This window comes from Onychomys torridus, chromosome 5, assembly GCF_903995425.1.
Source record: "Onychomys torridus chromosome 5, mOncTor1.1, whole genome shotgun sequence".
Lineage (NCBI taxonomy): Eukaryota > Metazoa > Chordata > Mammalia > Rodentia > Cricetidae > Onychomys > Onychomys torridus.
Window position 1 is genome coordinate 93,017,126 of NC_050447.1, and position 144,179 is coordinate 93,161,304.

Here is a 144,179-nt window from a genome sequence, read left to right on the forward strand (position 1 = left end):
GTGGGTCTAGGTTAGTGAGATTTCCTACACAGACTCTGCATTCCTGCAAAGCCATCTTCTTTTTCCTGTTTATAATTGCAATTATTCTAACGGCATTTCCATATATTATTCTTCCTTATTTATTTTGAGACAGGGTTTTGCTATATAACCTGGGCTGTCCTGGCCCGTATGATGGACCAGGTTTTGCCTTCAGAATGCTGGGATTCCAGACGATCACATGTGGCTCAGCATTATCATCCTGGAGTACAGTCACTTTTGTGATAAGAAAACCTGAATTTGTATTAGGGAAGTGCCTGAGCATAGTGGGAATTTCACATTTGCCTATGTGTGATTTTTCTCTGCAAGAAACAGTAACTGGGGAAAAGAGCAGCTCCTAAACTGAGCTGCAAGAGGAGTCCATGAGCTTCACCCAGCCCCACTCTCCAGTCCTCTTCCAACTGCCCGGACTTCCTGCTGTGCCATGCCCAAGGCAAGACGGACACTGACTGAAATGATCCCGTTCCTTAGGAAAGAGAGAACCTTTGCCAGCTCTGTGCTGCCATCTCTCTTCTGGAGCAGTACAATCATGAACAGTGGAGACTAAAGGAGACAGCAAGAATCCCACATACATGAGAATTACAATCCCTTCTACCATTAGATTCTGTGAGCGAGAAGAAGAAGAAAACTATGCTGCCAGGTGGTTGCACCTAGCACACAGTAGGGAGCCAGGAGCCTGAGCTCTGCCTGGAGAGATGAGGTCAATGACACAGGCCCCCTCCCAGGGAGAGAAGTTCTCAAACAGCCTGGCAGCGGGGAAACTCTTAGAGGCCCCGCAACAAGCCGGGAAACTGAGGAATGACCAAGTGTCCACAAACTCACTACTGTAAGCTACTGCTTTTTTTTTCTTTTCTCCTACTTTAAACTTTATCATTTATGTGTGTGTGTGTGTGTGTGTGTGTGTGTGTGTGTGTGTGTGTGTAGGTGAGCATGTGAGGTCAGAGGACAGCTTTCGGGAACTGATTCTCTCCTTCCTCCCTCCATGTCAGGCAGGGTCTCTTATTTCTGCCATAGCCCTTGTATCCAGGACTTTTGCCCATGAACTTGGGATATCTCCTGACTCTGTCACCCATCTCACTTTAGGAATACTGGGATTACAGATGCATGCCACCACACTGGGGACTTTTTGATATCAGATTTGAGCAGCAAAACTTTTACTCACGACACCATCTCCCTGGCCCAAGCTACTGGCTTTCAAAGCCCTTCCTGTGCATAAGAATCACTCAAGCCGTGCTGATAATGTAAATATTGCGAGGGCCCAGACAAATCATCAGCAGATTCTGCACCCTAAGAATCCTTGGGGCCTCTGACCTGGTTGTACCCCTTAAGTTATAGCTGTAACTGACTCCTTTGTCCACGATTTTGCTTTCTGATGTTTCGATTATTTGCAGTTAACTGTAGTTTGAAAATATTAAATGGAAGGTTCCAGAAGTAATCAACTCCTAACTTTTAAATTATGCACTATCTGAGTAGTGCAATGAAATCACACACTGCCCTGCTCTGTCCAGACCTTCCCAGAACATCCACTCAGCATGGGCTGCCCACCCACCGGTCAGCTACTACAGTCATTAGCTGTCTGGATTATTAGATTGACACCACGGTGCTTATGTTCAAGTGATCATGATTTTACCGATTAGCGACTCTGAAGGGCAAGCATCCCAAGGGTGGCAAGTCAGTTGTGCCAAACTCAAGCTGCAGAGTGTTTAAGTAAAAACATGCAAGTTGCCGAGTCTTAATAAGGAACGGGAAAGAAATCATATCCTGAGGCTGCTAAAGTCGCAATTAGAGCAGATCATCTGCTGTGAAACTGTGAAGGGAAAGAGAAAGAGCGTCAGGATCACAACTCCAACTGTGAAAGCTGTGGAGTGTGTGACAGACAATCACGTGAAGACGGGGAACTTCTGAATGCTTTTATACAGAGAAAAAGCATGGGTCTGTTGGACTCGGTGGGGTTTCTGCTTTTCCGGCAGATGAGAGTGTAGGCTGAGAGGCATGTCTCAAACTCAGAGGCTGTCCTTGAACTCTTGACCCTTCTGCCTTCACCTCCCAACACTGGGATTACAAGCTGGTACCTCCATGCTGGGCTTTGCTGTTTGGTACTACCCACAGTTTCAGGCATCCACTAGGGGTTGGAAATACATTTCTCCTGTGGATAAGAGGGTACCATTTTGGAACCCGGTAAATTCTCTAGGTTTCTGTGCAATAACTCACAGTTAATTGGCCTGTCTTTTTAGAAAGGGAGCCCATGTTCGCACCTAAATCTCATTCAGGATTATCCCTTTATACAGAGGGAAACTGGTGTCTGAGCCCCAACCACAGCTTGGATCTTCGGCTTCTAGATCCTGTTCCTCAACTGTTCCCAGGTAAAAGGGACAATAGGCAAAAATTGTCCCAGCATGGTTCCTGACCCAGAATTACCTGGGAGCTTGTTAAGAGTGATCTGAAGGTTACCATACAGGATACTTGGTCCCAGGGACTGTTTTCCGTGTGTGCCCATGATGCTGAGAATGCAGGGGTAGTTTTCTCTGCCAGGCCCTGGAACCTCAGGATCCTCCATATCTAGAGGATCCCCGACTCCCACAGCCGAACCAAGGCAGCCCACTGGAAAAAACACAGAGCGGGGAGCAGATGGAGGGTTGGGTGGCACACATGTTACTAGACCAGTGTCCTGGGGGATGGCCATTTGCTTCTCTGAATGATCACACTGTCCATATTCCATCATTCGTCTGGGAATTCTATCTGCCACCAGATAACCTGAAGCTGACTCAGCTCCCCTTTTCCCTCCCACAGGCCATCTGGATGACTCTGACCTTTACCCCAGCCCAGATCCTGACACAAGCTGGCTTCTGAGAGGGAGGGCTAGAAGGAATGCCAGCCACATCCTCCGTGTGCCCACTCTCTGCTGACGTGTACTTCGAATGGGGCCTTCTGACTCCTGAAAACTGAGAAGTCCCTGATTCCCACAGCAGATATCTGGTAACTTCTTTTCTACAGAACTGGCTTCAACATCTCCTTTGAGACATCTTCTAATCCTCCTTATACCACCTTCCCAGGAAAAGATTTCCAGCCCTTTCTCTGATCTCCTGTGGTCCTGAGAGCTGACCTCATAACATCTACTTCATTGTTCCTTAATTCTCTGTTTACTCTTTTGAAACCTTGGGCTTTTCAGTGTCTATCTGTTCCTGGCTCCAAGAAGGAAATGATCCTTGGAGGGAATGAATTTTTTATTTCCTCCTAATCACAGGCTTGAGATCAGTCTACTACCCTTTCTGTATCAGGAGGCACTTAACAAGCAAGGGTGACGCTGAATGTGGAAGTGAGCCAGCACATCTGTCATTGCATTCTGGGTCTTTCCCATGTGGGCTTGAATAATGCAGACCTCTCCCTGCACTCTCCATTTGTTTACTTCACAGGAACCAGGGCAGCATCCCAGACTCCGGATCTCCAAACCCAGACTGTCCACCCAGTCTTGCTAATAAGGTAATAAGGAGACCGTACAATGTATCACACAGAATGGTGGTGCACTCAGGAGAACGAAAGATCAGCAGTAACGATGACAGCAGCCGACAGGCTTTAGTTGTGGAGTGCCACAGGCAAGTAGGGAGGCATGGGCAGCTCTCTGAACTGACTCTGACTAGGCTGGGCGCAGGCAGAGGCTGGACATGGGGTAGTGAAAAGGCTCTCAGAGCTGTGGCTGACTCACTGTCATGTGGAAATGAAGCGTTTTTCTTCCTCCACACCATCTCCCAGCATCAGGGAGCTCTTTTTTCTTTGGAGAAAAGGATCTTCCCAGTGTCTGGTCCTCCTTGTACAGTTCCTCTGCTCTGCCCGGAAAGTTCTTGTCCACACTGGGTTGTCCCCTGAGCCTCTCTGCTAACAGGACTCCGAGCCCTGGGTGTGTTTTTGAGATCCACTGACTGGTCTACCATTATCTTTAGCTCGGAGCATAGTTACCTGGTAACTATCTGAGGCGGAACCCGCATTGGCTGCAAGGTGACGTCAGCTCTGGGCAGGTAGATTTCCAACAGCACCATGGAACTTGGGATTCCTCGAAACTTCTGTGTTGTCTTTGTACCTATGAAATTAGAAGCTAATGGGACGTGTTACCAAGCAACTACAATTTTAAGAGTTGCTTACAAATAAGAGTTAGTAAGCAAAATTTCCTTAAGACATTGAATTTCTAAGTAGCGCTAGCTCATTTCTTTGGCAAAATGTCATGTGAATACTCCATGGGAGAAGATCCTGTTCCCAAAAGTGATGAAAGATATAGGCTGCTTGGGAGTAAACAAAAATCAATGCTTAGGAATGATATGAAGAAAACTAAAATATTTGGCCAAGAGATATAAACATTTTATTAAACATAAGCAAAAGTTCTCAAAATGAACATGCCAAATTAATCTATATTTGCCTTAAATAAATCAAAATGTTAGCATGAAAGTACATTTAAATAAAATAATGGCATACAAAGATGGCCCAAAAAGTCTGAAGAAAAAGTAATAATGAAGAGGCTCAATTCCCCTAAACATAGAAAAACAGGGTCACAGTGACAGCAGCATTGCTGATAGTAGCCAGGAGTTAAGAAATGCCATCCTAGAGGTGGCTATGATTAGTAATGCTAGGATTGGAAGCATTCATTGATCTTGATATGTATAACATAATACACACGTATAGTAAAGTGACATGCATGCAAACATGCTAACACACCACAACTGTAGCTTCTCCCCTCCACTTTCCATGTATGTGGACTATGTGTGTGTAGCACCTAAGATTTGCTACCTTGCCCAGTTGCTGGTATACAGTGTTAACTCCAGTTTCTGTGTTGTAAATCAGGACTCAGGTTTTATTTTACTATGAAACTGAAATGCTGTGACCTTTGACATATATGTTCTATTTACCCCTAACGAGCTCTTAGGGACCCCACCATCTAAACACCATCTAAAACTATTGGTTTACCCTTTTTATGTATTCAGTTTGCTTGGTTTTTTTTTTTTTTTTCAGATTTTTAAAACGTGCATTCCTTTTGACCTTGCAACCCTCCTTGTAGATAGAAATGGTTCCTAAGGAAACAATAACAAAGGCCCCAAAAGACATGTGTTGAAGTAATGTTTATAATAAATATATAAAAAAAACCCTACATGCCTGATGCTAGGGAAACCAGATGAATAATTTATGAGACATGCCTTGGTGAAACACTACCCAGCCAACTATAGACCGCCCAGACCTGCTTTCATGGCATGGAAAAAGGCTGCTATGAGGGCAAAGCAGGTGTTTGTCTGATGCTTTCAAATACAATAAGTGATTCCCTTGGTAGCTTTGGGTGGGGGCTATGTAAATCTTTCCTTTAGCTTTATTGTTTTATCTTTTTTTTTTTTTTTATTAAACTCTTATCTTTCCAAGGTTAGCCATTTATTTATATTAAGACACACTGACTGCTGATAAACAGGTTGTTGCCTCCCCTAGAAACCTGAATTCTGTAGGCCGATCCAGAGCTATTTTCCAGCCAGTTATTAGTCATGTTCCTCTGTGGGTACCTCTTCAAGGTAAGAGCTTCCTTGGCTGAGTGTGTAGCAAAGAGAAAGAGAGCACATGCCCGATATGCATGGTGCTCTGGGTGGTTCAGTCCAGGGCATCTAATTGACTGGCGGTCTGGCTGCAGTCTGCGTGGTCCAACAATGGCTGTCTTGCCACAAAAGGCCAATAATCCAGCAAGAATTCAGTTCAGGAGATTGGATGTCTCAGCAGCTGCAGTCAGATGCTGGAGTCCTGGAGGATTACTAGAGAGCTGCTAGTCTTCAGCCTGTGTTGGGATCCTGAAGAAATAGATGCTAATCCCAGTGAAGGAATGCCTCAGCAGCAGGATAAATGAATTTGCCAGAGAGAGTAAGGGCAAGCAGGCAAAAAGCAAAAGCTTCTTTAGTCCATGTCCTTGTATGTGAGCTGTCTACAGAAAATGGAGCCCAGCTTTAGAGTGGGTCTTCCCACCTCAAATGATCTAATTAAGACACTCCGTTAACAGTATGCCCAACTGCTTGAGTTTTAGTTGGTTCCAGATGTGGTCAAGTTGACAACCATAAAGATTAGCCATCACAGACAGAAGTACAAACGTTTAAGTGGGTTAGATGACAATTTCTTATTATAGAGTAAAAAAAATAAGCTTTCTGAACGAAACATAAAGCACGCCAGTGTTATTTCAGTTTGGAAGACCTGGCAGCAGGAAGCTCTCTACCACTGAATCACTACCAGAAAGAACACCAGACTGACCTTTCGTTTTTTCTTATCTCTCTCTTCCTCTCCCTTCCCCTTCCTCTTTCTCTCTTTTTCACTTCATAGTTGACTACTGAAAGGCTTCAAGCAGGCGAGAGATCAGAATCACAGGCCTCTGGGGTTCTAAGACCGTCCACTGCAGATCAGTGTTTTAACAGACAAACAACTGAGAGCAAAGTGAAGCCCAGAATGTGGGCTCTGGTTCTGAGGCTGCAGCTGCTTGTCATCTTAGCCAGTCCCCTTTCCTCCAGCTCTATGCTGGAAAAACTGCACTTGCAAGGATATTTGATCACACTATGTGAAGATGTCTCTGTTTTACCTCACCTGTCTAAGGCACCTTCAGATTGTTTCAATAAAGAACTGAGTGGCCAATAAGTAGGCAGGAGAGGATAGGTGGGACTTCCAGGCAGAGGTAGGAACTCTGGGGGGAATCTGAGGCATGGAGGAAGTCAAGTGTACGGTACTGAGGAGAGGTAATGAGCCCTGTGGCAGAATGTAGAGTAGTATAAATGGGTTAATTTAGGTTTTAAGAGCTAACTGGGTATAAGCCTAAGCTCAGGTCAAGCTTTCATAATTAATAAGAAGTCTCTGTGTTATTATTTGGGAGCTGGTGGTCCAAAGAAAGACCCATTACATTGTGCCTAAGGCAGCAAAGACTCCTGTTCTGAGACCTTGTTACTTGTGAGGAGTGAGATGGCCCCACCTCCCTCCTGCTGTGAATGGAGTCAGTTCCTCTGGGCTGGCTCAGGAGCAGCCTGCTTGCCTTCATCAGGGAACCCTCTTCCCAGGTTCCCAAGAACCACGGCTCTTCCTCTGTTTTTCTTCCCCCCATAGGTGATCAGGACTTAGCCACTGGAGAGGGAAGAGAGAGACAGGAGGAGAGACAGAGAGGAGGGGGGGATTCCTGTGATGTCAAGGGTAGGTAAGGCAGGCATCTTTCTAGCAGTGCACAGACAGGTTAATTGGACACTCTGGTCAAGGGTTGGAAAGGGAGTCAGAAAGACAACCTTTTCTGCTCCCAGAAGTCCTAATGATAGGCACTTTGCAGTCTGGAAGAGCACGTTTGTACTCATTCTGTAAGAAGGAATCTGTATACACACTGCTAATATTTGTTCTGAATTAACCTTCAATCTAGATGTTATTCAAATGAGGGGCTCAGGAGCAATGTAAGACTCAGTGGCCTCGGTATATACACACGGTCTGCTCCTTTACAGAGAGATAATAACGAGGAAAAAGTAGAGTCCAACACCAGTTAAACAGGCGAGGAATGGGTAAGGAAAGAATGACCAACACCACAAACCTCAGGAGAGAGACCAACAGGACCAGAGGCTAAGACTGGACTATGAAACTTTGCCTTGGTTTCCCCTGATGTAGCGGCAGGCTAGAGACCGAAGATCTTTAGGATGCGAATCCCTGTCTTCTCAGACGGCTGGCTGTAGAACAAAATGGTCTCAAGACTTACTGGTTTCTATGTATTGGATTGCACAGATCCCACCACACCGTGGCACCTCCTATCATGCTCACGTTTGCCCCTCCCCCAGCAGCCCCTCCCTTGAAGTCAGTTTCCACGACAACACCATCTTCTGCTTCTTTAGAACAGCCTGTTGGCTGAGGCAGCTGGGAAGGGGAACGGGCTTCACGCAGCAATCTGGTCCTGACTGGATTCTGCCAGGAAAGACTGGGTGGGGCCCAGTCAAGGGTGATGGTGGGAGTTCTTCTATCCTGGGAAGAGAGGTCCAGTCAGCTGCCTGCAGGGGCGCTGGGAGTGGGGGCGTGACTAGTGGCAGCTGTAGAAAGCCTAATTCCAACCTGTGAGCTCCACCGGTTTGCTTAGAGATGGCCAGCAGTGAGAAACGTGGGCCTAGAGCCCCGGAGCCCCAGGGCCGCAGCCGAACCTTATTCCTAAAACAGTCAGTCACTAGTGTCTTAGTTTGCTTTCTCTGTCTGTGATAAGGACCAGAAGCAACTCTCAGAGGAAGGGCTTTATTTGACACAGCAATTCTGAGTTAGCCCCCCCCCCCCCCCCCCCCCCGAGAAGCCAAGCTCGAACTGGAAGCAGGAACCTCGATGCAGGAGCTGAAGCAGTGGTCAAAGAGAAAAGCTGCTGACTGGCTTGCTCATCCCGCTTTCTACCTTTCTACGTATACCCAGACCCGGTGTCCAGGGGTGGCACCGCCCACAGTGAGCCGGGCCTACCCACATCAATCATAATCAAGAAAGTGCCCTATAGACTTGCCTCAAGCAACCCGATGGAGGTGTTTTCTCAATTGTATTTCCTCTTCCCAGAGAACTCTAACTTGTATTTGTTTTGACAAAGAGCAAAGCCCCAAGCAACTAATGAAGAAACCTAGACACTACTATTTAGGGAAGACGAAAAGGAAGTCTTTGCTGAAGGTTCTTTGAAGCTAGGATGTTGAGCTGATATTCCTCAGACGGAACCTGTTTAGTTCTGTTTAGGAAGGGTGTCTCAGTCTGTATTAGGGGCCATCTATGAACCCGGCCCTGTTCTGCAATAGGGGGCTATGGTAATAGTAAGACAATGAAACTCTTGACCTTGAACTCAATATTAGGAGGCATCATTTGTGTACATTTCTTCAATTTCTTTCTTGTGTCTTGAAGTTTTGTATCATACAAGTCTTTCACTTGCTTGGTTAGAGATACTCCAAGGTATTTTATATTATCTGAAGCTAGTGAAGGGTGTTGTTTCCCCGATTTCTTTCTCAGTTTGTTTGTCCTTTGTATGTAGAAGGAATACTGGTTTTTGTGAGTTTATTTTGTGTACAGCTACTTTTTGCTGAAAGTGTTTATCAGCTGTAGGAGTTTCTCGGTGGAATTTTTAGGGTCACTTATGTATATTATCATATACACTATCATATCATCTGCAGATAGTGATACTGGGACTTCTTCCTTTCCTGTTTGTATACCTTTGATCTCCTTCAGTTGTCTTATTGCTCTAAGACTCCAAATACTATATTGAATAGATACGGAGAGAGTGGAAAACCTTGTCTTGTTTCTGATTTTAGTGGAGTTGCTTTAGGTTTCTCTCCATTTAAGTTGATGTTGGCCATGGGCTTGCTGTAAACTGCCTTCATTATGAGGAAGTATGTTCCTCGGATCCGGAATCTCTCCAGGACTTTTACCATGAAGGGAAGTTGGATGTTCTCAGTTTTTTTCAGCATCTAATGAGACAATCGTTTGCTTTCTGTCTTTCAGTTTGTTTATATGAGCTTACATTTATTCATTTACGTATGTCGACCCATCTTTGCCTTTCTGAGATGAAGCCTACTTGATCATGGTGGATGATCTTTTTGATGTGTTCTTGTATTTTATTGAGTATGTTCACAAGAGAAATTGGTCTATAATTCTCTTTCTTTGTTGAGTCTTTTTTTTTTTTTTTTTTTTTTCTAAGACAGGGTTTCTCTATGTAGTTTTGGTGCCTGTCCTGGATCTTGCTCTGTAGACCAGGCTGGCCTCAAACTCACAGAGTTCTGTCTGACTCTACCTCCAAGTGCTGGGATTAAAGGTGTGCACCACCACTGCCCTGCTTTTTTGTTGAATTTTAATGTGGTTTGGGTATCAGGGTAACTGTGGCCTCATAGAATGAATTGGGCAATATCCTTTCTGTTTCTATTTTGTGGAATATTGGCATTTACTCTTTTTTTGAAAGTCTGGTAGAATTCTGAGCTAAAACCATCTGACTTTGTGGTTAGGAGACTTTTAATGACTGCTTCTATTTCACTAGAGATTATAGATCTGTTTAAATTGCTTATCTGAGCTGGGCGGTGGTGGTGCACGCCTTTAATCCCAGCACTCAGGAGGCAGAGCCAGGCAGATTTTTGTGAGTTCGAGGCCAGCCTGGTCTAGAGAGCGAGATCCAGGAAAGGCTACACAGAGAAACCCTGTCTAGAAAAAAAAAATTGCTTATCTGGTCTTTATTAGCCTTGGTAAGTGGTATATATCAAGAAAATTATCCATTTCTCTTAGATTTTCCAACTTTGTGGAAAACAGGTTTTTAAAGTATGTCATTATTATACTCTGGGTTTCGTTGGTGTCTGTTGTTACGTTACCCTTTTCATTTCTGATTTTGTTAATTTGGATCTTCTCTCTCTGCTTTTTAGTTAATTTGTTTATGGACTTGTCAATCTCTTTGTTTCATTGACTCTTCGGGTTTTTTCTGTGGGGGAGGTGGCGGGGGGGGGGTCTGTTTTATTGAATTTTAGCCCTGAGTTTGATTATTTCTTGTTGTCTACTCTTTTGTTCTAGAGCTTTCAAGTGTGTTATTAAGTTGCTAGTGTGAGATCTTTCCATTTTTTTTTTATGTAGGCATTTAGTGTTAAGAACTTGCTTCTTATAACAGCTTTCATGTGTCCCATATGTTTGAATATGTTGTGTATTCATTTTCATTCAATTATAGAAAGCCTTTATTTATTTCTTAATCCCTGTCTTGACTCATTTTTCATTCAGTAGAGAATGTTCAGTTTCTGTGAGTTTATAAGCTTTCTGTTGTTGATAACTATCTTTAATCCATGGTGGTCAGTTAGGATTCAGAGTATTATTTCCATTTTCTTGTATCTATTGAGATTTTCTTTGTGTCTGAGCATGTGCTCAGTTCTGGAGAAAGGTCCCTGAGGTGCTGAGAAAAAGGTATGTTCTTTTGTGTTTGGGTGAAATGTTCTGTAAATATCTGCTAATAATTTTGGTTAACTGCAGCATTTCTCCAGTTTTTGTCTGGATGACCTGTCTATTAGCAAGACTGGGGTATAGAAGTCTGCCATTATCGGTATGTGAGGACCAATATGTGATTTAGCTGTTGAAGTGTTGTTTCTTTTCCAAACTTGGGTGCCCTTTTGTTTGAAGGATAGATGTTAAGAATTCAATGTCTTCTTGGTGGATTTCTTTTCACGAGTATGTCTTTCTCTATATCTTTTGATTAGTTTTGGTTCAAAGTCTTACTTTGTCAGATATAAAAATGGCTACACCAGCTTGCTTCTTAGGTCCATTTGCCTGGAATATCTTTACCAACCCTTTATCCTGAGGTGATGTCTATCTTTGATGTTGAGGCTTGTTTCTTGTACGCAGCAGAATGGATCTTGTTTTTGCACTCATTCTTTTTCTTGGGACTGTTGATGTTAAGAGACACTAATGACCAATGGGTTGTTGATTTCTGTTACTTTGTTCTTGTTCTTGGTGGTGGTGGTGGTGGTGGTGGTGGTAGTGTGTGTATTTCTTTCTTTTGACTTTGGTGGTCTAGAATTATTTATTCCCTGTGTTTTCTTGGATGTAGTTAACCTCTTTAGGTTGGAATTTTCCTTCTAGTGCTTCTGTGGGGCTGAATTTATAGACAGATATTGCTTAAATTTGGTTTTATCATGTAATGTTTTATTTTCTTCATGTATTGATATTGGATGTTTTGCTGGGTATAGTAGTTTAGTCTGGCATCTCTGGTCTCTTAGAGTCTGTAGAACATCTGTCTGGACACTCTGGCTTTTAGAGTCTCCACTGAGATGTCAGGTGTTATTCTAATAGGTCTGCCTTTATATGTTACTTGTTCTTTTTCCCTTGCAGCTTTAATAATCTTTCTTTGTTCTGTATTTTAGTGTTTTGATTATTATGAGCCAAGAGGACTTTCCAGCATATTTGGTTTTATGCATGTTTATTGCTTCTTGGTAGGCATTTACTTCTTTAGGTTATAAAAATTTTCTTCTATGATTTTGTTGAAAATATTTTCTGTGCCTTTGACCTTGTTTTTTTTTCTCCTTCCTCCATTCCTATTATTCTTAGATTCATTTTTTCTACAATGTACTATATTTCCTGAATGTTTTGTGCCAGAGGTTTTTTTTAGATTTAACATTTTTGTTGACTGAGGTATCCATTTCTTCTATTGCGTCTTTAATGCCTGAGATTCTCTCCCATCTCTTGTATTCTGTTGGTGAAGTTTGCTTCTGTGGTTCCTGTTTGAGTTCCTAAATTTTTCATTTTCAGATTTATTTCAGTTTGAGTTTTCTTTATAGATTCTATTTCCACTCTCAAGTCTTGAATGCTTTTCTTTCACTGTTTGCATTTTCATTATGGGTTTTATTCATTTCCTCTCTATGGATCTCTATCATATGCATTAAAGGCAGTTTGAAGCTTGTTTTATCTGTGCTTCGATTATGTTGGAATATTCAGGGTCTGCTGTGGTAGGGCTGCTAAGCTCTAGTGTATACATATTGTCCTGGATGTTTCTGATTGTATTTTTGCAGTGATGTCTAGGCATCTCAGATTGGGACGATTGTAATTCTAGGTGCTGATATCTAGTCTTGATTTGTTGGGTGGATCTTTTGTTACTTGGTTTCTGTTTCCTCTCTGGTTCTTAGGAAAGTGTGGTGGCTGTGTATTGCCTGTAGGTCCTGATGGGTGTGGGCACTGGGGTTTCTGGGTAAAATGTGTTTCTGCGTATTGGGACCTGAGACATAGGAATGCTGATGGGCTGGGGGGAGTGGAGGAGCTTCACAAGAGAGGAAAGCAGCATGTTCAGCTAGGATCTGCTTAGTTAGTCCCATGGAAATGTGGTCAGAGAATGTGAAGAGGTTACAGCAGAAGGTCTGCTACAGAGCTGGGGATTGGTCCTGGGATATGGAGGGAGATGTGAAGATCTTCAGTTAACCTCCCTGCTTCCCTGGCAGGAATGGCCTGTGTGTTCCCAGAGAGTGCTTGCTGGAGTTGGGGGCTGGGATAATCAATGAGTTTGGGGAGGGAAGCTTGGAGGGAAGATCTGTGTGATCCACTGGAGATGGGTGCAGGAGGGGAAGGGGGCCTGTAGCAGGTGCTTTTCTGCAGAGCTGGAATGAGGCTGGGGCATTAATTTGGAGGAAAAGAGGGAGAGGTGAAGCTCTGCAGTTAGTCTAGCTGCTCTCCAGGTCTCTGTTATCAGAGACTCTCAACCTGCTTTCTTATAGAACCCAGGACCACCAGCCCAGGGGTGGCACCCCCATCAGTCACTAAGTAAGACAATGCCTTAAAGCCAGATCTCATGGAGGCATTTCCTCAGTTGCTTCACTCCTTTTGGACAACTTCAGCTTGTGTCAAGGCAACATTAAACCAGTCAGCACACCCTAGAACCTCTGAGACTGTGCACAGCTTAGTTTTAACCTTTCTTATCTCCTGAGAATTGTGACAGACTCATGAAAGATACAAGGAGGCAAGCTGTATGTTATCATTGTCAACCTGTGAATTGGGACTTGTGTCTTCTGTTGCCAGCTGGGGAGTCTGGAAGAAGAAATGTTCTTTATAATCTGCAACTTTCCTGTCTAAATAATCTAAAATTATTCCAAAACAAAGACTTATGAGAGACTTCAATATGCAATTAAATGTTCTCTGTGAGCAGCATTTAGATCCTGATTCACACAAACCAGCTATAAAGAGGTACGGGGCAGGGAGCAGAAAACAGCACATGTTTTAAGATAGACTGGCTGATGTTAAGGAATAATAGTAAGGAATGGCTTTCTTTCTTTCCTTCAATCCCTTCCTTCTTTCCTTCTATTCTTCCACCCATCCTTCCTTCCTTCTTTCTTTCTTTCTTTCTTTCTTTCTTCTCTTCTCTTCTCTTCTCTTCTCTTCTCTTCTCTTCTCTTCTCTTCTCTCTCTCTCTCTCTCTCTCTCTCTCTCTCTCTCTCTCTCTCTGTCTCTCTGTGGTGTTGGCTAATTTTTAATGTTAACTTGACACAAGCTAGGGTCATGTGGGAAGAAGGAATCTTAATTGGGAAAAATATCTCCATACAATTGACCGGTAGGCAAGTCTGTAGGGCATTTTCTTGATTTGTGATTGATGTGAGAGGCCTCAATCCATTGTGGGCAGTGCCAGTCCTGTACACTCATCCTGGTGTATATAAGAAAGCAGGCTGCTAAGTCATGGGGAACAAGCCAGTAAGTGTAGGAGACCAGCTCTGACTTTTCAAAGGTTCTTGGGGGAAGGAGTGAGGAATGAGGAAGGATTCCATAGAAATATAGACATAGATGATGAGATAGACAGAGACATAGGATAGCTTTGGGAGGGCCCTGGGTCAACACCCTGCTGCCTGAATTTATTCATTATTGGCCTTTTATATATCAGCAAGGGGAGGGGCAAAAGACCTCCCCCTTCCAAGGTCTAAGTATAAAGTACCAACAAGTGTAGACCCTTCAAAACATCTGGTACTCACACCCTTGGCCAAATCATCATTATGCAGCTCTGCTGGACAAAGCAAGCTCAGACTTTCTGCCCCTAAGTAAGGCCTTACTAGGGAGCCTCTATGGGCCCCCATGAGTAAGCAGAGTTCTTCCATGGCCTCTGCTTCCATTCCTGTCCTGACTTCCCTCAGTGATGGAATGTGGTCTGAGACATGTAAGGTGGAACAAACCCTTTCCTCTCCAAGTTGCTTTTGGTCATGGTGTTTAACACAGTAATAGAAACCTAGTTAAGACATGGAGATCCAATTAGGGCCTTACACATGAGACCATTGAGCTATGTGCTACTATCCTATCCTATCATTCTTCTGTTGTTCTAAGACACCCAGAAAGTTACAGAACAAACAATGGAAGCATTTATAGGTAAACTTACAATTTCTTCAGGCTATCTTAAAATGCTCCCCAAAATTGTAGTTGGAGAAAAGGATAGGAAAGATGGACAGCATATTGGTACTTACCGACACTGGATCAAAGGTGTACAGAGACCTTGCTGTCATACTCTCTACTTCTAACATGGTTAAATGTTCCACAATATGACTGGTGATGCAGCTCAGTGGTAGAGTTCCTATGGCATATTCAAAGCCCTGCTCCATCCTTGGTACCACAAACACACAAGGGAAAGATAGTTTCTAAATAATGAAAACTGATCTGTTAAAGGCAGTGATTCGGTGACTCTGGACTCCCTGCTTCTTTCTTCCTTGGGGTGTTTTCTCTTCTCAGTGGCACTTTCTACGGTTTACATTGCTTATGAAGTGTTTCTCTCCCCATATTGTCAGGAAGCACTTCCTGTTTACTGTTGTGTCTCTGTACCAACCCTGTTCACCTGACACATACATGTAGACCATCATTTTGCATCCATCTCTAGATGGCACCACAACACAACAAGGGGTAAAGACGCAGGGATAGGTGCAGCAGAATAGGCCTACAATCCCAGCATGCAGGAGCTGAGGAAGAGGATTGGGAGTTCAAAGCTGGCCTGTAAAACACAGAAAATGCATGTTTTGGAAAAACAACACAAAACAAAGCTCTGGAGGTTTCTGAGGAAGCAATGATCAGTTACTGGAAGCTTTGATCTGAAAGATGAGAGGAAATGACCCTCATTCATCAGTTAAGATGCTCTTGGTTCAAGTAACAAAAACTCTAACTCAGTTAACTCAAATATGAGGAAAATGCTTCATCCCCCAGAGGATGCCCAGAAAAAAGGAATCTTCCACATTGATCAATACAATGAATGGTTCAACAACGTCAGTCCAGTTCAGGGCTGAGGACACAGGATAGGGGAAGTGTGTTTGTCTAGCCTAGACAAGGTTTCAATTTCAAGCATGACAGAACAAAACAGCAAACAAAAAAATCAACAACAAAAAAGTCAACTTCCTTTCCCCTGGCTGTGGTCTATATTAGCTCACATTCCAGGTGACAGATCCAGATGTCTCCCCAGGGTAATCATTGCTAACAAGTTTGGGGCAACTATCTTGCATGTCTATTTTTAGCATATACATTTTCTTGAAGTCAGGAAACAGGTGTTGCCTCAAATCCACTGGCTGGAAACAGGGGGCATCTGATCCAGCTGACAGCCAAGGGAATGCGCTTTCCTGTTTGCTCACACAGTCAAGAATGATGCCCTGCATCCCCTGCTGGAGGTAGGCTAGGCCTTGGGGCTCTTCCTCAGACTCTATTCTTTAGTAAAACTGGGTCTGTCTGGAAGGAAGAGTGGGTGGTAGAGGAATAAATGGTGCTTGTCAAAGAGAAAGGAAAAAGAGTTTTCCTGGCAGTGAGGCCAGATCAGGAGACAGTCCCGAATTGGGAAAGGCTCCAAAGAACCAATGTGGTGGAAACACAGTTCAGGGAAGGAAGCAAGGTGTCTGACAGGGAGAGTGGGCAGTCTCAGCTCTGTGAGACCCAGGTAGCCTCCATCCTTGGCTTCCTGTTGCTGTTATAGAGTTACCATAGACTTGGTAGCTTCAAACAACAAGGACTCTTGTGAGGCCCTTGGACCCAGCAAGATAATCAAACTAGCTCAAGATACTTCACACAATCATGTCTTCAATGTTCCTTTTCTGAAGACATGTGTTTATCCTAAGAAGAATGGGAAATGGTCGAAGAGCTTAAGCAGAAGGAGCCATGATCAGACATACAGTTCCGTGTCACTGCTGTATCCAGCATAGATGGGGCTGGGAGAGGGACAGAAGAGCAAGGGCAGTTATGGAGTCAATGGGGGCTGCAGCTGTCACTGGGGTGAAGTTCTTCAGCTTGGATTTGAATGGAGGCAATAAGGCTGGAGCAAAGAACTCCAGCACCCACTGAGTGCCCATGTAATAAAATAAAAGGGTGGATATGTAGTAGGACAGGCCCCTAGGGTCAAGGAAATTGGCTCAGACCACTTGCCAAGGCATGCACATAATGTACTCCTTAAGAGCCAATCTGGAGTCTGCCTGAGGGCCTAGCAACAGTCGCTGTCAGAGTTCCTGATTGTGCCCAGCCAATGAGGGACGACCACACAGACTGGGCGCTGGGAGGAAGTTATATAAGGCCTTCCCTGTTATTGAATAAATGAGCTTGTTATTTGCCTTCAACGGACTCCCGGTGTCTGTGCCGTTGATGCTGCACCTTCTCACCCTCTCCCCCAAGGGAGAGGTTAGAATCCAGCAACAGTAAAGGAGGTCCTAACCACTACGACTTGGGAAGAAGGAAGGTCACCTTACTCCATGAATAATGCCTTTCACCTCCCAAATATTCACTAAAAACTTCTTTAAAGTACACAACTCCAAAGCCAGTAGCCTTGGTGTAGCCTTACTCCGATCTCTGTTTGGAGTATTTTATGGGCTTAGCATTGCTCTACTAAACAAACAAAACTGTCTAGATCTTCTGACTGAATTCTTTCCTTCAAGAAGTCAAGAACCAAGAGATTCCTATATTATTTTATTGCTTGTTTCACGGGATTGTTTCACAATTATGTGTTGCTGAAGAATTTCACCCTGGAATTGTTCCTGGGTGGCCAAGGTAGCAACTCCTCAAATTGGTCTAGTGCTATAGTTAGACTCTTAGCTGTTTATGTGGTGAAACAACAGCTGGGATATGGTTTAGCTGGTATAATACTTACTATATAAGCATGACAACACGAGTTCAATCCTCAGACCCCTTGACAAAAGAAGCTGAACACAATGGCTCATGTTTGTAGTGCCAGGGCCAGGAAGGTGGAGACAGGTGACTCCTGGGGCTCACTGGCCAGCCTCTCCTACCAGGTAAGATACCGTGTCTCAACACGCAAGGTAGATGCCACCCAGAAACACCTGGGGCTGTCCTCTGGCCTTCATATGCATGTGCGTAAACGTGTGCCTATGCAGATATGCACATACCCACACAAGAACACACACAGAGAAAATGAAGGCAGCAAAGAGAGGGTCTGTCCTTCACCGATCTTCAAAAGCTTCCGTTGTGGACTAGCTTTCATAGTACTAAGAGGTGTGATGTAAACTGCCAAGTTGGGGAAGCAATCCAGAGTCTAACCCGGATGTGATACCTATAAGTCAGTGAGCAGTGTCTTACTATTATGCTGTTGCTGTGTGGAGACACCATGACCAGCTCTTATTGTTGGGATTCTGCCGCGCCCCAGCTCGTGATGGCGTATGCACAGTTCACGAGCTAAGCAAAGGGTCTTGCGTCTTATGCCATCAGTGTGTGCTGGTGACTTTGAGTATTCAGCGTGGTCACGAAATCAGTGCATGCCTGGCATAGCTCTGTAAGCCCACCTGCACCTTAAAGAGACAGACACAGACCCCAATCCCTCTCTCTGTTCTGTTCTCTCTGCCCCCTATCTCTGTCTCTCTCCCTCTCTCTGCTCTCTGCATATGCTTCCCCCCAGGCCTGGTTCTTTTGCCTTCCCCCACCTTTTACTCCTAATCAAGCTCTGATACTGATACTGGGTTTTGTCTTGGCTTGTGACCTTTCCACACGGTAACCAGCACCACTAACCAGTGCTACTTACCATTTTTTTTAAAAGCATCCCTTATAAAGGAAAATATTTAATTGGGGCTTGCTTGCAGATTCAGAGGTTTAGTCCATTATTCTCATGGCAGGGAGCATGGCAGCACACAGGCAGACATGGTGCCTTCCATCTGGTAGGTGTGCTATGGGGGGCACTTCCATTGGGCAGGCGTGCTATGGGGGGTGAGATAACCTGTGTACAGCAGTTGCTGACTTTTCCACAAGTGATTCTGTTGCTATATGTAGTTTTCTTGTTTTTCTTTTTCTATGTTAAAAAACAAAAATCCTGTGTGATATGAACCCCTGATGCTACTCTGTTTTGGGATAAATACAAGTATGGCTTCGGTCTTGCATGTTATTTAGCTGATTCCACATGTACCATAACTTTCATTTACCATCACTCTCCAGAGGCTTATGATGTTTTCCTGTCGGGATCTGAAGTGTGACGTCAGCATGTGTGGGCATCCCACCTGTGCTCTTTGTGGCCCACTCAAGAAGGTTGTCTTTTGTGATGCAAATGGATCCTGAAACTGGAGAACATAGAGAAGGCAGACTGCTCAACTTTCAAGGTATGAGAGAGTGAACCACTCAGTAATCCCCCAAATGCAGCTTTGCTCACATCCTATACAATGGGGCCTGCTACGTTTTGTTAGTCAGCCTTCCATCCCTAGAACAAGAAACTGAGAGAATCAATTTATAAAGAGAAAAGTTGGCACACCATCTTTAGAGGTTCAGTCTGTGATCGTTTGGGTCCATTGCTTAGGGCTTATGGCAGCAAGTTATGGCAAGGGTGAATTGCTGTGGATATCACTCTGTGTAAATAAAGTTCTGATTGGCCAGTGGCCAGGCAGGAAGTATAGGCGGGACAAGAGAGAAGAGGATTCTGGGAAGTAGAAGGCTGGAGAGACACCGCCAGCTGCTGCCATGAGAAGCAACATGTAAAGACACTGATAAGCCACGAGCCATGTGGCAAAGTATAGACTAACAGAAATGGGTTAATTTAAGATAGAAGAAGCAGATAACAAGAAGCCTGCCACGGCCATACAGTTTCTAAACAATGTAAGTCTCTGTGTGCTTTCTTGGTTGGGTCTGAGCGACTGTGGGACTGGCGGGTAAGAGAGATTTGTCCTGACTGAAGCAATGAAAAAGAAAGGGTTGGAGTCTTACAGGCCCTAGAGGGGCACCCCCCATGACCTAACTTCTCACCAGGGAAAAGCTCTTTTCAGCTCCCGGTAGCACCATGCTGGACACTGAGATTTCTCAGGACCTAAACTGACAGATTTTTGGGAGCCCAAATTGTCTGTCTCCTCCTCATCGGATAGTGTAGAGATGCCTGACAGGGAAGTGGTAAGTGTGATGAAAAGATGACCCATCTTTTCAACGGGATGAAAATTTGTATCAGATCCTTATGTCCTGTGCTTAGTGGGGAACTTTCACGGTTTTTTTTTAGGCCACGACCATATGCCCACAGTGTCTTAGGACGAGGACTGGTGATGGGGAGTCGAGCCTTGGTTCCACCTCCTGGAGGGTCAGTCCTTATGTGGAGGTGCTGGGTGAACCAAAACGGAAAAAAAAAAAAAAAAATCTGTGCCTTCCTAACAGGATGGGCAGACATACATGACAGATAACACAAAAGAAGGAAAGAAGTGGGGATCCCAACACTCACCTGCCAAAGGGACCAACACTGAGGGGCCTTCTCACCGAAACACACCATCTTGGGGGCACTGTAAAGCACCTCAAGTGAAGAGAGGGAGACATCAGAACCTGCACTGGGAGAAACAAAGTAACAGAAGCCCCATGTTCTAGCATCAGATGTTGCTTGGATTCTAACCTCTCCCTTGGGGGAGGGAGTGAGAAGGTGTGACATCAACGGCACAGACACCAGGAGTCCGTTGAAGGCAAATAACGAGCTCGTTTATTCAATAACAGGGAAGGCCTTATACACCCTCCCCCCAGCACCCAGTCTGTGTGGTCGCCCTTCATTGGCTGGGCACGATCAGGAACTCTGACAGCAACTGTTGCTAGGCCCTCAGGTAGACTCCAGGTTGGCTCTTAAGGTGCACATTATGTGCATGCCTTGGCAAGTGGTCTGAGCCAATTTCCTTGACCCTAGGGGCCTGTCCTATTACACGTTATAGGGTATTTCTTCTCATGGTCCTCTAGAACAGACACAATGCAAGTGGTAGCATAATGACATCTGGACTTTTGAGGATATGGGCCCTTTGCTAGTGTACATGTGTGAGAGAATGTCCTGGTGCCTTACTTCCTGACACACTTGGGACAACCTAACTACAGCTTTAAGGATGCTTAACCACAAAGGGGCATCTGACCTTCAAGAGACACAACTGGCAAGATACAGCTGCACTTTCCTTGGCTACATCATTCCCTTGCCTACTTGTTATCAGAAACACTGAAAGGAGGGTGGGATGATGGCCCAGTGGGCAAAGGGGTTGCTACATAAGCATGAGTTCAGATCACTAGTACCAATGTAAGGTACAAAGCTGGGCAAGATGACACACATCTGTAACACCAATACTGGGACGTGCAGAGTTAGGATGACTCTTAGACAGTCTAGCCCAATAAGGGAGCTCCAGGTTCAGTGAGAAACACTGCCTGAAAAAATAAGGTAGTGACTGAGGAAGACATCCACTGCTAACCTTTGATTTCCACATATGTATGCACACATACATGCAAAAACACCCAGAAACACATGTGTACAAGCATAGGGGTATGTGCACACACAACCTCACCCTAAAACAAACATCACTGGGAGGCTGGATTGCCCAACATTTCAGTCAGCGAGTAGGAGCACACTAATAGCTTTCACTAGGTCAGAACATTCACACATTTACATCAAAGACCAAAGAGAATCTCCATCCTCACTCTAGTGATTTCTTACTCTTTCCTCCAGGCCTTTGGTGAGGCTAAGTTATAAGCTAGTCACTCTCAGTCTCTCTCTCTCTCTCTCTCTCTCTCTCTCTCTCTCTCTCTCTCTCTCTCTCTCTCTCTCACACACACACACACACACACACACACACACACACACTCCCTTCCTCCCTCCCCTCTACCCCTCTCTCTCACCTACTCTTAAGTGGCAGAGTACACTTATTTTGAAATCTATTTTCTCAGTATTTAAGTATGTAATATGTTTTCCTAACTTTTTAAAAAATATACTGGGTTCTCACCTGCTCAGTAAGGAACCCCTAGGCCTGAGTGAGCATCGTAAGTAGCTGTGTACCACTGTAAACCTAGCTAAACCTTAAAATTGATGCGTAGTACTTGTAAAGATTTAAAGGATACAGCATGGCATTTCATTACCTGTAATCAGGTATAATTTCCAAGTAAGGGGAACATTTATCATTCATTTCTGTTGGAAAAATTAAAAATCCTGTGTACTGCCCACAGAGGCTCCCTAGTAAGGCCTTACTCAAGGTCAGAAAGTCTGAGCTTGCTTTACCCAGTAGGGCTGCATAATGGGACGATTTGGTCAAGGGCATGATTATCAGGCATTTTGAAGGGTCTACACTTGTTGGTACTTTATACCTCGACCTTGAGAGGGGGAGGTCTTTTGCTCCTCCCCTTGCTGATACATAAACAGCCCACCATGAATAAACTTTGGGCAGCTAGGTGTTGACCCAGGGCCCTCTTGAAGCTATCCTGTGTCTGTCTTTCTCTCAGTCTACATCTATGTATCTTCCTATTATTTCACACTTCCTTCCTCTTCCCTCCAAGAGTCCTTCAACAGGTCAGGGCTGGACTGACCCTGACAACTACCTTTAGTTCAATTAATTGTTGTTAATTATAGTTATCCTATTGTGTTATAGATCACTAAGTTACTCGTCCTAACTACATTCCTGTACCCACTAACCATTTTCTCTCCATCCCTTCCCTGATACTTCCCTGGCTCTGGTAATCATTTTGTCTCTTAGAGATCAACTTTGGCTACCAGTGGCTGCATCTCTGACCCCTCCTTCCTTCCAGAGTCTTCATACTCCAACTTCTGTTGGGATAATCTTTTTGTACACTGTGTGAAGGTATCTGTTTTACCTCACCCGCTTAAGGTACCTACTGATTGGTTTAATAAAGAGCCGAACAGCCAACAGCTAGCTAGGCAGGAGAGGATAGGCAGGACTTCTGGGCAGAGAGAGGAACTCTGGGAAGAATCTGAGAGGTGGGGATTCACCAGCCAGACCTGGAGGAAATTGGACATAGGACACTGAAAAGTGTCAAGCCAAGTGGCAGAACATAGATGAATCTAAATGGGTTAATTTACATTTTAAGAGCTAGTTGGCAACAAGCCCAAGCTAAGGACAAGATCTGATAATCAATAAAATTTCTCTATGTCACTATTCAGGAGCTGGTAGTCCAAAGAAAGTCCAACTACAACCCTCCCTACATCAGTCATCAGAGTCATTTTTCTTTCTGGCTATGCTGGGGATTGAACCTAGAGCTTTGAGAATGCTAGGCAATTACAGGGTGTTCAGCTGGAATCTCTAGCTCACCCCTACTTGATTGGGCCATTCCTCCCTCTCCAAACCCCGCCCTCTCAGAGAAACCACCAAGGGTCCCCTGGAAGCTGCTCAGAACCCTGTCTAGATTGGCATACCATACTTGGGTACGTCCCTCAACTGCAGGGTTTTTAAGCCCCTTCCTTTAGACTACTAGCTGTGTGATTTTTCTCCTGTTTCCCCTCCCCTATCTTGGTCTCTTGGGGTTGGAGGGTCACCCGGGAATGCTTTGTTCAAACAAACCTGGTTTTTTTTGTTGTTGTTGTTATTGTTTGTTTGTTTGTTTTAAATTTGGTTTGATTTGGCTTACTGTGAGACCTATTATCAGGTTACAGAAAACCTATCACAGGGATTCCTGGTTGTTGTGAGATATTGGAAAGGGGTGGGAGAAGCAAGAAGGACCCAGTAGCACCGAATTAAGTCTTGATCTGGCCTCTCTAGCTGACAAGACCACCTGGTCTCTGTAGTTCACTTCTCTCTGAGAGTCTCCTTAGTGCTCAGATCCAGGGATCCTGAAGGGAGACAACTTGAGTGGTTGTTTGTTTTTTTTGTTTTTTTTTTTGTTTTTTTGTTTTTTTTGCCAACATACCAAATAAAATACTCAACTTATTTCATGGTTTAATCAGTGTTAAACAGTGTCACACAGATGCTCTTATTAAAGGAGGCATGAATTGTAACAGTTACAGGGGCACTGGAGCAAACAGCCCACATGCCAGCTCTGTTTTTTCAGTTCAAGCTTGCACTCTTCTTGGCTGGTTCAAACATCCTGCCCTAGGTGCATAGATGTTTGCAAGTACTTAAATGCTTTAGGTGTTTTCCCCTTGCAGCTTCTGATAAAAGCAATTTTGTCCTTCAACCAGGTATATCATGTATGTTAGCATGGCTTGAAGTTCCTCTAAACTAGATTTGGGGATACAGATCACTAGGTAGAGTGCTTCCCTAGCATAATAAGGTCCTAGGTTGGATTCCCAGCACCACAAACACATGAAAAGTTAAACCCTTTGCACCCTTTCTCATGCCTAGAAACGCACTTCCTCCACCCTCACCCTCCACCCCTGCTCACACTTCTACAACAGCTTGTGTGCAGAGCTACTGGAGCTTAGGACTAAGAAATGATTTTGCAGTAAATTATTGTGGGATGAAGGCTCCGTGCTGCTTCTTGACTGAAATGGGAAATAAAAGCACACAGTCTGTCTGACTCCAGGCTGAGCTCTGCAGTTTCTCTCTCAAGGGATAGCAACCTTTGTTTGCACAGCAAGCTTTCTAAAGAAATCCCTTGAATGCTGGGAAATCTTGGGTGATTCTCACCTTAGTGAACTTGAAATAAATTATTTTGTATATATTCTCAGCTCCACTCTGCTTCTAGAGTATGAACTGGGGGTCTGGGGCTTTATGAATCAGTTGGCAGTGTTTGGGTGGTATGTATGAGTTCTTGGATCTGATCCCCAGCATCCTATAATTTTGTACATTCAACAACCCCAGCACTAGTGAGGCAGGAGAATCAAATGTTCAAAGTCATCCTTTCCTATGCCCCACACTCCTCATGTGCAAAATAAAGGCTAACAAGAGCACCTATTTCTTCTAGTTAAATCTACAAGGTTAGTATTTTACCTGCAGGTAAATGTTTGCTACTATTAAAAGGATTAGCAGTAAGATTAAGGAGAACTATGTTTAATCTCAGATCTTCTAGCTTCACATCCTCTCCTTGCATATAGGGTTTGGAGGCACTTCCTTTAGTAGACACTGTTGTGATTGCCCTTAACCTGTCTTCCCTTCACTGCCATATTCCCAGCAATAGCCAGAATAGGTGAGCCAAAAAATACTACTGAAAACAGAAGGCATGCACTACTGATACGTTCTTGACTCCCAAAGGAATTTGCAAAAAGAGCTTTGTAGTTTTTGACACTTCTCTGGGAATTTTAGAGAATGCTTTGATAGTTCACCTTTCAGGTTCACTAAGGCAGCTGAAGTTAAACACGAGCTATGGCATTCTGATTTAGTCTAGAACTTACCCTAATTGGACAGGTTCATAGTTTCACGGTGTTCGAATTATTCCCGTTGTAATATAAATGCACTCCTCCATCACTGCTTATGAGTTATGGTGTTTAGACAAACTGCATTTGGTAGGATGTGATCTTCTAACTCAAAGTCCATTCAACAGTCAATAGCCACAACTTACCAGAAGATATCCAATGTGAAAGGTAACAGGGCGGTCACTCCTACCAACCAACCTTTAGAAGCAGAAGTGTCTCTGGAATGTTCTGATTAGAAAACAGATATGAACTTAGAAGTATCTGAAGGAGAAGGCTGCTGAGATTTTTATGACAGTGCAGAGCCCATCTGTCTGCAATTGTGCACAGGAGTCTCCCATCCTGAGCACCAACTTAAACCTGAGCACCTACACCGCCATAATTTAAGAAATCTGCCATTACAAGAAGGTCTCCAAACTGATGGATCAAAAGATTCAGCTATTTTCATCTCTGATCATGATGCCCAAGGGGTAAAGTAAAAATATCACACTGTAAACATCAATTAATACCACAAACATTTTTAAAAAAGGAAGTTTATTGGTCTTTAAATGGCTCAAATTGCAAATAAATGAACCGGGTAGTGGCATCAGCCTAAGACATGTGATGCATCTCTGTCAGCTGGCTTCATAGCACCGAGTACCCAGGAGAGGGAAAGGTCTCAAAGCAAACTGCAATGTTAGTGGTTAGGACCCTGGCTCAACAAGACTGCACTGAACATACGCAGCCATGCTGGGCCTGCTGGCTGGGGTTACACAGGGAACTCTAATTTTGCACATGGCCTAGCCTGTGAAAATATTAAATCAAACCCTTTAAGGACAAATATTTATGATATGCTGAATGTAGTATCTAGGCAGCAGAGTTCCTGAATGCCTGTCTCTGGTAACTTCATGTATACACTTGTTTCCTGGAATGCCTGAGCAATTCTTTGACCTGATGAAATTAGGACTATGCAGCAAGAAAAACTGTTCAATCAAGTGTCTTAGCCTCACAGAGAAAAGAAAAATCTAATAGTGGTTTACTTCCCATTGAAATTATTTTCCTAACAGCATGCTTGAATTCTTGCAGCAGAAACATCACAGCCTGACATTTGGTCAGAGTGTGCCAAACATGTTCAACTGCTTCATGTTAACCTTAGGAAATATAGGTACAGTATTCATTATGAACATAAAGAGACTACAAAGACTCCTCCTAACGCCCAGACTGTAACCTCATGAGTACACATTTAGAACTGACAGGTGGTAAGCTTCTTTCCTCAAGTGTCCTAGTACAAACCACGTTAGCTCTCCTGATGGTCTTCCCTATGCCCTGCTTCCAGGAGATGAAACACTTCAGTGCATATCACTTGTAGAAAGTGATTACTGCGGACCAGTATCCTACATAAAAGGAGCACTCACTCAAACTTAATTGGTACTCATGTCCATAATCTAAAATCATAGTATAAATATATGCTGGCCCTTCATCTTTAACTACCTTATAGTTTATTAAAATCAATGAAGGAGCTCTGGAACTCTAAGAACCAGAGTATGGCACATATCATCAATTTGGTCAGACTCCTAGCAGACACACATTTCTCAGGAATCTTCCTTGTAGCTCTACACTGCCTGGCAAGATAAAACCTGTTACTAGTCATGTGGGCAGTGAGTGGCCCCAAGTGCTAGTGAAAGCACACCCAGAATGATGTAACTGGATTATTTTCAGTTTCTAAATTAAGGCATATTCAAAAATGTCCATGTATAAGTTCACACCATTTTTCTAGGTTAATTACCAGGTAATATGCAGATTCGCGGATGAATTACTCCCAGTTTTACTATATGCAACAACCATGCCAGTAACTTCTTCTTCTAGATTTGCATAACAACAGTTGAAAAAGTGGTACAGTTAACATGTTCACAATTGTCATTTTTCAAGGCAGTAGAAGACCAAGACATTTTAAAATAATATAAAATTTAAGCTTTATAATAAACACCAGAGGAAGTGGCCATTCCTCCCACCCCACCACATCTCACGTCTTGATTAACAGTTCAAGAAAGACTGTCCCCCCCCCCCCCCCAAAAAAAACAAGCTTACACGCTACATTCAGGACTGTGATAAATGTAGGCAATTATGAAATAAGTTGAGCTCACTTCTTGGTGAAGCCACACAATTTCTTTTTAAGTGAATTTGACTTCCAGTGCAGTTCCAATTCATGCTTTTAGTGATACATAACAATTTCCAAAATGTTAGAGTAATTTCAGTCAATTGAGCCTTCAATGGCAATGCTTATAAATTACATTTATTAGTATGGTCAGGATAAGAAAGGAGTTTGGGCTTTGATTATAAAATGCAGCATCTTTCTCTGATTCTCTTGGCTAAACTTTTCCTCTTCTTCTTTCCATTCTTTTCTTTGCTGTCTTCCATCTTCCTGGCTCGAATTTCCCTCATTAAATCAAAAAATACCTAGAAATAATAAGAAAGTAGAGTAAATAAAATAGACAACAGCATGAACTTGGTGCTTTCGTGTCACAGCCGCAAACCTTGGGGATGAGAGAACCTTATCTAGAGCTCCTTCCTGAGATGGACCCAGGGCAACGCACAGGACGGCGCCTGCTGCCCTGCCCCTAAGAAGGCTTGGTGAGTGCAGGCAGAGGAAAGCACACAAGCAAGTCGGAGCCTCCAAGGAGCTTGAGAAAAAACAGCAATTTTTCTGAATGGCATATACCTCTTGGTAAAATGTTTGTATAAGAAACAAACATTTTGTATAAGAAAAAAAGTCTATTTATAGTCATTCTCAAGACTCCAACGAAAACTGCTATAGAGTAAATGATACGGCCCAAGAAAAACCTCAAATGACAACATGAAGTACTTCTGAAAGGCCATTATATTTTATGTGTATGAGTGTTTTGCTTAAATGTATGTATGCATACCAATGGTGTGCTGAGAGCCTGATGCGGCCAGAAGGGCAATGGATCCCCTGGAACTGGTGTTCCAGATTGTTCTGAGCTATCATAGGAGTGCTGGGCACTGAACCTGGGTCCTCTGCAAGAGCAGCTAGTGCTTTTAACAGCTGAGCCATCTCTCCAGACCATATAAATATATATTTTGAGCACTTTGTGATCAACAAATGTACTTTGCTAGTTAATGGTGATTAAGTTTATAATGAAAAAATTAGCATAGTAACTAAAAATTGCTAATGAAATAATTGAGACATTAAATTTCAATTATAAATCTCTAACAAAGAAAGGCCTAGAAAAACATAATAACCTAAGTGTGAGAGGGGAAGCTAACTCTCATACTCCATATTCTAACATTCTGTCGGTTTTTAAAGTCTTGCTGCCTCAAACTCATCAATTTCCTGCCTAAGCTTTACAAATGTTTGAATTTTCTCCAAAAATTCAGTTACTACTTATGGAATTAAAAAAAAAAATACAAAAAACCCCAACCTCAATAAGACTAAAAACGAACAAGAGATATGAAAGATAACATGTCACACGCACACATACACTTCCAATGACCATGACTGCAATGCCTGACATGCCTTAGCTCTTAAGGGGAACCAACTGAAAACTGAAAGGTACAGACTTATGGAGAAGGGCACCGGGTGGGAGGAGCAGGTCATGCACATCTGCTTGCATTTGTAACAGTGAAACAATCAAATGATGCAGCAAACACCCACTAGCTTCTTAGGAGCACTGTTTTCAAGAGCAATGGAAGACATTAGAACCTCTGAATATACTTTGTTAAGTAATTTCTACCTGGGAAAATTAAAATTGTGTACATTAAAATCAGAAATAAAACATAAAAATCATTAAAAATTGAAAACTGGAAACCAGAATAACTACATTCAAGTTGATGACACAATCATGTAGAGGAAGGCAGTACTTCAAGAGTCTTTGGAAAACCTTTGGAACACAGTATATGGCAAATTCACCTTAGGTGTTAAAGATAAAAATAAAAACAAAAGTCCATCAACAAGAAGGACCACAATGATGCTCAGCATGCATGAGGTTCTAGGTGTGATCCTGAATAACACATACACATATGTATACACAAGTACATACCCATACATACACCCCAAATCCCATTAACAACAAAAACAAAGCCAAACAAGTCTTAAGAGTCACTCTGTGGCTTCCTGTGAAAGTCCCTCCCACTCCAGGCCAACACAGTGATGTTCCATTGCTGTGAGGCCAGGATTTCCAGGGTAATGGTACCTCAAAGTGGTAAGGATCTTCGATAGCAAATCTGAACTGGTCACATGTGAATTCACGAGCTTTTCTCCCATTTTTAAAAAAGTTCTTCTTGTCACTGTTTAGGGAAAATCCACAATGTGATACTAACTGACAGATATTCTCAGGTTGAGGCTGCTGAATAACAATCTATCAAAGGAACCATGGAGTCTTAGGTAAATAGCTGATTTCTGAGCTGGAGCAAAAATGTAAAATTTAGACAAGAAAGTGAGGGTGCTATAAAATACTAATGGCACAATAGATAGAGGAATGAATGATTAAAGGGTAAATTCCAGAGGTGGGGGGACACATGATGCTGAAATACCATAATGGCACAAACACCACTTCTGGATCTCAACTTCTCCCAGAGATTTCGGAAGCCTCTGCTTCCAATCCAGATGGGACTAGCTCTAGCAGGAAGCCTTCTTACTAACCAAAAATCTTCATGAAAGTCCTCCAGTACTCATCTCTCCCGCTGACAGATACAGCTCACTATGGAAAGAATGTGTAAGAAGGCTTAAATTTCTAACAAGCGAATCCCTTTTAGAAAGCACCCAAACTAGAAAACATGGTAGGAAACATTCAAAGTTAGCATCAGCTAATTTGATGAATAAAAGCAAGTCCTGTTTCAAGGGCCAACTAAAGGAAACAGCAACTAGAGAAGAGGAACAACCAGAACTCCCTAATCATAGGACCATCAACTTCTTTACTACACTTCTCTCCCCTTCTTCCCATCCTATTCTGGTTCCATCCTCTTTTCTCATTTTAGGGCACCTTGTATGTATGAAAATTGGCTTTCTAATTCTACACTAATGACCACAGGAAATCCTCTTCACATAAATCAAAATAAAGGCAGACAAAACAAATCCAAAGGCTTATGATTGACTTAAAATATCTATGGTTGAAAAATAAAAACTATCCTCATCAGTATTTCCACTTTAAATATTTTTTGGCCCCGAGTTCACACCACAGACTACATTAAATTTTCAAGAAGACTAAGGAGCTATTATAAAAACCAATACAAAAAAAAAAGTAACTGTATATGTAAAGCTTAGAATGGTTGAAGGCTCTAAGCCACACAACCCAGAAATCACAAAATGAAACAACCAAATTCTGACAGCATAGCCTTCCATGCTTTTCATGGTTAAAGTTAAAATATGCCAAGTGAAGACATGCACTGATTAGGAGACAATAACGACAACAGAGGAAAGTGGACAAAGGATCAATGTTATTACTATAAAGTAGACACAATCAAAAGGCGTGAAATCTATTGATAGACAGGCAGAAAAGAGAGATTTCAGACTTGGCAGAAGATTGACAGTAGGCCAATGAATCAATCAAGGCTTGAGCAGTCTCACTGGTAATCAGGGCTCACCATTTTCATGCAAGTTGTGATGGCCGTTTAAGCTGAACTGGCATGGCTCTATGAAAATGGCTTCTTAGAAAGATGATGGGACACAAGGACACTGTTATGGTGGGCACTTTGTCATCATAGTTTAAAAAGAATCCTTGCCTTTTTCTGAGCACCCACAGAAAGTTCAGTGCAGTACTGTCTGAGTACAAAGATTTGTGAGTGCTGGGGGAGAGATGGCTCAGTGTTTAAAAGCACTTTCTCCTTTTAATGGTTCATTATAAAGATTCATCATGACTTAAAACTAGTCTATTATTGGACACATGTAGCTCTAGTCTTTTGCATCTATAAATATTGTTTCAATGACTACCACTGTAAACACACACACACACATATACATGATTTTTTCACTAAATACATTTTAATTGGTTACTTCAATAATTTTGCATTGGCTTTAAATTTTTTTCATACAATATATTTTGATCATATTCTTTCTCACCCCCAACTCCTTCCAGTTTTCTCCACCTCCCTACCCACCCAACTTTCTTTTTTCTTTTTTCTCTCTCAAACAACAACGAAAACAAACATACCCCACCTCCCCAAGACAAAAAAAAAAAACCAAAACAAAAAAGAAAAACAACAAAAACAAAAAAACAAACAAAGAAAGTAAAAAACATACAAAAAACAGAGTCTCTTTTGTGTTGGCCAACTAACTACTCCTGAGCTGCCCTGCAGTGTAGGGTGATAAACCCAGTGGCAGTCCATTGGAGAAAACTGATTTTCTTTCTCCCAGTCACCATAAATTACTAAGAGCTTCTTGGGTAGGAGTGACACTTTGAGCCACTTCCTCTTGTTCCTGCTAAGATCAACACACTTTTAGAATTGGAAGTGATAGATAACCACCACACTGCCCGTCCATAAGCCTGAGGCCTTTTCTACATTCTTGTCAAGAATATATCTTAATTTTCCTAATGAGATGGACTAAAAAATATGACATGATGTTTTAAAATAGTACTTCTGTTTTTACAGGTAAGACTCAGCTCCTTCTCAAGTTGAAAGCCATCTACCTTGTCCTCCTGTAATGCATTTGGACTGCAGTCTTGCTAGATGGATGGCTGTCTTCTCACTATCCTGTGGGAACTCTGATCTCACCTCCACAGCCTCTGAGGTCAGCAGACGATTACCACATGGCTGTGACAGCATAGCTCATCTCTGTGGACTGCTAGTATTTGCCTTTCTTCTCCTTAGTCCCAGTCACTTTTATTGTGTTCTCAAGCTACTTAAGACAATTAGGAAGAAAGATACTCATATGTTATAACAGTGTTCAATTTTTCCTTCCACCCCCATTCCCCAGGACACTGAATCTTAAAATACGTAAGTACTTTAAAAATATTTAACATAATCTTACAGAAAACCAGTATATCATATGGAACAGAAATATTTTAGGGTTCACTGTATTCAAGTACTAAAAGTCTGACCACATTTCTACAAAAATTTAATTATAATGATGCCATTATATCTATTACAGATTATGGTAGTTTGAATGTAATTGGCCCCTATAAGCTCATAGGGAGTGGCACTATTAGAAGTTGTAGCTTTGTTGCAATGGGTATGTGAGGATTTGGAGGAAGTTATGTCACTGTGGGGGTGGGATTTGAGGTCTCCTATGCTCAAGCTATACCCCATGAGACAATTCACTTCCTGTTGCCTGTTGATCAACTCTTAGCTCCTTCTCCAGTATCATGTCTGCCTGCATGCTGCCATGACCTGCCATGATAATAATGGAATAAACCTCTGAAACAGTAAGCCACTCCAAGTAAATATTTTACTTTTTAAGAGTTGCCAAGGTCATGGTTTCTTTTCACAGCAATAGAAACCCTAACACAGATGAACAAAAAGAACTTATGATTTTTTTTAAAACTCATGCTTTCTGCCTCAATTTTCTTATTCTTTTCTTAGTGTGTATGTGTGTTTCTTCTTGAGACACGTTCTCACGTGACTATGTAGACTAGGCTGGCCTTGACCTCACAGAGCTCTGTCTGCCTTTTCCTCCCCAGTGCTGGGATTAAAAGTCATGCTACCACGCCTGGCCAAACTTATGCTTTCTAAATCAGGATTATGGACTTCTAAGTATAAACAAACCAATCTACAAAAACTTGAGGCCATCTACAGAAACATGACTCAAGTGTGGCCCATCTGGAAGCTTTCTAGAAATGCAAATGCTCAAGCCTTGTTCCAGAACCAATGTTCCAGAAAAATCTCTAGTGGTGAGCCTTAAGTGCTGGAAGTTGTAGGAGTATACAGCAGGTGACAACTAGTATTTAACAGGTTGACCTAACAGATGAATAACTCTCTGATGGGGAACAGCACTTGGCAAAGACCATGGGGTCACTGACTATAAATGACTGGATGCTTCTGTCTGTAATTTTTCTCATGTACTACTATATTTCTTCCCTAAAAAACAGCTATAGGTGTTTTCCTACTGCTTGTATGTTTATCTTGTGAAAATATTCCATCTATTGGGCACACATATAGCTGTGGATGGTCAGGAAGATGGTTTCTGCTTAAGCTGTATAATTCTGATGAATAGAAATAATACTAGGATATTTTTCATTACTACAACTGACAGGAAAATTCTGAGCTACAAAGACTGCCTTTTACACACTTTTAGACTTTAGAACAAATTCAAAACAGACTCCTGCAGAGAATACACAAGGACAACTTCTCAAGTGTTTGTTGAATCAAAGTCAGGCACAAAACAACTTTAGTACACAAAATTTTCTCAGCAGTTGACTCTGCACATACTCCTGACCACTGAAGGTTCATCAAACTAATTGTTTATTGCTTAAGTCTTGAATTTCAATGTCTGCTCTACTCACCATGCCTGGTCAGCATGACCTCCCTAGCCTGAGAGAAACTGTGTGATTTCTCATGGCTCTGTCTCTTATTGTTTACTCAAGAAATGCTTTGTGACCCTGAAAATGTGATTCACATTTGTCGAGAACTTTTGCTGTAGAAGAAGTGTGAGAGATGTAAAAGTGTGAGAGAAGTGTGGAGGGATGCAGCTGAGTGGGTAGAAAGATATAGAAGACGTAGCTGTATAGGACAGAGGTGTGCATCTAGGGTGGAGGGAAGAGGTGATTAAGTGAGTGATTGAGTGAGTGAGTAAAGAGTGAGTAAATGATACAGTAATATGTGAAGCAATCAATGTACCAGAGCAGAGAGAAGACATGAGTATATAGGAGAGACGTGAAACTGTATAGAAAAGAGCTGTAACTGTGTACAGAAATGTGTGGCTGTGCAGAGAGATGTATATATGTAAAGAGAAACAGGTAGCTGAATGTAAAGAATGTAGCTCTGGAAACAGAGAGATGATTTTTGAAGATGAAGTAAAAGAGAAAGTTACTATCACAAAGCATGTGTGCTTCTTTATTTTCCCTCAGAAAAGTCTAGGCCTTGCCGCCTTCGTGGATTTTTTTTTTTTTTTTTCCATATCCTAGGCTGCTGGAGGTTAGCCCCCAAGTATTAAGCAATACTTAAGGATGTGTGTTTGTTAGGAATAATGAACAACCAGCCTGCATAGTAGGTTTAAGAGGCTCCTCCATCCAGAAGGCATCTTCTGCATGGAGCACCAGGAAGGCATCAGTCAGGGGAAGCACATACAGTGCTGGCATGTTAGAGTCTAGAGAATTTCTTTTACACTATGCAACCCCATTAAAAATAAAGCAGTAAGTGGGATGGGGGGGATGCTGTTGATTTTTAAAAAGCACATTTAGCCATAATGTCTTGTATCTGAGAAAGTCAAAGACAAGGTGAAGTATAAAATTTCTAACATGTCTTACTTAAACATTTAGGGATGATAAAAATCAGTCTCTTTCTGGGCTGGTGAAATGGCTTAGTGGATGTAGGCATTTGCCACCAAGCCTGAGGACCTGAGTTTAATCTCTGGTGGAAGGAGAGAACAGATTCCTGTGAGCTAGCCTCTGACATCCACAGGTGTGCTATGGCATCTCTCTCCTCAATAAATAAAAGCAAACTAAAAAAAAAAAAAAAAAAAAAAAATCACTCTATTAAATCTTAGTTAGATCTCCGAATCTAGATAAAGTAGTATAATGGGCCAATCAACAACTTACACACCTCAAAGTAACAGTGAGAGCCATGTTTACCTTGTCAACATTGGCGCGTGTTTTAGCAGATGTCTCCACGTAGTTAACATTCCACTGGTCAGCTCTGTTTTTTGCCTCTTCTACAGAAACCTGCCTTTTATCTTCCAAATCTGATTTGTTACCAACCAGGAGAAACGGAACATTCTCATCTTCTTTTACCCTTAAAATCTGCTCCCTAGATAAGTAAAAGCAAGAAAGAAATATTAACACAATGCTTATACATTAAAAATCACAAAATTGGGGCTGGAGCAATGGCTCAGCAGTCAAGAGCATTTGTTGCTCTTGCAGAAGATCCAGGTTCAGTTCCCAGCACCCACATGGTGGGTCCCAACCATTCCTAACTCCAGCTCCAAGGGATCTGTTGCCCTGTTCTGATCTCTGTGGGTACCAGGCACACATATGGTCCACATACCTACATGAAGGCAAAACACACTCATACACATAAAATAAACCTACAAATAAACAAACCCTACAATACAACAACTAGCCACCTGCAATCAGAATTTATTTACGACCATGCTTCTATACAGTAACAAGTTGATTTGTTATTTCCCATTGATCAATGCAGTTACATATTTCCTTACATAACAACAGAGAAATGTAGCAAAGTCAGGAGCACAAGCATAACAGTAGCAGAAAAGCTGTGAGGACATGCTCCAGTGCGGGTGACTCTACTTTCCTTGGTTGCCGTGTAAGTGTGAGCACATTTCATGCATCAGCAACATCACGTATCACTTACTATCCAGATCCAAACTTTATTTGGCTATCCTTAGCTGTATTTTTGTTTAAGTGTTTTTCCCCCAGCGTTGGATGGAACTCAGGGCCCCATAGATGCTAGACAAGTGTTCTACCACAGAGTCCCATTCTCAGCCAGATGCTCCCAATTTGTGCACAGCATCTTTTTTCTGCTCCAGGCACTCATTCGGGGCACTATGCAACACTTAGTTTCCTGACACTACAATAGCCTGTGTGACTTCTAAGACTATCCTTGTTTTGACGATTTCCTTGGAAGATTTGAGGGAGGAACATTACAGCATGTCTGTCAGTTGGTTTTTTTGTGATGTTTTTCTCATAATTCAATTATAGAAGAAGTTCTCAAAGATAGATAGCGCTATTCTTATTATATTCCAAAGGTTCCCCCAAGTGCTTTGAAAGCCCCACACTGGACGGAAATTTCTGAAGGTAGTGCTTATATATAAAGGTGTTACGTATTACAAAGGTATCACTAATTGTAAAGTACCATGACTCTGTTCTTATTCATATGATTCTGAGCAGTAATTTGCCTCACCTCCCTCATCTGTAACATGGACTGACAACGTATTACCACACCACTGCTGTGAGGATTAGAAGTGAAGTGTCTATATATGGTATATAGCAATTATGTAGTAAGTTGCAGGTGCTCTTACTGTCTACTGGAGGAAGACCCTTAGCTAGTTTGTGTATTTATTTTACAGATCATGGGACTGAATCCTAGGCTTTGTGTATGCTAGGCAAAAGCTGTACTACTGAGCTATGCCCTCAATCCCCTTCATTCTGAAAAGGGTCTCACTAACTTGCCAGTATGGTCTGGCCTTGAACTTGTGATTCTTCTGCCTCAGCATCACAGGGAACTCAAGTTACAGGTATTCACAACCCTGTCTGGCCTTTTCAGTTAAAAAAATAAGAAAGATGGGCCACCTGGATGACTCAGCTTGGAAAGGCTGTCGCCAAGCCTGACAACTGAGTTCATTCTCTGGGATACACATGCTAGAAAGAAGAGAGTAGATTCCCACTGTTCTCTGACTTCCACATTTGTCCTATGGCACATGTAAACAGGTGTACATGCATGCACAAAATAAATAAGTGTAACTACAAATTTAAATTAAGAAACAGAAATATCTTAGACTTAGATTATCTTGCTATCTTAGACATGCCATGCCTTTGAAATTATTAAAAGATGCTGTGGGATGTTCTGTATGTCAAATGTGTTGATCTGATTGGTTAAAATAAATAAAGTGCTGATTGGCCAGTAGCCAGGCAGGAAGGATAGGGTAGGTGGGACAAGGAAGAGGAGAAGGTGGGAAGTGAAGGCTGGGGCAGAGAGATGCTGCCAGCCACCGCCATGACAAGAAAGATGTAAGGTAATGGTAAGCCACGAGCCACGTGGCAACTTATAGATTAATAGAAATGGGTTAATTTAAGATAGAAGAAGTAGATAACAAGAAGCCTGCCACGGCCATACAGTTTGTAAACAATATAAGTTTCTGTGTGTTTACTTGGTTGGGTCTGAGCGTCTATGGGCCTGGCAGGTGAGAGAGATTTGTCCTGACTGTGGGCCAGGCAGGAAAACTCTAACTACAAAAAGATGCAGAAATTATAGGAATGCAAACATTCTCAGTTGAGAGAAAATGAGAATGTTACTATTTGAGTAGTAGGTCAGCAAAATAGACCTGATTAGTTTGTACAATCCCATGTGTTATATTTGCTACCACTCACAATATCTTGAGAAAGTATATCAATAACTCGCCATTTTTGCTATTTAAATGATAGGTTTGTAGAGAGAATTTTGGCCCATTGTAGTTTGTTTCTGGGGCTGGCAACAACAACATTTCTATCATGTTTTTGTCTATTGAGGAACAGATTCTCATGGTTTCAGGCTGGCCTCAAACTTCCTTTGTAGCCCTGCCATGTCCAGTGCCAGGCTCAGTTCCTGGTTAGTTACCTTCTTGGTCAGTTTCTTCCCAGCTGGAAGACCGAGCTAAGACGCTAAGGACAATGACTACCACTCAGTCTCCTAACTACCCAGCAAGTGACTGACTTCTGCTCCTAGTTCTCTTGTGCTGATAAATGCTACTTAGCCAGGTGCAACAGGAAGACCCATTCTGTATCAGAAACATGGAAAACCTGAACCCACTGGGCCAGAGGCAAGATGATGACTCTTCTTTTTATAATTTATTTTTAGATTTATTTATTTTATGTATGGATGTTTTGTTTGCATGTATGGTTGTGTACTATATGCATGACTGGTACCTGTGGAGATCAGAAGAGGGCATTGGATTCCTTAGAACTGGAGTTAGGGATGGTTGGCCCAGGAAGATGATTTTTCTTAAGCATTAACAGTTTTTATTATTATTATTATTATTATTATTATTATTATTATTATTATTATTAACTACTTTCCTGTCACAGAAAGATACCTTCACACATATTTTGCTTAATGCTATAGTTACTATTAATACAGACATTGCTATACAAATTTTAAAATATGAAAGTCCCTTTAAAATATGGCCCAACTTCATTTCTGGCATAAGGAAAGGGAGCTCCCAAAAGTTCAGAGTTCACAGTTCTCAAGTCCAGCATGTATTACCATGTGGCATACTGTAATATGATCGTAACTGCTGCAGGTGGGAAAGAAATGAGTTCTGCTCTCAAGACTTTTTACCTGGTTAGGAGAAATATAGAAATCAAGTTCAGTATAAGAGTGTGGTAATGTGAAGCTGGAGATATGGCTCAGAGGGTTGGAATATTCTTCCAGAGGACCAGGGTTCTATTCCTACCCACTTGGCAGCTAACAACTGGACCTTCAGTTCTAGGGGAGCCAATGACCTCTTCTAGCCTCCATGGTGCATAGACATGCATTCAGGCAAACCACCCATGCATACTAAAAGCAATGTGGCATGGTAAGTGTGACACTAGTACTGTACAAGCACATCATTTGAGGAGACAGGAAGCAATGGCCTGCCTTGGTGACAGATGAGCAGGAAGGGTGGAGGCTGCAGATATTTAGGAAATAGCACCTGGGCTACACTTGCAGGTTAGATCATGTGGAGTACTTTCCGTGACTAGTCAGACTTTCCTGCTGTTGCTGAGTCCCTAGGCCCACTTTTCTTTATGGGAAGGGAACACATTAGAGGTACACAGAAGAGCAATGAATCATCCTGATTTCCTAGAGTGGCCAATAATAACTATGGTGAAAAAAAGTATTCCAGTACCTACACAGGGCCTGCTACATAATAAACCCTTTTGTATTTTCTGGGGGAATGGATGGGCATACATTAACACTTATATAACTTTCCATGTCTCTCAGTTTATAATATTCCAGAATTTGTAGTCCTTTATGCAATATCACATATGAAATTCTTTATAGAAACAACAAATCTAATCTTATAAATCAAGTCATCTTGTGCATTTTCTCAATTGCATACCTTTGTGAGGGAAGACTGCTCTCTTAGATTCCTTTAAGGCTCATCATTTCTCACAGGCTCATCTTTTTTGTGAACTTTTCCCAATCCCTCCCCTTTCTGGATCTTCTAAAATGATCACTGCCCGTTTCCCACTTTACCCTCCATTGGGTTTTACTTCACACCTTATATATACAACTAGGCTGTGCAAATCTTGATTAGAGGACATGTTACATGCTTCTTTTGTGCCTTGAACAATGAAATCCCTATCACAGAAACAAAAATATAGAAGGAAAGAGCATCTTTGATGATGCACTCAGTATTTCCAAGATTACTCCAGAGACTGTTCATGCCGATGTCCCTCAGACAGAGTAATGCCATTTCCTCTGAGCCAAATGTATGCCACACTCTGATTAGGTACAAAGTAAAGAAAATACACTGTAGAACATAGTCAAGTATGCTAATCGACAGTGATTATTATTCTTATTTTATAAATGAGAACATGTAAATCTATAAGATTATTTGTATTTTAAAAATTCTAGGCAGCGATATTGTAAGGGGAATGGCAATGTGTCTTTGACTATAACACAATGCTTAGAAATTAATAACTACTACAAAAATATGGAGAACACCATTGTGATTCCTGCACTATCACAACAGCAGTAATGCTGTACTCTTAAAGAGAGATAGTTTAGGAAAGTGTAAGGGGTCTCTGGGTACTTGAAAGCACAATGTGCTAATGCTAGGGAAGCTGTAAGATCTGAATATGTATGTGTATATTGACAGTGGCAAGAGTCACACACTAATATCAAAGTGGAAAGACACACTATCCAAGACACTAAAAGATTAATAAGCAAAAAACTCTAGTTATCCACCTGTTTTTGGAAAGAACAGTCGTGTGTACAACATGAGATTAGGCTCAGCCATACCTGAAGTCAGCTGTGGCTGCAAAGGATTCCATCTCTGTGATAGAGAAGACACAGAGGAAGCCCTCCCCACTCCGGAAGTAGTTGTCTCTAATTGCAGCATAGTCCTCCTGCCCAGCTGTATCTAAGATGTCGATCTGCACCTCCTCCCCGTCCAGCACTACCTTCTTCCGGTAGCTGTCTGCTTTAGTAGGTTCATAGTCCTCTACAAACTAGAAAACATGAAACACACATCTGTCTTTTAATTATTATTTTTACTTAAAAAAAAAAATCTTATTTAGAAATCACTACTCTTTACCTTTTTTCCCCAAATGGTAAAAACTGTATCAATTTTCATTTTAGATAACTGGTCAGCTTCTTTATCTGCAGAAAGACTGTGTTCAAGTTTTACTTCTAGGCTATTTACAGCTTGATATCAGTCCATTTTCTTTCTAAAAGCACTATATATACAAAAAACATTACATACATATTTTTATCAGATTTGGAATTCCACTCTTGATGACTCCAGATATACAAGATTTTGTTGTGGAGATAATTAACAAGCTAATGTTTAGATAAGCACCACTATGTCTTTCTGCAAAATGAGACGAGTCAATACAGTATGGATACCACTCTCTAGATACCCTTAACCTTTTGAGACCCCAAACCATCTGATCTGACAAGTAAACAGTGCCATCCCCACTCCCATTATTATGCCCACAGATCTCTGCTATGCGCGCGCGTGTACACACACACACACACACAGTGTGGGCTTTTAAAATTGTTTTTTTATAAATATTTTCATTATTTGCTTAATGTTTCTATCAGTTACTAGAACTTACCTTTGGCAGCAGGGGCCATGAACTATTACTTCCTCAGCTCTATACATCCTAAGTCCAGAAAAGTAAACAGTACATGGTAGACCAGAGGTTCTCAGTCTTCCTAATGCTGCGACCCTTTAATACATACAGTTCCTCATGTTGTGGTGACCCCAAACAAAGAATTATTTTTGTTGCTACTTCGTAACTGTAATTTTGCTAGTTATAAACTGTAAATATTTGTGTTTTCTGACAGTCTTAGGTAACCCCTGTGAAAGGTTTGTTCAACCCCCAAAGCAGTTGTGACCCACAGGTTGAGAACTACTGTGGTAGACAATCACAATAATTATTTACGACATAATTGTTTTTTAAGTTCTTAAATTTATTTTACTTCCCAACTGCAGTTTCCCTTCCCTTCTCTCTTCCAAGGCCCTCTCCTACCCCCTCCTGCCCCTCCCATCCCTTCATCCTCCACTTCTGTTCAGAAAAGGGCAGGCCTCCTATGGATATCAACAAAACACGGCATATCAAGTTGCAATAAGACTAAGCACCTCCCCCATGTATTAAGGCTGGGCAAGGTGACCCAATATGAGGAATAGGGTCCCAAAAGCCAGTAAAAGAGTCAAAAACAGTCCCTGCTGCCACTGAACATGGGAGATCTTTCCATCTTCTGATAGCTTCTCCAATATCTTTCTTCAAAGACTTCTTGTCATACAGGACTTTCCCTTGTTTGGTTAGTTACCCCAAGATATTTTATATTATTTGTGGCTATTGTGAAGGGTGTTGTTTCCCTGACTTCTTTCTCAGCCCATTTATCATTTGTATATAGGAGAGCTACTTATTCTTTTGAGTTAATCTTGTATCCAGCCACTTTGTTAAAGATGTTTAACAGCTGTAGGAGTTCCCTGGTAGAATTTTTTGGGTTGCTTATAAAACACATTTTAGTAACTGTAAAATTATCCAATATTGTACCAACATTCTATTCTAGTTGTTTTTTTTTTTTTTTTTTCCCTAACACTGTGCTTAATTAACTATTCAGTCCAAGTTAAAACACTGAGAACCCCAGTAAGTATCTTCTGGGAGTAAAACCAGTGCCTGGTTCTGAGCAGCCTTTGCGAGGTCTCTGGCTGTTATCACTTCTATCTTTATATTAGCATGGTAAATATCTTTGCAAACCTCTTTAAGGTTTGTTTTGAAAAACAAAGAAAAGCAATGTACATTCTCAGGACAGGCCTGGATGCTAAGACAAGGTTCTCTACAACTGAAGCCCAGTGACACAACAGTCATCACCTCCACCACTGGTCTCAGGGTGACTGTTGAGCACAAGGACATCAGCTTCACCACGTGGGGTGTGGGCAGCCAGGACAAGACTGGCCACATGGCCACCACTTCCAGAACACCCACGGCTTGATCTTCATAATGGATAGCATATAAATGAGGTTCCTGAGGAGTCATCAGGATGCTGGCTGAGGCTGAGCTATGCGATGATGCTACTGTGGTGTTTGCCAACAAACAGACAGACACTAACTGCCCCCACCCACCCCCACTGCCACGAGTATAGCTAAAATCCACACAAGCTGGGGCTGCACTCTCTATGCCACAGAACTGGTACATTCTGATCACCTGTCTCACCAGCGGGGATGGCTCTCTAGAGGATTAGACTGGCTGTCTAATCAGGTCTGCAACCAGAAGTGAACCAGATCCTTCCCAATCTTACTTCTCTGCCCTCAGCTTTCCTTTCATGTGGCAAACATGACTCCATGGGTTGGTCCCATGCACATACAGCCTATAGCCAGGTTTTATATAATGTAAATAGTTTCTGACTCTACCCAAGTTCTGGTACTCCTATGCAGTATTACTTAGCTTTTTGATTCTGAAAAGAGAACCAATTCTCTGATAGTAGTGAGGAGGGATTTGGATGTCAGGGCACTGGATTCCTGGAGCCTGCAGGCTGTAGACCAGTGTTAGGATTCATTTTGGTGGTTGGTTTTTAACCCAAACTCAGTGCATTAAAAAGAAGTAAGCCGAGAACTCTTCAACACACAGAAGTGCAGATATGCCTGGGGAAGTTCTGTAGTAACAGTCTGAATAGGATAGGCTGCTACCCTGTGGGAACAAACCACCATCAGCTGCATGACCAGTGGAGACCCTGTGACCTGACTGCCTTTGGGTCACCTGCATGCTCTAGCTTGATTGTACTTGTGGTCACGTTGGGGCAGGCTGGCAGCCATGAGGGTACAGGGCCTGGCCTTGTCCTTGGCTAATGGGAGGTTGGGCTAGAAGGCAACCCACATTCGCACCTTGTTCTTGGGCCCACTTGGACATGCTGGTGGCAGACTAGGAGCTGGAGTGAGCTGGCAGGGTAGGTTCACTGCAGCCCCACATCCTTGAGTATGCCATCTCTATGTGTGAAACAGCTGCCTTCCTCAGCCTGCAAGGGCCTGACCTGCATCCAAAGATGACCATTATTTTTTTTTTCTTTTGTGATTTGATAAACACTAAAGAAGCGGGAGCTGTTCAATTTGTCTTAGAAAAACCTCAGAACTGGTTTATTTGGTGTTGTGGAGCATTTTACTGCTTTTAGTACATAATTAGTAATCAACTGTTTTGTACACTTGTTTTCAGTTGTCACTTTGACAAGCACTGAAATTATAGCTATTAGAATAAAGTCTCTTACCTATTTTTAAAAAGTTAAAACATGAATGTTCTTATTTTTGGTTTCCTTTCTGGCAGGAAAGGAACTAGTGCTGGGCATGGTGGCTCAGACCTGTAATCTTAGCCTGTGGGAGGCTGAGGCAGACAAACTGCCCTAAACTGGTATGGATTAGACAGCGAGACCCTGCCTCAAATCGCGCTCCCCCCCAAAAAAAAGGGGGGGGAGGACAAATACAAAGATTAGTTTGAGAGAAGATTACATGAAATGAACAGTACAGAAAATGAACATGAACAAATAAACCAGGACTGCTTCAGACTCCTCCCAGGGTTTGTAGTCACCAACAAATAGGACAATCACAGATTTGAGGGTGAAAGGTCAGCAGATAGGCAAGCAACAGAAACAGACTTGAGGTGTTAAAAATTGCAGGTTTTTTTTGTTTTTGTGTTTTTTGTTTTTGTTTTTTGTCAGACCACCAAGTTTAATAGTTGGTATTCACCAGAGATGATTCTTCCTGGACAAGGTGGGGAACCTCGGGTTCTACTTTTTCCTTCTAAAACGGGGGCACTACTACTGACCACCCAGGATTGTTACAAGGACTAGGAAAGAAAGAAAGTCTGCTGCAACCATAAACAGGGAGTCTACTGAGAGGAAGAGATGAGAATAAGTGACCAAATATATGTTTCTAATTTCTAACTTTATTATCACTTATAATAATTAGACTTGATAATATTCCATTGGGAAAAGAAAACAGACTGATGTACATACACACAAATCTGTGATCTGACTAATAATTATAAATTTTTGTGACATGGCCTGGGCCTCTATCTATTTATGGTGGGTTCAGTACCATGGTGAACATGGACTTTGTTCATATTTTCATATGTTAATTTCAGGACTCAATGATATTCTACACCTACTAGAAATTCAAGGAGGGAATTGCCATCAATTTATTTTATACTTTTGGTTGTGAACCTAGCCTTTAATGGCTGAGCCATCTCTCCAGCCCCATCAATGCATTTTAAAAACACTAAAGTTAGATTAAAAAAAAAAAAAAAGAGGCAGTTTTCAATTTTACTTTGTTTTGAAAGCCTGGGATCTAGAGACTGGCTCTTGAGTTTTTGATTGTAAAATTAAGTAAGAACAGATGTTGGCTCTAAATGTAAAAGTGGAAAGATATTATTAGGAGCTTTCAAGGATTGAAAGAATCCAACTAAATAACACTAACCTAAGCTAGAGGTCGATTCTGTGGAAACCCCACTTTTGCTATTCAAGTGAAGTCACACTTACCTCATCATACATGAACTGCAGAGTCAGGGCAGACTTGCCCACACCACCACTGCCCACCATGATGACTTTGTGTAAGGCCAAAGAATTCTGACCCTTGGGTTTATTTGCAGCCATCCTGTTTCCCAGAGTCTTCAGAGGATTAAGAAGAATCTAAGACAAATGAAACAGGTAGGACTCAGTATACTCCTTAGAATTCCAGTGGAGGAAAGAAACACAAGGTCCTTGGAGGGAGAATCCTCCATCAGAGAACGCAACAGCAACAAGACAAAACAGTGATCCAAGGGCATTATCTACAAATAGATTCTGTAATGCATGAGCTGTGACCAAATGTGAACATTTCCCAGGGCAACCATACGCTGGTAATAATGGGGTATTAGTTACATTGGAATATCTTCACCAGAGTATGAGAACAGACTAAAGCGTTATTTTGTTTTTGTGTTAATTCATATGAGCAACGCTTAAAGAAATGTCCCTCCTAATTTCAGTAAGAAACAGAGACTGCCATTTACATTAAAGACCTCCTTGGAAAGGCATGGATGAAGAAATTTTATCCAAGAAGCGGTAACAGTCTTACAGATAGGATCCCAGCAGTGTGTAATTAAACAACCATACTATGGGGACTTCTGTGGTTTTAGAGTCATCAATATAACTTGATTGCTTTGAGGTAGCATGCCCCCCCCCCTTTCCTTAGAACATTCATTTGTTTTACTATATAAGGCTCTCAATGTGGAGTCCAGACTCTTCTTTTTTTCAATAAATCTTTCCCTTTTTTTTAAAAAAAGATTTTATTTATTATGTATACAGTGTTTGTGCCTGCATATATGCCTGCAGGCCAGAAGAGGGCATCAGATCTCATTACAGATGGTTGTGAGTCACCATGTGGTTGCTGGGAAACTGAACTCAGGACCTCTGGAAGAGCAGCCAAGTGCTCTTAACCTCTGAGCCATCTCTCCAGCCAAGTCCGGATTCTTATAGAAGCTGTAGCGGTGATGGGTGCTAATGGCACACAGTTGCCTTTGGCCAGGATACCAGGACTGAGGAGGAAAAGAAGCTGCAAACTCACAGCAAACACTGAGCATGTAGGGAAGCTCAAGCAAAAACTTTGTGTTGTTGGGCAATCAAGGGTTGCAGCTCCCTCCTCAGTGCCTCCTCCACATGTTGGTAACAGCTTTGCTTAGTAGCAGTTCAGACCTATCCCTCTCTGCCCACCTCCCTGTGCCCTGCAGCTCAGCTCAGCTTAGCTAGCCAATACTTCACTGGTTTCCTTGTTTTGTAAATGCTCTTCTCTGCCTTCTACCTTTGCCATGAACTTTCCTATCTATCCAGCTATCTCTTCTCAGTTTGGGGGTCTCAGCCTTACCGAAACATTCAATATAAATTAGGCTTTCTTTTTCTGTGTTTCCAAGTAGCATCAGATACTTTCCTTTTATAAACCCCATCACAATTTGGAAACTGCCTGAGTGTGTAGTTGTTCAATATGGGTTTTCTCAGGTATAGTATGCCAGAAGCCACTTGAATGCAGGACACTATGTCTATTTGGTTGTGTTTTTAAACTTTATTATTGTCACATAATGTATGTGTATACATGCTTGTGCACACTGATGTGAGACTGTAGGCATGCACACGCCATGGTGGACATGTGGAGGATCAAAACTGGATCACCAGATTGCTTGATGAATGCTTTGGGCTTGTGGCAGGGAATCACAGCAGAGAATGTGCAGCAAACCAAAGATTTTCATATCAATGGAGGTCAGGAAGCAAAGACAGAAAGGAGAGGAATGGGGCTCCCAAGGGTCTCTTTAAGGGCATGCCCTAAATGACCTATCTTCTTTCTACTAGGTCACACCTCCTAAACATTGTACCATTGCCCAACAGCACCACAAGTTAGCAGCAGAGCTTTCAATGTTTAAGAACCAAACCATAAAAATTGATCCAGATTTTTTTTTTTTTTTGAGCTGAGGATCGAACCCAGGGCCTTGCGCTTGCTAGGCAAGTGCTCTACCACTGAGCTAAATCAGCCGCAGATGTTGTTTTACATGGTAAACAGCTAAAGCTCCTTCCCACCAAAACATTAGACATGCATAAAATAAGAAAATTCCACTAGTGTAATAAAAAAGGTGGGGGCGGGGTGGGGAATAGTGGGATAAAGAGCAGGGAGATGGGTTAGTTTAACAGACAGTCAAGACTGACTTCTCTGAAGAGGTGACATCTAAGAGCTGAGAACTGAAGTTCATGAAAGCACCTGCAACTCAGTTCTGAGGGCAGAGCATTTCAGACATCACGGATACAGAGCACAGTGAATCTAAAACACGAAGGAGCTGGCATGCTTTGAGGACTAGAACAAGGCCAGGGAAGATAAAGCCTCATGAGTACCATGAAAGCAGCATGAGGTGGGATTGAGAGGCTGGCAGAGGCAGGATCAGAAAGGCAAGGAAAGTCATGGAAAAGTGCCTGGGTTTTATTATACCAAGCAGACTCTGGAGACTTTCTGAGCAGGATTGTGCCATAATTTCATCTGAGTTTTTAAAAAGATTACCCTGGCTGATATGTGGAGAGCTGATGGTACAAGTATAAAAGCTGAAAATGGTTGAAAGGACTTGGTGGCACATGTCTGTTAGCATAGTGCTTGGGAAGTGAGGGTGGGAGAAATCAATGGTCCAAGGTCATGCTTGGCTACACAGGAGCTAAAGGTAAGCCTGGACTACAAGGGACCCTGTGTCATACCCAAGCCCCTTCCCCACACAAAAAGACTTGAAAATACAGGAGTCGATCATAGCTGTACACACAGGCAGCAGAGACACCATAGCAATACTGACTCTGCCCTCTCAACTATTCTCTGGAGTAAATACATCTAGACCAGGGGCAGTAACATTTACTGAGCACTCACTAAGTACCAGGCATTGTTTGAGTACACTACACACAGTACCTCAGTCTAGTTCATTTATGGGCAACTCTATGGTGTATGTACCATTTAATTTCCTGTAACAGATGAGTTACATGAGTTGCAAAGGTGGCATGCTCCAACTAAGCTAGCCTGACCTTTATTTTGTTTATTTTTTTAATTTATTCTTCTCTTATGTATTACATCCTAACTACAGTTTCCCCTCCCTCCTCTCCTCCCAGTCCCTCCCCACCCATCTCCCCTCAATCCATTCCTCCTCTATTTCCCTTCAGAAAAGAGCAGGCCTACTAGGGTTATCAACCAAACATGGCATAACAAGTTATAATAAGACTAGGCACGTACCCTCATATCAAGGCTCGCGAAGGCAACCCAGTAGGAGGAAAAGGGTCCTAAAAACCAGCAAAAGAGTCAGAGACAGCTCCTGTTCCCACTGTTAGGAATCCCACAAGAACACTAAGCTACACAACCATAACATATATACAGAGGTCAGATCCACACATGCTCCCTGATTGTTGGTTCAGTCTCTGTGAGCCCTTATGAGCCCTGGTTAGTTGAATCTGTGGGCCCTGTTCTTGTGGTGTCCTCGACACCTCTGGCTTCTAAAATCCTTCCTATCCTTCCATAGCCTGGCCTTTCTAACCACCCTGCTATCTAGGTAGGCACTTGCAAGAACAACTGATTTGATTTGATGGAGGAAAACAAGACATACTTCTAAGCTTCTGGCACAAACATCTGAATGTGTGGTAATGCTACCAAAGATAGAGCAAACCTAGGAAGAAATAGGCCTAGGAAAGAAATTTTGAGCACTACTTGGGTATGTCATCCAACTCAAGTTTTTAAATAGGGAATTGGAGGTCAATCCATAGTTCAAGGTAAGGGTAGAAACAGAGACATAAATATAAACATCAGTTTTCAGATAACATTTAAAGTTACAAAACTGAACAAGCTCTCTTCAGGGACAAGATGGAGCTAGAGATGAGAAGGCAAGTGAGGAAAGGGGCCTGAGATAACTAACAGGCTGGCTAACTTGACTCCTGTTGAGTCTGAGAGATGCAGTGAGACAAGAGACAAACAGACCCGGCAAGGTGGAGCAGTTCTAGTAACTATGGGAAGTCTCACTTAATATCAAGGTGGTGAGAAGATGAGAGAAAAGCACAGAAATGGATTTTTACTTTGAAGATGGAGTAATGGAGTCCTGGTGTTACCAGCAAACCAAGTTTGTCATTTAGTTGCCTTTTGGTATTGGTAAAAGATGTGTCTGTATAGTAATCATCGACAAGGGGATAAATCTGATGATGCTGAAAAGGGCCAACTCTAGTATCTAAGTTCTCTAATGCAGCCCAGAATACGACAGAGGAAGAGGCAGGAGCATCTCTTCTAATGTAATGGGAGATAAGGCCAAGAAAGGATGAGGGTACAAATGAAGACTGCAGATGGATTTTGTGATGTCCTCAGTTGTTTCTACATTTCTTCAATGGAATATGATTACAGAGACAGTGAGCGAGAATTCAAAAGCAAGCTTGGCTAATTGATCAATAAATAGAATATACAAAAACAGATCTAAATACATAATGTGATACTGTGTAACAAAGGTGGAAAGTTCCATGCAGAGGTTAGGATGATAGCAATGCAGTGAATGATTTTAGGGCATTTGGTAAATCATCCTGAAAAAAAAAAAATAGCTGGGTTTACTATGCTATATAGGCTGAGATGAATCAGACAAAAACAGAGCATCACTTTCATCATCTTGGACAGGGAAGTAAAAATATAAAACTGTGGAAAGTATCTATTTATTCATTTTTATATATGAAAGCTACATTTTTGGCTGGTCATGGCAGAATATGCTATAGTTCCAGCATTTAGAACAGCAAGGCAGGAGGGTGGCATGCTTAAGACCAGCCTGGACTACATACATAACAAGACTTTGCCTCAACACACTAGTATAGTAATAGTTTCCTCATGTAAGAGCTATTTAAGTAAGATCAACGTAGGAAACTGTGGAATATGAAACAGAATGGTTCTAAATAAGTTTAAGAGAATACAACTCAAACTATAATGGGATATCATTATTTTACTCATCAGATAAATTTTTTCCCCAAAGTCCAGCAAACTTTAGCTCCTCTGACCTAATTTTATATAGTCAATAAATTAGAAGTGGTTTTTATGTTTTTGAAGGATTGTAAACAAACATAATCATGAATTTACAACAGAGAATGTATGTGGCCTAAAAGCCTAAAATTCTACTGGCACTTTACAGAAAAAAACCTTGTCTATCTGAATCCAGGCCCCTCTGTGTCTTCTCTGGTCCCAAGTCCAGACCTACACTGGACCCACAGGACACAGCACCTCTGTAGGCCCAGGAACAGATCTGGATCCAGTAATCAACCCTGTCTGCCACAGCTACTTCAGATTTAAAAGACCCTGGCCCATAGCTAGCCTCTCACCTTAGCTGGGCTCTCTTGAGACACCTCAAAGCCACCAGACAGCCTTGGGATTTCAGTTTGGTAGGCTAAAACTCATATTAAGAGACAAGACCCCAAATCCAGATGTTCAGGTCCCACTGTAAAAACACAAATAATGCAATAATCCAAGACAATATGCCCCACCTCAATCACCACTTCCAAAGTAATGTCCTCTATCTTAGATGGAATTCAAGACACAGAATTCCAAAGAATAATTACAAGCATGTTCAGCTAGTTTAAAGCATTTAAAGAGGAAACTTAAACAAGACAGGAAAAAAAAATGACTCAAGTCCAAGAAAATATAAGCAAATGGCTTAATGAAATAATGGATATGAAAATTAAGTTCAATAAAGAGAAACACTAAAGAAAACTCAAACTGAATTGAAGCAAGAAATAAAAAACTAAGTACAGGAAAAAACTCAGTGGAATGCCTCACCAACAGAGTGAATCATGTAGAAGACAGAATATTAGGGCTTTAAGAGGAAATATAGAAACTGGATCATTCAATCAAAGAAAGTGATAAATTAAAAAATAAATTAAACAATGAGGTACTATGAAAACCAAATTTATGAATTATGGGCATAAAATAAGATGAATTCCAGGCCAAAGGCACAGTTAATATCTATAATAAAATCATACAGAGAATTTCCCAAATCTAAAGAGATACTCATCCAGGCAGAAGAGGCTCAAAGAACACTAAATCAAGCAAAACGGAAACTCCCCATCTATAATAGTCAAAACACTGGGAACAAAGACTAAAGAAGTACTGCAGAGGTGAAAGAGAAAAGACCCACGTCATATAGAAAGGCAGACCCATCAAAACAGCAGCTAATTATTTGATGAAAACTTTTAAAGTCAGAAGAGCTTAGAAAGATGAAGTCTAAGTTCTGGAAGATCATGATTACCAATTAGACTGCTAGACCCAGTAAAGAAAATTAAATTAAAATAGAAGAAATAAAAACTTTCTATGACAAAAATAGACTAAAGGAATAAATGACCACTCAGCCAGCTCTATAAATGATCCAGGAAGGAATACATTGGACTGAAGAAAGGGATAAACACACCCAGGATGGCACAGAGGAAGAATAAATAATGCTAAATAGTCAAAATGATAATAATAAGAAATAATGCTTAATAATCAAAAATGTCTAAGCAAACAATACAAAATCAAGCAAACGAAAAGTACTATCTATGAATACTAATGGTCTCAGTTTCCTAATAAAAAGACACAGACTAGCAGAGTGGGTTAGAAAACAAGATTTGTCTTTTTGCAGTCTCTAAGAAACACACCTCAGGGTGAAAAGATAGAAAAGGCTACTCTAAGAACATGGATCTAGGAACCAAGCAGACATAATTATTCTATTATCAGGCAAAATAGGCTCTAAAACTAGTTATAAAAGATAAAGGTCATTTCATATTTATTAATGCGAAAATCCATCAAGAGAACAGTACAATTCAATGCACCAAACAAAGATGTACCCAATTTCATAAAACAAACTATTACTATATGTAAAACACCAGATTAACCCCAGCATAGTTGTGTGGTGATGTATTGTGTGTCGTCGTCCCCCGCCCCCCCCACCCCAATATACTGTATCTCCCAATAAAAGTTATCTGAGGATCAGAGGAAAAAGCCAGCCACTATAGTAAACAAAAGTCATGCAATGGTAGCACATGCCTTTAATCCTATCACTTGGGAAGGATCTGTCTGGATCTATGTGAGTTCAAGGCCACATTGGGAACAGAGCCAGGCATGATGGCACACACCTTAAATTCCAACACTAGTTAACCATGGAGGTCTGGAGGTCTGTACAGACAGACAGGAGGAAGTGACAGAGCTGGGCAGAAAGAGGAAGTGATGTAGCTGGACAGAGAAAGCAAATCAGATGGCAGAACAGCAAGGCATATAGGCGTGGGTAGACAGGAAGTAGCCTGCTTTTGGAAGCTGCGGAGTTGGTGACGTAAGGTTAGCTGTGACTTTCCCTATTTCCCTTATCTCTCAGGTTTTCACCCCTATATCTGGTTCCATGTTTCTTGTTTAATAAGACTGTTTAGAAATTTGTCTACATAGTTGTAGTGGGAGATTTCAATAGTCCACTGTAGACTGGCTACATGGATGAGAGAATGGGAAGGTAGGGGAAGGGGAGAAGAAAAAAGGGGGAAAGGGGAGGGGAGAAAGGGGGAGGCAAGGGGAAGGGGAGAGATTTGAGATAAATGAAACTATAAATCAAAAACACCTAACGAACATCTACAGAGCATTCCACCTAAACACTAAAGAATGCACATATGTTTGCAAAAATTCACAGAACCTTTCCCAAAACTACTGGGACATCAACAAACATAAAAATATTAAAAAACCATCCTGTTTTTTAAATGACCACAACACAACAACAGCAACAAAAGAAACCACAGAACGTGCAAACTCAAAGAGACCAAACAACACGTTACTGGGTAGTAAACGGGTCACTTTGAACTAAAAACTTCCTAGAGCTGAATGAAAATGAAAGCATCATATGCAAAAATATATGGGATATAATAAAGGCACTCATAAGAGCATGATGCACCTTAAGGCCCTGGAAAAAGAAGAACAAACTCCCAAACTGATATGTGGGAGGAAATAATTAAAATTGGAAAAGAAATTAGAGAAAGGGAAAAGAAAAAATACAAAGAATGAATGAAATGAAGAGATAGTTGTTTAAAGGCCAACCCCCTAGCAAATTATCAAAAAATTAGTAAGATTAGAAAGAGAAACATCACAACAGACATCAAAGAAATTCAGAAAAGTATAAGGATACATTTAAAGCCCTGTATTCCACTAACATGGAAAGTCTGATAGAAATGAATCAATTTCTAGATGCATTAGACCCATAAAATTAAACCAAAGGGGAACAAATGATTTAAACAGATCTATAAGCAGCAATGAAATTGAAACATTAATAAAAGTCTCTCCACTAAAAAATTCCAAGGACCAGATGGATTCACTGCAGAGTTCTATGAGACCTTAAAAAATATATATATATTATCAACATTACTCAAATTATTCAATAAAACAGAAAAGGAAGGAATTCTTCAAAATTATTTTTATGAACCCAGTGTTACTGTGATTAGTAAGCCCAGTAAAGATACAACAAAAAATGAGATTAGAGACCAATCTCCCTTATAAACACAGATGCAAAAATTCTCAATAAAATATTGGCAAACAGAATTCAAGATCTTAACAAAAAGATAATTCATCATGATCAATTTGCCTTCATTTAGGAGATGCACAGATGTAGATCCATAAATGTAACATAACATTTAAATGCACTCAAAGACAGAAATCAAAGGATTATCTTAATACATGTAGAAAAAAATCTTTAATAAAATCCAACAATACCCTCATGATCAAAGCTATGGATAGGCTAAGGCTGGAGGGAGCACTCCTTCACATAATAAAGCTATGGCAAACTTACAGCCAACATCAAACTAAATGGAGAAAAACTTAAAGCATTTCTGCTAAGATCATGAATTAAAAGGGGTGTCTACTCTCTTTCCTCATATTCAGTAGTATCTGAAGACTCAGCTACAGCAGTAAGTTAAAAGAAATAATAAAGGAGATGAAAATTGGAAAAGAGGAACTCTAAGTATCCCTAATTGTAGATTCTACGATTCTATACAGAAAAGACCCTAGAGACTCTACTGGACAACTCTTAAAAGCTGGTGAACACTTTCACCAATATATAAATGTTATGGAGTAACCAACTACTTTCTGATTTGACTTAGGGCAAGATCTACAAGCTGGAACTCATGCCTGGTACCATTACTGGGGTCAAGAACCTGTGGCTAGATAGGTTAGGCCCTAAAAGAAAATCTATTGCTACTATTTTGTTAAATGGACATAGTATTAAACTTACTTCTTATGACTTGTTGTTACACCCACAAATTAGTGCACTTCTCTATCCTCACCAGAGAGGCTTCTTTTGGCAGCAGATATAAACACAAGGACCCACAACTGTCAAGATGGAGAGAACAAGAGACTGTGGGGTGCTGAGATCAAGCCAGACAAAATCCTAGAACAGGTGATCATGAAGTCCCAGCTCAGTTCAGTTGAGAAGCTCTTGGCAAGTGAAGAGTCATTTTTCTTCAGGGATGTGGCCCATGAGAGGCTACCCATGTTCTAGGAGATAGCCACACACCCATAAACATACTAGCAGATCCAAGTGAACTTAGCAGGTTTTAAGAACAAACAAACAAACAAACAAAGAGAACAGAACATATCAAGAAAGTTGGGAGGGAACTCATGGATAGGGAAGTGAGGGAACAATCAGAACAGGGGATTTGGGAGGTGGGCTTGATGAAAATACATGATAAGATCTGGAATGATAGCTTAGTAGTCAAAAGCACTTGCTGTGCTTGCAGAGGCCTGGATTAACTACCAGTACCCACATAGGTGTCTCACAGCCATTTGTCACTCCATTTCCTGGAGATCTGATGCCCTCTGGGCACCAGGCACACATGTGGTGCATATACACACGTGCAGGCAAAATACTCATACACATAAAAATAAACAATTCTCTTAAAAGAACAATCTGCATTGTCTGCATGTATAAAATTCTCAAACAGGGTTGGGGATTTAGCTCAGTGGTAGAGCGCTTGCCTAGCAAGCGCAAGGCCCTGGGTTCAAGTCCTCAGCTCAAAAAAAAAAAAAAATCAAAAAACTCAAACAATAAAAAATTAAAAAACAACATATAAATCATATAAAACATATAAATCACAGGGCCTGCATGGGTCTGTCTGCACCGGTTCCTCTGCGTACATATTATTGCTTCCAGTCTAGTGTTTTAATGGGATTCTGTGTAGGAACGCATGGGTCTCTGATTCCTGTGTTTCCTCTTGAGCTCTTCTCCTTTTGTTTGTTTCATTCAAATCTCACGTGACAGTTTTGCTTTATTTTACTATATTTTATTATTATCCTTAGAAGCTTGTTTGTTTTCTAATGAGACAGAAAGTGAGTGAATCCGTATGGGAGAAACTGGGAGGAGTAGAGTGAGAGGAAGTTGTATTGAGGATATACTATATGAGAAAAAAAAATCTATTTCCAATAAAAGGGGGAAATGTTCTCATTCTGCAGCTCTAATTGGCCTGGAACTTACAATTCTTCTGCTTCAGCCTTCCAAGTACTAGAATTACAAGCATGTAAAGCCATGCTTAGCTACAAATAAAACATTTTAAAGTAAGAATCTAAGTATAGCTTCTGGTTTACAACATTTGAGGGTCTACTGTTTAAGGCAGAGTTAGTGTTCTCTTTATATTGAATTCTTTGATCTTTTGACTTAACAATTCCTATGGTCATATTGTTTCCTACAACCCAAACCCATATGTATTTAATGTGAAAGTCACGTACTGTCTTAAGGACATATTGATTAGTCAATGCTTTCAAAATTACATCCTAAAATAATTTCTAGAAACCAGGAATTTAAAACTGATGATCAACTCTAAAGCCACAAAGATTCTCTTTGTGTCAATGAATTCTGTCCTTTTACAGATCACTCGTTGAACTGCTAGTCTGAGGAACTGTGGTTGAACAATCAATTCTTTTTAAGGAACAATGGGAAGGAATGGGAGGGAGGAAGAAAGTCAGGGAGGAGGCAAAAAGCAGCAAACTTTAAATTCTGTCTGCTATACATACACAGACACACAGTCATCCATCCAGTCAGGTCAGCATCTCGGTAGCACTGTAAGATGCTTACTGTATATCTAAAGAGTTACAAAGACCACTTCCTAATCTGCTTACCACAGGCTCATTCCCATCAAGGCACACACAAACACTCCTGGAACCTGCTCTCTTTACCTCTCGACACATTTTCATGATTTTAAACGTAAGGGGAGAGGGCTGGAGAGATGGCTCATAACTTAAGAGCAGTTGTTCTTGCAGAGAACCTGGGTTTGACCTGCAGCACTCACATGGAAACTTACAACCATCCCTAACTACAGTTCCACGAAATCTGGTGCCCTCTTATGTCCTCTAAGGGCACCAGGCACACACACTCAATGCACTCACATACATATAGGCAAAACACCCATACACAGAAAAAAAAAAAACCCTAAAATAATGCTATTAAAAATAATCACGACCAGACTCAATGAGAAAATTCATATAGTCAACACAAGACAAAAAGGGGCATTAGACAAGATTCTTACCCTCAAATAAGAAAGACACATGACCATTGCCTTTCTGGGTCTAAGTTAGTTTATTCAATATAGTATGTTATGTTCTAATTCCAGGTTCACTGAGACGCTCCAAAAATACGCAACCCCAGCCTCCCAATATTCATATACACCATACACACATACACAGCCATACACATACAAATAAAAATAATAAAATATAAATTCAATCAAATGGTTAAAAGCAAAATTATACCATTTATGAACCTTATCAGGCTCAACTAAGAGAGAAGTTTGATAGGTTAAGCAATGACATTTGGAAGATCTAACCCCCATGGAAATGGGCTTTTCCTGGAGAACTCTTCCAATACAACATCCTTCAGTTCCCCTGTTTTCCAGTTTTACAAAGCAATGTGATTTTAATAAGCTGCTTTATTTTTACCTTGAGGTATGATTTCTCATTTTAAAATGCATACACTAAAACTGAAGAAGCACAGACAGTAGCACAAGTAAGTCAAGCCCTCTATTTTCCTACGAGGAAATAGAGGCATCGGAAGAGGTAAGTCACTTGTAAGAAGTTCCAGGGAGCTGTGGTACAGCAGTGCTTCTCACCCTTCTTAATGCTGTGACCCTCTAATACAGTTCCTCATGCTGTGTTGACCCCCAACCATAAAATTATTTCATTGCTACTTCATAACTGTAATTTTGCTACTGCTATGAATTGTAATGTAAATATCTGATATGCAGGATATCTGGCTGAGAACCGCTGTGGTAGAGTTAAACCTAGAACTGACCCAGGATTCAAGAGTCAGGCTGCCAGAACTGGTTCATTTAGTAACTGGACCCTGAACTGGTAGTTTCCATATTCACTAACCTGCCATACTGTAAGACTGGGTTTAACTGGCAGCAGGGCTGGCCAGAATGTGACTTAGTAGCTTCTTATGGAGCATGGCTTTAGAACACACCTTGGCTGCAGTGGGAGCTTCTGAAGACAAAGACTTGTTTCAGTGGATGTTTAGCAGCTACATTCATTCCATCACCAGGGAATCTGCAGCAGTGCTTACATCACCTTTCTCTTCCCCAGTTCTCGCTGATCATGAATCATACCTGCCTGCTAACTAATCCCAAATGAGTCAGCCTTGACTCTATGGCTCGGAAAGAAGAAAAGAAAAGATTAAAGCTCTTTACATGCTATTTTATAAGAGTTCAACCTGAGAAACTACAAACACGAACAGATGAAGCCTGGGGTGTTTAATTCAAGTAGAATAAATTCTTAGGCTTAAATATAGTTGTTACTCTCATAAACCAAAGGAATATTCAGAACTAAGAAAGATCAAATAATGATGAATTTTGAATCACGAGTTACATTTCAGTCAACAGGACACAACTATAATGAAGCATGGGACTAAATAAGACAGCAGAATAAGGGTTTTTGACTTTGACCCTTAAGACATCTACAGATTAGCTACAATGTCACAGGGATTACAAAGCTCCTTTTAGGAATACTAACTGCACTGTAATGAAAGGCAAATCCACCTTGTAAAAAAGTGAAAGTAGTTTGCATAGCTTATTTAAAATTCTCCAAAGACTGTATCCTGACCACAGGTTAAGATGTTAATGCCTTAGCACCACCTTCCACGGCTCTTTTCTTTTTTTCATTCTTCACCTTTTAAATGTTGAATGTTAATTCTGATGCATTTTGCAATTTCTGCTAATGAAATATTTAAGGAAAATTTGTGGACATTTGAGTCAACTACCAAAATGGATTTATAAACAGCTGAATACTGGTATCAAAAACAGGCCCTATTAGGACTAACATGCAATGACTTGGTATACTTAATTTACAACACAGAATTTCCCAAATGTTATGTTTAGATGGGAAAAGAAAGCCTCCATTATTAAAACTCGGCCTAACCACTGTTACTCTACATATAAGTTTAGAATTTTTATCTGCAACAGGGTTCCTGAAATACACCATATAGTAAGTAAACTGCACATATTCACACATTTGGATAATAATCCCTTCTTTCCCCTATACTTCTCTCCATAGATCTGATTTTTCTATAATAGATTAGTTAAGCATTTTTCTAGAGTCACATAAAAATGAAGTTATGCAATATGTACTGCTTTTATCTTTTATATTGATTTCTGAAAATTTAAAAATGGAATGGACTGCCTATAAGCACTCATCAAAGAATTAAGCACACAAAAATGGGGCAGAAGACTGAGCTGATTAAATTTCTTCTCATCCTACATACACATTTTAGTTATTTCTAAGATGACAACTTTAATACATTTGCTATAACAATTGGGGATAAACATAGCAATTATTTTGTGGTCCAAACAACTCAATCAAAATGTTTTAATTAAAAACATTTTGAGGGCTGCAGAGGTGGCTCAGTGAGTCAGAGTGTTTGCTGTCTAAGCCTGGGGACCTGAGTTTGAATCCCCATCACACATAAAAGCCAGGTGGGGCTGTCACCTTAGCATTTGCAGGGCAGGTGGATGCTGAGAACGCACTGGCTAGTCGGTCTAACACAAACCTCAGGCTTCAGGTTCAGTGAGAGCCTGTCTTAAGGGAATAAAGTGACAGAAGAAGATACCCAATATCTATAGCCTCCACATTTAAGGGCATAGGCACCCACACTTCCCCATGTGTACACACACCTACACACAAAAATAAAAGTATTTTTTTAACAAGGTGCATGCCTGAAATCCTTGAGGATCATGAGTTTTAGGCCACCTTGGACTACAGGCAAGATAGTCTCAAAAAAAGGAAAAACAAAACTCCCATTTCTCTCTAGTTGGTAAAGTAAATGTGCCTATGGCGGTAGAGAAGGATGTTTAAACATTTGCACTGCTTCCCCTTCCTCCCGCCGGCTTTCCGGGTGGTCCACTCCTCAGTGATCGCCCAGCATTTCTAGACCGGATTTATATCAGTGCTCCTCCCATGTAATCAGGATTTCCTGATGCAAGCTGTCTATTTTACTTCAACTAAGTACACTTTCTGTAAAGGAATCCACACACATACATATTTGGACAGGAAACAACTCCAGGAAATGACCTTGAAGAATAGTTTATTAGTACTTATAAAACTGGGTTACACCCCAGGAGGAACAGGAACACTATTTAGAAATCTTCATTAAAAGTCTGGGATGAAGCTCAGCATTAATGTGACTGCCTAGACGTGCAATGTTCTGGGTATACCACCACTTCCCCAATTCCCAACTCTCATCCCCAAAAATCCTAACTGGAAGTCTGGGCAGAGAAGGAAGAACCAGCAAGTCAGGGCCGATGAGTCAGACTGCTCCCAGTCTACACTACACGGAGGAAAATGAAACATGGACTCAGAAGCTGTTAGTGTTCATAAGCCTGCTCCCCCAAATGTCTCTCCCAATAAGATGGAACTGTCAGAGACAATTCTGCCAAGTTCAGCCAACTTTCATGCAATTGCCTTAATATATTAATACAAACATATCAATAGAAGTCTTTTATAGAAGACTTGACTGCAATGGAATTCTATCTTCTGATATGGTAATCATCAACTCAAAGCTCTAGCAAGAGGTGAATCTCTACAAAGCCTTTCTTCTTACCTTCTAAAGGCAATTGGAGACTTAGAAATTTAAGGAATATTATAACTGCTACAGTTTATATCCAGTTAAACAATCTATATGACATGTTTATACTGACTGTGCTGTTTGCAAATTATCTCAGCATAAGAATATCCCAGTCCTCCTTGTGAATTCAATAATTTCTCAATTATAAGTTCTACTATGTTCCCTTTAACAAATGTTATACACCTTTGGTAAATTTACTGCTTTTGCTGAATGTATATGTGAATTATTAGTGAGAACTGATATTTAGAATAGACCAGCTATCAGGATCATGACTGTGCTTATGAGGTTAATATTTGTTTATGACAGTACTCATAAACAGGATTTAATTATGGAAAGTCATACAATGAATGGGAAAGGCATTTAATAATGATGCTGAAACTTGAGTATTGAGAGACAGTCATCACACAATGATGTGTGACACACAACTACAATCTCAGGAGTTAGACACAGGAGAATCTTAAATTCAATGCCCAGGCTACACATAGTAAGATGCTGTCTCAAAAAATAAAGTATTGAATGTCAGTGTAAATTTTCAGGAAAATGCAAAGGCAGCTGTTGTGGTCTGAATGGCCCTCACATGCTCATGTTTGAATACTTGGTCCCCAGTTGGTGGACTATTTAGTAATAGGATTAGAAAGTGTGACCCTGACAAAGGTGTGGCCCTGGGGGCAGGCTTTGAAATTTCAACTCTTGCCATTCCTTTCTGTGTCCTGCTTGCAGACCCAGATGTGACCTCTCAGCTGTTCCTTTCACCATGCCTTCATTCCACCACCATGGACTCTAACCCTTTGAAATGGAAGCCCCATTAAACACTTCCTTTTACAAGCTGCCTTTGTTATGGTGTTTTGTGACAGCAAGAGAAAAGACAGAAATTGGTACCAGGGAGCAGGTAGTGCCGCGACAGACCTGACCATGTGGTTTCCCTAGACAAATGCAGAAGACTTTGGGATGCTGGACTAGAAAAGTGGTTGAACATTATAAGCAGAGCTTAATGAGCTATCAAATAAAAGCGTGGAAGATGGTGCTGAGAACAACATGGACTGTGGAGGCTTAGCCTAAGAGGTTTCAGAGGGGAACAATATTAACAACTGGGCTAGAAAACATTTCTGTTATAGTCTGGCAAAGGATGTGGCTGCTTTCTGTCCTTGTCCTGGGAATTTTCCTGAAGCTAAACTGAAAAATAATGAACTAATTTCTTTGGCAGAGGAGATTTCAAAACCAACTAATGACTTCTGTCACATGTTCATAATCATTACTCTTATGCAGGTCTACCATGAAAAAGAGCAAGTAGAGCAAAAAAGAAATACAAAATATGGCTGTAAGAGGAAAAGAGCACCTGGAAATTAATGCTGGAGTCAAGGCTTGAGCTGAGATAAGGAGACTGAGGTGAGGCCTGATGTGCACTGGAATAAAGGGAGGAGTGCCATCAGAGCAAGACACTCCCCGCCATGGCTGGCTAAGCTTCCAACCTATGAAATGACTGCAAAAATTTGCTGTTTCTACAAAGCAACAAACAAAAGGGGGCAGGCTCCATTCCAAGCAGGTAGCAGAACTCACTGAGTTCTGCTGTGTTGTCCGTGTGTTCTGGTTTTAGAGTCATGGAAGACACAATACAAAGAGGGAGGTGGACTCTTCCTCCACAGTTAAGGAGAACTGTTGAGGCTAGAGCTGTGTGGCAGGGGAGCCCCCTGCATGTGGGCCCTGGGAGACCATTATGTGGAGCTATGAAAGTGAAGCCTGGATTATGTTAGAGACTCCAAGAAGTTAGAGGTACCAGAGCTGTGGTACATCTGCCAAGGAGAGCTGCACACTGAGAGTGGAACCAGCCTGAGAGAGGTATCTTACAGGCAGCAAAGCCTGAAAGACTGAGCCACCTAAATCCTTTGGCATCAGACAAGGAACTACGGGATTTGGAATTTTCCTTGCTGTGTTTTGGTCTTACTTTCCTCCAGTATTTCCTTACTACATCCCCGCCTTAGGAATGTTGATATACATTGTGTTACTGTATGTTGGATGTATGTAATTTCCTTTTTTATTTTCATAGGTGGTTAGTTAAGAAATTGCTTTGTGTCTCAGAAGAGACTTTGGACTTTAAAAGTGTTGAGGCTGAAAGGCTGTGAGGACTTTTGGAGTTGGACTGATGCACTTAGCATTAAGATATGGCCAGAAGTCTATGTGGTCTGAATGGAACGTGGTCTGAGTGAGAATGGCGCCTGAGGCTCACATGTCTGAATACCTGGCCCCTAGTTAGTGAACTGTTTAGGAGGGATTAGGAGGTGTGGCCTTGATGGACGAGATATTCCACTTGGGTGTGTGTGTGAGTTATTTAAATCTCTTGCCATGACCAGTGTGCTCTCTCTGCCTCTTGCTTACAGATCCTGATGTGAGCTCTCAGCTATTCCCACCACTATGCCTTCACTCTACCCTCATGGACTCTAAATCTATGAACCTGTGAGCCCAATTAAACGCTTTCTTTTATAAGTTGCTTTCTTGGTCATAGTGTTTGTCACAGCAACAGAAAAGTAACTAATACATAAGTTTGCAAACAGCATTCATGTAGGAGCTTTATTTTAACATATGAATACAAACAAGAAACTATTAGGAAAATTTCAGTAAAAGTAACCTGACTAAGGATACATACAAAATGTTTATTTGCTAGGACATTTGGCTATCTGCATTCCTGTTTTTTTACCCTGAATGTTACTCTTGAAATCAGGAAAAAGCTTATTGAAAGTGAAAAGAATTTACAAGTATTTATGATTATAATATAACCAAACTGTCACAAATAACTACTTTGAGCAACTGCAAAAACACTGGTCACATGACAGTGCTGAAAGAACACAACTTCAAGAGTTTTATTAACATTCTTTTAGACCAGTGTGGGCAACAGCCCCAAGAAGGCTCCCAACCAATGTTGTACTAGGGCTGGTATGTGTGACCAATACAGTTGAGATAAAGGCATGTCATTTCTAGAACATAGTTATAAAGGATCAAAGTTTTTGTTCTTGCTGTTCTCTCACTGTTTTATTTGGGGTAAACCTTGTTGTAAGTAGTTCTATGGAGAGGCCCAAAGTGCAAGGAACTGAGACTCTTGTGAACAGCAATACAAACTAGGAAGCAGATTCTCTAGACCTAGCCAAGTCTCAGTTGAGTGCTGTCTGGTGAGATACTGAGTTAGAGCCATTATAGCTAAGCAGGTTTTACACTCCTGACTCACAGAAGGGGTGAGAGAAATAAATGTATGCTGTTCCAAGCAACAGAGACTGGGGTGATTTGTACTATAGTAATATATAACTGCACAGCTAGTTAATAATTTTAGAGGCTGTTATGAATTGGATTATCATTTGGATTTAAAACTTCATGTCCTGAAGGCTTGACCTCCAATACAAGAGTCAGAGGTAGAACCTTTGGGAAGTAACTGGACTGGGGATTCTAATTTCATCAATACAATATCCACCAATGGAGTCATAGCTAAATAGATTATTGGGGAGGAGGCAATGGGAACTTGAGGAGACAAAGTCTAGTTCCTCATTCCCTTTCTCTCTTTTCCTCCCTTTCTCCTTTCTTTGTCCCCACGAGTCAAGTGGCTCTGTCTTGCTATGTACTTCATGTCATGATGCTCTGCCTCACAAGGGCCCAGAAACAATCTTTCTTTTACATTGATTTTTTTTCTCAATATTTTGTCATGTAGATGGAAAACTAACAGAGACTGAGGCCTTTCTACTGAAAGCCACCTTAGGAAAGGTCCTAAGCTGCAAGCCAGTTTGGTAAGTTCAAGGTTCTGATTTCCAATGTTTTGACCAAAACAAAACAGATATTTGAATTCATTCTTGAAAAACTTCAGTTCCCTTATTTAACTTCTGCTTCTTTGCCTTTCCCATTCAAATTTCAACCCCTCTTCTTCAGCTACTATAAATCTAGAGTCAGCAAACATTCTAGCAAGTATGTAAAGCTTTGTAGTGTCTACTCAACTCTGCCATAGGGACTCCAAAGCAGTCACTGACAATACCTAAGTAAAAGAGTATGGCTGGATTCCAAAACAACTTTTATCTAAAATCTGGCAGTGGGTGGACTTGGCTCTTTGCATTTTTTATAAATTTTGGTAATCTTAATGCTCCCACTTATACAGCAGATCCCATTTGCTGCAGATAATTCAACAGGCATCACTCCACAAAACTGACTTCTGTCATTCGTCAATTTGTTTCTGACACACATCCCTCCCTTCAGCTTAAAGAACAGTAACTGCTCAGCTCTCCTTCCATTTTTTAAAATTCACTGACGTGCTCCTCTCGTCTCTCATGCTTATCTATTCTTCCTGGCTCTTGTCAAGGACATTGGCGTTCACACTGCTAACACCAATGGCCAATTTTCCACCTTCAGTATTCTTCACTTGTTGGTAGCAGTTCACTGAGACACTCATTCTCTTTTTCATAAATGATTTCCTGAGAAATCATTTTGTTTTTGTTTTTTTGAGACAAGGGTTTCTCCATGTAACACCCTGGCTGTCATGGAACTTACTCTGTAGACCATGCTAGCATCAAAGTAACAGAGACTTGCCTGCCTGTGCCTCCCAACTGCTGGGATTAAAGGTGTGTGCCACCAATCAGGCTGAAAAAAAAATTATTTCTACTTACCTGTATGTATGTTTGTATTTGTATGTAAGCCATATGTGTGTGGGGGTGATCATGGAGGCCAGAGGAGTGCTAGATCCTCTGGAGCTGGAGTTACAGGTAATTGTGAGCTGCCTGGCATGGCTACTAGGAACTGTACTCTGGCTCTCTGGAAAAGCAGCAAGATCTTTTAACCACTGAACCATCTTGCCAGCCCCTTATAAAATTTGATTTCCAGGGTATTATAATTACCCATCGTTGTTTCCCCCACAAATTTCTATTTACCTTTTTTACTTACTTACCCCACTCTAAATGTTGGTTTAGTTGGACCTCCTTTTTCTATCTATCTTTAGCCAAGAAGGACTTCACTCAATTCTTGTGCTATTTGTATATCAACAAAACATCTGAAATTGAGTGGTTATAAAACAAAGAAATTTACTTTTTGTATATTTGAGGCAGTAAGTCTAATATCAAGATGCCACAGGTTTGTTGTCTCGAGAGCACCATTCTTATTTCAAGATGGTACCTCCAAGATGACAAATGCTGTCCTCATACAGTGGGAGAGCAGTTCTCTCTAGTCTCTTATAAATACACATATCCCATTTGTGAGGGTTCTGTCCACATAGCTTGATCTCCCCAATGCTCCTCTTGGTACCACTCTGCCTTGTGGATTGAGTTTCAGTATGAACTTTGGAGGTGATGAACTTTCAAACCACTGTACCAGGTATGACAATATGTAAAGATACTCATTTATACTTCAGATTTTATTTTTCCCCTAATGCCAGAGTCACATTCATTTTCCTACCCAATACCAGAGCCAGTTGTCTAATAACCTTTAAAATTGGTCATTGGTGTCAGCAGTGTGAACGCCGATGTCCTTGACAAGAGCCAGGAAGAATAGATAAGCATGCGAGACAATGAGAGGAGCACGTCAGTGAATTTTAAAAAATGGAAGGAGAGCTGAGCAGTTACTGTTCTTTAAGATGAAGGGAGGGATGTGTGTCAGAAACAAATTGACGAATGACAAGAGGACAGTTTTGTGGAGTGATGCCTGTTGAATTATCTTTAACATAACTACCTATGCTCCAAGCTACCAAAACTGAACTCTAATTTCGTCCATCTCAACAGGTCTGTCTTCACTCTTCCTCTATTAGTAAAGGGCAACCCCACACATCAAGTTGCTCAGGTTAAAACCCTTGGATTCATTATCATAGTTAAGATCTTATCTGCTGACAAATTCCTCAAACTGTATCTACTCCAAGACTTCCATGTGATTAGAATAAAGCTCCACAGGGCCTCTATCTATGCTACATGCTTTTTCTATCTTTATATGGGAAGAAAATAAGGCATGGCTCACTCTTTTATGTCCACGGATACTCTTTGTAGAACAGAACATCCATGTAGGCACGGACTCTACTCAGTTTGTTGTCACAGCACTACCATCTTGGATAGTTCCTGACATACAGTAGTCACTTAATGTTTGTTGTCTGAATGAATGAAGTGTGAAAAAGGCAGTGTGCATTTCCTAAAGTTGATGGAAAATTGTCAGCAAAACAACTTTATATATTCATTTTTTACTCTTCGAGTATTTTAAACAATCAAAGCTCTGATTATACATTAAACCAGAAAGAGCTATAGAATTTGTAGCAATGGGCCTAGGTTCTGGGGCCGACCATCTAAAAATTCTGGTTTATTGATGCTCATAATTTTTTTTTTTTTTTTTTGTTATTCAAGACAGGGTTTCTCTGTAGCTTTGGAGTCTGTCCTGGACTAGCTCTGTAGACCAGGCTGGTCTCAAACTCACAGAGATCCACCTGCCTCTGCCTCCCGAGTGCTGGGATTACAGAGTGCTGGGATTACAGGCGTGCACCACCACCGCCCGGCGATGCTCATAAATCTTAACAGACCATGTTTTTCAGGTCTGTATGTATAGCATGAAAAGACTGAACACAAAGCCCTAGAACTTTAAAAATCTATAAATCTCTAAAATTTGGATATGAATGATTAAAAAAATTATCGTATGTTTGTGTGTGTGTGTGTGTGTGTGTGTGTGTGTGCGCGCGCGCGTGCGCGCGCGCATGCGCGCACAGAAATATGAAGGTCAGAGGACAACTGTGTGAAGTTGGTTCTCTCCTACCTTTACATGCAACCCAGAAGTCAAACCTGGGTAGTCAGGCTTGTAGGCAAGTGAGCCATCTTGCCCTCCCAGGTGTGACTTTAGAGGTGGCATTTTAAAGACTGTTAGGAAGGTATAAGTATGACTTCCTGGAAAATGTCCTGATATACTTAAGTGTCACACCAGTCAATAAAGACTATTCAAGGACTTAAAAACTCACCAGTCTTTAATTATTACACAGATAAGAAGAGTTTCTGGACTTTTTATTTTTGTGATAAGCCACACAAATAGGACTCCAAAGCCATTTAGAGTACTAAAATAAAACACCATAGGCCGAGTGGTTATAGACAACAAGAACTTACTTCTTTTAATTCTTAAGACTTCAAAAGCCAAGAGCAGGGTACCATGTGGTGATATTGTGTCCCCCAAAATATTGTGCACCCTAATAAACTTATCTGGGGTCAGAGTACAGAGAATAGCCACTAGATAGACATAGAGGCCAGAAAATGGTGGCACACACACCTTTAATCCTAGCATTCTGGAGGCAGAGATTCATCTGGATCTGTGATTTCAAGGCCACACTCAAAACTGAGCCAGGCATGGTGGCACACACCTTTAATAGCAGGAAGTGGTGGGGTAAGCAGAAAGGTATATAAGGCATGAAAACCAGGAACTAGAGCCCTTTAAGCTTTTAGGCTTTTAGCAGCAGTTCAGCTGAGATCCATTCAGGTGAGGACTCAGAGGCTTCCAGTATGAGGAAACAGGATCAGCTGAGAAGTTTGTGAGGTGAGGTTAACTGTGGTTTGTTCTGCTTCTCTGATCTGTCAGCATTTACTCCAATATCTGGCTCCATGTTTTTTATTTAATAAGACCTTTTAAGATTCGTGTTACAGTGCCAGAATATTTGGAGTCTGGTTCACAGACAACTCTCTCCTCATCATAATTTCCCATGGTATAAGGAGTGAATGGTTTCTCTAGGGCCATACAAATCCCTTCTTGTGGGTTCTACCTTCACAACCTAATCATCTCCTCAAAGTATCATCTTGGAAGTTAGGAGTTCAGTATATGAATATTGGGGATACATAAACATGCATATCTAAACTGGAATTAAAATATGGAGCTAGAGAAATCCCCAAACTATACCAATACAAGTTTTAATTTTAGGAAATACATTGGAATAGCCACAGACACCTAAGGAACTCTTTAATCAGAGATAACCAACTAGACTCTAACAAGTACAAAACTAATCTTCACAGTTGAGTCATTACAAAGAACACTGACAAGGCAAGACCCATAAGGGCAGAGGTGACAGAAATGGTCTCCTAGAAGTAACTGTCTCATAAGTCAATAGAAATCTTTAGAGGTCTCAATTCATACTGATACCGCTGCTTATGTTGAAAGGAAATGAAGCTAAATTCTGAGGATGAATACCTACTGTCTCCTAATATTTTATAGTATTCATAAAAATGTTCCGTAGTGCTGTGGATATCGCTCTGTGTAAATAAAGTTCTGATTGGCCAGTGGCCAGGCAGGAAGTATAGGCGGGACAAGAGAGTAGAGAATTCTGGGATGTAGAAGGCTGGGGAGAGACACCGCCAGCCGCCGCCATGAGAAGCAATGTGTAAAGACACTGGTAAGCCACAAGCCACGTGGCAAAGAATAGATTAACAGAAATGGGTTAATTTAAGATAAAAGAAGTAGATAACAAGAAGCCTGCCACGGCCATACAGTTTATAAGCAATATAAGTTTCTGTGTGCTTTCTTGGTTGGGTCTGAGCGACTATGGGACTGGTGGGTAAGAGAGATTTGTCCTGACTCTGGGCCAGGCAGGAAAACTCTAACTACACCGTAGGGGTTGGGGATTTAGCTCAGTGGTAGAGTGGCTTGCCTAGCAAGCGCAAGGCCCTGGGTTCGGTCCTCAGCTCTGGGGAAAAAAAAGTTCCGTAAAGCAGGAACCAGACAGGTGTAAATAAGACTCCTAAGACTACACAAGGAATTATGTATCTTGCCTCAAAATACAATCTTAACAGTTAAAGACTTGAGGTGATGGAATCCACCTGTTTCCAACTGCTACCATGGGATAGTTATATGCCTGAACTTATTTAAACAACCTGTTCTTTCTCCTAGATTTCAAATTTCAGTGGATGGCATTACCATTCCGTTATGTTGAGATACCCACACCACAAACATGAAGTTACTCTTGCTGTTCCTTTTAACTCTTCAAGTGTAAGTCATCCCCAATCCTATGGCTCACACTTCAGATCTGGCCACCTTTCTCAATTTCCTGATACAATTCACACCACTGTATCACTGGGAGTTACTCTTAAGGATGTTGTTATGCTAGGACAATCTGTTTTTAAGATGTTTCACTCATGTGGTTGTTGGCAGGAGACCTCAGTTCCTTGCCACTTGGGCCTCTTCACTGGGCTACTTTAAGGTCATCATAGTGTGATAACTCACTTCTTCTAGACTGGGTTATCTAAGAAGGCAAAGCAGAAGCTGCACTGCTTTTAAAAGCCTTTTAAGTCACATGGTAATGTTATTTCTCAATAGTCTTTTGGCTCTGCAGGTTTGCCATTATTTATTGTGGGAAAGGAACCACACAAAGGGTTGACTATAAAGAAGCAAAGGTATTTGGAGGACATCTTGGAGCACAGCTACCACAAACAACTTTGCTAGAAAACTAGAAACATTGTAGAAAACATTGCTGAGAAACCTAAATAATAATTTAGATTGTGTTGATGGATTAGAACACAGTGATGGTTAATATCTCCAATTGGATAATCTCCAGGCATATAGGTAGAGATTATGTAGAGTAGATTGCCCTCTGGGCATGTCGTGAGGGATAACCCAGGTTTGGTTGACTGAAGTGGGAAGACCCACCTTTACTGAGGGTGGTCAATAAAATTATAGAATTCTCTTAAATAAAAGAGTTTGGGCTGAGCACAAGCATTCTTCTTCCTCGGCTTCCTGACTGTGGCTGCAATGTGAGCAGCTGCCTCGTGCCTCTCCTTTCCAGGCTGAACTGGTTCCCCGAAGGGGAACCCAAATGAACCCTTCCTTCCTTACACTGGTTTTGTCAGGGCACTTTATCACAGTAACAAAACAAGTAACTAAGACAAACACCCAGACTGCAGAAATGACACTCCTCCCCCAACTTATCTAGAGTCAGCGTGGAGACCGGTTAGTTCGCTTTAAAATGTGAACATACTAAGGCTCCACACACCTGAGACAATACGAAGAACAGAAGTGAAGAATGCAGGGTTGAAAGTATAGCCATGTTTTTGTTTTGTTCACTTGTACTGTGGTGCCACATACTGTTTCCTTCACCACAGGCTGCTGCTTTGAGATTTTACACTCCACAGATAACAGATGCATACATTAGCTCCTTCAAATGTTAAAGAAAGAACAACCAATAGTCTTAAAACAAAACAAACAAAACCCTCAAGTTGCTGCCATTTTTCTCTTTCTATTTCATTTATGAAGCAATAACTGTCAATTCATTCCAGTTTTGAGTATGAAGAAAAAGCATTAATAACCACTTTCATCTCAACCTATGTTCATATATGACCAGCTTAAAAAGGAAAAGTTGTTTCTGAACCTTTGTGCTTTCATATCCCACACCTTGACAAAGTTAAAAATGGGCTTTGTTGACTAATATGACAAAAAAGGCCACAAAAAGAAACCTGTTGTTTACCCTGGGTCTAATAATTGTATCGTAAGTGTGGTAGTTTGAATGTAATTGGCTCCCATAAACTCATAGGGAGTGGCACTATTAGGAGGTGTGACTTTGCTGAAGTAGGTGTGGCCCTGTTGGAGGAAGTGTGTCACTGTGGGGGTGGGCTTTGAGGTTGCCTATGCTCAAGCTATGCCTAGTTCAGTTCACTTCCTGTTGCCTGCTGATCAAGATGTAAGACTCTCAGCTCCTTCTGTAGCACTATGTCTGCCTGCACACTGCCATGTCCTGCCATGATGATAATGGACTAACCCTCTGAACAGTAAGCCACCCCAATTAAATGTTGCCATGGTCATAGTGTCTCTTCACAGCAATAGAAACCCTGAGACAATAAGCAACAGTAGTGTGTGTGTGTGTGTGTGTGTGTGTGTGTGTGTGTGTTCAGTTCTAAATCCTAATGATGTTAAAGTTACAATTATGACTGTAATAATATTTCTTTTTTTTTTTTTTTTTTTTTTTGGTTTTTCGAGACAGGGTTTCTCTGTGTAGCTTTGTGCCTTTCCTGGAACTCACTTGGTAGCCCAGGTTGGCCTCAAACTCACAGAGATCTACCTGGCTCTGCCTCCCGAGTGCTGGGATTAAAGGTGTGCGCCACCACCACCCGGCAAAGATTTCCACTTTCTTTTCTTTTTTTTTTTCCTTTCTTTTTTTTACCTTGAGTGCTCTACCACTGAGCTAAATCCCCAACCCCTGTAATAATATTTCTAACCAAAAGGTACTTCACATTTAAGATCCAGAATTCATCAAAGGTTTGGTTACATTAGACTTCATTTATTAATATAATAAAACGGCAGCAAGTAGCTTATGAGCAGCATATGGGTCTCTTACATTTTGTACAAACTTTTCATGTGATGCCATGCATTCTAATAATGCATAAGCTAAGACATTTTAAAAGAAGTTATTAAAATCTCACTAAAAGCAGGGATAACTTCACTATTTTACAATCCTAATGGTAGTAATGCTTTGACAAAGATTAATTCTGGAGTTTTAAACAACAACAAAAAAAATGGTTAAAAACCAAATTGTTGCTGGGCGGTGGTGGTGCATGCCTTTAATCCCAGCACTTGGGAGGCAGAGGCAGGCGGACCTCTGTGAGTTCAAGGCCAGCCTGGGCTACCAAGTGAGTTCCAGGAAAGGCACAATGCTACACAGAGAAACCCTGTCTCAAAAAACCAAAAACCAAAAACAAAACAAAACAAATTGTTAGTATTTGTATCAAAAAGTTAAAGATATAACAAAATTATACAGTGCTAAAAGCCATAAAGTACAGTGTTTTAGCTCACAATTCATAACAAAGTAATAACCAACCCAAGAGGAAATGAGATGAAGATGGAATAATGTTTTTCTGAAAACAGAAAGTTATCCTTTTGACTCTGAGCCTGAAGGTAAGCAAACATCCTCACATGAAAAATCGAACAGTTTCAGTGAAGGACAGTGCCCTTTACATCCTTCTCAATGGTGGAAGAAGAATGGGCCAGTGCTACAAGATGAAGTTAAGCTGAGTAAAACCTTAGAAATTAAACTATGGCTCTAGAAATGAGAAATTACCTCTCAAAATGATCATCAATGAGTAAACAGCTGCAATCTATTGTCCTGTTAACATACACATACCAAAATCCAGGAGTTGAGACTTTCTCAACCACAAACAACTTAGCTGCCACAAGCAGTTCTCAGGCAAGAAAGTTTTGGGTTGCATTTAAAAACCATTTAAGCTGATACACACAAAAAAAAATCAAACCTATACATTTAAGTGGGGTATCATTCCATATTTTGGTACTTATATACACTGCATAATGTTATATTAGATTAAACAGAAATTAATCTCATTTATAATATTTTTATGATGAAAAATTTCAATGTCCTTTCTTCAACTTTCTTGAAATATATACATCACCTATAGTCATGCCACTATCAATAGCACAATGATGATAGGCAATAGAGATTCTGAACTCGGAATTTCATCTGTCTCACAAATTCTTCAATGTAACAGCAAAGTTCCTTAAAAAATTCTGGCTGGGTGGTGGTGGCGCACACCTTTGATCCGAGCACTCAGGAGGCAGAGCCAGGTGGATCTCTGTGAATTTGAAGCCAGCCTGGACTACAGAGCGAGATCCAGGACAGGCACCAAAACTACATGGAGAAACTCCATCTTGAAAACAAAAAACAAAAAACAAAATCCCTGATGGCCAATGATCAGTATGATGATCTTTTGTTCCAGTTTGCTTTCTGTTGCTGAAGTATTATACTCTGCCCAAAAGCACCTGAGGGGAGGAAAGGGTTTATTTTATCTTATACTTGCAGATATCATAGACCTTCATCAAGGGAAATTAGGCAGGAACTCAAGACAGAAACTGTGGGGCAGGAAATGAAGCAGAGACACTGCATACTGGCTTCCTACCAGGCGCATGTTCTGCTATATTTCTTATACAGCCCAGGCACACCTGCTTAGGAAAGGTATCACCCACTGTGGGCTGTACCCTCCCCTATCAATTAGTAATCAAGAGAATGTCCCACAGACACAGGCCATATTTCCCATAGGTCAATTTCAAGAAGGCAATTCTTCAACTTGGGGGAGGGGGGAGCTGTTCCCAGCAGGTGTGTTAAACTGACAATCAAGATTAGCCATCTCAAGCGTGATCCTGTCCTTATGGGTTGTAATACATTCAAGGCACTTTCCCCTAGATTCAATGATGCTAGAATATGGAATTCTGACTTCTTCTACTGGTGTTTTACAGCCTTTCAGTCTTTTGCTTCCCTTTCATACATACATTCCCTTACTGAATACTACTGCCTACGTGCCTGCCTGCACTCAGTAGTTTTCTTTTACACCTAAAAATCACTTGGAAATTACCTAGCAGGCAAATTCTTGTGAGGTACTGTGGCCTAATGATTTTCCTGAGCATCAAATGAATAACAACATGTAACACTGTGGCCCTGGCATTTCTACTTTGGATGCTGAAAAATATTTTTTTTTTTTTTATTAAAAGAAAAAAAGAAGGAAGGGAGGGAGGGAGGGAAGGAGGCAAAGAGGCAGGCAGGCAGACAGGCTGACAGACTACTTCTTAATTCTTAAAGATACAGTCTTAAACTTGGGTGATTTTCTGTCACATGGTGTGTGTCTGAATGAGTACATGGACACTCTGAAACTGCCTAGGTTAGGGCCTGGTCCCAGAATGTAATCTATAGATTCTAGGATTCATAGTTGATCTCTAAAACTTAAGCTTTGAATAAGTGAATGTTAACTACAATATCTTTTAAAAGTAGGATGGTGACAAACTGAAGAGATGAACAACTGGTGGATCATGTGGGAAGCACCAGTTTTATAACTACCAGCTTGAGGAAGGTATACAACACTGTAAATGGCTACTTCCCAGTCTGGTAGACGATGTAACAAGTCCTCAAGTGCGGAATCCAGAAAGTCAAACAAAGAACCAAGAAAAGCCTCAAGATAATGTTCCTTACAAGGACATATTTTTAAATGCAAACAGTGCCCAATGAAGCATATTCCACAGCACCACTACAAGTGTTTAACAATGGCTAGTGAGTGGATATATGTGTGTTAAAGGTGAGGGGAGAGAAACAACAGAAAACACGTCTCTGACTTAAAAAAAACAAAACCAAAAACCTGAAGGCAATTAAGAGATAGAAAGGAAGTGCCAGCTCTCTATCCACCTCTCTTCTGCCAAGAGACAGGATAAACCCTCATTGCAGTGGGTTCTGGACAACAACAACACAATCCCTACATACACCTCACCGCATTAGTTTCTTCCCATACACACATCTTCCCAGTTTCTTGTCCCTTTCTGTTTGTTTGTTTGTCTGCTTCTGGGGAGTCCTCTCTTTCTCCATAAATACATCATTCTCTGTTGAAGACGCTCCATTAGCCACCACTCTGTATACTCTTCACTGAGCTTTCCTCTGTGTGTCACGTGCACTAAGAAACTTACTGTTTTCTTTCTAACAACTATCTTTTGTTAGAGAACCCATGGCAGATGCTTCCCCGGCAGGTGGAGAAATACACTAGATGACCTTTTAAATCCCTCCCTTTTTACATGCTGAAAACAAATCTTGAAAGGTAGTATATGGAAGAAATGTAAAATCCACATAGAATCCAAAGTTACTTGCTCAATTATATGAACAACTAGTTGTATTACCGATTCAGGGTTTAGATTAAAAAAAAAAAAAAAAAAAAAAAAACTTCAAGTGAGAAAAAAAAAATTCTGGTTTTGAGCAGGAAAATCAGCTACATCAACAGTCCTCATGATTGTCACTGTATCTATCACACACCCAGTCATGAAAACAAACTGGGAACTCCGTCCTTTTTAAAAAACTCACTTCAAAGATGAATCATGTAACATATGGGCATTGACACAGCTTGAGAACCCCACTTCAGTGAATGTTAAAGGGTAGCAAACTAATTATAAAAGATTGATTTCAGAAATCTGTAGGAATGCAGGGACTGCAAAACAGTTGGATATAACCCTACTCAGAGAGCTAAAGAATGGCTAGAAGAAGCAGGGTTGGGCCATTATCAAGTTATTTCATTGTTAAGATGAGTACCTTCACCTCCTTTGGAGGTGGGAAACAGTGGCATGTTTCACCTTTAAACCATGTGCTACACATATTTGGAAAACGTGCTACTCACAAAGACTGATCAGAGTCAAATTAATCAGGTAAGAAACATGTTTTTGCTTTTAAATACTTCATAATTAACCATATGGTGTTACATATATAGAGGATATATAACACCATATGACAAGCACACATATATTTTGTCTATGTATCATCTCTTCTTTTCAGAGAGGGAAATTAACTATCTCCTCACTCCACCACAACAAAACTAAATCAAGAGCTATGTATGTGGCTCAATAATAAACATGCAGAGAAATTATGCAAAGTTCATTTTTTTATTCCAACCCTCAAAAAACAGCTTTATAGCAAATGAGAATGCATTATACATCACTCGTGGCTAACATCATTACAGAATACCAGCATTCGTCAACTAAATCACTTACTGATGACACATATCTCAGGAAAAGCTAACATACATACATACACACACACACACACACACACACACACACACACACACACACACACACACACAACTCCATAATAATAAGGTATCAACCCAATTTAAAAAAGAATAGCAAAGAAGACTTCATTAGTCATTTCACTAGAGAAGATACATGAATGGCCTCTAAGGACATACAGAGGTGCTTGACACCATGGTCATTAGAGACACACACATTAAATCACAAGGAGGGCTAGGGACATAGCTCAGTCTGAAGAGGGCATGCCTAGCAAGCACAAAGTCCTGGGTTCAACCTGCAGTACCACTAAAGCAGTCATGAACACATGTAATCCCAGCACCAGGGAAGTGGAGACAAAAACCATATAAACATGAGATATCATTTTATATCCATTAAAATGGCTATATAACACAAAATGACAATAAAAACAAATCATAACAATGGCTGGTAAATATGTTCTTATGGCTGAGCCCTCAAACAGGAGCCCTCAAAAGTTGGTGATGGGAATGAAAAAAAAAAAAAAAAAAGTATGTTGCCAATTAAGAAGACAGCTTGGCAGTTTCATAAAAAGTTACGAATAAATGTACCACACAACCCAGCAATTATACCCCTGGGTATATACCAAGAGAAATGAAAACATGTTCATATAAAGACTTTTATGTGAACATTCACAGCAAGATTATTTAACAGTTTAAAAAAAAAAAACCCACAAAATCCATAGAACTAATCCAGATACCGCAAACCAATGAATGGATAAGCAAAATGTAATATATCTATAGAATGGAGTAAACTCATCAATAAAAATGGAAAAACTACTAGTACATGTTACAAAACGAGCAAGCCATAAAAACACACCAAGCTTTTTTAAAAAAAAAGCACAAAATCCACATATTATATGATTTAATATTTATGTTCTGTCCAGAAAGGGCAATGGGAAAATTCCTGGAAAAGAATATAAAATAGTAGTTGCCTAGTACTTGGGAGTAAAAATAGGGGCTAACTTGGGCCCACAGAATCTTATTAAGAGTTGGGCTAGGGGTGGGGGAGCCTTGGTTGGTAAAGCAAGTATGAGGACCGGGTCTGATCCCAAGAGATGTACAATTCCAGGCATGATGGTGGGCATCTATAATTCCAGTGCTACAAAGGTGGAGACAAGAGGATCACTGGGGCTCCCAGGCCAATGAGAGACACTGCATCAGATGAGTTCCTGAGGATGACACCTAATGGCCTCACATACACCAAGTACACACACATATGCATAAAAAAAGAATCTTATCAAAGTTTGAAAACTTAGTTTTAATATTATGTTATGGCAATGGTTACACAGTTCAGGAGTTAATAAAAATCACATAAACCTTAAGGGGATAAATGTTACATAAATTGTATCTCATGAATTGGTTATACAGTTCATTCAAAAAGATAAGGGAACTAAAGACATAACTGGGAAAGAGAAATCATGAACCCTAACTGGATCCTAAGACAAGGCAAAAACAGCTATTCAGAACATTAAGAGGCAACTGAACTATTAATTTGAACCAAATACTAGACAGTATTATAGAAGTATTACTGTCTTAGGCTTTAGAATATGGAGGTTATGTAGAAGCCTGCCTCTATGCTCAAAAGACACAAGTAAAAGAGCAGAGAGATTAATTTCTCCATTTACTCTGAAAGAGCTAATCGATGAATTAATCAACAAATAAACAAGAATCCCTTAACTTCTGAAAGAAAAGCAAAGGTAGCAAGATGAAAATCAGGGATGGCATGTAACTCATCAGTAGTGCACCCAGCAGATGCATTAGGCCCTGGTTCAATCCCCAGCACCAAACTGAATGGGTAGATGGATGAACGAATAAACTGAAAAAATGATAATCTGAAGATGGTGAATACAGGTGGGGGTTTGCACGTATCCAACGTACTGCTCTTCTAACTTTTCTGTAGGTGTGAATAGCTTCAAAATCAAATATTCCAAATGGAATCTCATTTGTTCAATTTATATTAGTTTTACTTTTTAGTCTTTGGAGACAGAGGCTCACTGTGTAGCTCAGGCTGGCTTCCAAGGCTTTCAGTCCTCTTGTCTCAGCATCTTGAGTGCTGAGGTTATAAACATGTGACCACACCCAGTTTCTCTGTATGTGTGTATGTGCATGTGTGTGTGCATGTGTGTGTGACATGTGAGTGGGTGGAGGTCAGAGGACAACTTGTGGAAATTGATTCTCTCCTTTCAACAACATGTGCGTTCTGCAGATGAAACTAAGGTTGTCAGACCTGGTAGCAAGCATCTTTACTCACTGAACCATATCATTAGCCCTCACTGGATCTTATATGGAACAAATAGGAGATATAGATAGAACAGGTATAGCAGCACGATCACACAATTCCAGTGGTACAGAGAAAGGTCCTGTCTCAAAAAGAAAAAAGCCAAATAACATCATATATACAAAATTGGTTAAGTTTCATGGTTAAATATTTAATCATATTACATACTAAGATGTATATAACATGTAACTACCATTTTTGGTTACTCCTCATCCAAATATGGGCTCTGCAGTTTTGTAGTCAACACTACACTATTTGCTTATGAGACCCAGCCAGTATTCCCTATGAATACTCTTAACTCCTCCACCTCATTTTTCTCGCTACTTGCTATTCCACAAATTCTAATGATGCATTTCAACAATTTAAAGTTTTAACAGTGGCACTAAAGAGACATCTCAGCAGTTAAGAGCATCTGTTGCTTTTCCAAAGGACCAAAGTTCAGTTTCCAACACCCATGTCAGGCAGTTCATAACTACCTGTATGTACCTCAAGCTTCAGGGGATCCAACACCCTCTTTGGCTTCCTTGGGCACTCACATACACACAGCAGATACACAGATAAAGATATGTACACATTATATATATATATATATATATAAAATTTTAATAGTATGAAACTCATCAAAAGTGCTAATGTAAAACATAAATCTTGTTAGTGAACTAAAAAGGAAATTTCCTTAGAAGTTCAAAAAAGTCACATTTATAATTCTTGTATTATTTTATGTGTACATATTTTATTTTATATTTTATCCTTGCATGTATGTCTGTGCACTACATGTATGCAGTGCATTAGAGGGGCCAGAAGGCACCAGCTCCATTGGAACCAGAGTTACAAATAGTTGTGAGCCACCATGTAAGTGCTGGAAATCAAACCTAGGTCCTCTGGAAAAGAAGCCAGGGCTCTTAACCACTGACCCATCTCTCCCGCCCCCTAAAAACCCTGGGGGAATTTTCTGGTCTGGGGAATCAAACCCAGGGCCTGTTGCTCACTAGGTAAGTGAGTGCTCTACCACTGAGCCACACCCTCAGTTAAAGGCTCCCCCAACTCACAAGACAGGGTTTCTTTGTGTAGCTTTGGCTGTCCTGGAACTCACTCTGTAGACCAGGCTGGCCTCGAATTCACAGAGATCCACCTGCCTCTGCCTCCTGAGTGCTGCGATTAAAGGCATGCTCCACCATCGCCCGGCTACAATTCTTATAATAAAGCTTTCTCAGCATTTGATCTTAAACTAAGACATTAAAGAAGAAAAGGCATGGTATGCCAAAATACAGATTATTTCACACACAGGACTGCTTAAATTACCCTAGCAGATGAAAGAATGTAAAATTATACCTACTGTAACGGCTAGGAACAAAAAAAATGGACAATAACAAGTGTTTAAACAGATGGAATAAAACTGGAAACACACAGCTAATTCTTCCATATCTTCACCAAATGGAACAAGTACCTTGAGGGATACTTTGGCCATTCCTCAAATGTTAAGGGTAAGTCAACAGATATAGCTCAGTATTAAGACACTCACATAAACCCCTAAGCAGAAGCACTCAAATATCAATTAACAAATGAATGCATAAAGCATAGCATATTCACACAACAGATCATTCATATATTTTATGACATGGTGAGCCTTGAAAAACACTATATTAATCAAAGCAGTCAGATATAAAAGACCCCCTATGGAATCTAGAACATCCAGAATAGGCAAATCTGTAGAGACACGAAGTGCAGCAGCCCAAACAGGATGAATCTACTATGGTAGCTCTAGCAAATGGGCATGGATTTCTTCTTCAGGGCAACGGAAGTGCTCTAATAGTGGTAGAGGTATCACAACTCTCTGACTAGACCAAACCCACTGAACGATGAAATTTAAAAAAAAGATGAGTTTATCATCGATGAATTAACTTCAATAATGTTTTTTAAAAAAAGAATTAGCCCCTTCACTGCAGAAAAAGAGGACAAACAACACTAAAAGGCAAGCCACAGAAAAGCAAAGCAAATGACCAATAAATATACAAATTTCAAGCCACTGTAACAAGACAAACATAGAGCTAAAAAAAAAAAAAGCAAAACACAAGACTAAATTTTCTGAACTGAAAGCAAGACTAAGAAGAGGCCAGTTTTTCACTTATTTGGGACTAAGGAAACAACAAATAACAGAAGTAGCAAACAATAATAAACAAAGGGACATAGAGAATTATCCTAATTGTAGCACAAAGACAGGAGAATCAGGGAGACCTGAGAGACTAGTAGGGCGTAGGAAAGGCACCAGTTATCTAAGCACTAAGTGATCAGGGCTGGTGTCCCAGAAACCTAAAGCCTCAGAAGACAGAGATTTTCTTTCAGACTGAATGTCTTCAGCAAAAAGATGAATGGAGCCAAGTGAGGTGATACATTCCTGCAACCCTAGCATAATGGAGGCAGGGGATCAAAATTTCCAGGCCAGATGTTCTTGGAAAAAAGAGCCATCCTACCCCTTCAAAAGGGTGGGGGGCGGCGGGGAAGAAAGGAGAAGGTAAAGAACACGTGTTTCTCTGGAAAGAAGAAAATGGAGAGGAGGATAAAAAGAAGAGAGAATTACTGCAGACTCTACTAGGGCAGCAGCACGTGCCCAAGAGTGAGATCCGAGGTTCTCCAAAGCATCAAGTTCCTCAAACACTCAAGCAAGTCAAAATTCTAGGCCAGTGAGGCAGCAAGATGCAGAGAAAATTACTGACAGCACTAGACAGCAAGGGTAAACAGGCCAGTGCAGGGACTAGGGACAAGCGCTGCAGCCTAAGGTCCAAGAAAATAACTGTCTACCATCCAGCACCCCTAGGAAAGACATAAACAACAGACAATGGGATATGGACTGGGCACTCACACATGGACCTACATAATCCAGAACTTGTGAGAATCTATGTACTAACTGGGGTGTACCTCAGTGATAGAGCACCTGCTCAGCATATGCAAGGTCTTAGGTTCAATCCTTATCACCAAACAAAAAAAGTTATTCTTGAGACACAGTGGTATAAGCCTATAATCACAGTATTTGTGAGGTGGTGGCAGGATCAGAAGGTCAAGGTTATCCTTAGCTACATAGCAATTCCAGGTCAATCTGAGCTACATGAGATCCTGTTTAAAAAAAAAAAAAAAGACTACAGGAAATATGTTTTCTATATGAACTACATAGCAGTAAATTAAACATACTCTTTGGGCCTTGGAAGACTGAACACTGGTACGTTTTGCATATTGTTATATGAACAAAATGTTTGCAGGATTCTGGACCAACAGCTAATTTTACATCAACACATCATTCTACACAGAGGACTAGGCCTGCATAAATAAACTTAAGAAAGTATAACCTCAAAGCCAGATGATCCAGGCCCTTGGATAATCCTGTCTAGAATCACCTCATAGCTGTGTGCTCTCGGTAATCCCTGGACACACTCATCGGATTACTCATGAGCTTTGCTATGTGTCTTGGAGAACCAATGATGCAAGCCAGAGCCACAGCATGGTAAAGCAGCCTGAATTCATCTGCAAAGTTCAGAAACCACTTCAGACTGAGAAACCCTACAGGACATCCCTTCAATTTTTATATTTATGGCAGCTTCAGCTTAGGAGGCTGGGAGAAGACAAGAGTAAAGTCTGGAAGAACACCACAGAGAAGCTGGAAGAAAACAGGATCGATACATGAACTGGGAAACCACCAAGCAGTCTTAACATTGCTCATCACTGTAGTCTGCTGCTCCCCCCAGGAAACCCAACCTTGACTGCCTCTCAATGTATGTGTCTCTAGTTAAGTCTCTCTCAAAGAGACAGCAGAGAACTTCAGTCTTTGAAATGAGTATCCGTAACTAAATTAACATCCAGGCACAATGTATGCATCTATATAGCCACTTAATATTGTTCTAGAGAGACCAGCTCAAGTAACTAGACAAGTAAAGACACACAAACACAAAGAAGAGTTGTATTTACAGATGATGTGACAGTATCCAGAAAGCCCAAAAGAAAACAGTATAAAGTAACTTAGCAAGGTATCAGGAAAATGAGCAGAAATCTACAGTATTTATCTGCATAAATAATAATCAGCTTGAAGAGGTACCTCAAAACGACAAAATACGACTAAACTTACAAGAAACATACAAAAGTTGTATTTAAAAACATGTCAGTTCTTAGCTGGGCGGTGGTGGTGCATGCCTTTCATCCCAGCACTCGGGAGGCAGAGGCAGGCGGAAGCAGGCGGATCTTTGTGAGTTCGAGGCCAGCCTGGTCTCCAAAGCCAGTTCCAGGAAAGGCGCAAAGCTACACAGAGAAACCCTGTCTCGAAAAACCAAAACAAACAAACAAACAAAAAACATGTCAGTTCTTAAAGACAAAAATAAACTTTAAGAAATAAAGACAATTTATGTTAATGTTAAAATGTTTCAATATCATCAAGAAGTCAACTGCTCCTAAGTCAATTCATAAATTTAATGCAATTCCAATAAGAATAGCAACAGTCAGGCAAATTGGTGCTAAAACTCACTCGGGAAAAAAAAAACCCAAACGAGAAGAGCAATCGAAACACAGAGGAGAAGCTTCAGCAATGGCAGGCTACCCAGTCAAACAGTACATCAGACCTCCCTCAGTGTGATGGAAACCTCTATGACCAGAGTGTCAGTACAGACTCAACACTGGTCAGAGAAGCCAACAGAGTAACTTCATACAGCATGTGTAAACAAGCAGAACACTGGTTTTCAATATTTGGAAGATAGTAAGTTAGATTCATTTCTCACACCATATACAGAAATATGCCCCATGTGGAACTAAATATGAGAAATAAAACTATATGAAAATATTAATTCCTCCACAACCTAAGGGCACAGAAAAGCTTTCTATGGTTAGAACTGCAGATGAAGTAAGTTTAAGATGAATATATCTGATTAAGCAAAAGAAAACTTTTCATGACAAAAACAACATAAGCAACACCAAAAAAATGACTGAACTAAATATTTTAGCTTATGACAAAATTAAAAGCTAATGTTCTTAAATTAAAAAAAATAAAAAAATTAAAAAGAAAATACCAATCATGTAGAAAAAAAACCAGGCTAATAAGAATAATAAAATGGTCCTTAGGCATATTAAAAAATGCTCAACTCACTTATAATAAGAGAAATACAGCCGGGCGGTGGTGGCGCACGCCTTTAATCCCAGCACTCAGGAAGCAGAGCCAGGCGGATCTCTGTGAGTTCGAGGCCAGCCTGGTCTACAAAGCGAGTTCCAGGAAAGGCGCAAAGCTACACAGAAACCCTGTCTCGAAAAACCAAAGAGAGAGAGAGGAGGGGGGGGAGAAACATACAAAAGAAAACTACCCTGTGGCACCCACCTGGACCTCAGTACTCAGGAGAGTACAACAAAACTTGAGATACGCTGATAAAAGCATTCTCCAGCTTACTCCAGCACATAAGGATCCCCTCAACCTAAGGCAGAGTCTCACTACTTACTTCAACTCACAGTCATCCTGCCTCTGCTGAGAAGTATAGAAATGACCATAGTGCCCAGCTACTCCTATTTAGCCCAGCCTTGAAGTTTTTTTTTTTTTTTCCTTCAAGATATGGGTCCAGGAAGAGAGAAAAACAAGCAAACAAAAACAAACAAACAAAAAACAACACCCAGCTAGACACAATTCTTGGGAAAGGTGTAACCTAACCTGAGTCTGAAGGGCTTGCAGTTTACTAGACTGGGAAGAAGAGAGGCCAGAACTCCAGGAAGGGAAAATGGGATTACCTGAGTAAACATCAGGATTCTCAGATCACAGTACTGTTGGAATTCTGCTCCTGAAAAGGGTTGAGGTCAGTGAGGGAGTTAGGTAAGAAGTACTTCTGGAAGGTTCTATGTACCATATTAAGGACAATGTTAAAAAGGGAGCCACAGGAGGATTTCCACAAGTAGGGTATGATGGCTGTTTTAAATATGACAAAAGATCACAAGGAGGCAAACCATGGTGAGCAGGAGTCCCAGTAAGTGGAATAAACCCAGACAGGGTGCTCTACATAAAGCACTCCCAACTCACTGAGCAGCCTCCATTTTCAATGGTACCACCATAGCTAAAAAAAAAAAAAAAAAAAAGACAGAGATCTTGTGGCTTAAATGACTACCATCATCTTTGTGTAAATGGGATTTTTATGTCTTCACATTGCACGTGGGAGTCAAGGTCATTTCATAATCTTGTGTTTCACTGTTCATAATTATACTGTGAAACCCTGACACTCAGTTTCAAAATTGAATCAAACACAAAGATTGGAACTCAGAGTTAAGGAAATTATGTACGTCAGGTATTCTGTCTTTTGTATATAATACAGGACACTGCAGAGTTTTCAGAAAAGTATAATATTTAATATTCTATATGATTTATTGGTACTTTTCCCTTCAGCTTTTCAAAGTTTAATGCATTTAAGAATATTTATTCAATGGCTTATATAGACTACTTTCTTGATTTTTGAGGAAATAAACCTTCACATTCATGTATGATTATGTCTGCAGTGTTAAAAAAAACTCACAGAGCTTTAATTTCATTGTCTCTCTGATAGGAAAAGTTTTCTAAGCACAGTTAACATAAAAAGAAAGGTGCCTCACAGTTAAGAAAAGAAACAAAGAACTGTTCCTCTTGGGGGCTTGAAAAGGAGCTTTGTTATTTGGATCGATAGACTCTTCCTTCCCATCTTCTAAACCAAGGGATGGACACATTCTCCAGACTAAGCCCATTAAAAAATAGTATTTTTTAAAGTACATACTTGCAGGGGGGGAACAATCACACCTACATGTACAGAGTTCTACAATTCTTGTTTGTGTTTTTTTAAAGATTCAGCTACTGTCCCACCTACATTAGTGGAAGAAAGAACAAGGAAGCAAACATGATTTCAAAAACAGGCCACTGCAAACAGGTGCTACAAAAGTAGAAAGTCATCAAAGTGACTGTGCTGATTCCTAGTACTCTACCAGGACATCGGCGAGTATAATGTTTGACCACTTTCCACCTTGGCACACACAGACTGTATGTGGAGGTAGACTGTGTTTGCAAGCACCCTGGAAATAAAGATGCCAGCAGTTCCCACTTGAAGCTCCTTGGCCAGGGTCACTGGTGACTCCAGGCCATACTTCATGGCTAAGAGTACTAAGAGTAGTATCTGCTTTCTGGGAGCTCAGCACAGTCACAATCACCTTTCCCTTGACTTTTAGGATTAGCTGCAATTTTCAGTGCTCTTAGAAATGGTTACTGTACTTTCAAATACGAGCTCTGCTACACACTATCTTGTGAGATCATAATCTCTTCCCTAGTTAACATCACAGCTTCTTATTCCAGTATTTATAAAATGACTGTCCTTGTCACTCATTTATTAAAGAACACAAGAACCTATTTACTAGTGTGGTGGACCCACATATAAGAAATGATATTGGCACATTTATTTATAATCTGTAGAAACAGTGCTTAAAAAGCCAGTACAGGGTCACCACATGTTAGGAGAAGAAAACATCAGCAGCTTGTTCTCATTTGGACATCCCTAAACTGAGAATAATGCAACCATCAATAGACCAAGATATTCCCTTAAAAGTGGTGAGCAAGATTCTTTCCTATAATTAGTCTCTCCCACCCTGAAAACCCTAGGGAAAAAGTGTAATGAAATACTGCTTCAAAATAAATGTTCCACACAACTGCACACTCAGCAGAGGGAAAGAAGCATGTGGATCTTACAACAAAAACATGAAAGTGCTGGCTGGTAAAAGATGCCAAGGTCGCATCAGGGTGTCAGAAGACCTCAAAATGAGCCACTGTGACAATCCTCCTCTGCAGCATGTTTCCAAGCAGCATCAACTCTTAACTTCCTCTTTTGATTAAGACTGGGTATGGTTATCAACTCCGAGCATACACCTGCTGCCTTTTGCCAGGAAATCTCCTCCTTCTAACCCTGGAATACTTTAGAAGTAAACACCTAACAACGAAATATAAATTATTGTATTATTATATCCCTAAATAGTTTTAACTTTTCGAAGAACAGAGTTGTGAAAAGCAAATTCTTTCTGGAGAACAAAAAGACAAAGCAAAATTTTTCTACTCCAAGAATCTCAAAGGAACAAAACTACTCTAACAAAATTGTTTGGGGCCTTGCTAGAGACTGAATCTAGTATCCTTTATGGGGAACTACTGTCATCAAGCTACATTCACCTCCAGCTACAATCAACTGCTTCTGGAAAGTGACTATGAGATCAACTACCCAGTCATTCATTCAGTGAAGAAATGTGGGGAATTCCAAGCACTTCATATGGAAACAGAAGGGAAGATGAAATGGCTCCTAATCTGAAAAAAAGTTAAGGTGTAAGAAACACCTTAAGGGCCACAAGAGTCATTCACAAGAATATTGTATCAACACACACACACACACACACACACACACACACACACACACACAAACCATAAGCCAATGATACTCTTAGACATATTAATAAACATAAACCAAAAAGAATGCCTTCTACATTGTGAGTAATGAATCTGTTACCAAATTTTGGGAACGTGATTAAAGCTGTGATTTATTTACAGGAAAAGAATTTATAGAAATAAAGGTTCTCCCAGCACACAAACCCACACTGTAGATTGGGTGCTTTCCAGCTTGACAGGTAGGGCGTGGCACCAGAGGTCTCACAGTAGCTCAAAGACACTTGGATGAGCTCTCACAAGTCTGGACATTCTGGTTTGCAAAGGCCAGTTAATTCCTTAATTTCCCCCTAAGTCCACCTCAAGCCGCCACGCCCGTCCACTCAAGCACTCATACACCAGTTAAAGCACACAAATCTTAGCTTCTACTCCTGGACATCTTTCAGGAACCAAGCGCGGAAGGCACCCCCATCACACAATACCCACATTCCCTTCCTCTTCTAGACGCTAAACCTGTACAAGAGCCCATGAGTATTCAGCTGGACGCCGAGCCGTCTAAAGACCAAAAGCCATCCCTTTAACTGGCACCAAACCCTGGCGGAGAAGCTTGAAAAGCAGCTGCTCCGTACGGGCGGCAAGGAGTGGACTGAAAGCGAGGACAGGGGTGGAGTGCGGCGCAGGGACTGCGGATGCGGCGGCCCCAGGTCTCCGGCACCGCCCGGGCGCGGCCCTGGGAGCCACCGGCGTGATGCAGGTGACCTTCCGGAGAGGCCGCCCGCTCTCGGGGCGCAGACAGGTTCCAGCCAGGGTGGCTGGCGGGACGTGCAATCACGGCGGCCGTGGGCCTGGCCCGTCGGACACACCCCCGCCGCGGCCCGGCCTCCCCGGCCGGCGGGCGCTCACCTGCACCGCGAGCGGCTCGCCCCACGGGCTCTCGGGCCTCGGCTGCGCCGCTCGGACCGCGCTCGGCTCTGCGCTCGGAGTTCCGCGCGGAGCGCGGCAGGAGTCGGGAGGGCGGCGGCGGCCTGGGCAGCGGAGGAGGAGGACTCCTGCGCTCCGCTCTGGGGAGACCCACCCTCCTCCCGGCCGCTCTGCAGCAGCCGCCCCAGATCACTTCCGGGGCACGGGGGAGCGGGGCGGGGCGCCCGCTGGCAACTTCCTGTCCGCGGGGCCGGAAAGGCCATGGCGGCCCGAACAAAAGCTCTACCGGCGCGGACGGAGAGCAGTGGGATAGGCTCCCGGCGACCTCCTGGTGGCTCTCTCCGTCTGCAAGGCGCAAGCATCTCCCAACGCCTGGCCGAGGTTCCCGTGCCGCGGCCTCTTCGTCTTCTCAGGACACGGAGGGGCTCCTGGGGAAAGGAGGGGAAGGGGAGGCCGCCATCTTGCTTCTGGGGGCTGCAGGGTTCTCTGTAAGGCGTTTTTCAGTGCAGCCTGCGACGTGGCTTATCGCAGATCAAGTCTGGGGAGGTGGGTTGGTCGCCTGTCCTGGTGGGAGGGTCTCAGTTGTTACCTGAAGAACTGGCCTCTGCGGATGGGCTTCTGGTTCCTTTTGGAGGAGTTTAAGGTTCCCCTTCCACACGAGATACGGAGCCGAGATAAGGCGGTGGCCCCGTGACACAGTGATTTCGATGTCCTAAATTAGTAGTTTAACTGAATAGGCTGTTTTCTTTAAATCTTACCACAATTTCGAAATACTTTGCCTAGCGTTCTTCCCTGGACTTTAAAATTCTCATTTCCCTTGCCCCTCCCCCCCATTGAGTACCAAGAATTGGTTGGCGTAACTATTTCAAGGAATGCCCACTTAGTCAAGTGGGCAGTCAAGAAAACAAATGATTGGGGCTGGAGAGATGGATCATCTGTTAAGAGCACTGACTGCTTCCAGAGGACCCTAGTTCAATTCCCAGCACCCACATGGCAGCTCACAACTGTCTGTAACTCCAGTTCCTGGGGGACCCAACACCTACGACAAAACACTGATGCACATAAAATAAATTTTAAAAAGTAAAATTGTCTTTGGACATGTGTATGGAGGGCAGAATTGATGACTTTACTAACTAGTTTTAAACATAAGCAGGCACCTTTTTCCAGTACAAAAAGAAGATGGTAAAAATGGATCCAAACAAAGGGGGTCCCTGAAGAACAGGGACCAATCGTGGACATTGAGAAGGCTGAGTAGCACTTGTGTGAACCCGGGTTGCTGGGAAAGATGGAGGTGCGGGAGACAGGCGTCAAATCATGAGCAGTCATTGGTGCTGTGCCCTCTAAATTCTGGGAGTACAATGGCTAGATAGATTAAGATTTGAGCTGTCGTTTGTGAAAGGAGGACAGATTAGTGTGTGTGTTGGGGGGGGGTGATGGTGGGTGTGCGTAAGGCAAGCAGAGAAGAGACGCGAACCCCTGCAGAAGGGGAAAGAGAAGGATGTTTGTGGTGTGGCAGTGAATGTCTAAAGGAGATGGTTTGAGTGATGAAGCTATATAAGCTGAGGATTGTTTGCTGGGACAGCTGGTGGGTAAGAGAATGGAAGTAGCCATGGGAATGTTTTGTTTTGCCTTGGGAGAGATGCAGTGCAGCACAATTTCTCATTTTGTCATAATAAAAACCTGGAACCAGATATCAGGGTAAATGCTGAAAGATCAGAGAGACAAAGGAAGAAGCCACAGCCACCTCTCACCTCACTAACTCCTTAGCAGAAAGCTGAACTCCTGTCTCCTCCTGCCTTATATTCCTTTCTCTGTTCAGCGTATCACTTCCGGTGTCAACCTCCCTAGTGCTGGGATTAAAGGTGTGTGTGTGCCTCCCAAGTACTGGGAGGAAGAGCATGAGATCCCAAGTTCTGGGATTAAAGGTGCATACACAAAATTCCACAAGGCAGGATAAAAGTATTCTCCCTTCCCCTTCCTGTGTGTGTGTGGTTTTTGATGTTTTGAGACTATCATTTATCCCAGACAGACTTCCAATTGATCACTTACCTGAAGATGACCTTGAACTTTAGACTCTCCTAACTCCATCTCTCAAGTGCTGGTAATACAGACCTGCACCATCATGTCTGGTTTATGCTGGAGATAGAACCGTGGGTTTCATGCCTAGCCAGCAAACACTAACAGAGCTATAGCTCCATTGCATAAAGGTGTACTTTACTAAAGAGATAAAGAAGGATGGACATAGGTTATGGGAGAAGGAGTTCTTTAGTTTGAAATGAGTGGAATTATCTAATGGCAGTTGCTGTGTGGTGGATTCAGAGTTCTGGAGGAGGCTGGAGGAGCTGAAGTTAGACACACCACAGGTTTATATTACCACTTTCAAGCAGACGCAGTCTCACTTCATTGGGCACAATTGCAAAACCTTCTCTCCTTTCTGCCTTGAGAAATTTTTAAAGTACTATATTAATATATCTCATTATCCATAGACATTCTAATAGCCTAATATTTTCTAATACCTAATGGTCTAGTGACTAAAGGTCAGGCATACCAGAAACAAAAGTCAGTGCTAACCCTTGTATAGTATTGCAAACTCAGATGAAGTGTTGTCTATGTTGATATTTGTAAAATATTTTTAATAAACAATAACAGCATGTACTAGCCACAGATCAAAGGTTGAGGACAGTGGGCTTCACAAATAGCTGCTGAATGGAGAACTAGAGTGAGCAGTAGAGACAACCTCAGATCCATCAGACTGTCTCAACCAATGCTGAATTTTTCACAGCTGTGTTCACCTAGCATCAGATGACAGAAATCAAACAGTTTAGTTTGAACAGGAGCTTCTGAAAGCCTCTGTGGCTGAAGTTTTCTCTAGTCCTGCCTGGCCCATGGTCAGGACAAATCTCTCTCACCAGCCAGTCCTACAGCCGCTCAGACCCAACCGAGTAAACACACAGAGACTTATATTGCTTAAAAACTATATGGCTGTGGCAGGCTTCTTGTTTTCTAGTTCTATCTTAAATTAACCCATTTCTATTAATCTATACTTTGCCACATGGCTTGTGGCTTAACAGTATCTTACATGTTGGTACTCAAGGTGGCAGCTGGCAGCGTCTCCTGACTCAGCCTTCCTGTTACCAGAATTCTCTTCTCTGCTTGTCCCGCCTATACTTCCTGCCTGGCTACTGGCCAATCAGCATTTTATTTATACAGAGCAATATCCACAGCAAGATTCAAGTAACAAAACCTCCATATAATAGCTATAGCAACCAGCCCAAAACAAATTAGTAGTTTTTACTCTATTATATGCCTGTAGAATAGTGTTTTGAATATATAGTGTTAGACCCATTTACCTTTAGTTCTTAGATGATTAATTGCACTTTCTCATTTCTTAGAATGGAAGTATGTTTAGGTGTTTTAATCATATAGCTGCATGTAGAGACTCCAGATTGCAATCCCAGTTTAGGAAGGTGAGGCAGAAGGATGATGGTAAATCTGAGATCAGTTTAGGCTGTTACATAGTAAGCTCTGTCTAAAACAAAACAAAACCACAAAACAAAATAAAGAAGAACAAAAACAAAACTCTATGAACTAAGAATGAGAAAGTTAACTAGAATCTTTGTTGCCATTGCTCTCCCCCCTATAACCCCCAGGTGTAGAATTTTGAGATAGAGTATGGTGTAACCCAGGCTAATCTCATATCTTTCTACATAACCAAAGATGACCTTGAAGCCCTGATCCTTCTGATTCCATCTCCCAAGTGCTGGGACCACAGCCATTTGTCACCCCACCTGCCTTGAGTACTTTCTGTTGTTCATTGTATGACCCTAGCAAAGTTACTTAACATTTCTGTGCCTTATTATCTCTGCCTATAAAATAAAGGCAATAACTTTCTACTAGTCTGCTTTTCAGAGACACTATAAAAAACAACAGTATTATAAGCTCTCCAAGAATTTAAATGAAAAGGCATCATAAATAGGTATTGTTAAGTGAACTAATATTAGCTAGAACTCAGAGTATCACTCTTGTCTAGTAGAACCCAGGAGCATTCATTACTAGATTTTCTCCTTGGGCAAATCAAAGAACATGAAGGATCTTTTTAAACAGGCTTAGATTTCCTTTTGAATTACAAATTTGCTTTTGTTATTTATGAGCCAAATCTTATACATTAAAGTACATGTAGTATAATAATAACATAGAAAGTTTTAGTAAATAGTTTATATGTTCATGGCTATTCATAGAGCATATATGCTTTTTGTGAGGCATATCAGAATTCATGACTAGCTACTCTAGTCACCTGAGATTTTTGTGTTCAAAATATTACTCATGTTTCTATGGAATAATTGGCATTTACATTCACCTATATGCTTATCTGAAACTTAATGTGAGCATTCCTGTGAACCTGACATTTGTATCACTGGTTAGTCTAATGTATAGTGGCAAGTAGAGTCCCATGAGTATTGTCCAAGGTTTATCACAGATGATAGATATTAGGTTCATAGCATCAGTATTCCTTGGGGAAAGATTTATGCATTATAAATATTTAAACATATTCTTGGCTAAATAATGCATACTTATAGTTATGTTTATTATATACCAATTTAGAAAAATATATGAAAAAGATACACTAATTATACATCTTAAAACAGCAATTAAAATCTCTAAGATGTATTGGGGACTAAATAGAAAAGTAGTTGGTTAGTAGTTTGTCACCACTGATTAAAAAATCGGAATATGTGTTGTAGTTATGAACATTTTAAGACACATGACAAGCTAACATTTGTATTTCATTTTATCTGCACAACAGCTTATGAGATTTTTTCTTTTTTTGGTTATCCCAAGAAGTTGTCCCAGAGGCTTTAAAAGCATGCCTAAGCACTCAAATTTTTATAATTTTCAAATAATAGAATCAGACTTACCTTGTATTGTGATTGGTTTTAATGTCAACTTGCCACAAATTAGAATGATCTGAGCAGGGAGCATCACTTAAAGAAGTATCCTGATTGCTTTGACTGATGTAGAAGGACCGACCCTGGCTGTGGGTGGTGCCTTCTGGTTGCACCAGATAAAAGGTCTGACAGAAGGAAAATCATCTTGCATTTTGCTTGTTTGGCCTTCCCTCTTGCTGAGTTATTTTCCCCCATTGCTGCTGCTGCTGATTCCTTCCCTGATGTCAGAACAAACATTTCCAAACTTTCATCATTGACTAGGGACCAGGGGCTCTCCAGGAATCTTACAGGTTACCAATGTTTAGAGAAATGCCTCTGAGACTCCCAATTGCACTGTTCCTTCTATCATTTCCTACCATGTTCATCAGGATATGACAGCATTTTGTTGCTTGAATATTTCTGTCTTATTATTGAATGCTTGCAGAATCTCTAAAAGTCAGCAAAACTTACATTTTTTAAACTTAAACTACAATTGTGTATCTGTGACTGTATCTTTGCCAGCCTGAAGATAAGCACTTTGTTATACTTATCTTTGTATGCTTCATGGGGTCAGATGTAAGTATTCAGAAAATATCTTTAGCAATGAATAAAAAGCATATAGTTGAATGGGAAAGAAAATCCTAATTTTGCTTATGAAACTTCAAGAGGCATTTGTGTGTGTGTGCAGATTTCCTGCATATTGAAATAAAGATTTTTTATTGCTTTGATAAAATACCATGGTAAGAAATGGGGAGGTATCTTTGTTACTGTTCTATATTACACTTTCATATCACAGTCCATTATAAAGGCAGTCAGGGTAGGAACTCATGGCAGGAACCGAAGAAGAGGCCTTGGGGTAAAGATGCTTATTGGCTTGCTTCCCATGGCTTGCTCAGCCTTCTTTCTTATACAACTCCAGATGATCTGTCCAAGGGTGATACAAACCACAATGGGTTTGACCCACCTACATAAGTATTTAATCAAGAAAATGCCCCTCAGGCTTGTCTACAGACCGATCTGGTGAGGGAATTTTCTCAAGAGAGGGTCCCTCTCCCTGGATGACTAACTTGTATCAAGTTGACAAAAAACAAAACAAACAAACAAACAAAAACCCTAACCAGAACAGGTAGTTTGTTGTTTTATACTTTTAAGTTAGTAGGACTATTGGCTCAGTTTCCAGATTAACTTTTGTTTAATTAACCATGGAGCTAGGTAAGCCTAAGTAGAGGCTAAGAATGGGTATCACTTGTATGTCAACATGAATATATCTGTCTGGGTATAGGTATTTTAGATGGCCTCATTGATGTGGCTACATTAGTGAGAACACAAAGAATGGTGTTCTGACAACTTGAGAACTTATAACTCACTCCTTCATGTCTACACATTTTCAGACTTCCTATAAGGTTAGAGGGAAATACTATTTAGTGATTGCCAATGCAACTGAACATCAGAGTAACATAAATTCAATTGCCTCAATTCCCACCACAGGCATAGTCAATTGAAACATGTTGGGTAAACTACAAGGCATTTGCTCCCTCGGATTCTGATGAGTGGCCAGGTTTGGGAAGTTCTGGTTCTCATAATGTCTGACATTGTACAGAACACTAAACAGAGCCAGAAACTGCCCCAAGTCTCATGAGTCTAAGTTAAATTATTATCATTAGGCTCTTGTCTTCTTAGTGACTATATGATATTGCAGAATGGGGAAGTGAGACAAAAAGAAATTTCTTCTTGAGATTTTTTTTAAATCAAATTCTGGTGTGTGGTAAGGATAAGGAAGATGAATGCACAAGTTTTCATTGTCTGCTTCTAATAGTTACCTTGCTCTGGGTTAAATCATGTAAAATCTCATCAGATATTAACATTATCTGTGTAGAAAAATGTTCAAATAAAGGTGGTAACAATCCTTCATTTGTTATGGATGCCCTGATTTATATATTGTTTATTTTAATATGCTCTCATTTGAAATTTTTGAGATGATTATGTGTGCCTGTGTACAGGTCTCATGAAGCCCAGAATGGCCTTGAAATCCAGATCTTCCTGCTTTCAACTCCCTAATACTGGTATATTACAGGCATTCACTGCAATGCCTAGTGTCCATTTTCTGATATATTATAAGAAATGTTAATAATACAAAATAAAATTTTGGATCTATAGTTGTATAGTATTTTGTACTCTTAAGATATTAAGGTACACATATTATTTTACATTATCCTTTTATCATTGTATTAATATTTAGAAGACATTTTCTGCTTGGTGTGATCTTCCAAATGAAATATTTCTTTTAAATGAGGTAATAGATATACTTGATTCTGTTTAATTCCCTGCAAATTTCTTCAGTCTTTTAATATTGAACATGTTTTATACTTGTTAGTTATAAAAAATTGTGCATTTTATCACTGGAAATGAATGAATCCAAATTAATTTATTAAAGTGCTCTTTGATGCGTTTTGACAAAGTATGAAAATGAACTTTGGTCAGCGTCTGTGAATATTAAAATTGAGATCCACTTTAGCTTTTATTCAATTTTATGTTATTATCCAGAGGTGTTATCACGTCTTAGCATCAGTTTCTAGTTGCTCCTGTGTCCACAGACAGGTATGGATATATGTGTCAACAGAAAACCTTCATATCTCCATGAAGAGTTCTAAGCTAATTTAAGTGAACTTGTTAAAATGAGCTACTTTATAAACAGATTGGTTTTTCCCAGAGAAGAGCAGAAATAAGGACAGAGCAGAAGAGAAAGTATTTATAAAAGCTGGGTGGATCTAGCTGACAGTGAACTAAACTAGCAAGGACAGAGCAGAGAAGACAGAAGAAGCAAATGCTGATAGAGAGGAAGCAGCTATTTGAGCTCAGAGTCAAGGAAGGGGGATGAGGTCACCACTTACTGAACACGTAATTGTGGTAGGAATCTTAAAAGGTACTTGTTAATGAAATCAAACCCGAGGTCAGTTATTGGGGTGAATGCTGGAAGATCAGAGAAGCACAACAAGCCACAGCTATCTCACCTTGCTAGTTCCTCAGGTGATCCTGTTTCCTCAGGCTGGAAGCTTCTGAGTCCTCCTCCACATGAATCTCAGCTGAACTGTGTTGCTCCAAAGCTTAACTAACTACATGCTTTTTCCTCTTTAGTTCCTGGTCCTCACGCCTTATATACCTTTTTCTTTCTGCCCCCACTCCCTGGGATAAAAGGCGTGGGTCACCATGCTTAGCTGTTTCTAAAATGGCCTTGAACTCAGAGATCTGGCTAGCTCTGCCTCCCAAGTGCTGCCTCCCAACTTCTGTTATGGCTTACTCTTCCCATTTTCTAGCCACCATTCTGGCTCTATTCTAGTGGCTGTCTGTTCTCTGACCCCAGATATGTTTATTTTGGGTAACACACAATATTTCAGGGAACACAATACCCACCACACATAATGTATTTCAGACCCTGTACTAGGTACCCTAGAGAAGAAGAAATGTCCCCAAATATTCCTAATGTACAGGTGTTTCAGTCTTTGGAGTCATAAAAGGTAGTAGTAATAAGTAGGACACCTGAATAAAATTAAGGATGCATAGTATGGAATATAGTGAAGTTAACTTATTGAACATATTTTTTTTTTTTTTTTGTGGAGCTGAGGATCGAACCCAGGGTCTTGCGCTTGCTAGGCAAGCGCTCTACCACTGAGCTAAATCCCCAACCCGCATATTAATTATTTATGCCTTCTTTCTTTTTTATAATAAAAGGCCATTTTTCTTTCTTTCTTGTTTACATATTTTTAATTGATTCTTTAGGAATTTCCCATCATGCACCCTAATCCCACTCATTCTCCAGTCCTTCTGTATCCACCCTCCACCCTATAACCTCCCCCCATAAAAGAAAATTTTAAAAAGTTAAAATAAAAAAACTTAAACAACAAACAAAAATCTCCCTGATCCCTGTGGGCATGACCTGCCCCTCTAGTTCCACTGTGCATGTACCATTCTGCTCCTCTGTCTTTCCGGCCTCTCCATCAAGTATCAGTTTGTTGTAGTGGCACTGGAGGCTGCTGTGTGTCACATAATATACCCTTTTGCCCAAACAGCTTTACTTGCAAAGGTTCACTGCAATGAGTTGTTGGTCTGGATCAAAGCCTCTGCCTTCTGCTACACCACTAATACTGAACCCTCACCAAGACTCCTCTCCGATATTGTGCTGTTGTCCTGAGTCATGGAGATCCTGTGGCTATGGTTCTGCAGTACTGACCCCTTCCCAGCTCCAGGAGCTCATTGATGGGGTGGATATTGGGCTGGGCAATCTCTAAGGCCTGAATCTGAGCCTGGGTAGTAGCTGAGCTGTTCAGCCCTCCAGCTCCCCCAAGCTGCTCAGGTAAGGGGAGGAGCCAGCTCTCCCAAATTGCTCGGGTGAGGGCCAGGGCCAGAAGAGGCCATTTTTCAATCTGTGTTTTAGATTTCAGTTCCTTCTGACTCTTTTAGAGACCTTCATAGTCAGCTACTCACTTTGTTTGTGTATCTTCATTTTTTCACTCTGTACCTTGCCATTTGTATTCTCATTTCTTTGAAGTGCCTTCATCATGGGTCTCCTTTTAGCTTCTCATTCAAACTGTCATTTTTTTTCACTATAGAGAAACTTTGAAAATTGTCTGTGCTTGCTGCCTCCTCTTGCTCACCTCTCAGTTACTTTTCAGTCATTTATATTCAGAATGTCACCCTCAAAACTGCCATGAAACTATTACTTGCTATCTCCCAGTTCTTGTGTTTCAGCGACATTGAAGCAGCTGGAATTCCTTCCTTTTTGAAACAATCTCTTTGGGCTTCTCTGACACTGTTCCTCACTTTTTATTTCATGTTCCCCTTTCCCTTAGGGGTTTTTGTCTTTGCAGCTCTAATGAATCCTGACGGTGCCATGTGTAGCCAGGCTATGAATGCTTCTTGAGTTAGCCCATCTATGCTTCTTTTTTTATGTCTTAAGTCTTTTGTTCTTATTTTTGAGAATTTCACACATTTAAATGCAATAAAATATATACCCTTTTCTCCACCTTCAACTCCCTTCATACTCCCCCAGCATGACCCCTGCAAACATCATTTCTTTTTTTTTTTTTTTTAAATAAACCACTAAGTTCAATTAGTGCTGCTTCTATGTACATGGGTGTGCAGTTGTCTACTGGAGCATAGGAATCCTATCAGTTGGCCATAGTATCCAAAAAAGAAAGATTCTCTGTGCCCCAGAAACTATCAGCCATCAATAGCTCCTCAGGAATATTTGGAGCGTGGAGATAATCTACCCCATATAAACCAGAATTTTGGCTGGCTTGATTTTATGCTGGTCTTATGAAAGTAACTACAGCTTCCATGAATTTGTAAGTATGAGAGCCATGTCATATCCAGAGGATAGCACTTCACTGCATTCCTCCCATTCACCAGCTCTTCCATTCTTTCCTCTTCCTGTTCTGAAATGTCTCCTAAGCTCGCTCGCTCGCTCTCTTCTCTCTCTCTCTCTCTCTCTCTCTCTCTCTCTCTCTCTCTCTCTCTGTCTGTGTGTGTGTGTGTGTGTGTGTGTGTGTGTGTGTGTGTTATAAACATCCCATTTAGGTCCAAGCATTTAGACTCATTCTCAGTACTTTGACTGAATAATACATCTTTCCATCGACTGGTGTCCACTGCAAAAAGAAGCTTTTCTGATCAAGCTTGAGAAAAGCCCAGGTCTATATGTATAAACATAAATACTTAGGTGGCAATTTGACAGCCTGACCATTTAGCAAAATGACATCAGGTTTTTCACTAAAGCCTATGACCTTCCTAGTCATGGGCTTTTGACCAGAATTACAGTACTAGGCATGACATTCCTCACATAGAGCAGGCCTCACATCCAATCAGAAAGCAATTAGTTACTCCATAACAGTCATGCCACTATTGCAGCAGTGAGCACATCTTTCCTGGCAGATCTGTATTGCATCATGCTGGGTACCATGCTGGTAAGTCCATTGATATTTTTTTCTCTCCCAGGAGCCTGTGTAGTACCTTTGACACTAGGAAAGCTAGCCACCAGAGAGGAAGTTTCTTGTTCAGTTTGAGATTGATTTTTCTATGTCCTACAGTCAAAGTGTTTGGTGTTTTCAGCAATGGGTCACCATGTAATCACAGTGGGTAACCAAGGGCAATGGCAATAGCTGGTGGTTTGGAGGCTTCTGGGACCTTCTTGACTAGTAACTCATTGGGAGGTATCCCATGCCTTGCACTTAATAACCCATGTATTCTTGGGGTGACATTGTCCACCCATGCAAAGTACTTCTGTTCAAACTTTTTAAGTTCCATTTTGAAATTAGCTTGTTAACTAGTGGGCTTCTATAAGGCTATTTTATATATTCTTTGTTTTGATTAGTGCACCACTATCCCCTTCTAGTCTCTGTCCCCATCCCTGCTTAATCCTTTAACCCACAGTATTCTTCTCTCATTTTTCATTTCACACGTATTCTACTCCCTCCAGTTACTTTTTAAAATTGGGTTGTGAGGCTTCCATAGGGCACTGGTAAGCTTGATGCTCACATGTGCATTTCTCTACTTAATGTCTCTTGGGTATTTTAAAGGCACTCAACTCAACCCAGCATGTTTAAACTGGATCCCCAAACTCAAAAAATGTGAAATTTTTCTTTGAATTTTTATTTCTTCAATATCCATTCTACACCCATATCTCCCTGTCTTAGGGTTTTTATTGCTGTGAAGAGACACTATGACTACGGCAATTCTTATAAAGAAAACATTTAGGTGGGGTGGCTTGCTTACAGTTTCAGAGGTTCGGTTCATTATCATCATGACAAAGAGCATGGTGGCATGGTGCTGGAGCAGCTGAGGGTCCTACATCTTGCAGGCAACAGGAAGTCAATTGTCTCACTGGATGCAGCTTGATCATATGAGACCTCTAAGCTTGGCTCCCCAGTGACACACTTCCTCCAACAAGACTACACCTACTCCAACAAGGCCACACCTCCTAATAGTGCAACCTGCTTTGGGGCTATTTTCTTTCAAACCACCTCATTCTTCCCTGCTATATCTTGAAGCCATTCATTCCACTCTGTTTCTATAGTAATTCTCCTAATTCAAGCTGCCATTAACTCTCTATTATTACTGCTGTTTAAAACCCAGTCTTTACCATGCAACCACCGGAGCCTGGGGAAAAATATGATCTTACACTTCCTCTTCTTAAATTTCTTGAGTGCTTTCATGAATCTCAGAATAGTTGGGGAGTCTTTTTGTAAAGGGTCTTTCTTTATATTACTAACTTGTAGCTGGAGAGCTTCTCTCCAGGTGCCACCAAGCCCCCGCAGTACCACAACCCATGTATAAAATAATCACTCAGATGCTTATATTACTTATAAACTGTATGGCCATGGCAGGCTTTTTGTTATCTACTTCTTCTATCTTAAATTAACCCATTTCTATTAATCTATACTTTGCCACGTGGTTTGTGGCTTATGGGTACCTTACATCTCACTTGTCATGGCGGTGGCTGGCAGGTCTCTCTTCAGCCTTTCACTTCCCCAAATTCTCTTCTCTGCTTGTCCCGCCTATACTTCCTGCCTGGCTACTGGCCAATCAGTGTTTTATTTATTAACCAATCAGAGCAGCGCATTTGACATACAGAACATCCCAGAGCACTAACTCCTGAATAATGACACAGAGACTTCTTATTAAGTATGAAAGCTTGGCCTTAGTGTAGGCTTGTTCCCAATCAGCTCTTCAAACTTAAATTAACCTGTTTATGTTAATCTATGTTCTGCTATGTGGCTCATTACCTCTCCTTAGTACTGTATACCTAACTTCCTCCACATCTGTCAGGCAAATCTCCCATACCTCACATTCTTTCCCAGAGTTCCAATGTCTCCCTGGAAGCCCTCCCCCATCCTCTCCTGCCTAGCTATTGGCCAATCAACTCTTTACTAAACCAACCAGAAGGTGTGTTAGGTAGGTAAGGTAAAACAGAGACCCATCTTCACACAGTGTACAAAAAATTTATCCCAACATTTCCCCTTTTAGTCCAATAAAAGTCTCTTTCTCTAACATCATAAACTATATATAATATGAACAATTATCAGGTAAGAATTTCATCCACAATGTCCAGTCCATTTGTATTTGGGAACCTCAGAGAAAGTACACTATTATCTCTCCTATCTTGGTGAGTCCAAAGTTTTGTACCTAAAACACTGTATACCATAACTGTAGATGTAACAGTCTTATTAAATAAGTAACACAGAGCTAAATGCAGAGTTAAAAGCCCAAGAGGTCAGAGCAGCAGCTAAGAGCTGATACTAAAAACCCTTTCTTACCCTTTGTTGCTGCTGCTGTCCTTCCCCTGAGAAAGAGGCATACTTCCTGTGTGTCTGTTTATTGACTTTCTGTTCTGCCTTCTCATTGGTTGTAAACCCAACTACATGACCTCCTTGTCACTGCCTGTCTATTCAGACATCTAGGTCTCTATGGTTGGTATTGAGATTAAAGGAGTGTGTCTCCATGCTGGCTGCATCCTTGAACACACAGAGATCTGCCAGTCATGTGATTGGGATTAAAGGTGTGTGCCACCACTGCCTGGTTTCTGATATAGCTTGCTATTAGCTCTGACCCCCAGGCAACTTTATTTATTAACATACAAATAAAATCACATTTCAGCACAAATAAAATATCACTATACATAACTTGTATTAACAACCTAAAAATATCTTTTTATACCTTAAAACATTTTCTTAGATAAATGACTTCAGCTTTTATGCCTCTTAACTTTTATAAACTTTACGTCTTTTTTTGTGAGTTTCTTTTTTTTTTTTTAATTTGGTAACAAGGAAAACTGTAAAACTATAACTATTTAGTCTTCAACTTCTCAGAGACCCGAGAAGGATAAATATTACCTGAGTAAATAGGAAGTACAGAGCAAGCAATTTGCAAAACTATATAAATAACAAAGACTGCTGGCTGCCTGGACAGTCACCCAAGGTTCCTCTGCAACATTCGTGTATCCATCTTTGGCCTACAAGCCCAGAATATCTAACAGACTCTTCTGAGAAGCAGGAATTTTAAAGGGTTGTCCCACCTTGTCTTGGCAAGGTTAGGCTGTTAACTTTGTGTTCTGCTCCTCCAATTAGACAGCACATTGTCCCCAGTTGAGACAAGGAGAGTTTCTGTCCCAGTGGCTAGCTTTGCACATTCGAGGTAAATGATACGGAGGTTCTTTGATGCTCATCATCTTCCTTGAAGTACATTAGTACTGCCAGGAACAGACATGTCTCACTGTCATGAAAAGCCTTATGTTATTAAAATATCTTAAATGCCATATTATGTAGATCTCTGAAGTGTTTGAAGACAACCTATCTATCTAAAATATATCTCTGTTTAAGCTTGAAAGCATGCCTAACATGACTACAAGTTTGATTTTTATAGGTGACTAACAACTAACCTGCATTTCTTACTTATTCTAAACAGTTAGTAATAGTAGCTTTCAAGGACTAGAACTTTACATTTTCAAATGAGATGCATAGGTACAACGCCTTAAACAAGGGTAGAAACATACACACACAGTATGTTGTAACAAAAATAACTTTCAATTTGTATCAATATACAAAAATCCTTATTCATGTAAAATATTTGATACTAGTAGTTACTTTTTAGTTTAAAAGTAGATTCAATAATCTACCCTTTTATCCTATCATTCCTGTATCCCCTCCTCCTTATTTTTTAGAAAGAATACTCCAAATCTAACCTCCTTTGCTTAATTATCTCCCTGACCATTACCAATAGCAACTTGCAACCAATCCCTCTAAATGATGACAAATATCCATAACCCACTGAACAACCCAAACAACCACCTACTCCACCTCTTGGGAATGTGGGCATCATGATCTTAAAACTGCTTCCTGCTATCTGCAGGTGAGGACATTTTTAGGGCACCCTGAGAAAAATCAGGATAATGGTCAAGTCCTGGGGGAGCTAGCTGTATCATTTGTTTAGTCTCTGTGTGATGGGAAAGTGCAGGGATTAGCTGAAGTCCTGGCTGAAGTAGTCTGTGAGCCTGGGCCATCTTAGCTGACTGCTTTGAAGGTGTCCTGGATGCAGATTTTTGAGGAAACAGCAATGGAGGCATTCTGTGAGGTTGGATCGCTTGGGCTACTTGTCTTCATTTATATCTTGTCCTTTTGTTCTGAAAATATACAAATGTGGTGATATTTTAAGTGTGCTGAAATGTGATATTTTATTTGTATGTTAATAAATAAAGTTTGCCTGGAGATCAGAGGAAATAGCAAGCCATTTTAAGTAAACACAAAAGTCAGGCAGTGGTAGTACATGCCCTTAATCTGTTCACTTGGCAGGCAGAGTCTCTGTGTGTTCAAGGCCACACTAGGGAACAGAGCCAAGCATGGTGCCTATGCATTTAATCCCAGGACTAACCATAGAGACCTGGAGGTCTGTACTGATAGGCAGTTATAAGGAAGTGAGGTAGCTAGGCTAAGAGCCAATGAGAGGGCAGAACAGCAAGGCAATAAAAGCCAGGGTAGACAGGAAGTTGTAACATTTTGGAAGCTACAGAGCTGGTGAGGTAACGTGGTTGGTGGCTCTCATTATTTTCCTGGTCTCTAAGGCTTTTGGCCCTATGTTTGGTTCCATGTCTTTTATTTAATAAGACTGCTTAGAAATTCAGCTGTATACAAACTTTTAAAGGTAACATACATATATGCATCAACACAACTATGAAATGTGCAATGTGCATAAGTCAGCTAAAGATGATTCTCTGCTCTATGTTTGAGCAGATAAAAGACATCTGTCAAATTTATAAGTCTGTATTGACTGTATAATCAAACTTGTAATTTGTAATACAAATCTCTACGCATGCCATATGAAAGGATGACACATAATAATAAGCCACGAGGACTCTGTAGCCAATAAGATATACCATGTCTTATCAGAGCTGGTCTCATGTAGAGGGATCAGCATATATATCAGTTGTCTTGTCATTTTTCCTGTTTTTTTTCTTCATGTCTTCAGCTAAGATTTTCAGGTCTCTCCTGGTCAAATCTGATCTTTATTAACTTTGAAGGAATCCATAGGTTTTTTTTTCCCCACTGTAGAAACAAAGGCATAATCTCTCCCCCAACACAACACATTTCCTGACTTCTACTTTGAAGTAAAATAGGATGGTTTAATTCAGCAGTGTTTTTTCCACAAACCAATGTCTCTCAATAGCTGTTATTTGTTCCTTAGCATTTAAAAAATTTAAAATTAATAAAGCACTAAATAGAGTCCAAACACCGTGTTACAGTATGTCCTACCCTTACATGACTTACCTTTTATATCACTTTACTCTCTAAGAACTTCCCTTTATTATTTTCAAACTGTTTTTTGTGACTGTCTATACTCTCCAGTCTCCCGCTGAGCAGCACCCCAGCCCTGGTTCACAGGTCCTATCGGAGTGCTCAGCTGCACCACAGGGCCTCTTAGAAGAGCAGTGCCTCCAGACTTGGTGAGCACCCGCTAGCACTACTGAGAGACTGATGTTGCTAGGAAACCACATCATCGGCTCCATGTCCTGAACGTCTCTCAGCTTTCTCAGGCACTATGCTTGGATGTATGTAACTGGTCTTTCTTTGGACCACCAGCTCCTGAATAACGACATGGAAACTGTTCATTAATTATGAAAAATCTTAGCTTAGGCTCGTTCCCAACTAGCTCTTAAAACTTAAATCAACCCATTTATATTAATCTACGTTCTGCCACATGTGGCTCATTACCTCTCTTCAGCGCTATACTTCTGACTTCCTCTGCATCTGGCTGTTGAAGCTCCTGCACCTCAGATTCCTCCCCAGAGTTCCTCTCTCTCCCTAGAAGTCCTATCCTCTCCTGCCTAGTTATTGGTCATTTGGCTCTTTTGTTTGTTCGGGGTTTTTTTTGTTGTTTGTTTGTTTTTGTTTTGTTATCTAGACAGGGTTTCTCTGAGTAGTTTTGGTGCCTGTCCTGGATCTCACTCTACAGACCAGGCTGGCCTCAGACTCACAGAGATCCGCCTGGCTCTGACTCCTGAGTGCTGGGATTAAAGTCGTGTGCCACTACCGCCTGGCTTCAGCTCTTTATTAAACCAACTAGAAGGTGCCTTGGGCAGGTGAGGAAGGACAGAGACACATCTTCGCACAGTGTAACAAAACGATGATCTCAATGGGCTTTCTTACTAGAAAGGGCAGAAACTAAATCGATAGTAAGTTTTGTTTACTGCTATTAATGCTTTGTTGGTTCAGTGTTGGTTTTGTCTAAGATGGGTGAACCGTAGGAAAATATTTCAAAGTTCTTTCTTGTCTTAGTTAGGATTTTCATTGCTGTGACAAAAACACCATGACAAAAAAAAAAAAAAAAAGCAAGTTGGGAAAGAAAGGGTTTATTTGGCTTACACTTCCATATTGCCTTTCATCACCAAAGGAAGTCAGGACAGGACCTCTAACAGGGCAGAAACCTGGAGGTAGGAGCTGACGAAGAGGCCATGGAGGGGTGCTGCTTACTGGCCTACTTAGCCTGCTTTCTTCTAGAATCCAGGACTACAAGCCCAGGGAGAGCACCACCTACCAAGGGCTGGGCGCTCCCCTACTGATCACTAATTGAGAAAATGCCTTACCCCTGGATCTCATGGAGGCTTTTCCTCAACTGAGGCTTCTTTCTCTCTAGTGACTCTAGCTTGTGTTAAATTGACACACAAAACCAGCCAGTACAACGGACCCCCTTGTCAACTTGACACACAAATACATCACAATTAAGCACAACCCCTTCCTTTCTTATTCATCCCCAAGATCTCACATTAAAAACACAAATAACTTTAAAAGTCCCACAGTCCTTACAAATTTAAACACATTAAAATTTCAGTCCTTTAAAATAGCCAATCTCTTAAAATTCAAAGTCTCTCAACTGTGGCCTCCAGAAAATACTTCCTTACTTCAAGATAGGAAAATTAGGGCACAGTCACAGTCAAACCAAAGCAAAACCAAACTGCAGCTGTCCAATGGCTGGGATTCACATGATCTTCTGGACTCCTCCAGAGGGCTTAGGTCACTTCTCCAGCTCTGCCCTCTGTAGCACACAGCTTGTCTTCTAGGTTCCAGCTGCCTCTATTCTACAGCTACCACTATTCTTAGTGGTCATCCCATGGTGCTGGCATCTCCTGGCATCTCCAAAATGCTGGGGTCTTCTGCTGCACTTTCACCAATAGCCTCTCATGGGCTCTCTTCATGGTGCCAAGCCTCAACTTCTTTGCATGACCCCTTCAGTCCTGAGCCTTCAACTGCCACTGAGGCTGCATCTTCACCAATGGCCTCTTCTGGCCTCTCACAGTGCCAAGCCTCAACTACTCACCATGAGCCCTTCATCTCTTCAAAACCAGTACCACCTGGGTAACTCTTACACATTACCAAGTCCAGCTGCCAACACAAGGTACAACCTTGGCTGCTTCCGAAACACAGAGTCTCTGTGCTCTCAGAAAACTCTTCCCAGTAGATTTCACCTCAGCTCTGCTATCTCTTCTTAATCACTGCTAATATTTTAGCTCCAGTGGACTGGCATCAATTGTTCCAGTAACATAAAGGTTTCACTTCAGCTCTCATATCTATCTTCTTAATTACAGATGATTAAGTACCCCAGCTAGCCAGAACCACAGAATCTTAAAATAGCAAATGGCCCTGATAGAGTCTTTAATCTTCCCTCTGTAATTTCACAAGTCAGGCCTCCATCTGCTTTCTGCACTGCTCTCAACATTCTTACCGCATCCAAGTTCCTACAGAACATCTTACTGAGGTCTCAGTACTCAATGGCTTTTCTAGCCCAAAGTTCCAAAATCGTTCCACTGTCCTCCCCCAAATATGGTCAGGTCTGTCATAGAAATACCCCACTCCTGGTACCACGTTATCTTAGTTAGGGTTTCTATTGCTGTGACAAAAATACCATGACCAAAAAGCAAGTTGGGAAAGAAAGGGTTTATTTGGCTTACACTTCTACATTGTTGTTCATCACCAAAGGAAGTCAGGACAGCATGTCTAACAGGACAGAAACTTGGAGGCAGGAGCTGATGCAGAGGCCACGGAGAAGTGCTGTTTACTTAGTCTGCTTTCTTATAGAATCCAGGACTAGCAGCCCAGGAATGGCACCACCCACTGTGGACTGGGCCCTCTCCTATTGATTACTAATTGAGAAAATGCCTTACAGCTGGATCTCATTAGGCATTTCCTCAACTGAGGCTCCTTTCTCTCTGAGGATTCTAGCCTGTGTCAAATTGACACACAAAACCAGCCAGTACATCTTTATATTAAAATAATCTGGGATATACTGCAGTAAGAGAAAAACTTAAAAATCTCAGTGTCTTTTACCTCATGCTTGTTCATAATATATGTACCGTTGGCTGTTTATCAATATTAGGAACTCTATCATTCAAGGCACCACAATGCCTACAGAGAACCTTCCAAATGTTGCTCTGAATTTAAAGTGACATACTTGTACTTATGTACTATTCCTGTTCAAGGTGGGTAAGCGGACCACATGCCCATAGAAAGAGGGATATAAATGTTTATAAGTGGACCAGTGATGTAATCTTTTCAGGGTATCTTAATACAGTCACTTCTAGTTGTATATGACATGAATCCAGCTCAATGCTGCTTAGAGAGTGATGAGGAAAACATCCCTTGATTTAAGAAGGAAACAATTAGAATATCTCATAAAACTGAAGTAATTGCATCAGTGAAAATGCAAAAATGCATCTAGGCCTTACTGATTGGGAGCCAAGACAGCCCACGTGGTGTCTCTTTCTGCAGAACGATCGGCTGTTCCTAGTGCCACTGGTCCTTCCAAGCCTCATACTTTTTGGTTCCTACATCACCAGGGAAGGCTACATTTTTGTCATTATTTTTCTAGTTTTCTTAATAAATCTGGGTCATAGGAGTCAGGTAAATACCTCTGGACCAGCTGTCTGTGACCCAGTTAATAGAGTCAGAGAAAAAATTCAATCACCCACTCCTCAAGAATGGAGGATTATGATGGCTAATTTTATATGTCAGTTTGACTAGACTGCAGGCAGTTACTTAACCAAGCTCCAATCTAGATGTTTCTGTGAAGGCAATTTATATGTAGCTGCTGTTTACAATTGGCAGTTCAAGTAGATGAGACTACCTTTAACAGCATGAACTGATGTTGGCAGTAGGCAATTGCATGTAAGTCATTCTGAAACAACCAAGTGTATCTTCAGTTCTATAAGGGCAACAAAAGAATTATATCCTATAAATAATATTGGTTATTTTTATTATTTTAGTGCTATTTTGGTATTACGTCTGGGATGTAATGAGATTTTTACCCCTAAAGCTAGATAGAAAATCTCGGGCACACCCTCATGTGTATGCAGAATTCTAACAAGTAAGATGAGTCTGTCTCCCACCATCTGCTGGGTTGGTTCTATTGCATCTCAGCAAACACACCAGGGTGGAGTCGATCTGAACAGAAGAATGGTTCCACTTTTTCCTTTTGTTCTTCAAGGAGCCACAGCCTAATCACTGTCAAAGAGAGGATGAGAATTCTGTGTTCTTTTTGTATTTGCATAAGACTTCCAGTGACAAAGGGAAATTTAGCTAGAAGTGGGTGTTTAATACACTAGCACTCTTCTACTTGCCAAAAACTTGTAAAATGGGAGTTGAAATCTAAATCCAAATGTCTCTGTAGTTTTGAAATGCATTTTAAAATACAATTTTTAAAAATACAAAGTTTAAAAATGCAATCTATATCTCCCATCCTTCTACTTCTGACTTGTGATAAAACTTTCTCTTTGGGAGCTTACAGTGGTGGGGGAGGGCAGAGGAAGAAATCACAAAGGGAAAAAAAATAAAGTAATAAGTTGATATCATAAAGAGATTTGAAGATTGTATTTTTATGAGCTGGTATAGATAAAGGTTTTCAAAAATATTTACCATGAACTCTAGGACTCTATCAGTTTTCCATTAAAAAGAGCAAGGTGGTTATCTATGTATTTATAAAAATGAAAGTGAGACTAGAATTCTCATCATTCCCCTTCTCCTGCCACCACCAAGTCCCGCAGCCGAGCCTGGTTCCCACGTCCCATGCTATGGCCCAGTCTGAACAACCCCATCTGTGCTCTAACCAATCTATTCTAAAATAAAAATAAAAATGATGACTTCTATACATCCCTAAACCCAACAAGGATAGTATAGTGGACATGTATCACTTACCTATAAGAACTCAAAAAAGGACTTACTTTGGGAGAATTTTTTAAGCTATGTCTTGGGGTTTCTATTGCTGTGAAGAGACATCATGACCAGGGCAACTCTTATAAAGGTAAAAATTTAATTGAGGTGGCTTATAGTTTTATAGGTTTAGTTTGTTATCATGGTGGGACACAGCAATAAGCAGAGAGACAGGGTGCTGGAGAAGGAGCTGTAAGTTCTACATCTTAATTAGTAGGCAGCAGGAAGTGAACTGTGACACTGAGCATAGCTTGCACATAGAAGATCTCAAAGCTCACCCCCACAGTGACACACTTCCTCCAATAAAACCATACCTACTGCAACAAACCCACACCTTCTAGAAGTGCCACTCCCTATGAGCTTTTGGGGGCCAATTACATTCAAGCCACCACAGCCTATGTATTAGGTTTCTCCAGAGAAACAGAACCAATTTTACATGGGTATATAGGTGGGGGAGGAGGAGGAGAAAACAAAAGAAAGATTATTTTGATAATAAAAACTGAAATGTCCCAAGACCTCCAGGCAGCAAACTGAAGTCACAGGATATTAAGTTGTACTCTGAGATGTCCAAGTGTAAGTAAGTTTTGAGAAATTGTTTCATATTGCCAAGGCTGGCCTTGAACAACTGATCTTCCCACTTCCACTTCCTTGTGCTGGTGTTAAACAGTTTTATGCTTAAGCTCTTGAACCAGTGGTCTTGGTGCCAGTAAGAGCTCATGTTTTAATAGGAGACTGAAGTCAAGATGAGAGAAAAGGATGAGTTACATCAGGAAGGGGGTGAGAGAGGTTAACTGGAGATGAAAACAAAATTCATTAAATACATGTATGGAATTATCAAAGAGCTGTTAAAATTTAGAATGTGTGTGTGTGTGTGTGTGTGTGTGTGTGTGAGAGAGAGAGAGAGAGAGAGAGAGAGAGAGAGAGAGAGAGAGAGACAGAGAGAGACAGAGAGAGACAGAGAGACAGAGAGACAGACACAGAGACAGACAGAGAGACAGACAGACAGAGAGACAGAGAAGCTCAGCTCCAGGTCTGGCAAGAGGTGTTTCTTCTTCCTTGAGGAGGTGAGCACTTTTTAATTTTATTAATTTGGAAATTGTGCCCCATGATAGAAGTCAGTCTGCTTCTCTCCTGATCTAAACGTTAATCTTATCCATAAATAACCCCAAACATATATACATGCAATATCTATATGGCATACCTATTAACAATTCTGAAATGTGTTTTCCTTGAGACTCAATGTCAGTATTGGTCATAGTGCACACCCAGTAATCCTGAGTTTCTTAGGAATGCATTCCCCTGTGACTAGGGGTGAAGATGGTAGGTCTGAATACTTTCTGATCTAAGTCAATCAAGGAATTTCAGAATGAAAGCAAGTTTTACTCACATGAGATTGGTTTAGTGGTAAGTGTGTGATAAAGTTCTGGCTGCTCAGACAAGTAAGAGGATCCGCTCAAGTTGCATTTTGGGAAGTCTTATTTAAAGACATCTCAATAAAGGGCCCTTTTGTTGCCTCTGAGTTGTCTGTAGCTGTGTTACTAGACACTTTCAGAGCCATTTTGGTTAACAGCTGAAAATGTTTAGTGAACATATGAGAAAACCAAAGTCCTGGTGTCAACCACCTCTCCATATTTTCCGTTCTTTTTCTGTAATCTCTGTGACATAAGATAATGACTCCTTTGTTGTGTCAGACAAGTTGAACCACAAGTTTTCCATTACTGACAAAGTCATATAAATAGATAAATTCTGTTCTTACATATTTCAAAATTAAGCTAATTCTTATCTCACATTTGATAAGAAATCCAATATTTCTTTTAATTATTTCTAGATGATTTTTCCACAGCCATTTTCCTGAACTCTTGAGCCCTAGACTGATTCAGTCATGGAAGATTTCTTTTGTTCAGTTAAAATCCCACTCATATTAGACATAAAAACTCTGTGTGTGTGTGTGTGTGTGTGTGTGTGTGTGTGTGTGTGTAACTTTACTGAAGATAATAGGTATATTTGGAAAATAATAGTACTAAGTTCCCCACTAGGGCCCATGAACTCCATAGCTGTCCAGTGTTGCAGCAGTGCACACACCTTCCCTGACAGGTTGGCACTGTAGCTCACTGGGTTCATAGCTGGGTAAGACTGTTGATGATTTTTCTCCTTTACTACCCTGCATTTTCATAGCACGAAGGAAGATAGCCAATAGGGAGAAAGCTTCCAGCTCAGTTCCAGCTGCATTTGTCCATGTCCTAAACCCAAATATGTAATGTCCTCAAAGGGTCTTGTGATCTAGCTATGATGGGCAACGAAGAGTAATGGCCATAGCCTGCATTATTTTGGTGGCTTCTGGAAACTTCCTAACCAACCACTCACAGGAGGTGGGATCACCTGGCACTAGGATTTTCACTGAATAATTTATGGCTTCTGGGAGCAACATTATCCACCCATGTAGGCTATATCCATTAAAACTCTTGTTTTAATTTAATTTAATTTTATTTTTTTCTCGGTTTTTCGAGACAGGGTTTCTCTGTGTAGTTTTGCGCCTTTTCCTGGAACTCACTTGGTAGCCCAGGCTGGCCTTGAACTCACAGAGATCCACCTGGCTCTGCCTCCCGAGTGCTAGGATCAAAGGCGTGCGCCACCACCGCCTGGCTTTAATTATATTTTAAAATTATTGTACACTAAGTTGCACCATAGTACAAACTATTGTCCACATGACTTTTTCATACATCTTTTGTTTTGATTGCCCCTCCCAATCTCTTCTCTCCCTCTCCCTCTCCCTCTCTCTCTCTCTCTCTCTCTCTCTCTCTCTCTCTCTGCCTCCATCTCTGCTTAAGCCTTTTTGTCTCATTGTTCACCTTCTCTACATTCATGTCACAAATAAATGTTCTACTATGCCCAAGAGGAGGAAATCTCAAGGCAGCATTCACCTGTGGCATGGTTATTACTCACTGCGTAATGAGATGTTGAAGGAGGAAAACGTTGAAACTGTCCAGTTTTATAATGAAGAGAGAATGAGAGAGTTTGAAGTGACAGAAAATCAGGTGGGGGAAAGCTACTAGAACCGTGTGAGAGAATCCTCAGGCTTTGCACTGAGCAAATAAGAAGAGTACTTGAGGATCAAGACCTCACTCACCAAGGGCTCAGTTTATAAAAATGTAAATCTGTTTGAAATGGAAGACATTCAACAGAGAAGGTCACTGAAGGTGTTTCCTGCTAAAAAAGTGAATAAACAACACCCCCACCCCCACCCCTACTCCCTTCCCCACCCCACCCCTACTCCCTCCCCACCCCACCCTCCAATTAGGGAGGTGTTTTCCCAGGTTCAGCTGCCAAGGCACACAAAGGCTCCTACAGCTGTGGTGGGAGAAAAGACTACATCTGGAGCTGGCTGTAGAACTTAGCAGTGTCATCTATGTAGTTTTTCAGACATGCAAAATTGAAGAGTTACAGGATCATGAAGGTTTGTAATATGACTCTGGAAAGCTGAGGTCTGGAATGCATACCAGGGCCTGATTGCCTGAAAGGAAGTCACTGTGTGCGACTGTGAAGGTGAAGCCTCAGTGAAGTTTCCATGGAGATTCTGAGGTGTTGAAGTACCAGGATAGTGGGATATGTTCTGAAGAAAGCTGTAGGCATTGAGTGGGCGAGCTGAAGAGAGATAGCACATGGGCTTCAAGCAGCAGAATCAGAGGCTAGGGGCTTCTCATGCCTGCATAATGCCACCACAAAGACACTGAATATGAAACTGCAGGATATGATGTTTTCCTTGCTGGATTTCATTTTTGTTTTTCTGTCTTTCCTTGTTATCTCCCAATTCCTCTCTTTAGGAGTGGGGATAGTTTCTCTATACCATTGTATATGAAAGCATGTGACTCTGTAGGTTGACTGGTTGGTTGTTTGTAGATGAATTTCTAAATAGTCTTATTAAATAAGAAACACAGAGCCAAATACAGAGGTAAAGCCCAAGAGATCAGAGCAAGAGCCACCTAGCTTTAGCTTATCACCAGCAGTAGCTTCCACAGAGAGAGAGCTTCTAATATCTGACTTGTGTTTTTATTGCTTTCCTGTTCTGCTTTCTCATTGGCTCTAAGCCCAGCCACATGACTTCCTCATCACTGCCTGTCTATACAGACCTCCTGGTCTCTATGGTTGGTACTGGGATTAAAGGTTCGGGCACCATGCTTAGCTGTGTCCTTGACCACACAGAGACTCTGCCTGCCATGTGTTGGATTAAGGGCATGTGCTACCACTGCCTGACTGCTGTCCCTGGCTTGCTATGACCTCTGATCTCCAGGCAAACTTCATTTATTAACATAAAAATAAAATCACATTTCAGTACAATTAAAATCTCACCACATTTCCCCTATTATTCTAATAAAAAAAGGAAAAAATAGTTATAACTAATACAAGAAAAACTATCTACAATAAGTACGATAACTATCTACAATATATACAAGCAATAAATACTTAAACAATGTATAGTCCATTTGCATTTGACAGACTCAGAAAATATTCCATTATCTATCCTATTTTGGTAAGTCCAAAATGTACCTGATTAACTTTCTATCCTAACTTTTATTACTAACAGAGAACTATCTTATAATGTCTTTCAAATTTATATACTTACCACCTCTTTAGTGAATTTCTTTTCTGAAATTCTTAACAAGGAAAACTATACTTATAACTTTCTAATCTTTAACTATTTGTTTACAATTGTTTTTCAGGGACTCACAGTTAAGAGCTTGCCTTGAATCTAAGAAGAGATGTGTAATTTGAGATATTAGAGTTATTAAGACTTAGGAGACTTTTGGAGATTAAAAATGTACTTTACTCTGTGAAATAGTCACAAACCTTTTGGGGTAGTGGGACATTATATGTTAAAGTGATATGTCAAGTTGACAAGGGATGGACTTACTATTTAATCATCATTGTCAGCTTGACGGGCTTTAGCACCACCAATGAGACATACCTCTGAGCATGTCTTGATGGTGTTTCTGGAAAGAGTTAGTTGAGCAGAGAAGAGGCTAGGGTCCCATGCTGAATATATATATATATTTAAAGGAGAAAGCAAGCTGAATACTAGAATCCATCTCCCTTTGCTTCTTGACTGCAGATGCATTGAAGGGTTGTTTCAAGCTTCCCTGTCATGATAGGCTATGTATTCCTAAACTGTGGGTCAAAATAAATCCTTTCTTCTGTAAGTCACTTTTGTCTGGTATACTTTCACAGCTATGAAGAACCTAATTAACTCATATGCACAGTCAGCAGTTTGGTTTACCAGCAGTAGTTGGCCTTGTAAACACGCAAAAAGTGATGACAGAAAAACCAATAGATGGAACTCTCTGTTACTGTCTCAGCCTGTTTACTGCGTCTGCTTATCAATAAACTACTCTTAGCAGGAGGAGCAGTTCTGCCATGTCTCGGTAAATGGAAGAGACATTTGCACTGATATGGGCTGTATTCTTGATTCCCTCTTGCCTTGGAGCCAGGCACTTCATCTGTCCTTGTGCTTAATGGCAAAAAAGTGGTGATGATACATACATATAACCCAGCCGTCTTAGAGGAAGAGGCAGGAAGATCACAAGTTCAGGGCCAAGTTAGACTACATAGCAAGACCTTGTCTCAACAAGACAAAATGAAAGCAAACACAAGAAGAGATGTACCTGAAAAGCAATTTCATTTTCTATTTACCCTGCTTATATAAAATAATATCAGTTGAAGGTTCTCTTTAGAGCACATTCAATCATCAGAAAATTATAGCATCTGAAGAGAATCTTTATCATTCTATTTGGCTATAATAATAAAATATTACAAGCAGAATGGCTTAAACAACAGAAATTTATCATTTTATGTGGTGATTCTTTATTTGTGCTGAAATGTGATTTTATTTGTATGTTAATAAATAAATTTGCCTGGAGATCAGAGGTCAGCAAGCCATAAACAGAAGTCAGGTGGTGGTAGCCTATGCCCTTAATCCTGATCAAATGACAGGCAGAGTCTCTGTGTGGTTAAGGACACAGCCAAGCATGGTACCCAAACCTTTAATCCCAGTACCAACCATAGAGACCTGGAGATCTGTATAGACAGGCAGTGATGAGGAAGTCATGTGGCTGGGCTTAGAGCCAACAAGAAGGCAGAACCGGAAGGCAATAAAAGCACAGGTCAGACAGGAAGAAACTCTCTCTGTGGAAGCTACTGCTGGTGGTAAGCTAAGGTTAGTTGTGGTTATTTACTCTGATCTCTTTGGCTATTACCTCTGTATTTGTCTGTGTATTTCTTATTTAATAAGACTATTTAGAAATTCGTCTACAATTTCATAGTTCTAGAAACGACAAATGTGAGATCACAATGTGATTGAGGGGTTAGTTTCTTTAATTTTTACATTTATGTGTGTGAGTTTGTGAGTACATATGTGTTGCACAATATTTGTTTACACTGTGAAGATATGTATTTGTCAAGGCACCTTCTGATTGGTTTAATAAAGAGCTGAATGGCCAATAGCTAGGCAGGAAGAGGTGAAGTGGGACTTCTTGGGACAGAGAACTTTGGGAAGATGAAAGGTGGAGTCACCAGCCAGATGTAAAGGAAGCAGCATGGATAATATGGAGAGATGAGGTAATGATCCATATGACAGAATGCAGTTTAAAATAAATGGATTAATTTAAGTTATAAGAACTAGTGAGACAAGCCTAAGCTAAGGCCGGGCCTTCATAATTAATAAGTCTCTGTGTCATTATTTGTGAGCTGGAAGCTCCAAGAAAAATCCATCTACACACATGTGCTGTGGCTTAAGGTGGAAGTCAGAGGCCAGTTTGTGGGAGTTGTTTCTCTCCTTCCACAATGTAGGTCTGAGGAATTAAACCCAGATCATCAGGCTTTGTGGCAAGCATTCTTATCCATTTAGTCTTTGAGTTATCTCCTGATATGGAACAGATTCCATATACCTCCCCTAGATTCTGAATTTATGTAAATCTATGATGTTCCTTGGATTGAAGATGAATTATGTCAATATTAGTCATTTTCCTCTCTTGGTGGTCATGTCTATTGTATTGGAGTAAGGGTCCAGTCTATTTTATTATGACTTTATCTTAATTATGTCAACAGTATTATCACATAAGATCACATTATGAAATACCAGAAGTTAAGATTTTGGCATATGAATTTAGGGTGACATAATTCATTTCATTCCATTAGCAATTAAAATTATGTTATAGAGAAGAGTTTTTTTTATTTTACCAACAAATATTTGCATATGTATCAGACATTATGCTAGTCATTGGAAATACAGCAATAGATGAAATACAGTTCTTGTTCTTAGGAAGCATCATCTTATGGATTTGTGCCTTTTTATTTATAGCTTGTCACTCCTAAGGGGGAAAAATAGGAGGAGATTAAACGACTAAGAATTACAGGGCATAATAACTAAAAACAATAGCAGTGGTCAATATTTTTTGAACATTATTTAAGCATCAACATATTAATTCTGCCATTTCATTCTGTTTGTTTGTTTTTGTTTTTTGAGACAGGGTTTCACTGTGTAGCTTTGGTGCCTGTCCTGGAACTCATTTTATAGATCAGGCTGGCCTCAAACTCACAGAGATCTATAGTGATATTTTATTTGTATTGAAATATGATTTTATTTGTATGTTAATGAAGTTGCCTTGGGGTCAGAGCAAGTCATAGCAGAAGCTGGGCAGTGGTGGTGCACGCCTTTAATCCCAGCACTTGGGAAGCAGAGCTAGGCAGATCTCTGTGTGTTCAAGGATACAGCCAGCATGGAGACGCACGCCTTTAATCTCAATACCAACCATAGAAGACCTGGAGGTCTGTACAGACAGGCAGTGATGAGGAGGTCATGTGGCTGGGTTTACAACCAATGAGAAAGCAGAACAGAAAGTCTATAAAAAAGAAAAAAACACAGAAGTAGCTCTCTTGCTGAGAGGAAAGACAGCAGAAGCAGTGAAGGGTAAGGTTTTTCAGCTTTCAGCTATTGCTTTGACCTCTTGGCTTTTAACTCTGCAAATGGATCTGTGTTTCTTATTTAACAAGATGGTTACATCTACATTTGGCGCCCAACATGGCAAGAATTCATTAAAAAACCGCTTGGCTTGGCAGTGGGTCCAGCTTCCTGCCTGGGCGGGCCCGGCTCCCTAGCTCAGGCCTAGCTCAGGCCTAGCTCGGGCCTAACTCTGCAATTGGATCTGTGTTTCTTATTTAACAAGATGGTTACGGTTACATCTACAGAGATCTGCCTGCCTCTGCCTCCCTAGTGTTGGGATTAAAGGTGTGTGTCACCACTACCTGGCTTGCCATTTTATTCTTAAAACAACACTGCACAGTGGGAACTGTTGTAACTACCTCTGTCTACAGGTGAAGAAACCAAGACTTGAGAAGCCTAGCAAGGAGCAGAGTGAGACTCTAAATGCAGCATGATCTGTCCCTGAGCAAGTTTCCCCAAGCCACACAACCACACAATGTATACCTTCTAGTGGTAGGAAGTCATGAAAAAACAGTTTTTCTTTCTGTGTGATGCCTGGAAGGGAGCATCAATCTGCTAATTTCTTCTTCCCTGTGTTGCTGTTTTACTTGTCAGCATTTGAAAATTCATTTACCTCTTCTGTCAATATTTAGTCCTAAAAAAGAGTTTTATCTTCTTTTTTCCCTCCCTTTCTACCTAGACACTGAATTCCCTCCACATGCTGGTTATGAGGATGTATCCTGGTGATGAAGTAGTTGCCTAGCCAATGCAAGGCCTTGGGTTCAATCTCAAGAAAATCCCAAGTGAGAGTGTTGTTGAGTAACCGTCTCTCTTACTGGAAGAGTAACTGGGAAGTGGTTGGCTTGCTAGTTTAGGACAAAGGACAGAAACATTTAGTTCTTTAGAGGGAAATGTTTTAAAGTGTGGAGGGATGCAGTGAAATACTTCTCAGGAAGGAAAACGACCCAGGGTAGGCCCTATCCACTAGCCCCATCCCAACATGATCGTTTTCCTTTCTGAAAAGTACTTCATTGCATCCCTCCATGCTTCAAAAAGTTGTTTTCACTTGAAGCTTTAAGCAAACACATTATTCAGCTTTTTGCTTCAGGTTCCAGTGGGTAAAAATACTTCTGAGCTGTCAACAAAGCCATACGAACTATGGCAATGGAAAGCAATGTCAGTGTTGAATACAGTTCAGTAAACCACCTCTGGAAGGAAACCCAAAATGTAATGAGTTGTTTCTTAGAAAGCCTTCTCCAGAAGTACTTGGGATAAATGAAACAAGCTCCCTTGTTTCACATCTCTGTCTTTCTTTCTAATAAGTGACAGAATTCTGGGAGTAAAAGTATTGTTTGTACGCATGACCTGAGGCCGTTTGACACTGTGTTTTCACGTGTCCAGGTTTTAATTGGAACTCATCATGAGGTCAGCGCAGCTTCCATCTGCGATGTTGCCTTCACACCCAAAAAATTTTCACTTGGAACATTTCAGATTTCAGGTTTTGACTAGGGACATTGGACCTGTACATCTTATAAAGCTGAGATTTTTCTTTCCTTTTCCTTACTGAAGTAGAGGCCCGTGTATGCCAGGGTGGACTTGCTGAAGATGATGTAGGAATTTCTGATCCTCCTGCCCTCATCTCTGAGGTGCTAGGATTACAGGTGTGCACTACTGCACTTGGCTTATGTGATTCTAGGGATGGAATTCAGAGTTTTATTGAGGCTGCTTAAGCACTCTACCAACTGAGTTACATCCTCAGACCCAATAATGCTGTTTTGTTTGTTTTTTTAAGCCATGAACGGTCTATTTCAATGTGCTTCCTTCAGGCAAGCAGTCTGTCACATACGCAGTTGTTGAACTGGGTTGACTCTATGGTACTTCTGGTTCCTCTGCATGGTCCCATTTTCTTTGAGACATGTCTCATGGTGACAATCTTCTCTCCTTTTAAGTAATACCACTGCAAAAGAATTCAAATTCCTTTAATTCAGAAACTTACTGTTCAAACTTCCAAAAGAACTGTATAAAATCTTCATCAATAACAGAATAATTTAATGGGATACCTGGACAAGTTCCCAAAAATGTCTGCAACCTTGAAAACAATAGTCTATATTTCTACTCACTCAGCCACAGGAATAGAACTGAAGGGTATAGTTCAGGACAAGAGCTATGATACCATGTCATCTGCAAATAGGGATACTCTGACTTTTTCTATTCATATTATTTTAGTTTTCTTTTCTTGCCTTTTTGCTCCAGCTACTGCTTTGAGCACAATATTGAAAAGGAGAGGGATTAGTGGACACCTCTGCTTCACTCTTGACTTCAGTAAGATTATCTCAAGTATGTCTCTATTTAGGGTGATGTTACCTGTGGGTTCCTCATACATAGCTCTCATTATGATGATCTGTGTTCCCTCTGGTCCTACTTTCTCTAGGTCTTTTATCAAAAATCCATGTTCAATTTTGTCAAAGATTTTTTTTTTGCATTTATTGAGATGATCATGTGATTTTTTTGTCTTTAAGTCTATTTATGTGGTTTACCTTTATTATTAACTTGCATATGTCTGTATTCATTTACAATCATTTAATTTAGCATTTTTGAGTCTATGTTGTTGTGAGACATTTGTACATTGTGTGAAGATATGTTGCTATGATTGTTCTAATACAGAACTGAATGGCCAATAGCTAGGCAGGAGGTATAGGCAGACCTCCACACAGAGAGAAGAGGTAGAAGGAGATAATTGAGATGTAGGGGAGATGCCGATGAGACATGGAGGGAGTTGGACATACAGAACGAAGGAAAGGTAAAAGGCCACATGGGGAAGCACAGATTAATAAAAGTAGGTTAATTTAAGTTGTAAGAGTCAGTGGGACAAGCCTAGGCTAAGGCTGAGCTTTCATAATTAATAATAAGTCTCCACGTTGTTATTTGTGGGCTGGTGAGCCCAAGAAAAATTCAACTACACTATGTTTACCAGGGATACTGGCCTGTAGCTTCCTTCCTTCCTCCCTCCCTCCCTCCCTCCCTCCCTCCCTCCCTCCCTCCCTTCCTTCCTTCCTTCCTTGTCGTATCTTTGCCTGTTTTGGGTATTAGAGTGATGCTGGCTTAATAGAAGGAGTTTGATGTGCTCTCCACTTTTATTTTCTGAATCCTTTGAGAAGGATTGGCCTAAATCTTTGATTGTCTGGTGGAATTCTGTTGTGAATTCATCTGGATATGGCTTCTTTTTTTTTTTTTTTTAAGCTAGAAGACTTTATTAATATTTCAACCTCCTTATTTGTTATGGGTCTGTTTAGGTTGTTAAGTTCTTCCTGTTTTAACTTTGGTAGTTTGGCTAAATCTAGAAATCCATCTATTTCTTTTAGGTTTCCTAGCTTAGTGGACTATAGCTTTTTGTTTTGTTTTGTTTTGGTTTGGTTTTTCTAGACAGGGTTTCTCTTTGTAATTTTGGTGCCTGTTCTGGATCTTGCTCTATAGACCAGGCTAGTCTCGAACTCACAGAGATCCACCTGGCTCTGACTCCCGAGTGCTGGGATTAAAGGCGTGTGCTACCACCGCACTGGCAGGACTATAGATTTTTAAAAATATTCTCTTATAAATAGCCTGACTTTCTTTGATGTTTGTTGTAATGTTTTCCTGTTCATTTCTGACTGTAGTTAGTTTGGGTTCTCTTTTCTGTTTAATTGGGGCAAGGGTCTGTCAATCTTGCTTCTCTTCTCAATGAACCAGCTCTTTGATTCACTGACTCTTTGTATTTCTTTGTTCCTATTTTATTAGTTTCTGTTCTGATTTTTATTTCTTGCTGTCTAGCGGATTTTGGCTTGTTTTGTCCTTGTCTTTCCAATTTCTTCAGTTGCATCATTAAGTCATTTATTTGTGCTCTTTCTGAGTGTTCAATATAGACAATCAGAGCTATAAATTCTCCTCCTGGCACTGCTTTCATCCAGTGTGCCAGAGCTTCCGCTGTGTTATGTTTTCATTTTCATTTAGTTCCATGAGTTTTTTTAAATTTCTCCCTTTTTTAATATTTTTTTTTCTTTGAACCACTCATCATTCAGTAATGAGTTGTTTAATATCCATGACTTTGTGTGCTGTCAATTTTAAGTTTTATTGTGTTGTGATCAGATAGGATACAGGAAGTTATTTCAATCTTTTTAATTTGTTTATTTATTTGGATTAATTTTCATTTATATGTGTGACTGTTTGTCTGCATGTATAACTGTGTACTACATGCATTCCTGATACCCAGAAGGGGCATAAAAAGGGATCCATAGGACTAGAGTTACAGATAGTTGTGAGCTGCCATGTTGGGTGCTAGAAATCAAACTCCAGTTCTCTGTAAGCACAAGAGCCTTTAACTTCTGAGCCGTCTCTCCAGCCTCTTATTTTATTTTTCAATACAATATTTTTCTTCTCATTATATAATTTTGTACAATGTGCTTTGATTATGTTTACCCTTGTCTCCCTAACTTCTCCCCGTCTGCTCTCATTATTTTAATTTTCTGTGTACATGTGTGTGTATCTGTATAGGGATGTGTACATGTAAGTGTGGGTGCCCATAGAGGCAAAGATGGCACTGGATTCCCTGAAACTGGAGTTACAAGCAGTTGTGAGTTGCCCAATGTTGGTACTGGGAACCAAAGTCAGGTTCCCAGAGCTGTATTTGCTCTCTAGTTCTTGTTGATTTTTTGGACCAGAAAAGCTATACACGGATCACTAATGTGTGAGCAAGGTTCTTTTCCAGGGTTTTATGTCTGGGGGAAAAAAAGGAAAGAAAAGAAAACCAAAGCATATGTTGATGGGAAGCAATAGAGATTATATAAATAAATAATAAAACAACAGACATAAATTTGAAATTTTTTCTTTAAAAGTGAGTGTTTGTTTTTAAAATAAATGGTGAATTATGAGAATGATGAAGTAGCATTATTCAGATCAACCATCCCAGAAGGAACACATAAACTCTAGACAAAATGTGAAAAATAACTACACAAAAGCATTAAAAATGGGCAAATCAGGAAGAAAATGGAGAGTAGTCAACCCTAGAAGAGAGAGATGATGTGAGTTTTCCTTTTTTTTTTTTTTGACTGAGCATAGTGTTCAGCTTGCATAGGGAATGTAAAATCCAAAAATATGCACTCTTATGGGTTAAGTATTCAGATTCATTTGGGGACAAGCACAACTGAAATAGGAAGGGAGTCCTGGGTGGGAGACAGAATGAACTCTGTTTTGAAAATCTCAGTTCTACAAAATATAGGCAAGGCAGAATCTAAGCAACCCACACAAGGCTAAAACTTGAACAGAGATACCAACTACTGACGAACACAGAGCACAGAGTTTTGAGTTTCAATTCCACCATGTTAGCTGTTTACTACTAAAACCAAAGTCTGTATTCTTGAGAAACCATGACAAAGTTTGCAATTTCTACAACATACTATCCATTCACTATGTGCAGAATATAACCCTACTTACTAGACATAAGAGGAAATGACAGTTCTAACATATGTGTAATTGGTTCTAGAGGGGGAATAGAGGGTGAGGAAATGGGGTATTTGAAGAACTAAAAGTCAAAATGTTTTCAAATTAGGCGAAATGTACAAGGTATTGGCAAATTCATCATGGGACAAGACAAAGAGAGCCACACTTGGGTACATCCTAATCAAACTATTGAAAGCAAGGTTAAAGAAAGACCTTTAAAGAGAGAACAGTAGGTAGCAAGTAACAATGGTGCCTGTAGGTAGCGTACTCAAAGGCTAAACATTACAAGAGCCCCAAAGAAAAAGAAACAGAGTTTTATATGGATTTTGTACCTGGTAAAGGTATGCAGAATCTTACATCTAAGAAACATATCCTTATTCACATGCAAGTTAAAGGGAGCCAATAGAACGCCCACATGCTGGGAGCACATGCAACCACAGGAAGAAGGCTTATTATTGTTGGTGGGGTTGCAAAATTGTGATTTGGGAAAAGGGTTCGGCAATTTCTCACAAAACAAAACACTCTTGCCACCTGACATAGCAGTTGTACTTCTTGGCAATTATCTAAAGATAGTAAAAAAAAATTTGTTTAAAAAGACCATGCTCTGGGGTTGGGGAATTAGCTCAGTGGTAGAGCGCTTGCCTAGCAAGCGCAAGGCCCTGGGTTCAGACCTCAGCTCCAGGACAAAAAAAAAAAAAAAAAAAAAAAAAAGACCATGCACATATGTATTTATGTTATAATTGTCAAATTGTCCTTCAGTAGATGCACATTGAAAACACCTGTAATGAATCGACAATGGGACGTTGTCAGTGCTGACTGGAAGTGAACATGGCTATGAAAAGATGGAGGAGGGACTTGAATATGTGATCTTTAGTGAAATAAGCTGACACAAAAGGCTGCATACCCCATGGTTACAAATTGCCTGGTGAGGGGGATGGAATAAGTAGGATTATTTTTAGGCTGTGAAAGTACTCGGTATAATATAATAGGGGATTTCATTCCCTTATGTATATGTTCAAACCTATAGAATGTACACCACCAAGTGTGAACCCTGATGTAATGATGTGTCCCATGGAGATTTAAAAAATGTCCTTAAATGCTAACTTGAAGATACTGATAAATGGGGAGTCATTATTGTTGGTGGGACTGTATGCAATGAGGCATGTAGGAAGAGAACATTTTATACCTACTGTTCAATTCTGCTGTGAATCTAAAGTCTGATTTATAAAAAGAGACCAGTTTAAGCTCAGCATTCAGGAGGTGGGAGAAGGAGAATTAGGAGTTCAAGGCCAGCCTCTTATACAGAGTGAGGTAGAGGCCAGTCTGAGCTATATGAGATTCTGTCTTTAAAAAACAAAACAAAAAGCCACCAAAACAAGCCGGGCGGTAGTGGTGCACGCCTTTGATCCCAGCACTTGGGAGGCAGAGCCAGGCGGATCTCTGTGAGTTCAAGGCCAGCCTGGACTACCAAGTGAGTTCCAGGAAAAGGTGCAAAGCTACACAGAGAAACCCTGTCTGGAAAAAAACAAAAAACAAACAAACAAACAAACAAACAAACAAACCCCCCCAAAAACAAAACAAAAAAAACAACAAAAAACCACCAAAACAAAAACAAGCAAGTGAACAAACTGGAGGCTGGAGTGATGGTTCAGTTAAGGATGTTTGCTGTGCAATCATGAGGACTGGAATTCAGATCCTAGCTCCCTTGTAAGACAGAGCATCCTGTAGACATCTGTAACTCCAGTTCTGAGCATCCTCAAACCCGCTTCTGGCCTCCACCAGTGTACAGGCAGACACACCCACATACACACATGTGCAAACACTCAGACTCGTGTGCACACACACATTAAAATTAAAAAAATTTAAAACCACGGCAAAAGGGCTATTTAAACTCCTTCAAAAAAGAAAATTAAGAGAATTCAATGTCAGCAGACCAACACTTTAAAAAATGTCACATTTTGTACAATATATTAGGTAATATCATTCCTATTTTGTGTCATGATTTATGTCTGCTAAAGACAACCCAAAATAAAGTTTCAGGTGAAGTAATTTATTGGATTAGTGTTGCAGGCTGAATTTTGTCACCCTCACTAAATTTATATGTTGAAGTTCTAATGTCATCCCAAAATGTAATTGTGTTGGAGCTGAGGCCCTTTTGCCGATTCAAATGAGTTCAAATGAGGTATTGAGGGTGGGTCTTACTCCAACAGGACTGGTATCATTATAAAAAGAAAAAAATACTTCTTTTCTTTAAAAAGAACATAATTTTACATTTTATTTATTTGTGCTTCTCTGGGAGTGTGTGTGTGTGTGTGTGTGTGTGTGTGTGTGTGTGTGTGTGTATGTAGGCAAACGTGCCATGGTGCTCCAGTGGAGATCAAAGGACAATTTGTGAGAGTTGTTTCTTACTTTCTTATCCCTCCACAACTGTGAGAATGAATGTCTTGTGTATACCACACAAACAAGGGTGTATGTTTTCGCAGTCACAGCAAAAACATGGAAGGACTGGAAAAGCAAGAAAGGGGAGGAAAGGCAGCTAATAAAAGACTGGGATCATCCTCTGTGCGAACAACTTGATGTGACTGCAGGAATTAAGACAGCGATTTTAGAGCGAGGTCAATAGAGGTTCATTCTGACCATTGTCTGTAAAATAGAGATAATTTCCTAGGATCCTATGAGAAGAATATGGCCCTTGTGAAGACATTAGCTTGTGCTTGATGTATTTTCAAGTGTTCAATAAATATCATATTACTTCATTAAATCTCTAAAATTAGTATTAAGATGATAATTTGTTTAAAAGTATCTCCAGAGCTGGAGAGATGGATAAAAACATAATAACATACACAGCTTTTGCTAAGAATCTGTGTTTGATTCCCAGAATCCACTTTGGGCAGTTCACAACTGCCTGCAACTCTAGCTCCAGAGAAACAGATGCCTTTGGCCTCTGAGGACACCTGTTTTCATATTATGTTCCTACACACCCACACACACACCCACAAACCCCTGACACACTATTAAAATTTGTAAAAAAATCTTTAAAGTTGTCTCTAGTAATTAAAATGATTAACATTTGAGTTAAGTTAACAATAATGTTAGCCTGGTGTATAGTGTTAATGCAGAGGCTTAGTAATTACTTAACACACAACATATTTAAATCTTAGTATGTATTCAGTAATCGCTGACATACATACTTAGATGACTTTCTTCCTTATGGGACTAGGATGTATAGAAATCCCATTGCAGTTTACTCTGAATGTCTCTGCTTTTACAATTACAAACCACAAATCACTGCACATCCATCTCCCACTGGGTGTTTTCTTTGTCTGAGTCATAAGGTTTGGTGAGGGACTTTTGGTGAGTCATAGTCTGGGTCTTTGGTGGTGAGTGACCTTGTCCTCTGTCTACTGCCTCTGAGTGTTGCTTCCTGAAATAAGGCTTCACTTCCTTGGCAGGCTCACTGGTTACAGCTGCTTGGGTGCTGTTGTGGCTATTCTGCTTCTCCTGGGAGTTAACTTTGATAGGCCTCCTGGGAAACAGGAACCTATTTGATAATGGAGACGTTGGATACTTAAGCAAATTGCCTTTAATTATGGAAAACATAAGGCTGGAAACAGAATAAGTGATCAAAATGAACTGTCTATTTATTAGCAGTAGTTAAGAGGGATGTACATTTAAATACAGAAGTCCTGTCTTCATACTAATATGAAAATATTCTTAGTTCATATGTTTAGTCTGAAAAAGCCAATGTTCCACATGTTTAAGAGTGCCCAGACAAATAATGCATGACTTCAATTTTAGATTTAAGATTCTAAAATACATGTAATCATATTATCACTGAAATAGTCACATAGAAAGCTACATAGCAGGAATTTTTATCTACTTCTGTCACTTTTCCAACTGACCAGCTTATAAGTTAAATTAATTTCTGTCCTACCTAAAATTATAATGTAAAGTTTTGTAATAAAAGCCATTTGTGCTACTGAAAATGTCATAGTATTTTGGTTTTTACCATTTCTACATATTTAACTATTTCCATGGAGCTTCATTTTTATTTTGATGCTTTCATCTTTCATTAGTTCTCTAAAACAAAAATGTATTTATTTTCAACTTAAACTAAATTGAATGATGTCTAAATTTTAAAAGTAAAATTTCAAGTTATTTTTCCCCCTGAAAATCAGAAGGAGCCAAGGGAATAAATAGAAAGCCTTGGCTTAATCTGTTAATAAGACTGAGTAAGTGATATAATCAGCAAGAATCTACTAAGTAGAGAGCCACATGCTTGATGATATCAAGGAGGAAGTCTCCCGTGAGACAGGACTCTCAATATTAGAAAAACAGTGTGTGGTGATTCCCACCACAGCTGCCACCTCCCCAGTTAGCAAGCTTTCCCCAGCTTTCCAGCCTCTGACACATGCAAAGTAGTAAATAACACCAGCTTTCAGAGCTAGCAACACAGCAACAGGGGACTTAAAAGCTAGGCTTTGATGAAATGATACTCAGCAGGAAAGAGCCTTTGCCCCACAAACCTGAAAATATGAGTTGGGTCTCCAGATTGTGCAGTTGATAAGAACTCTCAATAGGAATTTCTGAGAATTCTCCATACTGATCTCCAGGGTGGCTGCACCAATCTGCATTCACACCAGCAGTGAACGTGACTTTCCTTTTCTTCACCACCTCAACAGCGTTTATTGCCAGATGTTCTGTTGATCTTAGCCATTCTGACTGAGGTGAGATGAAATCATAGTGTTGTTTTAATTTGTATTTCCCTGGTTGCTAATGATGATGAATACTTTTTGATGTATTTCTTAATCATTTTTATTTCTTCTGTTGAGAACTGTGTTTTTTAGATCCTGGTCCAATTCATAATTGGGTCATTTGCTTTTGGTTTTTTTTTTTTACTCTGTCTTTTTCTTTTTTTTGTTGTTTGTTTGTTTGTTCTTTTTATATTCTGCTTATACATCTCTGTCAGGTGCATAGCTTACAAAGATTCTCTCACACCTGTGGGTTTCTTCTTCACTTGCTTAATTGTTTCCTTAGCTGTACAGGACTTTTTAAGTTTTAGGAGGATTGCAAATTGGTACAGCCACTCTGGAAATCAGTATGAAGAATTTTTAAAAAATCTAAAAATAAATCTATCATATTACCAAGCTACCAGTCTGTGGCATATGTGCAAAAGACTCAACATTTTACTCCATAGATACTTGTCCAGCAATGTTCATTGCTGTCCTATTCACAATAACCAGGAAATGGAAATGACCTAAATGTCCTCTAACAAATGAATGGCTGATGAAAATGTGGAACACATACACTATGAAATACTGTTGCATGAATTCTAATTGGTCTTATTAATAAAAACCTGGAGTCAGATATCAGGATGAAAGCTGAAAGATCAGAGAAGCAGGACATCCAGCCACTAGAGTTCTTATCTCTACTGAATCCTCAGCCTGAAAGGGCCTTGAGCTCTGTCTCCTTCCACCTTATATTCCTCTCTCTGCCCAGCTGGGTCACTTCCTGTCTTTACCTCCCTAGTGCTGGGATTAAAGGCGTGAGATCCCAAGGGCTAGGATCAATGGAGTGTGCCACCACTGCCTGGCTCTGTTTGTCTTTTAGACTGGATCAATCTTGTGTAGACCAGAGATCCATCTGCCTCTGTCTCCCAAGTGCAGATTAAAGGTGTGCGCCACAACTACCTGGCTTCTATGGTTAACGACTGGCTTAGCTCTGCATTCTGATCTTCAGGCAAGCTTTATTTGTTAGATAATAAACAACATATTGCCACAAAATACTATTTAGTGGTAAAGAAAAATGAATTATGAAATTTTCAAGCAAATGGATGGTCCTAGAAAAGATCATATTGAGTGTGGTAACCCAGACTAAAAAAAGGCAAATTGGCATGTTTTCTCTTATCTGCTCTTCCTAGGTCCATATCCCCAAATGTTAATATACAACATGGCGTAACCACAGAAACCAGGAAAGCATAAAGAGATCACAGGTGGGACAGGGGACTGAGAGAGGAAGAGCAAGATACAGGAAGTAAGAAGTGGGAAATGGAACAGTGGTGGGGGAACTCAACTGAGGAGGAGGGAGGTCAATATGGAAGGAAAAGGAGGTGTTAAGAGACAAATAACACCTTTGTTTGATAAAGCCTCAAAGAATAGTACTGTTTTATATTTGCTAAAAATTATATACTATCTATCTATAGTTAAAAATAGGAATATTGCTGGGCGGTGGTGGCGCATGCCTGTAATCCCAGCACTCAGGAGGCAGAGGCAGGTGGATCTCTGTGAGTTCGAGGCCAGCCAGGTCTACAGAGCTAGTCCAGGAAAGGCACAAAGCTACACAGAGAAACCCTGTCTCGAAAAACCACAAAAAAGGGGAGATATATATAAAATATAGTATAGATTATAATATAATATATTATTTTATTATTTTAAGCCATGACACAATAACATATAATATATTAATACAAATCATATATTATATTATAGATCATATGCATATAAAAAGTATTTATGTAATATATTATATTGTTATAATATATTAAAAGCTGGTCTTGAGTTACAATGGAGAACATGGTGGAAAGATGAAGCTAGGACCATAGAGCAATGAGATAGGCATAGAGGTATTGATATTTCCTAAGATCAGTTTCTCAGTGAAGACCAATATGCTGATTTGCAAAGACAGTTTGAATTTGATGATCACACCTTGGTCCTATGTCGTTTAGCAGCTTTAGAATGCTTGAGGTCTGAGCTATTTACTAAAATTATACAAGACCTAAAAGAAGCCTTTCCTAATTTTTTGCAAAGATTGACTTCAGCTGTAAATAGAATAGTATCAGATCCAGAAGTGAGACAACTATTAATTGATTCTTTGACTTTTGAAAATGCTAATTCAGAATGAGGAGGGTGATTAGTCCTTTAAAGGCAACATAGAGAGTGGAAGAGCGAGTGACAGAGCAAAGTGGTTCCCATTATGGCTGGGAAAACGTGGCTGGACTGTGCCTACCACAGTGCAGTCCAGGGAGTAACGAGAGAGAGGAAGCAGTTTTGAGGTCTACATATCTCCTTAAAGCAAATGCGTCCAGGGACCTCGTTTCCTCCCAATACATCCCATCTTCTAAAGGTCCTATCAGTTCTCAGTAGCACCTACATGCTGAGGTCTAGACACTTTTAACATATGAGCCTTTGGGAGATGTTTATGACCCAAACCATAACACCATGTATACATTAAGACATAAACGTGAGGTCTTATATAATTGAAAAAAAAATCCTTTTCTGATTTCCCATTGTATATTTTATTCCCACAAGAACATTTCCTGATTAAATGTTTTGAATTAAGTACATTTGCTTTTCTCCTAGATCAGCCCAGGCTAGCCTTGAACTCATGACCTCATGCCTCCTATGCAAAGGTTTTAGGAAATAGGCATGAACCATGACACTGGCCTTTTTCCCTTTATTATAAAAAAAATACAGTAAAACCAATTCTGATAAATCAAGCCCTATAACCTCACTACAACAATATAAAACTACCATATTTGAGAATGATCTAGATTTATCTTCAAAATACACATAAAACATTGGAATAGAGCCTCTATGTGTTTATATAACATTTTATAGTGACTTTTACTTAAATGTATATTCCCAAACATCTTGTTTCTACAGTTGCTGTATTTGTAGCATTTAATCTAGTGAAGGTTGTAAAAGTATTTTTAAAAATTTTTCATATGTCCTAAACTGGCCCCAAACTTGTAATCCTACTGCTCCAGCTTAATAATTTTTTAAACTGTTAAATTGTTGGCCTTTTACTATTCCATTCTAGGTAGCATGGCAAAAATTATATTTGTGCTAATATTTTAAATTTCCTCATTACTTTCCTCAACCCAATTCCCAGAGCTAGAATTTCTTAGCAAATACATTATTACTTTTGATTCAATATGTATTCTGCCATATCAAATTAAAAAAAAAAAACTACACTGATTTCTAGAATGTTCTTTCATCGATGTTCGATTAGAACCCCTGTCCATCCCTTCCTAGTCCAGGAAGCCCCATCTCTCTCTCTCTCTCTCTCTCTCTCTCTCTCCCTAAACCCACCAGCTCAGAGAGTCTCTGAACAAAGAAAAGGCACCAAAAGCCCAGTTCCACATTCTTGGTGGCTCCTGCAGTTTGCCTGTTACTATAGTTCCAGCCTGAGTGCTCAGCTTTTCACCATATTTAGGCACAAACCCAGCTTGTGGTGGACACACCATCACTCCTTGCCTACAATCTATAAAATTTTCCTGCTCTGGCTTGGGCATGTGACTTCTCTGGCCTTGTTCTCTGAGACCAGTGAACCTGCCTGGAAGTCACTTTGTTCTCAATAAACCTGCTGTTATATTTTTCCAATTTGGCTTGATCTGGCTCACTGTATCCGTGGAGAAACCTAGTATGTGGGTGCAGGAAACCTACTATCTTGATGCCAAAACCTGGAGGAGCTGAGTTCCCTGCACAGTGGACCAGGTCCCCCACTGCATGAGGACCACTCCTCTCCCCACATCATTCTCTCTGCTGGACACTACTGACTTTCAATTTGAGGTAAGTTATAACGTGAATTCTAATTGGTCTAAATAATAAAAACCCAGAGTCAGATATCAAGGTGAAAGCTGAAAGATCAGAGAAACAGAGCAGCCAGCCACTAGAAAGACTTCTTACCTCTAGGAATCCTCAGACTGAAAGGGCTGAGCTCCCGTCTCCACCCAGCCATATATTTCCTCCTCCCAAGTGCTGGGATTAAAGATATACACCACCACTGCCTGGCCTCTAGTGCCTAGCTCCACATTGTGACCTCCAGGCAAGCTTTATTTGTTAGAGCACAAACGAAATATCACCATAGTAAGTTGTTATTTTCACAGCCACCACCTTTGAGGTACCAGGTGCCTCTTCATTGTTCAGGCCCTCAGGATCCCCTGTTAAGAGTCGTGGCTGTGCCAGGGCAAGCCTGTTCTGGAGCAGAGATGGTCTCTGTTCCAGGGAGCCTTTGGATTTGGAGATGTCCTTGCAAAGGCTACCCTACCTCCATTGTTTGACCCCAAGCTTTGTATGGGATATCTTTGGTCTCAGGCATTGGCTTGGACCTGGGCAGCTCTGGGTCTAAACTTGGTCCTCAGTCACCTCTGGGGTGTCTGCTGCAAAATTTATACAAATTGGGACTCTCTCAGACTGTATGGCCAAAATGCCTGATTTTCCATTGTTTTGTGGCCTGACCACAGTACACTCTAGATAACCAGTCTAAGTGGCCACCGGGAGGCACTCTTGACTTTAATGTCTTCTGTGATCTTGAAAATTTCTGAAGATACATGAGCAAACTGTCTGAACTCTCTTATGTCCAAGTTTTTGGGAACTGCGCTCCAGTCCCGGCCTCTTGCTCAATGGCCCAAGTCTTTTTGGTCAGGATTACAGTGGCTCTGGATGCCCTTTCACTTATTCTCAGACCCTGAGCCCCAAACCCCCAATGGAGCTGCCTGAGTCATTGGCACCACCACCCATCCCTGAGCCCCACCTATCCCTCCCCTCCTACTCTGCCACATGTTCCACCCCTTTACCCACCTTCCTTCCCACCCTTTCCTCTCCTTCTTCCTACTACCCCTCCTTCTCTACCACCCACCATAGGCTCTACCTACTGGTCAACCCCATCCCCTATAACTAAACCTCCCCATCCTCCTCCTGTAGGAAAGCTGGCAGCCAGTGCTGCAATATGACTGTACCCACAAAAATTAAATTCAATGGCTCACAAGGTACTTCTCCCCTAAAGTTCCAATACTAGAGGAGGTAAGAAAAGTTTTGTCTATTTTGTATGGATGGATATATTTGTGCCTGTAAGTTTTGTTGCAGACATGGAGCCACATAAAATTGAGTCATGCTCAGTTCAATGTATAAATGTATGTGGCCGCTGAATGTTTGTTTCTGACTGGTCCGGAGTGAGTGAGTTTACTGTGTTCTGGGTGATTTGGTGATAGCTCAATTGTTACTGTTGCAACTAGCCACCCAAGTTCAGAATTTACCTCGGGGGATTTTTGGCCACTGAATCTGATGTAATGACAGAGATTAATGTCATTTGAGTATAAATAATATTAAAGTTGTTTTATGCTGTTCTAATTTATTAAAAACAAATGAACAAACTGGAATTGGGTTATGGCTCAGCCCCAGACCCAGTCATGTTTTAAAGTCTCTGTGTCCTAGATCAAAAAGTCTCTATGTCTGAGGTCAAAAACTGGTGGGCAGGAAGAAAAAAAACAAAACAAAACCAACTCAAACCAAAAGCAAAACAGCTTGGGTGCAGTTAGAAATCTGTAACAAAAAGTTAATTTAAAATTTAAAACTCAGAATTGGAGATTTTTGGGAAACAACATTCGGTTTGCTGCTGTCTTACCTAAGGGCAGCCATGTGGGCAGTCACCATTTTGACTAGGGTTGGAGAAGGTGGATGAGATGGCTTTACCGACATCTTGACTGAGGGCAACCACATAGTATTAGCCAGCCAAAGAGACAAAAAATGCTTTTAAATTGGGAATAAGACTTTTGTATAATTCAGGTTCTGTCTTAAAACCTTTGTAAAAGATAGGATTTAAAACAATGCTTGTTTAATGAGGTACTAAAGCAGAACCTCCATGTGTTCATATATCTTGCTGTCAGCCAAACTTTGTTATGTAAGAGTAATCTACTTGGTATTGATTTTATAGACACTAAATTGTTTGTACTAGTAAAACTTTGTTTTGCTTTCTACAAATGATTGTTGAGCTCTGTGTCTTCATTCTTAAAATAAAAACAGGTACTGTAGTTGAATATTATCAAAATATATAGTTGAGAGATCTTAAATTTATTTAAAAGGAAATTTTAGAGTTTTTCATAAAGTTTAAATAAACTAGATTTTTTTAAGAAACAGTTTTTTAAATGATTAAATTTATAAGGCTATGGAACATTTTAAAATGCATATTTTATTATAATATCTTTGTTGATATATGATCTTGATAAATATGTAAACATAAATCTAGAATTTAAGACCACAGCTAAACATCAGAGATGGGGATATTCCTATCCTATGATGCAATAAAATGATGACCTAAGTAGTTTAGCACAAAAACAAAAACAAACAAACCCCAACACAACTTGGAACCACTTGTTAACATTGTTAAGACATGGCTATTTTGGTAAACTGAGTCATACATGGAACTGTTAAGTTCTATAATGGTACACTATATAAGAATCAGGGAATTTCCCAGTCTCTTTGCAAACTATAAGTCTTATATTGATACTAAAATAGTTTCAGTTCAGAAATTGTTATTTTATTATAAACTGTTAAATATGATTAAGCTTTGAGATGTTCAGAACTATAATAGACAATGGTCCTCAAACTGTCAGAGATTTGCTAAATATGACATTTAAGATATTTAAACTTATATGACAGACAGAGATGCCCAGATCCCAGGAGTGACCCCCCAAAGTCTCCAAGAAGTCAATGGACACAGTGATGCATAATTCCTCCTAGACTGTGGTAGTGCTAACCACTGGGAAAAACTGCCCTAATGCCTAGCCTTCGGCCAAGGCTTAGTCCAAACTCTGAACAAGCTGGACATTGGAGAGATGATTGCCTCACTTTGCCCAGACAAAGTAAGATCACTCTCTCTCTTCCTCCTCCACAAAAAAGCCTCTCATCTTCTGGGCCTGGCAGCTAAGGCTATTGTCCTGGTACCTTTACACCCAATACCATGGAGACCACAGGAGCCTGGGATAACTGTCTAGGTAAAGGACTATGGGTTAGTCTCTGTCATTTTGGTTGATCCTTCTCAAATTTCTTATCACAGTGATCAGACTAACTCTAGTTTTGTCAGCTAGGCAACAGCAGACAATCAGCTCCTTCCACGAGGCTCCAACCACCTCGGTAGTTCATTAATTAGTTCATTAGTTAGGTTTCTTGTTAAAAATACAGACAAGTTTGCCTTGTTCACAGGCTTCATATTAAAGAATAAACAGGTTTCAGATCTAATTTTCCACTAAAGGAACATGATTTGCAATGATTGTTCTCAGTAATAACTACATGTGTCTCTCATAAATGATTAGATAGGGAAAAAGGGTTAAAGTCTGTGCAAATTTTGAAGATCTAAGAATATTTTAAGATATATAAAGGTCTGAGGATGTGTTGTTTGAATCTCAGATGGTCTTTTAATAAAAAAAAAAAAAAAAACCAAACCAGAGCCAGATATTAGGGTGAAAGCTGAAAGATCAGAGAAGCAGAGCAGCCAGCCACTAGTTCTTATCTCTAAGAAATCCTCAGCCTAAAGAGCATGAGTTTCTGTTTCCTCACACCTTATATACCTTTCTCTGCCCAGCCATGCCACTTCCTGGGATTAAAGTCATGTGTGCTTCCTTGTATTAAAGGTGTGTGCTACCACTGCCTAGCTCTGTTTTCAGTGTGGCCTTGAACTCACAGAGATCTGGAAGAATCCTCTGCCTCCCGAGTAATAGGATTAAGGATGTGTGCCACCACTGCCTGGCCTCTATGTCTAATCTAGTGGCTGGCTCTGTCCTCTGATCTTCAGGCAAGTTTATTAGGGTACACAATATATCACCACAAGGATGTGAAAGCTCAAGTAAGTTCTGAGGGTCTGAAAAATGATTTAAGATGTATAAATGCAAGTTGTAAAGATATAAGTGAGTAATTTAAGGTAGGTGAAGATGGGAAATGGTTCAGATTTCTGTTCCCTTTCCATGCTATTGTTACACAAAGATTTCAAAAAGTTCAGAGTTTTAGCATCGACAAATGGAGTTCTGATAGAGCACTGACTACTTCAACCATGAGCTCAAGATTTTAATTTTCCTTTGGTTGTCTTCTAAGTACAGATTTAAAGGTGCATTTCTTTGGGCTAAAACTAAAAACTAAAAATGTCAGGCTCTCTAGGAATAGAAAAAATGTTCATGCCTTTTAACCCAAAACCATAGCTTTTGCTGTGATGCCAAAGTTTAAATCTGTTCTAGCCATTTTACGACACCATCCAGGGAACACCTGTGAACTGCAAGCTGCTGAGCTCTAGAATTGCTGAAAGCTGACATGAACAATCCAACTCTCCATCCACCTCCATAAGCCTTCCAGTAATGTTGGTCCCACAGCGAACACTCTGTGGACAAGCTGAGTTTGTCTTGACTTCCTCCTCCCCTTTTAGGTCCAACTTGGGATGGACACACTGCGAAGTCTTTCCACAATGGTGGACATCTTGCTGGCCTCAGCCCTGGTGGCATCTGGCTTAGGCACATGCGCCATAGCACACTTGGTTACTATAAATAAAAAACTATTTGAACAACCATCAAGGACTCAGTAGAGTCCTTGACCTCTCTCCAAGGCCAGATCACCTCAGTGGCTCAGATGGAATCGCAGAGCACTGGACTTCCTCACAGCCGACAAAGGAGGCCCCTGCATCTTCCTGGGGTAAGAATGCCACTACTACATCAATGAGCCTGGCTTGGTGCAGACCCGGATGGACTCACTCCAGAAACTGGGGGAGAACCTCAGATGGTGTAACCAAACCCACTTCCTGTCCCTTACTCTGGTGACAGTCTTTCCTTTTGCTCGACCCTGTTATGGGACCAGTCGTTCTCATTGGTCTAGTTTTGATTCTAGCCCTTTGCCTTCTCCACTTCCTCCAGGAACAGATTTGCGAGGTCTACAGGGTGGTGGTTAACCAAATGCTCCTAGGCTTGTACCTTCCTTTAAAGACCAGCCCACTGACTCCCAACTCCCCCTCTCCACATCATCCCATGCCAACAGGAAGTAGCCAGATCTGAACTGGCATCCGTGTACCCTAAAAGGTTAGGATGTTTGGTTGGACACTCCACCTCACCTCTGCACAGTCCAGGAAGCCCCCCCCCCCCCAAACTCCACCAGCACAGGGAGTCTCCAAACAAAGGAAAGACGCCAAAAATTCCAGTTCTGCGATCTTGGCGACTATTGCTGCCTCCTCCCTGAAGTTGCCAGCCACCCAAGTCCCTGCCTAAGTGCTTAGCTTGTGACCATACTTGGGCACGAATCCAGCTTGTGGTGGACAGTCATTACCCCTTACCTACAGTGTATAAAACTTTCCTGCCTTGGCTCAGGCCTGTGACTTCTCGGGCCTCATTCTCTGAACCTGCCAGGGAGTTGCTTTGTTTCTCAATAAGCCTGCTGGTAGACTTTTTTCCAACTCGGCTTGATCTGGCTCACTGCGTTTGTGAAGAGACTTATTATCTGGGGCAGAAAATCTACTAGTCACTTTCTCTAATCATTCTTGCCATCAATGTACACCTTTATCATCAGCAATTTGTAGATGTAACTGGCTTGTTAAATAAGAAACACAGAACCAATTGCAGAGTTAAAAACCACGAGGTCAGAGCAATAGCTGAAAGCTGAAAAACCTTACCCTTCACTGCTTCTGCTGTTCTTCCTCTCCTCAAGAGAGCTACCTTTGTGTGTCCTATCTTTTTTTATAGACTTTCTGTTCTGTTTTCTCATTGGTTGTAAACCCAGCCACATGACCTCCTCATCACTGCCTGTTTGTACAGACCTCCAGGTCTTCTATGGTTGGTATTGAGATTAAAGGCATGAGTCTCCATGCCGGCTGTGTCCTTGAACACACAGAGATCTACCTAGCTCTGCCTCCCAAGTGCTGGGATTAAAGGCGTGCACCACTACCAATCAGCTTCTGCTCTGGCTTGCTCTGACCTCAAGGCAACTTTATTAACCTACAAATAAAATCACATTTCAAATAAAATCACATTTCAATACTAATAAAATATCACTATAGCAATTTATTTTGCCTAACTTTCTCAAGTGGTTCCTTGATTGCACACTTAAGAGGCAAAGCAGTCTGTGACAAGACCAGAAGTGTTGTGTTCACACAGAAGAGACGGAGGCCTCAGAGAAGCTAAGAAAAACCCATCACACCTCTGGCCTCGCTGCTGTTGCCATCTTTTATGAAGATCTCATTTTGTTCAATCACAGGCAGAAATGCTCTTCCAGCTAACAGATGTTTGAGTTGTGATGGGCACTGTGCCAGTTTCCAGACATTGAATGAACCTGATACAGGCATACCAATAGCACATCATTTATCATCCTGAATGCAGTGTATGATTTCAAGTGAAAAGTGTATTTAACCCATGTGGGGTTTTAAACATTTAAATGTCTAAATGCATAAAATTCCTTTTTCTTCCACAATCAACTCCATAGCATCAATTGGTTGCTAGGTTTTCACAGTTGATTTTCACCAAAGAATCAGTAACAATATCATGATTAGTTTTTTTTTTAAAAGATTCATTTTTTATTTTATGTGTTTTGCTTGCATGTATGTGTACCACATGAGTACAGTGCCCACAGAGGCCGGAAGAGGGCATTGGATCCCCCAGAACTGATGTTACTGTGAGTTGCCATGTGGGTGCTGGAAATTGAACCCAGGTCCTCTGGAAAAGCAACCAGTGTTCACAACTGCTGAGCCATCTCCTCAGTTCCACAATTAGTTTTTAATATGAAAATGATCTGATGTTTCATGCCATAATTTATAATTATAAGTTATAGAGTCCTTGTTGTGTTAGGTTTTGGGAGAAAAGTATTTTGCAGTTTCTCCGAGTAAGAAAAAAAAATGAAATTTTCAGTATCATATCAGTACGGTTTGTTTTAAAGGAAAGGGCTGACAGTGTTGTCAAAGCAGTCTTACTTTATTAGAAAATGTTGATAAAATGTTTAAAAATTCATACAGAATAATATGCTTTTAAAAATAAGTATTGGGGGCCAGAAAGATGGCTCAGTTGGTACAGGCACATGCCACTAAGCCCGAAGACCTGCATTTGATCCCCAAGTCCCATATGGTGAGAGGAGAAAACTACCTCAGCAAGTGTCCTCTGACCTTCACACTCAGGCCATGGTACTCCTGTCCCCCTGCCCAGAGAACACTGATTAAAAAGTAAGCATCAGAGAACTTACAACCCTGATAATGACTAGGCAGTTCCTAAGGGAACAGCTTAACTACTGGAATGACAAGTATTTTATGTGAGGAACATCTGTCTAGGTGTGAACTTGTGAAGTCGTGCTGGAGTGGGTTGAAAAGGTGTCTACCATCACCGTTAAGTTATCAAAAGTTGATTGTGTGGGTGAGAGAGGCAGGACTCAGAGGTAGAGAACAGGGTGGCTCAGAACTATTTGAAACAGTTAGTCTTGCTTAGCAAGTGGATTCTTCATGCACTTGAGACTGTAACTGCACACAGTCTCTCTTTGAAAACTGTATGCGTTGGGTTTTAGATCTTTTCCTTTCGACTTCAGTTTGGGAGAATAAAGGGTACTTTTTGGTAGGGTCTCAACATAGACCTGGCTACATCATCTTGGTACCAGGCCCGTGCTGATTTTAATTTAGAAGAATTCTCAGTGTGGAATTAGGCTGACACCCTAGTTTCTTGTTTGTTACCACAGCCTTCCTAAACCCTCCCTACTTGCCTAATCTGACAAGTGATTCAACCAGTTTAACACAATGTCAGGGATAATTCCTAGCTCCTTGTGGGAATGATACTCAGCAGGGTGAACTAGCACCACCCAGTGGCTGTGAACTAATTCAACAGTTTTCTTGGAATCCAAATGCCCAGGCCTCCCTGATGGCGAGCTGTTTACAAACACACAAAAGATAGGACAAGAAAATGAAGTACTCTAAAGGTTGAGAGTCTTGGTTCTTTTTTGGGAAAATCTGTAGCAGCATGAAAGGGTGTGCAAACAGCCCCATTTTAAAACAATTATTTGTTTTTCAATTATATGTATTTAGTCTGCTTTTCTGTATATGCACCACTCTGTTCATGTGCCCACAGATGCCAGGAGAGGCTATTGGATCCCTTAGAGCCAGAGTTACAGGTGGTTGTGCGCAAACCCATGTAGGTTCTGGAAACTGAACTTAAATGCTCTTCACCACGGAGCCAGGGCTTTATCCCCCTAACAGGCCCTTTTTGACCTAAGTAGGGATATATAAAAAGAAAGACATTATCACAAACATAAGTGATATCCACTGGAGTTTGAGAATTTAGTTTCTGTATGTGCTCAAACAACTTGTCATACCACTTTGGAGGTGATCAAGATTTTCTCCTTCAAGTGTAGAATGGTATTTTTTTTTTTCCTAAATGTGCAGCACATTTCTGAGAAACTTTCATTCCTTTTAACTTCTGGTTATCATTATCATTCACATTATGAAAACAAGATTTTATTGTAATGTTTGCTGTGATGGTGAATCTTGTCAGCTTGACTGGATCTGGAATGAAGGAAGAGACATACCTCTGGACAGGTCTGTGAGGGTATTTCCAGGGATTAATTGAGGGGAGAAGACTCTCCCAGGAGTAGGCAGTACCTTCTGGTGGCACCCCAGATATAAAATAAGTCCCAAGAAAAAGCAATATTGCCTGCTTACCTGCCTTCACTTCTTGTTGGTGAATGTGTGTCTGTTGCTGGCATCACTATCATTCTGGACTAGCATCCAGATGAAACATGAATTGCTAAATGGTCTTAAAAGAAAATGTGGAGCCAGATACTGGGGTGAAAGCTGAAAGATCAGAGAAGCAGAGCAAGCCAGCCATAACTTCTTATCTATACGCAATCCTCAATCTCAAGAGAGTGAGTTCCTGTTTCTTCATGCTTTACATACCTTTCTCTGCCCAGACATCACTTCCTGCGATTGAAGGCATGTATGTTTCCCAACCAAAGGCATGAGATCTCAAGTGCTGGGATTAAAGGTGTATGCCACCACTGCCTGGCTCTGGTTCTCTCATGTAGCCCAGTGTGGCCTTGAACTCATAGAGATCCAGATGAATCTCTGCCTTTCTAGTGATAGGATTAAGGGTGTATAGCACCACTGCCTAGCCTCTATGTCTAATCTAGTGTCTGGCTCTGTCCTCCGATCCCCAGGCAAGTTTATTAAAGTACACAATATATCACTACAGAAACCAAGTTCCAGTGCAAACTAATGACCAGCAGCTCTTGGGGGAATCTTCCAGGCCTTCCATTGCTGTGCCTGGACTGCTGTGGTGCCCAGTTTTGAAGACAAGCTCCTACCAGGTTCTCAGCTTCTCCAATGTGTAGAAAGTCACTGCCCACCTGCCAAATCCCTATTGTGTAATCTGATGTGACAAATCCTTTAATAACATTATTTATTCTCTCAGGGTTGTTCCTCTAGAGAAACCTAATACACTTGCTCCTGGGGAAGACTTGTGAAATGTAGAAAGAAGAAAATGGGAAAATAGAGTTCCTAGCCTTACCATTAAACACCACCACTGCTGCCATGTAATTATTTAGTGAGCCTCTACCTAGAGCACAAACTCTGGGGCCAGACTTACCTTATTTTACATCTCATCTGTGCTGTTTTGCAGTTACGAATTGGGTTAAGCTGCTCAACCTGCTCCTTGACTCAGATTCCTCATCTCTAGCCTGGGGCTAATGGATATCTCTCTGATACAGAGTTGTTATAAGGATTACATAAATTAATGTATGTAAAGCTTTTTGAATAGGGAACTGTGCATACTAAACAGTGTATTCACTGACTTTCCTCTTCTGCCAATTCCTGTTATTAAAACCTCGAGGAATCTTGATAAACACTAAGCATGTATTAAACTGCTTCCATCCAGTTCTGAATAGTTTTTGTACTTTGTTGTTGTTTTTCGAGACAGTGATTCTCTGTGTAGCTTTGGTGCCTGCCCTGGATCTCGCTCTGTAGACCAGGCTGGCCTTGAACTCACAGAGATCTGCCTGGCTCTGCCTCTCGAGTGCTGGGATTAAAGGTGTATGCCACCACTGCCCAGCTAGTTTCTATACTTTTTTAATAATCCCAAATATTAAATAGATTCTTATGTTTTAAATTAGCGTTATAGTGTAATATTATTTAATCATTAGTACACCTTTTAGGTGGTGCAGTGAATTGAACCTAGGGCCTCACATTTACTAGGCAAATGTTCAACTACTGAGCTATAGTCAAATCACTATAATTTTAAGGATTGGTAATGCTATTTCTCCCCTCACCCCCACTTCTTTTCCTCCTTTCTGTTTTTCGAGGCAGGGTTTTTCTGTGTAACATTCCTAGCTGCTCTGGAACTTGCTTTATAGACCAGGCTGGCCTCAGACTCCCAGAGATCCTCCTGCTTCTGCCTTCCGAGTGCTGGGATTAAAGGCATGTGCACTGCCTGGCGGAAATACTATTTCCTGATGTTACTATTTATCCTGGTATAAAATGACTGAATTTGGATATATGGATCTTTACCATTAACATGCAAAAAAAATCTTTAAAAATTTATGCATGACTGTGTAGCACATGTATGCTGTAGCTATGGAAGCCAGATGTGGGCCTCCTATTTCTGTAACTGGAGTTACAGATGGTTGTGAACTGTCATGTGAGTGCTTGGAATTGAAACTGGGTCCTGGGAGGAGTAAGCAGTGCTCTTAACTGCTGAGCTATTTCTCCAGACCCAGCAACATCTTTTTTAAAGGGCAAAAAACTCCCCTAAAAAGGTATTCTGAAACCCCACATTCCTAGCTGTATTTTCTTTAGGCTAGACAATTCACTCACACTTTCTTCTGTCATCCAGCATTATCTGTGCAGCTCTGTACAGTGTAGGGTGCTAAATGCTGGGTATTTAACACTGAACAAGGCATTTTCCTGAAGTACTCCGAAGCCGAAGGACACTGTACATGATGTAGAGGGAACACTGGGAAAAACTGATAAAACTGAAATTTAAATTGATGAGTGGTTATTTTCAGAGTAGGATTGGTGTGGGATAAAGTACCCTGGACAAGAGTTGAAAATAAGTATAATCAGAGGTTGAGAACAGCTCTATTATGTAAGTATTGTAGCATATAAAGTCTGTAAATAAATACAAAACATATGATGGGGAGGAGGCAGGATGGGAAATATGGCTCACCATGCCGCTTGGACCCAGCACTCAAGTTTGTAATTTTATAGGCAGGAAAAAAGGGAACTAACTATACAAGGTTCTGTTTAATGAACTATCTCAAGAAGGCAGAGACAAGTGAAACAAAAGAACAGGGCTAGTGAGAGGCTAATACAAAGGTTAATTAATGTCTCATGAAGCCAGGTTTAATGGCATATGCCTGGATCCTGGCATTTGCAAGTTAGAGGCAGAATGATCATAAGACCATCTAGCAACACATCTAGGGACAGGGAGACCCTACCTCAAACAAAACAAACACAGGGGGAACCCCCCCCCCTTTTTTTTTTAAAGAACAACTTGACTATTTGAATGAAAGGCCAAATTCCAATGATTTGAAGGTGTAAAAATACTCAACTGTATGTCGAGTATGAAGGCAAAGAAAATCAGTAGCAGACTTAATGATTTCTAGCTTTGGAGGAGCCCAGATGATATTAAGAGTCAAAACATGGGCTGGAGAGGTGGCTCAGTGGTTAAGAGCACTGGCTGTTCTTCCAGAGGTCCTGAGTTCAATTCCCAGCAACTACATGGTGGCTCACAACCATCTGTGATGAGATCTGGAATGCAGGCAGAATGCTGTATACATAATACACAATAAATAAATCTTAAAAAAAAAAAAAGAGTCAAAACACAAAGGCAAAGCGAGTCAGGCAAAAGGAATAGGTTGTCTCGACATGCTGTGTTAAGCCACTGAAATAGGTATGAGAAACTGGCAGTTGTGAATTTAGGTCTAGAGCTGGGGCTGAGGATGGAGGCTGAAATGCTAGCTTTGAGTCAGTACAGCGGAAACTAGGGGAGGCAAGATCATCTAGTTAGTCAAAAAACTAAAGGGGCCAAGAAAGAAACCCCCAGAAACGTTCAGAGTGGACAAAAAGGGGAGCATTAACAAAATGATAAAGAACAATAGTAACTAACAAGAAAGACAAGCAGAGGAACTTACTGGAAGGGGTGGCTAACCCAGTTCACTGAGACACAGGAAACTGGCCGGACTGAGAACATGCCCGTGATGGGCAGCTGTGGCCTTACCTAAGAGTGACCTTAGAAAAAAGCAGTGTGAAGCTGGTGTGAATGGGCAACAAGCAGTTAAGGCAGGGGTATCCAATTCTGGAAGTCTGTTAGCCATGAAGGGCATCTAGGAGGGCATGGCATCTTCACAACGGAGACTTGTGATTTCTGTACAGCAACAAGTCTTGACTGGTAGTTTATGAACAGCATATATGTTTATTTCATCTACCGGTTAAAACTTGGCAATAATTAAAAAAATAAGTTCAAGATTTTATCATCGACTCTAACTACCTACACATAGGTAACTATTTTGCCCTGGATCTTGAGACTAGAATACAAAGCCGTAACCTTCCTTTGAAGAGGGTGAGAGTCTGCTGTCAGCACTTGGCCTTTATCTGGTTTACCGTGAAAGCTGTTAGCAGCAGTGCAGCAGAGTCAGTGCCACATAGTTATGTTCTGGCCAAAGATGAGGTTCAGACATGAGATGGTCCCACAAGGGCCTATCTCCCAGCGACATCATAAGCAGCTACTACATGTTAAGGCTTGCACAGTAGAACTGCCCACAGTCCCCATTTCTCAGAATCCATGCACAGCAAGTGATGCGTTGCTGTGGGATGTTCTGTATGTCAAGTGTGTTGCTCTGATTGGTTAAAATAAATAAAGTACTGATTGGCCAGTAGCCAGGCAGGAAGGATAGGGTAGGCGGGACAAAGAGAAGAGAATTCTGGGAAGTGAAGGCTGGAGGGGGGAGACACCACCAGCTGCTGCCATGACAAGAAAGATGTAAGGTACTGGTAAGCCACTAGCTAAGTGGCAAAATATAGATGAATAGAAATGGACTAAATATAAGAGTAAGAGCTAGACAATAATAGGCCTGAGCTAATGGCCAAGCAGTTTAAATAATATAAATGTCTGTGTGTTTATTTTATAAGTGGGCTACTGGACTGCTGGGGCTTAGTGGGACCTGGAGAGAAGCTCTCCAACTACAATGCGTGTCTGTAAATAAAGATGCCAGTAGGTGAATTTAGCTTCCTCCTTCTTGTGCAAATCACAAGTCAGTGACCTTAGTAGTTCTAGTGACTTAAGTGTCAGGAAACAGTATTGTGGTCCCTGCCCTGTTTGCTTAAAGAGTCCTCGATATGTTAGCACCAGAAATAACTTATTTCAGACGTGATCTCTTGGCCATGAAACTCTGGTCACAGGTGCAGGTAGTCCTGCCTTCCCATTTATACTTACTCAGGGCCTTTTCAGGGGAGACCTGGCTGGCTCACAGCACAGACAGCAAGACAAAGGACACAAATAGATTGTCTTGACTGTTTACTGTTTGGTTCATCATACCACTGCGACTCCTCTGTAGTCCAGGAACTTCTCTACAACTTTTCTAAAAAGCAAAGAAAGAGATTTTCCCCCTTAACCCAATAGCCTCTTGTGTGTGGTGTGTATGTGCACATTGGTATAAATCTCTGCATGTAGAGGTCAGAGGGCATCAGATGTCCTCCTCCAGCAATCTTTACTCTTTTGAGGCAGGATGTCTTCCAGCAAGCTGGCAAGTCCCTGCAATCCTTTAGTCTCTGTCCCCACACTGGGGTTAAGGCACACTTGGGACCAAATCTATTTTTTTTTTTTTCCTCTTGGTTTTTTGAGACAGGGTTTCTCTGTGTAGCTTTGCGCCTTTCCTGGAACTCATTCTGTAGCCCAGGCTGGCCTCGAACTCACAGACATCCGCCTGGCTCTGCCTCCCAAGTGCTGGGATCAAAGCCACCACCACCCAACCCAA

The 144,179-nt window shown here is 40.8% G+C and overlaps 2 protein-coding genes across 2 annotated transcripts in view; both read right to left on the reverse strand.

Moving 5' to 3' along the window:
- Window positions 1-25,544: 25,544 nt before the first annotated feature.
- Rala (RAS like proto-oncogene A) lies at window positions 25,545-87,026 on the reverse strand. Its single transcript, XM_036189106.1, has 5 exons — window positions 86,810-87,026; window positions 44,576-44,725; window positions 39,839-40,047; window positions 34,750-34,924; window positions 25,545-27,463 (listed from the first exon to the last, which is right to left on the reverse strand). Exons 2-5 carry the CDS (start codon window positions 44,687-44,689, stop codon window positions 27,341-27,343), a joined length of 621 nt encoding a protein of 206 aa, XP_036044999.1. The 5' UTR covers window positions 44,690-44,725; window positions 86,810-87,026; the 3' UTR covers window positions 25,545-27,340.
- A 56,331-nt stretch (window positions 87,027-143,357) lies between these two features.
- Yae1 (YAE1 maturation factor of ABCE1) overlaps window positions 143,358-144,179 on the reverse strand; it is a 7,154-nt gene continuing 6,332 nt past the window's right edge. Inside the window, exon 4 of the transcript XR_004945003.1 lies at window positions 143,358-143,783. The gene's annotated coding sequence lies outside the window, so the exon portion shown is untranslated. The remainder of the gene's footprint in view (window positions 143,784-144,179) is intronic.

Excerpts from the sequence above, each read along its gene's own strand:
- Rala (XM_036189106.1), bottom strand. The coding sequence starts at position 44,689 with ATGGCTGCAAATAAACCCAAGGGTCAGAATTCTTTGGCCTTACACAAA. Across the intron at positions 34,925-39,838 it reads GCAGCCACAGCTGACTTCAG|GGAGCAGATTTTAAGGGTAA; the intron begins GTATGGCTGAGC and ends TTACTTATCTAG. Across the intron at positions 27,464-34,749 it reads CACGCGCCAATGTTGACAAG|GTATTTTTTGATTTAATGAG; the intron begins GTAAACATGGCT and ends TATTATTTCTAG.